Raw genomic sequence first — 126,183 nt, forward strand, 5'->3', positions numbered from 1 at the left:
GAAGAAGATGGCTGAGAGAGGATGTTCCCCAACCCCTAGGACAGCTGGACATAGAGACCATGGCAGAGTGCGACCCGCACCAGATCACTCCACAGCTCCAGAAACTCAGGCGGCAATGCTGACTTTGCCCTCAGTGCAGATGTTGTTGAGCCCGGCACCAGAGGGGCAGCATGGTACTGGATCTTTGGTGGCACCATTCATGCCGGAAGTTTTGCTGCAGCTATAGACCTACTCTCACTGTTGGTACCAGCATCTCTGGTGATACAAGAGCCGACTGCACAGGTAGGAAGAAAAGAACAGGCTACTGGCTTTACCTTGGTATTGTATAAAGGGAAACTAGCCATGATGACCCAATTCCGGTCTTTCCCACTTCAGCACTGGTCCCTGGCACCGGTGGGTACCGCTTCTCCCTGATCTCCAAACAGACTCCTCAGAGTCAGAGTCATATACCTCCCTGCAGGAGCCGGCACCAGTATACAGCTTGGCACTACCCTGTGATGGATCCAGGCCAGGCCATTCCATCAGCTGCGTGGCCTCTTGGACAGTGGCAGATGCCGGTACAGTGGCCCTTCTGGAACCTGTGGGCTTTTTCCCCCTGTGCAAGGCCCTCAGCCAAGATGCTTATTTCCACTTTTTGATATTTCAGGGACACAGAAGGTTTCTCAGGTTCATCGTGAACCACATGCACTACCAATTCACGGTTTTCCTGTTCGGCCTGTCAGCAGCCCCATGAGTGTTTACAAAATGCATGGTGGCAAGCGGTTCAGGTTTACCCTTACCTCGATGACTGGCTGGTCAAAGGCCAGAGCAGGGCCGAGGTGATGTCCAGCATATTTTTAATTCAGTTGACTTTCTGGGACCTAGGCCTACAAATAAATGTGCAGAAATCTGCTCTCTCCCCTATACAGAAGATAGAGTTTATTGGAGTGGTGCTCGACTCTGTCCAAGCCAGAGCCTTCCTCCCAGAAAGATGGTTCCAGACAATCGTGATGATTATAGGGCACCTCAGAGATCACCTGATTACAACAGTGAGGAGCTTCACCCAAACCTCACATCCCTCCACCTGACGGCCTGGAAGCTCCATGGCTAAACCCCACAGAACTACCGTGCTCGGAGCAGGTCTGCAAAGTTCTACTAGGACGCAGGAAACCATCCACCAGGGCTACTTACCTGGCAAAGTGGAAATGATTCTCTATCTGGTCTTCCCAGAAGGGTGTCTCGCCTATGCGATCATCACTGTCATTCATTCTGGAATACTTACTGCACTTAAAACAGCAAGGTCTAACCCTGGCATCTATTAGAGTCCACCTGGCAGCGATCTCAGCCTTTCACCCTTGGGTGAATGGCCAATTTGTTTTTTCAAATGACATCTCTAATCGTTTCCTTAAGGGCCATGAGATGTTGCCCCATGTGAGGCACCCGGTCCCCCCTGGGACCCAACCTGGTTTTATTAAAGCTGACAGCCTCCCACCCCCACCCCATTTGACCCATTGGCAACTTGTTCCCTGCTCTTCCTACCATGGAAGATGATCACCTTAGTGGCCATCACTTTGGCCTGAAGGGTTTCAGAGATCTGTGCCCTCACATCAGAGCTGCCTTACATGGTGTTCAAGGACAAAGTTCAGTTGCACCCTCACCCGGCTTTTCTTCCAAAGGTGGTTTCCCAGTTCCATATTAATCAAGCTATCTTCCTACCAGACTTCTGTCCAAAGCTACATTGTGAACAGGGAAGAACTGAGGCTCCACTCGCTAGATGTTAGGCATGGTCTGGCTTTTTACATAGAAAGGACAAACCTTTTCAAAAATCTACCCAACTATTTGTGGCCATTGCACACAGGATGAAAGATCTGTCCTCTCAGCCCAGAGAATTTCATCATGGAACACATCATGTTTCCGTACATGTTATGACCTGGCAGGGGCTCCTACCCTGCATGTCCTAACGGCTCATTCCGCAAGAGCACAAGTATCTCAAGCACTGTTTCTAGCACAGGTACCTATCCAGGACTTTAGTAGAGCAGTAACCTGGTCGTCAGTGCACACATTTGCTTCTCGTTACGCCATCACTCAGCAGGTTACTGACAATGCTGAATTTGGCCAAACTGTTACAGTCAGCATGTCACTAAATTCTTGAGTCCTCCACCTCTACCTGTACAACTGCTTGGGAGTCAATGGACATGGAATGGAATGGACATGTGCAATCACTCAAAGAAGAAAAACAGTTACTAACCTTTCCATAACTACTGTTGTTCAAAATATTTTGTACATGTGCGAGACCTGCTCTCCTACCCCTCTTCGGAGTTGGCTGGAAAGAAGGAACTGAGGGGGCACAGGGTTGGTCAGGCCCTTTATACTGGTGCTATGAGCGTGCAGCACCAGAGGGCGCCAGAGCTGATCCAACAGGTACCACCAAGGGAAAAATTGCTGGTAGCTGTGCTTGGGGCACGTACACACTTACATTGGAATGGACATGTGCAACACATCTCAAAAAACAACACTTACAGAAAGGTTAGTAACAGTTTTTTATTAATTGATGGATTTGTGAATTGTTTAACAAAAATAATTAAAGAGCTGGTGGGATTGATTTATAAGGAAAAAAGTAAAACTTAAATATATATATAGCTTTACCAAATGATTATGGAACATGTGGTATAATCCACAAACAACTCAGAGAGACTGATTGTTTGGGTGGTCCAAGGAGATATAGCAATGAACAATGCGATGAAAGTAAGTAATGGAAAAAACAGACTATTGGAACGCTCTTTAAAGGGAGGTGGTAGAAATCCCATTGCTTGACCCATTTTAAAAATAGACTGGACAAAGCTTTTGTGTATACTATAGAAAACAATTCTGCATTATGACTGCTATAGATACAGTAAACTAAATGGAGCTTTTCCATCTGTCATTCCTTAACTTCTATTAAATGCCTTTTCCAATGACTGGAATGATTTACATTGCAATTGAGTACTTGACATTCTCCCATTTTGAAGGAGATTTGACCTTTGGCCATTATGTTTGGCAATACACTTAGTGAGTATTAAGTGAAATACATGTTGTGTGGTTGTGTATTATTCTGAACTGTGACTAAGGTTTTTGTATTATGTTTGTGTTATCATGAAATATGTGGTGACCACTTGTTCAAGAGAATAATCAGCATCAAATGTACATACTGAAAAATAAAAAAAAGTTATCGTTCTCTTAATAGTGTAAATATAATGTGATCAACTCCTTAACTATTCTTTATTTTAGTACTTATTATGAAGGTTGCTAGAGGTTTGGGAATATAAAAATAGGAGTTTGGAGTAGATCTGGTGGCATGGAGTTGTCATTTAGCCACATCAGCTCCAAGATCACAGGAGTAAACCCAATTTCACAAAGTCCAACTTGATGGATAATCTGTTCATTTCTGTATTTGATGTTCTACTTTTATACAGAAAATAACATGAATCAAATGTTTATCTTTTGAAAAATTGTGTATGTATTTTCTTTCTTGGAAGTTACTTAAGATTTGACCTAATGTTAATCAAAGTGAGTGAAAAGACTCCTATAGACTTCAGTGAGCTTTGGATCAGGCACTCTTTCCTGCAATGTTTTCCTTCATGGCTTTGGTTCCACTTCAACTTACTTTTAGAGCAGCTCTGACTTGTCTTAGGTCTTTGACAGCTGATAAACACTTGATAAGAGTAGAATAAAAATGGATGCAATAATTTAAATTTTATTTTAATAAAAAATGCTTTTATTTTAATTCCAGCATAAGTACTTCTGTAATATTGTTTAATTGTCAGCTGCCTACTTTCTGAACAAAAGGATTCTAATTTTTAAAAATAAAAAAAGTCCTTGATATTTACTAGACAGTTCAGATTTCTCTCATAAGTGTTTCTAATTATATTAAGTAGGTTAATAGAATCTCTTTCTGTTATGTAAGTATTGTTCCTTTTAAATTACCCTTTTATTTTTTTCTAGGGCTTGCAAGTGATCAGCTCTGTGGTAAAGACCTACCTATTTTTACTGATCTATGTTCTACTAAGGCCAACTCAACAGTAATGCAGCAGCAGTGAACAACTTGCTCTCAATTTGGGACAAAATCAGTATTGGACCCAAACTCTTTTATGTTGCCAACATGACTTTGTTTTCCTCTGTTTTTTCAATTGCTTTTTTAATCATTATGAACTTGTTTTTGTCAGTGCATGATTCTGCCTTTTAACATGGGAGGAAGAAGAATGGTCTTGGAGTTAAGAAACTGGACCAGGACTCAGAACTGGGTTTACTTCCTGGTGCTGTCAAAGACTTCCTGTGTGACTTTGGAAAAGTTGCTTAATGTGTGTGTGCCTCACTGTAAAATGGTGACGATAGAATTGCACTGTCTCACGGGGTGTCATGAGGATAAATCAATAGATTATTGCTGTTCAGAGGCCATAGGAATGTGGGGTCAAAATGGTACCTACATACCATCAAAGCGTCTTGATTCATTCCATCTATGTTTGGTCCTGAGCACAGGGAGGGCCTTGAGCAGAGGCCCCACCTGGGGGAGAGAGGGCATGTGACCCCCATGTGTGCTGCCCAGGGTTGCTACTTTGCTTGTACTGAGCATGCTCAGTAACATTGGCTGAAGCCGCTGCCCTCATTCCATCCCCCCCACCTCCCACTATCAGCAGCTATGGGTGGTCTCTGGCCTTAAGCATTATCCAATCACATTGGAGGAACAGGGTTTTTTCGCTCCTGAGCCCTTTTCCACCTACATTGTCATGGTGGCGAACAGTTTTATCTGTGTGGATGGTTCTGAACAGCCTTTTCCAGTCTCAATGCTGGTGTAATTTCATTTGGTGGGTAGTCACAAATGCATGTGCAGTGGCCATCTGTCTTCCTGTGCTGCCCACAGCATGGCCAACGATCAGCTCACCATGGCTAGTGATCACCAGTCCAGGGAACTGAAAGCTTGAGGTCGTTCCCTATGGCCCAGCATAGCAACTCACCTGCCTTTAATCACTCAAGTTTTAAAATCTGATTTATAGAAACAATGAACCACATAAGGTTAAGAAGAAGAAGAGATTTTAAATGGGATATTTTGAACTAATCAGTTCTTTCCAAGTGGGTAAGTGGTGAAAACTCAAAGCTGATCTTGATGGATTATCATTACTATCAAACATTTCAAGAATGCAACAAACCTAAATGATTATCATTACTTTATTGTCATAGCTTTTCTCCCAAAATAACTAATGTGTCTTTAAAAATGGACTGTGACATCAAATATACATGTTGAGTTTGGTTATCCGCTGTCTTTTTCATTGTCATGTTACAGTTTACTTCTTTAAAGATATTATCTTGCAAGTTTATCACTTTATGTATGTAGGGCTGCCTTACATCAACCTAACTGGACATCCATCCAGCCCACAGAAGATTCCTGAGGTTCATGGTAGGCCCTCAGCATTTTCAATACAGGGTTCTACCATTTGAACTCACCATTGCTCCCTGGGTCTTTACCAAAATTTTCTATATTATAGCAGCCCACCTCAGGTGCTCTGGGATCCTTATTTTTCCCTATCTCAATAACTGGCTTCTAGCAGAACAATCCAGAGATCAAGCTTGAATCTCAACTTCCTTGTTGCTCAGACTCCTTTCATCCTTGGGAGTCAGCATCAATGTCAAAAAATTAACTTTGATTCCCACATAGTTCCTAGACTTCATAGGGGCCCCCATCAACTCAATCACAGACTGAGCTTACATACCAAGGAACAGGTTCCAGACTCTGCGGGAACTCATCACCCGGGTAGTCAACAGTCCATCTGTCCTGGTCAGGACTACTTTATCCATCCTGGGCTGCATGGCAGACTACATGTACGTCACTGCTTTCACTTGCCTCCACCTTTGCTGACTACAGATGTGGACATTGGTGCTGGAACTAAGGATGCTGGGAGAGCTGCCGCACCCTGTGTCTTGAAGTGGTTTCCATCATATACAGGGTTTACAGTTTGGTTCAATGGCTTTGAGCACCCCCACTATACACATTGTTCCATCACCACTGGATGTGGCTCCAGAGAGTGTACTCACCCATGCTACATGCATGGACCTTATGAAAGTCCCCCCCACAATGCTCTCTTCCCTTCAGTGGCGGATGAACCCGCAGTAGGTACGTACAGGTATCCCCTTTCTCCCATCCTCCCCAGACAGGACGATTATCACAGACACATCGCTCACAGGATGGGGAGTGCACATGGGAGATCACATGATGTAAGGGACATGGATCTCAGAATCCAGGATGCACATCAACATTCTGGAACTCTGGGTGGTACAATGAGCATGTCAAGCATTTCTACCTTCCATTTGCTCCCATCATGTTCTTATCATGTTGGACAACACCCCCACCGTTTATTACATCAACAAACAAGGGGGCACAATGCTTTCAGTGAGTGTGTATACAGTGCAGCTTGGCAGCCTTTTCAAAGCAAGGTAACAATTTATTAGTCACCTTGCATACAGAATCTGAAAATCCTTGGGTTGGCACAGAGAGGAAAGATTAAAACATAGTCCATCCTGACCAAGCCTGTGGAAATGTCAGCCAATCTGTTGTATCCTATCTCTGTTCCTGTGTCTCTCTCTTTTTCGGCCTCAGATGACAGCAGCCAGCCTCTTTCAGGGGGCAACCCTTTATCCCCTCCTGGTCCTCTCAGTACTTTGTTCTCCCGGGGCCATGATGAGTTCACAACCCTGCGGCTGTTGAGTGTGGATTGGTCAATGAGGGCTTCCATTCTCTCTCTTTGGAATCTCTGTTGATCTGGGTCAGTTTCAACCAGTTCTTTAATGACCCATTCATTCCAGACAGTGAGATGACACACACACCTCATATCTCCTGCGTTGTTCCAGGAGAAGACTTGACCCTTTTATCCCCACTAGTGGCAATGCAAAGTACAAAGGGGAACTTTGATTCCTATGTGTGCCTCAAATATTACAAAAAATTTCCACTTTGTCACAGCTTCTCAACACTGAACGATGCTGCTTCTCTCAGCTTGTCTCTCGCAACAGTGTGTAAGGAATCTCTGCATGAGCTGGTTTGCCTTGCCAGCGATGTTTAGCTCTTTGGGGCAGGGATTCTCTTTTTGTTCTGTGTTTGTACAGCTCCTAGCACAAGGGGGTCCATGTCTGGGGTTATAGGCCCTACGGCAATACAAATAAATACTACTCATGTTTAAGGGAGTAAACTGAGTTTCAGTTAAAAGAACAGGAGTACTTGTGGCACCTTAGAGACTAACAAATTTATTAGAGCATAAGCTTTCGTGGACTACAGCCCACTTCTTCGGATGCATATAGAGTGGAATATATATTGAGGAGATATATATACACACATACAGAGAGCATGAACAGGTGGGAGTTGTCTTACCAACTCTGAGAGGCCAATTAAGTAAGAGAAAAAAACTTTTGAAGTGATAATCAAGATAGTCCAGTACAGACAGTTTAATAAGAAGTGTGAGAATACTTACAAGGGGAGATAGATTTAATGTTTGTAATGGCTCAGCCATTCCCAGTCCTATATTCCACCCTACCTAGGTAAGACAACTCCCATCTGTTCATGCTCTCTGTATGTGTGTATATATATCTCCTCAATATATATCCCACTCTATATGCATCCGAAGAAGTGGGCTGTAGTCCACGAAAGCTTATGCTCTAATAAATTTGTTAGTCTCTAAGGTGCCACAAGTCCTCCTGTTCTTTTTGCGGATACAGACTAACACGGCTGCTACTCTGAAACCTGAGTTTCAGTTGCAATTTAATTCCCAGATTCATGTCTTTCTAACCTCGTATAGGGTGACCATATTTCCCAATGGAAAATGGCAGCCCTCCCTCCCCCCCACACACACACACCAGCCCTGCCTCTCCCCACGCCACGCCCCTCCCCCCCCCCCGGCGAGGCAGGGGCTGGTGTCGCTGCTTGCCCAAGCCCTGCCTGTCCCCCGGCCCCTGCCTCCTCCCATGCACAGGACTGGCATCGCTGCTCTTGGAAACTTGATCAGTTAGCAAGGACAAATGCCCACTTTTGCCCAAAAAAAGTTGGGACGGCCAGGACAGGGCTTATAAAAGGCACTGTTCTGGCCAAAACAGGATGTATGGTCACCCAACCTAGGAAACACATGACTTTTCTATTGGCATGCATTTGTTCTTTGGGGAGCAGCTGTCGGATTTCATTTTCTAATGCTAGGGAAGGCATTTATACCAGTGTGAAGATCATAAAGTCACTTTCTAGAACAGTTGAAATATTTTTCTGGGTTTCAGAAATAAAGTGGGTTTCTTGGCATGGCTCAATGTGAATCCATTTTCAGCAGCTGGTCTAATTGCTTAGCCATTGTCCGGTTTGTGAAGCAGGGGCTTATTCACACCAGGTGTGTGTGAGGAGTTAGTAACAAGTGCTTTTCTGTTGTCTCCCCAGTCTTTCTTTAGGAGCCACCATCATGAAAAGGCATTAGAGAGGAAGCTGGGAGTGAGCATATGGCTGTGGGTCAAGACTCCTGCATTCCAATCCTCGCTCTGTCACAACTTGCTCTCTGGTCTTGGGGAACTTAACCTGTGTCTGTTCTCCCAGCTGTAAATAGGGGTAAAACTTAGATAACTCACACGGTTAATGTTGCATTTGCTGATGTTGGCAGCGCAGCATTTTGAAAGGGTAAATCTTCATTAATGTTTAGTACATTTTCTCCCTATATTGACACAGTACACTGTGGGGTGTTCCCCAACTCCCTGCAGCAAGGAGGTAATGCTAGTTTCAGTCTGGGCTGACAGAATTGGTTTATATTCATTTCTAACAATGAAAACTTCAGTTTGAATCCCTTCCTGAGCAGGGCATCGTATTCTGACCTTTATTTCTCTGTTGTCCCCTGCATTCAGTTTCCTAGGATCATGTTAAATTTCTATCTATCATTCAAGTAGTTTGGCTTCTGCGTGTCCACCTTTTGTATCATATTATGTTGGGAGGAGTTGTTGCCTTTTCCACCATTATTTTATGCTGGTTGTCATATCCTGGTCTTCCTGGCTCAACTTCATTTTAGACAATGCAGGTGCAATGATGGAGACATCCTTCCAGATTGTAATGACCCAGAATGAGATCTATCATGACTAGTTCCTCTGAAGAAATAAAATTACTTGCTTGTAAACCTTGTTCTCCAAAGGTATTATAGCTAGATTCTTCCATATCACAGATCATACCTCCTACCCTGCACAGCTGATTATGTTAATAACTTTTAGATTTCATTAAGGCCAACATCTTAGTAGGATTCAGGAAAGGATTAGACTTTTATAGGGAGAATGAGCACATCCAGGGTCTCAGGTTAGAAATATTATTATGAAAGTAAGGACTATAAATCCTCATGATTGAGAGCAGATGCCAACCACTAGGAACTAATTTTCTTTATAGTTAGTTTTTGCCATTGCATGGTTTCTTGTACTTTCCTCTGAAGCATCTGGTGCTCAGTATTGTTGGAGGCAGAATAGTGGACTAGATGGACCACTGGTCTGAGGTGAGCTGGTTGAACTAGTATGCATGCTGAGGCTTGGAGCCTTGTCACAGGATCCCTTCTGATATTAAAAAATATTTAACTGTGAACATACATTGTGTCTAAGCTATAAACTGGATGTACTAGATGTATTATGCTAATTATAGATAAAGCTTAATTCTTGTTATAAGGCTGTAGCATTTAGACACCTCTCTGTTTTGTTGTGCTCCCAAAGTACATTATTTGTGCATCATCATCTGAGAATCACTAGCTGTTTTGATTGCTATTTCCCATAGTAAGTCAGTTGCTTCATTTCTGTAACACTTCAGCACTGTTTTATTATATGACACTCTGCTACCAAAACTTTAGTCCATGTTCTTAGCTACAGCAGGAGACTTTCCCTTTGCTGGCTCTTGGTCCGGTACTGACAGCTTACAATCCATTTAGACGGACTGTACGTTGTTTATTCATAGTCCTATTTACTCTTGTATAATCCCATTCTTTGCATAATTGCATTGATAACCCATTAAAGTGAAGTTGGGTTGAAATGTTATTGTTGTCGTTGAAGGCTGTGGGAGCTGTGGCTCAGTACTATTTGCAAAATATGAATCAGGTTTCCATTCCGCCCGGTAGCCTATGCTTACTCTGCAAGTGAGCTGTTCTTTGTTTTTCTATCATTAGTTCTAGTTTCAATTTTTAACCCTATGATAGTCACATAGTAAATTCCATTTCTGATGTTTAAAACATTTTTCCTCCAGTAAATATGTTTTATTTATTGAAATCAGCTGTCCGGTTTACTGCATCTTATTCATGTGCATGTTGTTGTTAAGCTCTCTAATTTATGTCAGCATTGCAATATATATTAACAACTCATACCACCTGCCATTGGCTATAGCATAACTATGTTGGGTTTGTGTCAATGGGTGAGCATCTAAAGAGTTACATAGCTCTGCAGTCAACATTTGTTTGCTTCACAGTTAATGTGATGTGTCATTAAGCCCAAGATTTAGCTCTTGAAAAAAATCAGCAACATTTTTAGAAGTAGGCTTTGCTCACATTGGTCTCATCCTTTGAGAATTTATGGAGTAGGGGCCTGAATTTAATAGAGGTTGTTCATACTTACTGCTTGTAAGTCGCTGAGGCCCTGATCCTGCAGAGACTTACGCATATGCTTAACATTCTGAGTAGTCCCAGTGAAGAGTATGGGACCTCTCAGAATGTGTAAAATTAGACACACAAGAAAGTCTTTTCATCATCATGGGTGTATGTTTTGGGGCCAAGCAATTCTCCCATGCAGCCCACAGTAGGGTCCTCCTGTTTGTGGCGTATTTTCCTCCTGTAATTTCTAATGTGTTTCTGAACTTTCAGGAAGCGTCTTTGCTCCTTGATTACATCTTCTAAAAGAAAAAAATCACAAAGAGAGCAACTATAGAAAAGTTCCTATCAGCTGTCCTTACACCAAAGGAGACTAGTGATGTTACAGGTAAGCTCTCTCCTCCCAATCCACTTTTGGGTCCCTATTGGCCATTACTGGTTTTGAAGCAGTTAAACTAACCAGAGACCTAACTACTCAATACATTTCCAATAGTGGTCACATCAAAAGTTTAATTAGAAACAACTCCAGCAACTTTTCAAAAGCCAGCATCTAAATTCTACCAGGTTTTATCACTCTAACTACCTAATATATACATTTCATTGGTTTGATTCCAGTTCAGTCTGATGTCATCAAAGATGTTAGATCTGTAGCAAAGAATTTCAGCTGCTGAAACAATATGAAGTAACTATGAGCCAAGCTTAATGAAGCACAGGAGTACTACATTTCTAGCAAGGTGTTTAATGATGCTTTTCTACCAATTAAAGGCTGTTAGGGGTTACATTCAGGGCTGCCCCTCTATAGATTTCACAGCCCGGGCTGAGGGATGTGCTAAATTGGTTTAAAATCACATTTGTACCCTCCTGAGGCTGGAGAGAATTTTGGTAAAACTTGGCAAATAGTTTTAGCCCTCCCAAAAAACACACCAACCTGAAAAGTTTTGGAAATGTTTTGTTTTGACAGGTAAGCCACAATCTTAAATGCACAATTTATGGAGCCTGGAACAGTGATGATAATAAAGTATAGAGCATTTCACCTTTAGGCAACCATTCAAATGTAGCCCAGACAGGTAGTGACTGAAAGATGTTTACAGTTCTATGGCTGCTCAGTGACCTACTGTGAGCGAAATAAGATAACAGTCTCAATCCAATTGGCAGAGCTCAGGGGCTAGATTCAGTATTTCCCTACTGAAGCTCTGCTGGGGTAGCCATACCCTCTTGGCCCCCAGGTCTGGGGGATGTTATGCGGCAGGAATGTAAACTGATCCTGTGACTGACTGGTGGAGCAGTCTCTTGAAGTCTGTAATCCATTGGTGTCTCGAAGTTGCTCTAACTTGAAACCCTGGGCCTGGTTTGGCCTCTGGGCTCAGGAGAGCATTCAAGTGTCAAAGCTTTGGTCTAGTTCATTTGGGGATCTAACTTCAGGTGTCTACTTCACAGAATTGCCACTGCAGCTCACTAGCTGTCATGGCAGAGAGATAAAGGGGCAAATCGGGTGCAAACATAACCTTTCACTTAGGTCTTGCCCTTCACTACAGAACTTTGTATAGTAGAGCTGTACTGGCAGAGCACCTCCTGAGTAGATGCAGCATATGCCAAGAAAAGAAATTATTCTGGGGAAGTTTTAAGGCCTGTGTTATACAGGAAGTCCGATTAGATGGGATGGTCCCTTCCGGCCTTAGAATCTATGAAGGAGCTCTTCTGCCGGCATAGTAACACCATCTCCGTGAATGGCACTAGGGCTGACAGTCTGCACTGCAGGAACTACACCAGCATCCCCTTGTATTGTAGACACAGCCTATGATGAGAGACAGTACTTTGCTGTGGGTGTAGATACCACCTGCCTAAACAAAGATGGCTACATTGCCAGAAGTCCTCCTCTGTCACCATGCTAGCAGCTAGGGGTTGACTTGGTATTGCTAGGACACTCAAGGGTGTGTTATTTTTATTTCACACCCCTGGCTGACATAGTTAATGTTGACCTAGTTCTAAGCATAGAGCAAGCCTAGCTATACCAACAGAAGTGCTTTTTTGTTGCCATAGTTGTATTTACACTGCGGGTTCTGCTGGCAATGCTGTATCAGCTAGCAGGTGTAATTTCCCCACCCCCCCACACTCCTAACTGACATAGCTATGCTGCCAAAACCTTATAGTATAGATCAGGAGTAAGGGCTGCCCTGCACACAGAAGTTGCACCAGTTTGTTTATAGGTGTGATGTTAAATCAGTCTTGCTCTGTACGCAGACACTTACAGCATTTTAGCTTGCACTTCAAAACAAGATGAACTGTTCTCAGCCAGGTTTAATTTGCTGTTAGTGTCCACACATAAAATTAGAACTGTTTAACATCACACTAGTGCAACTTGGGTGCATAAGCCAGGCCTAAAGCTGGTTCTTTCAGTGTCAGGGTGGAGGAACAATGACAAGGTGATGGACCTGCTTTAGAAACATTTCCTTCTCACCTGTCGTACAAAAATAGATCAAATTGAATAAAAACACTGTGTGCGCACATGTGCAACAGGCTTTTGAGGACCCTTTTGTGTAGCATTACAACTAAAGAGTTTTGTTAATTTTCCTCATTGTTAAAACTAAATCTCCTTCAAGTGATGGCCTCTATTTGTATCCCATACCTGGCTACGCATGCGTGCCATGTGTCTGAGTCCAGAAGTGTTTCTTAGCAGTGGCCATTGACCCATACATGGGTAATGCATCCTGAGGGTATAATAGGTCGTGTGGGTCGACACCACTCCTGTTCCCGCCTTATGACCTGAGGTGGAACCCCTGTTCCTTTACACTCTTAGTTGTCATTAAGAGAGTGACTACTGTCCTTTTGTTGTAGATAGTTGTACATTGTAGGTTTAGAGTAGATAGTTTAGGTAGTGAAATTCTTTTCCCCATTTGGGGACCATTTCCTATTCCTCCCCTCTTTCCCCCGCTCCCCCTCTCCCCCCCGGCCTATGTCCTGGATTCCAGGTTTTAAAAACTGTATCCTGCCTGCGCTCATTCTCTGTGAGCGACGAGCACCAGAGGTGCCTGTACTGCCTCGATGAGGCACATATCGCGGCGCACTGCTTCATCTGCAAGTCCTTCCTGCCCCAAACCTGGGATGCTCAGGAGCTCCACCTCCATATGTAAGTGATGGAACTAGGAATGCGGGGGGTGCTGCCGCACACCACTCTTGAAGTGGTTTCCATCACATACAGGGTTTACAGTTTGGTTCAATGGCCCTCAGCACACCCACTATACAAATTGTTCCAGCGCCCTGCCTCCATAAGTTCCTAATAGAGGAAACTAAGCGACTGCATGCACACTCGGTTCCGGGACTATTGGACCCCCCTGTACAGTGGCTGCCACCACGCATGCCCTGGCTCCGGCTGTACAGAAGATGAAGAAAAACTCTCGTGGCACAAGAGCAGATCCCCCTCAGTGGACTGCTCCTAAGCACAGCATTTTGGGTCAGGTTGGGTGACATATTATGTGTGAATCTAGCTGGCCCAAGCTTCACTGGAGCAAACAGGATCTCCAAATGGTACCACATGTCTGGAGCACTCACCAGCATATGCACCACCCATCCCACTTCTTCCCCCCACCTCCTGGACAAGCTGGCCCTGCAGACGCCCTCTGGCATCTCCATGGGCACACCAAAGACTCCTGCCAGCTCAGAGCCTCTTGTCAGCAGTGGAGCTGATACTCCCATATTGTCATCTCCTCTCCTCTTCGAACCCTTGCTGCGCCCACTCCAGAAGACAAACTACTTCTGCTGTTGCCAGCTAGTCCCCTTGCAGCGCTCTCCCACGGCCCTCCCATACTGCCGGAACTGTCTTCAGAGTCGGAGGAAGTTTTTTGGAGCCAGAACCATCATTCTCCCTGATATCATGCCACAGTTCAGACTTGTGTCCCCATCTGCCTTATCCACCGGTGTACGATCCAGCAGCGAGGGTCTGGTACCATTACTCATGGGGCCCACAGCATCTCTGGGTCCCTTCACCTTGTCTGAACTGGGCAGCCTTGGATCTTTGCCATCAATGCCATGCATCATATCGCGCCTCCCCCGCTTCTCCAGCGGCACCTTCCATCTCTGAGGAAGAGGCAGATAGTGAACTGGTACCACTGGCTCCACCGGTCCCAATGCCGTCTTTCTCTGTGCCGGATGAGGCACTTACTCCCCTCTCACTTTCTCTACCCGACAATCACTGGCAACATCAGGACTTGCTCCAAAGGGTAGCAGCAGACTTGGGGATTCCTTTGGAGGAGGTTCAGGACCAGCAACATCAGCTGGGGTGGCCTGACCTTTTAATGAAGCCATCCTCCAACCAGTGCGGGTGGTGTGGCACACCCCTGCCTCCTGTGCCCCCACACCTAAGCTCTCTTGTCATCCACCCAGCAGAAAAGCAGGCATGCCAGCACCTGCAGAAGTCAACCCCTCCAGATTGGGAAGCATAGCACGTGGACTTGCTGCGGAGGAAAGTATATTCCTCGGTGGCATTACAGTTCCGGATCATGAACTATCAGGCTCTGCTAGGCAAGGATGATTTAAATAACTACGGTAGGCTAACAGAGTTCCGGGACAAACTGCCATTAACAGCAACAATTTCAGGTGCTGGTAGATGAGGGGTGCTTGGTTGCCAACATAGGCATCCAGGCAGCTGTGGATTTGGCTGACACGTGCTCTCTCGTGACCAGGGTTGTCATGCGCTGGGACTCGTGGTTCCTCTCCAGCTTCCCCAGGGAGGTCCAAAATATACTCAAGGACTCCCCTTTGATGAGAACAAGCTGTTCCATGACAACACAGACAAATCCCTTCACTCGTTGAAGGACTCCAGGGCCACGTTATGGGCCCTTGGTATATACAACCCCCTACCATGTGATGCATTCAAGAGAGGCAGCAGTTCCATCTGCGCCCATACGCGCTCTACCCAGCATACTGCTGTCAGGAGGCGGCCCTGCGTAGGTGGCACCGCTCTCAGTGCCTACACTTCTCTGCCTCTGCCACAACCACCTTCTCAACCCCCTACCACTAGCAGACAAAACCTGTTTTGACATGCTGGTCGGGACCTGCAAACTTCACCCAATGCCATCTACAGTGCCCCATGTCATCTTTGGGGGCCTCTTGTCTATTCGCATACAATTGGGGCATGATCGCCACAGGCAGTTGGGTACTGGAGATCATCCACCAAGGATACTCCATAGAATTTCTCATTCTCCCTGCATCAGCACCCCCTTTCCCCCCAGGAACACTCTGTGAGTCTTCATGAAGGTCTTTGCCATGGTAGCACCACAAATGAGCCACTTCAGCTACTTGGTATACCCCTACCTACACGACTGGCTCCTTGTTGTGCTATCCGGACAGGAACTCACCTCCACCATCCTCACCCTTTGCACTCTCCTGGCATCTGTAGGTATTTGTCAATAAGGAAAAATCTATGTCGCTACCTATACAGATGATCCATTTTATTGGAGCATGGCTCAACTCCATGGCAGTTCCATTCTTCAGGTGGACCAATTCACATTGACAACCATTCTCATGGACTTGTGTCACAGGCTATGTATCTCAGTCTGCCATTCTCTCTCTCACTGATGGCCAGGCACTGGCATTCTACCTCCACAGGACTCGCTCCTTTTGCACGTTGCAGAAACTATTTGTGTCCATTGCTGACCAATCTGAGGGCTGAGCCCTTTTCCCTCAATGAATCTCTAAATGGTCTCCGAGTGCATCCCCGAATGCGACACACAATTCAATATATCCCTGCCGGATGGAGTCACAGTACGCTCTACAGTGCACTCTATGCCTGCCTCACCGATGTCTCGTGGCAAGACATGTCATGCAGCAACCTGGTGCTCTGTCCACACGTTCATGACCCGCTACACCATTGCACATGCGGCAGGTATGGACATTGCTGTGGGACAAACTGTACTGCAGACCTCACTTCCTATCACATCCTCGCACCAACCCCTGCTTGCTAATCCCGCACATATGGAATACAGATAGGGACCATCCCTTGACAATGAGGAGGCAGTTACTTTCCTGCCTTTTTAAAGGCTTTAACTGGGGTTTTCCTAGCAGCTTAGGTAATCCACCTCCTCAAGAGGCGATAGCTAGTGCGATGGACGAATTCTTGTTGACTTAGCACTGTCTACACTAGATTTTAGGTGGTGTGGAGTTCTTCTTCGAGTGATTGTTCATGTATATTCCACAGGAGGTGTGCATGCTCGCCAGGTGCACCGGTGCCGGAAGTTTTTCCCTTAGCAGTACCCGTAGCGGGGGAGCCCTGCTGCGACCCCTGGAGTGGCGCCTGCATATCGCGCTATAAAGGGGGCTACGTGCTTCCCCCCACCCTCAGTCCCTTCTTGCCGCCAGTGAAGGTAGTCGGAACTTGTGCTCAAGCATTGCTGCAGCGTCTATCCTTAGTAGTACGATCTTCGACCATTAGTAGTTTCTACAGTTAGTGGCCTGGCTCGGGGCAAGTCGTGTGACTCCTGTTGCAATTCCATGCCCAGATGCGATCCACACTCTGAGTGTCTTCGCTGTCTGGGCGAGGCTCACATGAGTGAGCGCTGCAAAATCTGTAAGTCGTTCAAGCCCCGGATTAAGTGCGAACGTGAGATCCAACTCCGGGCCTTACTTATGGATAGCAGGTCTTGACGCCATCGGCATCACCGATCATACCACGGCGCATGCCATTCTCGGAGTGCACCCCGACCGTCACCGTCACCGAGGCATCGTAGCCACGGTCACCAAAGGGAGTCCAGAGAGAGCACCTCAGACGTATATGTCTCATCGTCGTCGAGGTCAAAATCCCGGGGCCAGAGCCGACATGGACGGGACCAGTCCAGCCGCTCCTATGGCACTGTGCGCTCCTCGGTTGCTTCGGCCTCGGCTCCCAGCCGTCCTTCCCCAGGCCGCATCGTCCCTCAAGACCATGTAACCCTGGTAGGGCCTCAGACGGCTCAATGGCAAGGGGCGCCATGGCAAGGACAGTGGTGCCAGTGAGCACCGTGGCCCCAGGCGCCCGTACCGGCGAGGCTCCGCTCCGTGGCTGGGGCATCCCAACCTCCCTCGGCATCCCCCCCTCAGCACCGAGAGCATTCCTTGGGTACCGAACCACGGGCACCGAACCCGGACCCGGTTGTGGAGTGTGACCCACCGGTACCACCTGATGCCCTAGGGGCGGTACCGGTCGTCTCGTTGGCACCGGACGAGTCCATAGCGGCGCTGCCCCCTCCTTCTCATGAGGATTTTAAGGTTCATCAAGAGCTTCTCCGGCGCATAGCCACCAACCTCCAGCTCCAGGCTGAGGAGATGGAGGAGCCATCGGACAATTTGTTTAATGTCCTGTCCTCCTCGGCACGGGGCCGTGTGGCCCTACCACTTCACCAAGGGGTAGCCAACATTTTTATCGGACTCTGGCAAACCCCGGCCTCTCTGCCGCCCATTTCTAAGAAGGCAGAGCGGAAGTACTTTGTGCCAACAAAGGGGCATGAGTACCTGTACACTCATCCTACCCCCGAACTCACTGGTCATGGAGTCCATCAACCACCAGTGAAAGACACTGCCAACCCACACCAACCCCCAAGGACAAGGATGCCAGGAGACTGGACACTTTTGGAAAAAAAAGTTTATTCCTCTGCGAGTTTCCAGCTCAGGGTGGCAAACCATCAAGCACACCTGAGCAGGCATTACTTTAACTTGTGGGGGTCTCTACCAAAATTTGAGCTTTCCCTCCAAGAAAAGGACAGGAAGGAATTCAGAGCTCTAGTCGACGAGGGTGCGGCAGTGGCGAAAGCAGCTCTCCAGGCGGCATCGGATGCAGCTGACACAGCAGCTCATTCGATGGCCTCTGCTATCTCCATGCGATGGGCGTCGTGGCTTTCGCTGTTGGGGCTTCCATGGAATCCCAGTCCCTCATGCAAGATCTGCCCTTCGACGGCAAGGCATTATTTGCAGACCAAACGGACACTCATCTGCACAGGATGAAGGACTCCCACACCACCCTGCAGACTCTCGGCCTGTATGTCCTGCCAGCCAAGGACAAACCCAGGCCACAGCCCTTGCCTCCCCCCGTAAGGGGCAGATACGAACCCTCGCCTAAGCGGCCTAGGGACCAGAGGCGCAGGTCACAGCGCCAGTCCCGTTCGGCCCCACGCCCCGGCCCCCTGAAGGGCAAGAGGCAGGGGAAGAGGTGTTTTTGACTCTTTGCGGGGGGCCATCTGGCCTGTTGCCAGGGAAGCCCCCCAGTTAATAAATTTGGTTTTTGGCAACCATTTATCGGCCTTCAGAGTGCAACGGTCCCGTATACCATCGGAGCGGTGCGTCCTCAGTACTATCTCTGAGGGGTACAGGCTGCAGTTCGATTCACCCCACCACACCATCCTCCGTCCCGGGATGTCCCTGGGGACCCGGAACATGCCCTCCTTTTAAATCAGGAGGTGACGCGTCTCCTCACCCTGGGCGCGGTGGAGAAGGTACCTCAGGAATTCCAGGGCAAAAGGTTTTACTCCCGGTATTTCCTGATCCCGAAGGCGAAAGGTGGGCTCAGGCCCATCCTCGACGTGTGGAATCTCAACCAGTTTCTGGTTCACTGCAAATTCCGTATGGTGTCCCTGGCCTCTATTGTTCCGTCCTTGGACTCGGGAGATTGGTTCCCAGACCTGGACCTCCAGGATGCGTACTTCCATATCCATATTTTCGAGGGTCACAGGCCCTTCCTCCGTTTGCTGGTAGGGAGAGACCACTACCGGTTTACGGTCCTTCCCTTTGGCCTTTCTACAGCCCCCAGGGTTTTTACCAAATGCATGGCGGAGGTGGCAGCCCACCTCCGGAGGAACGGGCTGCAGATCTTCCCCTATCTGGACAACTGGCTGCTCAAAGGCAAGTCTCGGTCCCAGGTGCAGGCACAGATACAATTCCTGCTTGATACTTGCTCAAGTCTAGGCCTAGTGGTAAACGAGGAGAAGTCCACATTAGTCCCGGTTCAGCACATACACTTCATAGGGGCACTGTTAGACTCACTGGTGGCCACGGCCTCCCTCCCCCAGGACAGATTTGAGACACTCAAAGGTCTCATCGCCTTGGTCACGCATGGGTGTGCCTTCAAATCCTAGGCCATACGGCAGCATGCACCTCAGTGATGCAACACGCCAGGCTCAAGATGAGGCCCCTCCAACTCTGGCTGGCCTCCCAGTACTCCTAGGCCAGGGACGGCCTGGACAAGGTCATCACATTGCCACCCAATGTAGTGGTCGACCTGCAATGGTGGTCCCTCCTGAGCAACATGCTTCAGGGTATCCCCTTCCGGGAGCCTCCTCCCTCACTAGATCTGGTGTCAGATGCCTCGGACCTGGGATGGGGAGTCCATGTGGGGAGCTTCAAAACCCAGGGCAGATGGTTACCCTCGGAATTGTCCCTGCACATAAATGTCAGGGAGCTCAGGGCAGTGTGCCTGGCTTTCAGCCGGCACCTAGGGGGGGAAGGTGGTTAAAGTCCTTACGGACAATACAACCGCGATGTATTATAGCAACAGGCAAGGGGGCATGCGTTCTGTGGCCTTGTGTCAGGAAGCCCAGCTCTTGTGGGAGTTCTGTATAGCCCACAACATTCTTCTGAGGGCCTTTCACCTACCTGGCAAGCGCAATATGCTCGCAGATCACCTAAGCAGGTTTTTCTCCCAATAACACGAGTGGTCTCTACACAGGGAGATGGCCAGGCAGCTCTTCCTAGAGTGGGGTACTCCCCAGGTAGAGCTGTTTGTCACCATCCAGAATTGCCTATGCCCACGATTCTGCTCCAGGGCGGGAGAGGGCGAAGGGGCAATATCGGCCACCTGTTCTACGTCTTCCCGCCCTTCCCCCTGATATGTAGGGTTCTACAGACGGTAAAGGCAGAGGGGGCGTGGATCATCCTGATAGCCCCGGATTAGGCCCATCAACATTGGTATGGGATCCTCCTGCAACTTTTAGTGGCTTCCCTGTGCATGCTGCCACTTCGACCGGACCTCCTCACCCAGGAGGGAGGATGTCTCCTCCACCCCAACCTAGCCGCACTCCACTTGACAGCATGGCTGCTCCGTGGTTAGATGAGGAGGAGGAGAGGTGTTCTGAGGACGTTAGATAGGTCCTGCTTGAGAGCAGGAAACCATCCACACGAACCTACCTTACCAAATAGTAACGGTTCTCCACGCGAGAGATGGGTTCCACCCCCTCCTCCGCATCTATCCAGCTCATCCTCGATTACCTCCTGTCCCTTAGGTCCCAAGGGCTGGCGCCCTCCTCGGTCAGGGTACACCTGATGGCCATTTCGGCTTTCCACCCCCCGGGGCAGGGCTACGCGGTGTTCTCACACCACATGATGTCCTGGTTCCTAAAAGGGCTGGATTGGGCATTCCCTTATGCTAGACCCCCGGTGCCGCTCTGGGACCTGAACCTAGTGCTCTTCCGCCTCACAGGGCCCCCCTTCGAGCCCTTGGCCTCACTTATCGTGGAAAATGGCATTCCTGGAGGCTATCACTTCAGCCCACCGGGGCTCAGAGCTTAGGGCCCTGACCTCTGAACCCCCATATACAGTCTTCCATAGGGATAAGGTCCAGCTCCACGTGCACCTAAAGTTTCTGCCGAAGGTAGTCTCGGCTTTTCACATGGATCAGGACATTTTCCTCCCCATCCTCTCTCCTAAGCCCCATTCCTCCAATGAGGAATAATGCCTGCACATGCTAGATGTGCATAGAGTGCTGGCTTTTTACCTAGACTGAATGAGGCTTTTCCAAAAATCCCCCCCAGCTTTTTGTTGCTTCAGCTGAGTGCATGAGGGGGCGGTCGGTTTCTACCCAGCGGATCTCCTGCTGGATCACCTCGTGAATATGCACGTTACAACCTGGCAGGGGCAGGGGTCCCCTCCCTCCCCATAGCGAAGGCTCATTTGACAAGAGCTCAGGCCTCATCAGCTGCCTACGTGGCTCATGTCCCTATTCAGGACAGCTGCAGGGCTGGTACATGGTTCTCTGTCCACACCTTTTCATCGCACTATGTGATTGTCTCCCAAACGCGGGATGACGCCAGGTTTGGTACGGTGTTACTCCATCCTGGTAACCCTTAAACTCCTACCCGCCTCCATCGGGTATAGCTTTGAGTCACCTACTGTGGAATACACATGAGCAATCACTCGAAGAAGAAAGGACAGTTCCCTATTCCGTAACTGGCGTTCAAAATGTGTTGCTCAGGTGTATTCCACATCCCGCCCTCCTTCCCCTCTGTCACAGTTATCTGGTCAGAAGGAACTGAGGGTGGGGGAAGCATGCAGCCCCCTTTATAGCACAATATAGAGGCACCACTCCAGAGGTCACAGCAGGGCTCCCCCGCTACGGGTACTGCTAAGGGAAAAACTTCCAGCACTAGTGCATGTGGCAAGCACACACACCTACTGTGGAATACACATGAGCAACACAGTTCAAAGAACACCAGTTATGGAACAGGTCACTGTCCTTTTTCACACCACTGAGCAACATAGTTATGCCAACTTAATTTTATAGTGTAGACTAGGCCCACAGATGCAATTTGAAACCAAGCTTATTACTGAAATAAGTGTCCACTGAGCCATTTGTCTGATTTAACTAAGTTGCATTGGTTTAAAGGTGTGATTTGAAACCAATCTTTTGAGTAGGCACTTCTTTTAGTTTCAATACTGTAGTTAAAACCTGTTTCTAACACGAAGTTTTCACAGGGTTTGCCCTGGGTTAAACAGACTCACATTAAATCAGTGCAACTTTGTGCAGATAAGGCCCTTCTCTTAGGTCTCTTGGAATTACAGCTGGAGAATCTAAGATAGATATTATTTGGATATTCACATGGTTATAATTAAGGCACAGAACTAGGAATCAAACATCATAGTTAGCCTGTAGCAAAGCTGGAAACATTCTTGTGTGCTCTTGGGCTAGTTAACTGTATATTTGATCTGTACAACAGCTTCCTGTAAAAACACAGAATACGGAGGTTAAATTCATTAGCTTAAATAGAAGACTAAGGGCTTTTTCTTTTACAAGAGTGCCAATAAAAGGAGAAGCAGCCCCAATGGGTAACAGTGACAGGAGCATACTACTTAGGAGTGGATATTTCTACTAGTTACCTCAGAGCGTTATTCATCTTGGATCCTCTATTTTCCAGCTAGAACATCTTGAATGGGCACCCCTTTTCCTAACATTACAGCTCCAATGTGACCCACTACACTTACAAACAGTTGCCTGTCAAAGTTTGATGGACTGTAACTTCATATCCTGGAGCAGTAGCTTACACAGCTCTTGTGACAATTTTTCAGCTAGAATTAGTGGCTCTCAACCTGTGGTCCATGGAGTCCTTCGGGACAGGCCACAGAATAAAGCCTGAAAGAAACATCAAAGGGCTTAAGGTTCCTTCAATAGTAAAGTCTTGGCAGTTGCCTTGGCTAAGTGACATGTCCTCCTACAGTGCCTTCGTTTGAAACTACCTCACTACTGCTCAACTGCTCCCTATCAAGGCCACCTTTATACTAGAAAAAGTATTTTTAACAATTACAAAAGTAGTGGAGTGAAACCTGGCCTTGCTAAAGTAAATCTAAAGACTCCTAAGAGTCAAGATTTCACCTTATATAGACATGGTAGGTCTGTAGTTTTAATGGGCCAGGTGCCCCTTGCTGGCCACTTACCACACTGCTGTGAGGGGAAAGCAAGCGTCTGGTTCCTTAAGAGAGTCCAACCACTGCCTCAATCTTAGGGGTCATGGGCACACAACTCAGGGTGCAGACTTGCAGTCTAACACTCCCTTCTAAGACTACTGTCCGGCCCCTCTCAGCACAAAGATAACCCTTTCTCAGAACACCACCTGAAAGGTGTGAAACTTTCTGGTTATAGTTAGACTCTGGGCAAAAATATGTTAAACACTTGTGCATGTCTCCCAAAAGTTAAACACAATTGCTCTTTTACTTAATCATTATAAAGCACAATTAAGTACAGATGTACAGAAAACAACCATCTTAACTGGAGAGAGTTGGGGATTACAGAGAAGGCAAATACAGCAGAGTAATTTCCATATAGTTTTATATGCCTACAAAACAGCAATTCATTTCAGAACCTCTCCTGTGACAGACTGTGGTGGGAGATTTAGCCATTTAAATTAAACCTTCTGAGCCAGTATAGTTTAAGACCAAAAACACATTACTTGAAGTTTAGTCAAAAGAATTTATTAGAAAATATTATGCACTACATAAAACTATTTTTAGAATATTATTTCAGTAGACAGCACTCCAGCCTTAAACACCACAGCATAGACTTTGCCCAGCCACTGTGCTCCTGAAGATACATCTTTAGGATGAGACATTCAAGCAGCATGCACAGAGAAACCATTTGAAGGAGTGCAGGGAAATTCCTTGTGATTTGCCTAAATTCACAGAATGTATAACAATTTAATAAATTTTCTCAAGGCAATTAGGTAAGATGAATTTGTCTTCTCGACCTTCTCAGCATCAACTGGGCCCAGAGCTCCTGCTGCCACTTTGTATTTTGCATTAGTGCATGTTGGGAAATTCCAACAACTAGGGGTTAACAGTTTCAATAAATATCAACAGGAACACAGCTTTAATACTAGTCTTAACAAAAAGATGTTCACAAAGGTAAAGCACATGCCTTCTCATTCAGTCATATTAAAGTTGACCTTGCTGATTTTTCTGGAAAAATATAGGAGAGTCTATGTATTAAGGCAATGCATTTTTAATTTAAACATCCATTTTAATGGACTGCATATTTTCTGATAAATTCTTAAATATTTCAGTTGTAAAAAATAAGGTTTACTGATCACATTCTAATCTATCAGATATTCTTCATTAGGATTTGAAATACAGTGGAGCATCCCTATAATAATCACTGCCCCAATTATAATATGGTAGTAAGTGGCATCTTGACTTCCAGACAGGAGCTGTGGAAACAAAGAACAACAAATCCTGCCTTCCCGCCCGCAACATGTTGAAAGCAACCATCCCTCCAGCCCTTCACCTCCTACTCCCCTTCAAAAGGACATTTATCTATTTCCTAAAAGGAACATTATAGTGAGGCTCAACTGTATACAGTAAAAATATATAAAAATCATTAAACCCCAAAAATTCATCAGAAGAGGAAAATGCAATAAAAATAAGTACGCATGGCGTGATTAACCAGGATCGACATAGCAATTTGCTACAAGATTTGTCAAAAAGTGCTAACCAATTCTAGCTTAAAATAGATTGAGAGTTCATACAAATTGCTACAACTGTCTATGAATCACTTTTGAAAGATCTAAAACATGGCTTGACCATAGAAAATGTATTATACCATCGTCTCCAATTTACATAATATTTTGATTTAGGCACACAAAAATAAATATAGCAAGTCAAATGCTTCAGTAAGTCTGCAGAAAGTTATAATTAAAACCAAGTGATGAACTGTTTTGTGACAGCATTTAGTTATATACGTCTATATCGCTTAATTTATCCTTCATCTCATGGAAGGGAATGGAAAAGCACTGGAAAGTCCCCTATCAAAGACAGCTGTGTGGATGGTAACATCCCAGAAGATAAAACAAAGTATATTACACCACATTGCAGGGACTAAGTGTCAGCATGGCACATTCACACTTTTGAGGCCTTTAGTTGGAACACAAGGGTCTTGGGCTCACAAACAACAGTATTACCCATGTGCAGTACTGAGGGACTCACAGTTCAAAAGGAGAAGGAAAGCAAGGTCCCATCTACCGCACTCCTAGTCACTGTCCCCATGAAAGTTAAAAGGAGCCGAATGGGTGCTTTTTCCATAAAGAGCTGGTAAAAATGTCAAGGTCCTGGCACCCATACCCTCTCAGTGTAAAGCAGGTTCTACTCAACACTGCAAGCATTCCTGTAACACACTTAATGGCTCCCATATTTGTCTTTAGAATGGGACTATCTGTACATAATTCTATATTGCAAAGTGTTTTGGGAAATATGAAAGCTACTATACGTGACTACATTTTGTATGTTACCTAGGATAACTTTTTGCAGTTTTAGTGACAAGTTTGGTGGTCTATGCTGTATTCTCTTGCAAACTATAGTTCATATTAATAAAATACCTCACATAACTAAAATTGGCACAACTGACTACCTCTGGTCATTAGAGACCCATGTAAGACTTAATACAGAAGCCCCTCTTGTTCATATAGTTGAAGAGTTATACAAAACCAGTGCTTATATTCCTGAATATCCAGCCCTATACAACGATAATTTCCTAGGTCCTTTTACCAGATGAGGGAAGAAGTAGACATGTACTCTGGTTGCCTGAACCATACCTCTTGGAACTGAAGCCTTCAATTAATTTCCATAAGAATTAAGCAGATTTGTCCCAACATCTTAAAACAAAAGTCACAAAGCAAAAACAAGCAGCATAACCTTTATTTGGTGTTACAATAGATGTACAGTGCCCATGATATTGGGCACTGAATCTTACTGTTTATGATTAATTTTTTTTTTGTATCTAAACAGTTCTTCTGTTCAGACATAGCCATGTGCTTTTTTTTAATATACACACACTGACCCCTGCAATCTGTCCAGTTAACACTAGAAGTATTTGTCAGGGGAATACATTATCTTTATTATAATTAGGGGAAAATCAAAGAGAAAAATCTTACTTTAATATCTTTAATCTGACTGATTACATGTACTGTACATACCTGTTCCAAAACCAATGTACTTAGAAGTTTCTAATTTTACGCACTTCATTATTCAAGTCAAAATGCTGTACATCTGCTAGTATCCACACAATCGTACATTCCTAATAAAAATGCCCCCTTTACACCTTTTACTTTCTTTTAAGCATTTTTTTTGAAAAGGGATAAAGAAGTTGCAGTTAGATCTATATTTATTTAGAACAAAACATATACTACATTGAAAAATAATTTTATCAAAACCAGATTCCAATCAATCATGAATAATTTTCAGTTAATGGTTCATGTTGAAATTGCACTTTGCAGATTTATCTTGATCATGTTTTCAGTATTTTTTCATTTTACTCTCTCTTTCTTTCAGCAGAGACTGCTTCCTCTGGATTTTTCTTCCGTGAATGTTTGTATTTGTCTACATATGCTTTCACTAGATTCGCCACTTTTGCAGAATTGACTTCTCCACTCTTGCTATGACAAACCTACAACAGGAAATATATATATCACACACACACATACCATTGTCAATTCTTCAGAGCTGTCAGTAAAGAGTTACTCACAGATAAATAATGCTTACTTTCATTAAAATGGGCAAAACAAAGAAATCAGGAAGGCTGTTTTATTAATTTAATAAGGCAAGATCTACCTACGCTCCACTGTTGTTTTTTTGTCTATGGAATGAACAAATGTACCTGAGGTTGCAAGGTGCTGAGCGCCCTCAAATCATTACCCTTTTTCCAATATTGCTGGGGGGAGGAAGCAATTAACATATTCATGTCTGTATATTTTTAGACTATTAAAAAGTCATTCCTGAATACAACTTACTTTATCTACTGCTTTCCGCACAATTTCTTTATATTCCTCCTTGGTAATATCTTTATTCTGGTAGAAAGGTTTAATAGCCAGTTTTACCTCTTGTGCTGCTTTTTCTTGAATTAACAATTTCTGTCAAAAGAAAAATACCTGGTTTTTAGGTAAGTGTGTGTGCAAATTTTTTTTTTTTAAACATGAAAAGATTATTTAAAGTTAATTAGATCAAAGTAAGAAAGCTTTGCAGACTGAAAGTTTCTCTTAAATTAAGGCTGTCAGAAACAGGGCCAAAGTTCTGCCCTAATATTTGAACACACAACCAACTTCCACAGATGTCAATGAGAACCACACATACTTATCGGGAGCAGAATGTGGCCCCACTAATTAATTACACTTTACAATATTTTTAAGTACTTACAGAAGTGTAGCTCTAAAAGTATTAATATTTTGTTAGATAAAAATTAAGTTAATTTGTTAGTTTCTTGTAGTTATACAGTTTCCATGGAAGTTTAAGGATGACAGCAATAAGTATCCCATACATAAAAAAGGAGATCGACACATTTGCTCTCTAATTTTAACACTGTAGAATTATATATATTGCTCTCAACTCTGAACTTGCCTGGTCTTTCTTCGAGCTATCTGCGCTGGCTTCCACCGTAACACTTACTTTGCCTTCTGCAAATTTTACAGCAGCATTAGAGGTTTTGATGTGACTTGATGATGTTGCATTACCAGAACTTGGTCCCTGAACTGTTCCCACATTTCCCAGGACTGCTGTTGGAGCAGGCAAGAGTGGTGCACTCATGTTATTACTTACATGAGGAGCACTAGGAATACCCTGTTTTAAAAAGTTACCGGCAGTTAATACATTATTCTTCAGATATTCAATAACTGTTACTTTCTAGAACTCTCAGCAAGTGTAGTAAATGCACGAATACCACAGGTACTTCGGTTTAGCAGCAAATTTCTACATCAGCTGTTGCTATAGCAGCCAGCCACTTTTATATAAAGATTAACACACACAAGAACAAAAACAGTTAATGAAAGCCTGAACAAAATAAATGCACCTTGCATCATGTCATTAAAGTTGCTAGACCCTGGCTGAGGTGGACTTCTACCTACTGGGAAAGAATTCCCAAGAATGGTGCTGCAAATGGAAATGGACATGTTCAAATTTAGGTTCTGAAGGCAAGTACTTCCCAGACACTTTTAGCTCTCATGGCAGTGTACAGGAACGTATCTGTTAGGTAAATCAGTTCCTAGATCCTTCACACCTTTAAAAATCACCACCAGCATCTTGAAATGCATACACAAAAAGGAAAGCTTATGCAAGTGCTTGAGCTCAGGTGTCAGAATGTTTGTCCATATGTCTTAGAAGGTTTGCTTCTGTGTTTCGCAAGAGATGGAGCTTCTTGTGAACTTCAAGGGTAGCCATAGCTAGTGCTCAGTCAAGACTAGACGTAAGAGACCAGACAACCACTGAAGGCTACACCTGAGGAAAAGCCATTTCCCGTGCATTCCGAGATCTCAGAAAAAGGCACAATGGACCATTGTTGCTACCTTGGAATCAAGGAATAACAATAGTGCTAACAGCTCCTATTGGTGCAAATGCCGCCTCTTGCCTGCTGCTCCAAATGCTTCTCCCTATAAGCATCACTTCTATATTATGCAGGTTAAGTCACAGCCAGTTTATATTTATCCAGATTGGGCAGTAGTGAAACTAGAATTTGAGTTCAAATGAAAAGGAGATATAGAGCTGGATATCAACATTACACTGATAACAATCCAGTTAAAACCATCCTTAACCTTCCTTAGTTGTTTCTTATAAACACGCAGGGCATGTCTATGCTACAGCATAGACACCTACATTGATAGAAGGGGTTTTTCCATCCATGTATTTAATCCATTTCTCCAAAAGGCAATAGCTAGGTTGATGGAAGAATTCAGTCAACCTTGCCGCATCTACACTGGGATACAACATTTTCAAAATCCTTAGGTTGATCTCATTTAAATGTAGACCAGGTCTCAGTCTCTCATGGTCAATGATATTACAAAGTGCTAAAAGATTCAGGACCCAGCACAGACACCATTCCATAATGATAGAGAGGGGCAGCACGCAGACATCAGTAGTCTCAGCTTCATATCATACTTTGAGCAATACATTTTACTAAATACTTTGTCTTTACAGTCATATTTATTGAGTCACCGGACAATTCCATTAGTGAAGGGTTCACAGAAACACTTCAACTCTCTCATGCTTCCAGGATTAGAATATTGAATTTCCCATTGTAAAAATCTAGTCTGAATTATTTCAGACAGCAGACCTAAACCAAATAGACAATCAGCCTGCATTTTAGTTATAGTAATATTTTACCATTGTGTCTGCAAAACATTTGAAATGTGTCATTCATTCACATAAGTCAATATTTCCTATGGTTATTCCCCTTTGTTTCTGTGATGCTGAGGTTGTGAATATTAATACTGACAGCAATGGAAAAGGAACATTTGCTACAACAGTTTCCCAACCTAGGATACAGAGGGAAGGATACCAGATTAGTTTGGTGTCACAGGCCAAGGCTGAGGATCAGCATAGATGAGAAAATCTGCAGGACCCCAGATCCGATTCCACATTCTGCAAATGTGCTGCTGTGTGTTTAGGTAATGTTTTAGGTAACCTCTTGAAAGCCACCCATCTTTCCTCGGCATTCCGGTATGGCTCCTAATGTAATGACTGGCTGTGGGAGAAGCTCACATGTACAGAGCTGATGGCTAAGGCAACGGCCCACCAGCCCAAATTTCACTTCTCTGGAGCGCCACAGGAACTACACCAACCTTCATAGTGGGGCATCTCTCTGTGCCTCACTATCTCCAGCAGAACTGAGACTTCTGATGACTGGAGAAATGGGGTAGGGACTGCAGCACCAAAGGGGAGGGACAGAGACTTTATACACAATAGGAAAAAGAGCCAAAATAAAATAAGTAAAAATGATTAGAAGGAAAAAAGGATGAAGACATGGGGGGGGGGGGGGGGGAAAGGCGAGTGGAAAAGAAAAACAGACACAAGCAAAGGCATAATGAAATGGTGCAAGGGGACATTGTACGGGTGACCCTGTGCTGATCCATCCCAAGAGAGTGCTCCAAAAAAAGGTTGGGACTCACTGATTTAGAGGATTGTTAAATGAGACAACAAAAGCTTCCTCATACTACAAAATACATAAGCTTTCCCAGAGCATAAAGCCACCACTCTGCTGAAATGGGAAGAATATTCAGAATAATTCAGTATCCAATTTCTAAAAACTACTAGAATTGAAATCTCTTTTGTGCACACAAAATTGGATAGTGGGCAAACTATGAGGAAACTATGCAACATTCCATTCTTGGTTGACATCTCTGGGTGCTACTGAACTACAAATAAACAGTAAAAATTGTGTATTTTGGCTAACGTTTTAAGAGATGTTTCAGAACAAATCCATTTCCCCATAAATACATTATCTTTTTTCAGGGAGAGGAAGATCTGTTACTATATATTTGATAAGTTTTATAGTATTTTAATACAACATACTCTTGATCGATGTAACACTGCTTAACTATGTTTTATGACTATATTGATTAGACCTTGATTTCTGAAAAACATACCTGCAATTGTTTTCCATCTGGTTGTGAAGCAATGTAGCTGACTTGCTGAGATGGTGGGGGAGGAGGTGGAGGTGGTGGTAATCCCTGAGACACATTGGTAGGAGCAGCTACCTGTATGAGAGGTACTCCTGTATGGAGATGCATGGGCAGCGGAGGATGAATGTTAAATGGATTGTGTTGGATGTTCATAATAGGAGCATGAACACCCACTGGATATGGGAAGATATTCATAGGCTGGTGTTGTGCATTCACTTGTGGCATTACATTCATTTGTTGCGGCATCATATTTATTGGTAGCTGAGAGCCATCACCTGGTTGGTTTGTTTGGTCTTTGAGGTTTGGATCTATTAAAAAAACAGAATATTTAAAGTACAAAATACATATTTCTATAGAGAACAGAGACCCCCCCAAGAAACACCAATTTAGAGGTTTAAGGAGTCAGAAAGTTCAGGTTGCTCTGAGAGCCTTTGCTTTGAATTCTCCAACTACTCATTTATACCACAGCTTAAAATGTGTTATATTTTACTGAAACAGAATTTTCAGCCAAAGTGCAGGAATGCAACACACATTACCCAACTCATTGTTACTGAAACACAAGCATACATTTTCTCATGTATGCAATTCTGTGTGTCTGATTTGCACAACCATGCTATAGTTATGTCTAATAATGGTTCTGTAGTATAAGGATATTTATATTCTGATTAGCTAAGAGTGCTTATTATCCAGACTTCAGGGATACTAACTGTATAGGATGGTGATATGCTCCCTTACTCACAAAGTTCACACATTGTGCCAGAAATAAATAAGTGTTTATTTCAACTTTACTTCCCCACTTTAACAGCAGGCAATAAATAAATAAATACATTTAAAAAATGAAATTTACATGTGAGTAGTAAAACCCCAAAAGCTAAGAAGCTGGGACTGTGAAGCTGCTGAACTGTTTAAAAATCCATTGGCTCACTTTCTTTCTTTGTACATGATTGAAATAAGTGGGAACTGTGTCACTGAATACAAGATTTGACCTTTCCTCTTATACCTCATTCTCCCCACAAGTGCCTCCTTTTCTATAGGCCAACATGGCTCTGTCTTACTGAATTTATAATGGAAGAATTTAATTCTCTCCCTCCAAATTCAGTTTTCAACAACAAAAATACATTGGGCTATTTTGAAGAGGATTTTATGGACATGTAGGAAGTAGGGATTAGGAATAGAGATGGAGAAAGAAAAAAATAGGTGAAGAAACTGGGACAAGAGCAAAGGTAGGAATTTTTTTGTAAGTTTTATGTAACATCCCATTTGTGTTCTGTAGTTTTAATTTAATTCACATGTTTCATAACAATTTCAGAGTATTAATAACTTGAGGGAGCTTTCCACTAATTCAGAATTAACCTCATCCTGAGCTAATAACTCCTCAGCCTTCTACTTCAAAGTTTATTCAACCCAGAATATTTTTATTAACTTAACAGGAAACACTCAAAATGATATTACAGTCCCCCTGGGTGGGGATGTTCACTGTAACAAATATGGAAGAGTAACACTTATATAAAATGTTTTATTTACTCCTAGTTCTCTGAATGCCCTTTGATATTACTGCAGTTGTGTATATCTGAAAAAATTCTCTTCTGTACAAACGAGGACTTCTTTGTCTGTTTGCTCTTGTAATTAATAATAACCCTATGTTTATTGCAACAGTCTGTGCACAGTGATAATTGTGAGGTCAAAAACTAAAGGATCAAGATAGGGGTAAACAAGGATTTTTCTCCCTCTAGGTCAGTCAAGAGCCATCTGCTAATTAGTAAGAGCATAAGACATTTTTGGATTTATAAATACTTTATAACATGAAAGCCAGTTTCACTCTAAAAATGCTGACTGCGACATTATGGTTAGTGCCATCAAGTTAACACCTGATCAAATCTGTAACTTGTATATGTTTTCATTGGTAACTATTAAGTCTTCCTTGAAGAAATCACCCTTTTAAAAAAGGTAATAAGTAGTTCATTACGTTTCTCTCCTGTTCACTCTGTACCAACAATACCACAGTGTGTGTAAACTCTCTAAAATAAGCAAAAACACATAAATGTATTTTTTTTCCTTTTTCTTAAGGAACATATTTGGTTGGTTGCACTGTAGTCCCGAAAACTCAAAAGGCCAGTTCTTAAGTTACTGAACATCCAGCCCAAGAGTGTTTGTAGCATACAGACCGGGGTGGAGAAAAAAAAAGAAGGCCTCCCTTCTTAGGAAGCTTTTCCAATTTTGTTTGTTGTGCGACTACTAGTTAGCCTTTGCTGCACAAAACAGTAAAGTGACAGTGTCAAATTCACATTTTTTTTTAAAGAATACTACAAATACTAAGAAATTTTCTCCATTTAAATACTATGAAAATCAGAGGAAAATGAATACCTTGCTCAGATGTCTCATCTTCTTGCTTCATCCATCCAGACTGCGGACTTGAGGAATTTCTCCCTCTTCTTGAATAATAGTTCTGTACATCTGCAGGTAAAGTCTTTCTTACAGCCCAACTAGATGCAGATGTCCACCCAGACCTATCAGCAGGCGTATCAAAAGAAAAATCTTGTTCACTCTTACGCCTGTATGGCTGATGTTCTGGGAACCTTGCAGTCTCATTCCCAGAACTATTTGAGTTTCCTGAGAGGGGTTTTTTATTTTGCCAGTGGTTTTCATTCTGGTCTCCATACATGAAACCGCCTCTGCCACGGCCACCTCTGTTACGGCCACCTCTGCCGCGATTTGAAATCCAACCTGAACCAAAGTTTTTATTCCAAGAATGTCCTGAATTATCATGTCTATTTTCTTCCCATTGTGGATCTTTAAATTTGTCTCTCTCTCTGCTCCTAGTTTCAGGAACAGAATTTATCCTTTCCATTACCCAGTCCGGACAATCATTCTTATGCTTTTCAGAAGAACATTGCTCATCAATACTTTTCTCTGTATTGTCTTTTTCTTTTTGCATATTTTCATTCTGTTTCTCCTGGTCACTTCTTTTATATCTATCATTTCCTCTGGGACTTCTCCAGCTGTCATTTGTCCATCTCTCTTTCCACCGAGGAGAGTGACCGTCTCTCTCATTCCTAATGAATGAAGGACCCTTACTTCTTGTTCTTGATCTGGATCTTGATCTAGATCGTGACCGGGATCTTGACCATCTCCTATTTCTTCTCTCTTTGTCATGATCTCTCCTTTGTCCATCTCTATCACTATCTCTGTCTTTGCTTTGAGACCTAGATTTTTGCCTTGGAGAGGAATCTTTAACTCTTGACCGAGAAGGAGATCTTCTGCCTTCCCTATCAGTCTCCCTTTTAGGAGACCGAGATGGCGTTTTCCTGCCCCCTCTGACAGTCTCTCTTTTTGGAGACCGAGAAGGAGATCGCCTGCCCTCCCTGGCAGTTTCCCTTTCGGGTGACCGAGACCTCCTGCCCTCCCTGACAGTCTCTCTTTTGGGAGATGGTGACTGAGATTTTCCACCCTCTCTCCCGGAAGGAGACCAAGTTGTTGATGGAGAGTGAAATCTAGACCTTCTAGTTCGAGTCTTTTTATCTTTTTTAACCTCTGTTGAGCATTCTGTTTCTTGAGAAGAAGCTTCATCTTTTTTGTCAGAAAGACCTGAGTGTGATACACAGTTTTCGGAATCTTGCTGCAATGAGCCTGCCTCCTCTTGTTTGATACTCTCAGCTGGTGGTGGCTGTTCAATTTGAGATTCAGCCTGGTCACTGCAAAATGAGTCACATTCCATTGGTATCATTTCATTGTTATCCTCATTAAAATGTTTATTAGATTGTTCAACATTCACCTTGAGTAACTCTGTAGTTCTGGCCTCTTCACATACAGGTATGGGCTCCTCTTCTAAAGACTGGTCCAATTTGTTAATGTCTAGAGAAATATTATTTATTAATACAGCTGTTTCAGTATCTTGAACAGTTTTTATGTTCTCAATATTTGCAGTGTTACAATTTGCTGCCTGTTCTTTGTCCTCAGAATCATCAATTTCTATGGATTCTGGATGCTCAGTCAATTCATTTCTGGGGCTATCTAAAGGCAGAACTACTTTTGCCACAGATTCTGGATACTCAGGCAATTCATCTTGGGGACTATCTAATGTCTGATCTACTTTTGTAGGTGTTATTGAATCCTCAAGTAATTGATCTCTGTGACTATCCACTGGCTGTTCTACTTGTTCAAGAATATTTTCACAGACATCTTTATTTTCAAAATCTGTAACATTTTTATTAACATCTTTTATTTCACATTTCTGAGTCTCTAAGGTTAACACAGGAGATTCTTGGATACAAGAACCTGAATCTGAATTCTCTAGGGTATCCTGTTCTTTGTCACAGTCTCTTGTAAGATCCTCACTCTCTACATGTTCACTGCAGCTTTCCAAGCCATTAGCAGACTCTGTTTCTGCATTATTTTTGTGCATAAGGCAAGAGTTACTACTTTCAATATCCGACAGGTGGTCTTTATCTAATATTGGAGGTGTATCAGACTCAGCAGCTTCGTCATCTTCCACTGAATCACTCGATGATTTTTCAGAACGCAGAGAACTTCTAAGTTTCTTTTTAACCAAAGGTACCTGCTGTTTAACTCCTCTTTTAGACTTTCGTTTTGAAAGTGGTTTTTCTGAATCTGCAGAAGAAACATTTATAGTTGAGTTATTGTCATTGGGGGCATCACATCCAGAATTACTTGATCTTGGTGAGCTGCGAGATTGACTCATAGTCTCAGTTTTTCTGTTCCGTGCAGATCTTCTAGGAGTAGTATTTGTAGTCTTCTTTCTTGTTCCTCTAGTACCAGATGTGCCAGAGGCTTGTTTTTTCTCCTCTCCTTCCTGTGTACATGCAACAGCACATCTCTTTCCTGAAGGATCTAATATAAAAAAGTATACATTAAAATTTAGTAAATATATTAATTAAATGCAATGTGAACGCAAACATGGTATTTTAAGTTTAATGAAGAACAGATATTGATGTGTAACACAATATAAATTTTGGTACAAGACACCACCAGGGTTAAATCTAGCATTTTGTCCAACCTATACTGTTTCTTCAAAAGAACAGAAATAGACTAAAAAAATTAACGTGTTGGAAATGTACTGGCAAGGTTCCCTGGTAGCAATCGCATTCAAAAACAAAAAAGCAACCATGTTTCACCACAGTGAGTCTTACTATTACCATTTGAAGAGTTAGAATGAATGCCATTTAAAAAAAAAGTTACTGTTCATCACCTGTAGTGGCTAATTTACAGCAGAATTTTCCAGTTCAAGCATAAGACTTATTGCAGTTGCAGAATGCTAACATTCAATGCTGCTGCAAGATACATTTTTTAAATGGGCATCAATGCAACTGTGAATTACCACATGAAAGGTGGTTAACTAACAAGTGTATATGATAGCATAACTCCTAATAAAATCTGACATTCACAGTTTATAAATAAGACTAATTGCCATGGAGGATCCAAACTCTGTAGCAAGGCTCCCTGACTTCTGCAGCACTACAGTGACTAAAAATGGACAACAAATTCTGCAGCAGCTTCTGGCAAATTTAAAAATGAAGTAATGTGAAAAATATTATAAGTAGCACAGTATCCTTTTTGTTGGTATGATACTATATTCCATTTACTCTGCATTGCCCATAATTTTGAATTTTCAATGGGCCACATATTTTTGTACTATCATTGCTTAAAAGTTGTCATAGCAAAGTAGGAGGTTTTGGTAGCTGGAAAAGGGACAGTTGGGACTTCTAACATCCAGGAAAGCATGCGGGGTGGTTAGCACATTTGTTTTTGCTAAAATGATCAGCAGTGAAACCGTTAACAATATAGATGTTTAAATCAGGTTTAGGTTTCAAAATGTAATGGAAGTTAAATATACTTCAGTTCTTAAAATTAGCGTTTCAGGCTGTATGCGTAAAGCCAAGATAACAACACCAGTTCATGTTTAAATTCATGCTTTTAAGGTTCTCTTTTCAACCATAAGGGCTAGAAACAAAGGAAATTGATTACATGCTTACAAATTCAGAATTCCAAGTCTTAATATAACATGTTACTGAACACTTCTGCTTTCCATGCTTTTACAAGCAAAAACATTTTTAGCTTAATAGAATCTGAATTAACCAAGATGGGAATCCAAGAAACAAATGAATGCAACAGTACAAAACCCCTCCAGCTGGCAAAGTATAAACAGACTACGTAGAGGTGTTGCTTACTCTGTAGAGTTATACAATCTGACAACATATTGTAAAGGTATGTATCAAAACATTAATAGAATCATAGATTATAAGGCCAGAAGGGACCACTGCAATCATCTAGTCTGACCTCCATAACATAGGCCACAGGTATAGCTGTAGGTATTTTCCCATACTTCAAAAATGTGAGATTTCTAAAGTTTTCCCATTCCACATTGGGATCAGCCCAAAACTTTTCAAAAAATTTCAATCAAGAAACCAGAGAGTGAGTGCATGAGTGAGTGCAGAATAGCCAAGAGCCCAGTGGGAAGAGGCGTCATCTGGGAGGTAGGATACCCAGGTTCAACTCTCTGCTCTGCCCGATTGAGGTAAGAGACTTGAATCCAGGTCTCCCACATTTCAGGTGAGTGTCCTAACCACCTGAATATTGGATATTCTCTCTCCCCTGAAATTCCATCCTGGGCCCGAGAGCCCCTTCCACAGGAAAAGTTTTGGTTTCCACAAATTGGCAATTTCTAACCAATAAACAAAAAACTATTTAAAAAAATTCCTGACAGCTCCACCATAAGAATACTCAGAATTATTTTCAGTTTGAACGAGAGCATCTCTTTTAGAAAAAAAATTGATTTAAAATATTTCCTGTGACAGAGAAACTGCCACAACAGGTGACAAGTAGTACTACTATAAGGAATACGAATTCAAGATGAACAGGAAATGGGTTTTAAATGGAGGCCCCAAACTCTCAGAAGGAATGCCAGGTGACTAAAGCTATTTGAAATGATATCACCAAGAAAGCAGTCCCTGATATCCTGCCAAAGTGACATCATATTGGCCAACTAGCATGTACTTTAGGTAGCTGCCTCAAACATACGAAGCGGAAAGCGTGCCTAATCAGATCTTCAAACCTGATATAGCCATGGCAAAATGAGTCACAAATCCCTCCAAGCCAAAGGTGTTGCCACCTCATAAGTTTCAGCATATTGTACTATTTCCTTATGTCCACAGATTCAACATAAAAACGGCCATACTGGGTGATACCAATGGTCTATCTAACCCAATACCCTGTCTTCTGACAGTGGCTAACGCTGAATGCTTCAGAGGGAATGAACAGAACAGGGCAATTATCGAGTGAGCCTGTTGTCCACTCCCAGCATCTGGCAGTCAGAGGCTCAGGGACATCCAGAGCATGAGGTTATGCCCCTGACCATCTTGGCTAATAGCCAATTGATATACCTATCCTCCATGAACTTACTGAATTCTTTTTTGAGGCAAGTTACAGTTTTGAACTTCACAACATCCCCTGGCAATGAGATCCACAGGTTCTGCCTTGTGTGAAAAGGAAGTACTTCCTTTTGTTTGTTTTAAACCTACTGCCTATTCATTTCACTGGGTGACCATGATTCTTGTATTACACAAATACTTCCTTATTCACTTTCTCCGCATATCCCCTTTAGTCATCTCCTTTCACAGCTGACCAGTACCAGTCTTTTTAATCTCTCCTCATATGGAAGATGTTCCACACCTGTAATCATTTCTGGTGCCCTTCTCTGTACTTTTTCCAATTTTAATATACACCTCTACCCCGATATAACACAAATTCGATATAACGTGGTAAAGCAGCGCTCCAGGGGGGCAGGGCTGCGCACTCCGGTGGATCAAAGCAAGTTCAATATAATGTGGTATCACCTATAATGCGGTAAGATATTTTGGCTCCCGAGGACAGCGTTATATCGGGGTAGAGGTGTATCTTTTTTGAGATGGGGCAATCACATCTGGATGCAGTATTCAAGGTGTGGCCGAACCATGGATTTATATAGTGGCATTATGATATTTACTGTCTTATCTATTCCAGGGGTCGGCAACCTTTCAGAAGTGGTGTGCCGAGTCTTCATTTATTCACTCTAATTTAAGGTTTCGCGTGCCAGTAATACATTTTAACGTTTTTAGAAGGTCTCTTTCTATAAGTCTATATTATATAACTAAATTATTGTATGTAAAGTAAACAAGGTTTTCAAAATGTTTAAGAAGCGTCATTTAAAATTAAATTAAAATGCTGATCTTACACCACCAGCCTGCTCAGCTTGCTGCCAGCCTGGGGTTCTGTTCACCTAAGCCGGCAGCGGGTTGAGCAGGGCCTGCGGCCGGGACCACAGACGAGGGGTGGGGGGTGTTTCAGGGTCAGGGCAGAGGGCTGGGGGAGAGGGTTCAGGGCAGAGGGCTGGGATGTGTGTGGGAGGGGGGTTCAGGGATCAGGGCAGAGGTGTGTGGGGGGTGTAGGGCAGAAGGCTGGGTGTGGGGGGGTTCAAGGGTCAGGTCAGAGGGCTGGGGGGGTGCAGGGCAAAAGGCTGGGTGTGTGGGGAGATTTAAGGGTCAGGACAGAGGGCTGGGGTATGGGGGTGCAGAGCAGAAAGCTGAGTGTGTGGGGGGGGGTTCAGGGCAGAGGGATGGGGCTGTGGGGGTGCAGGGCAGAAGGCTAGTGTGTGTTGGGGGGTTCAGGAATCAGGGCAGAGGGCTGGGGTGTGTGGGGGTGCAGGGCAGAAGGCTGGGTGTGTGGGGGGGTTTAAGGGTCAGGGCTGGGGGTACAGGGGTGCAGGGCAGAGGGCTGGGGGTACAGGGCAGAAGGCTGGGTGTGTGTTGGGGGAGTTCAGGGCAGAAGGCTGGGATGCTCGGCTCGTGGGGGTGCTCCCAGCCCCCTGCCCTGAGTGGCTAATGGCAGGGGGCTGGAAGGGATATGCCCTGTTCCACCCCCTTCCCCCAGGCTCCGTCCCTACCTCTCTCTGCATCCTCTACGGAACTGTATGCAGGCTGCCGCTCTTCCCCCTCCCCCTCGCTAGAGCCATCAGCTGATTGGAGCAGCGAAGGAGAGGACGACGGGCAGGAAAGCACCACGCTGGGGGAAGCAGCAGGGGAGGGGGGAAGCTTGGCTGCCGCAGAACCAAGCTTCTGCCTCCTGCCCCCACAGGGGAGAGCAGTGGGCGGGGGGGCTGAGGGCCGGGATCGCAGCATGGAGCTGCGTGCCACTCAAAATCGGCTCGCGCGCCGTAGGTTGCCGACCCCTGATCTATTCCTTTCCTAATGGTTCCTAACATTGTTAGCTTTTTTGACTGCTGCTGCACACTGAGTGAATGTTTTCAGAGAACTATCCATGAGGAGTCCAAAACCTTTCTTCAGTGGTAACAGTTATTTTAGATCCCATCATCTTGTATGTAGTTAATATCATGTTTTCTAATGTGCATTACTTTGCATTCATCAAAATTGCCATTTTGTTTCTGAGTTATTCAGTTATGTGAGATCTCTTTACAGTCTGCTTTGGACTTAACTATCTTGAGTCATTTTGTATTGTCTGGAAACTTTGCCTGCTCACTGTTTGCCCTTTTTCCTGATCATTTATGAATATGTTGAACAGCACTGGTCCCAGTACAGATCCTTGGGGGAATGGCTATGGACCTCTCTCCATTGTGAAAACTGACCATTTACTCCTACGCTTGGGGGAAGGGATAGCTCAGTGGTTTAAGCATTAGCCTGCTAAACACAGGGTTGTGAGTTCAATCCTTGAGGGGGCCACTTAGGGATCTGGGGCAAAATCAGTAGTTGGTCCTGCTAGTGAAGGTAAGAGGCTGGACTCGATGACCTTTCAGGGTCCTTTCTAGTTCTATGAGATAGGTATAGCTCCATATATTATTATTATTATTTATTTCCTTTCTTTAAATCAGTTACTGATCCATGAGAGGACATTTCCTCTTATCCCATGATTGCTTAAGTGCCTTTGGTGAGGGACCTTGTCAAAAGCTGAAAGTACCCTTTATACACTGGATCATCCTTGTCCACATGTTTGTCGACCCTATTCAAAGAATTCTAATAGATTGGTGAGGCATGATTTCCCTTTACAAAAACCATGTTGGCTCTTCATCAACCTACTGTGTTCATCTGATAATTCTGTTCTTTACTATAGTTTCAGCAAATTTGCGTAGTACTGAAATTAGGATTACTGTAATTGGCAGGATCGCCTCTGGAGCCTCTTTTAAAGATCAGCGTCACATTAGCTATCCTCCAATCATCTGGTACAGAGGCTGGTTTAAATGATAAGTTACATAACAGTTCTTGAGTTCCTTCAGAACTCCTGGGTGAATACCATCCGGTCTTGGTGATTTATTACTGTTTAATTTATCAATTTGTTTCCAAAACCTCCCCTATCAACAACTTATTGTGGGACAGTTCATCAGATTTGTCAACTACAAAAAAAACGTAGGAATCTCCCTCACATTCTCTGCAGTGAAGGCCAGTGCAAATAATTCTTTTAGCTTCTCTGCAATGGTCTTGTAATCTTCCTCAAGTGTTCTCTTAGCAGCCTGATAGTCCAGTGGCTCCACTGATTGTTTGGCAAGGTAAAAAAAAGTTGGATCTTGCTATTTGCTCTTCAAATTTGTTATTTGGCCTCCCTAACTATACTTTTATGCTTTTCTTGCCAGAGATATGCTCCTTTCTATTTTTCTCATTAGGATTTGACTTCCAATTTAAAGGATGCCTTTTTGCCTATAATGGCCTCTCTTCGCTATTGTTTAGCCATGGTGGCATTTTATTCTTGTAAAAATTCCTTTTAATTTCTGTTTAACTAGCGTCCTCATTTTTGTCTAGATCCCCTTCTAAGTTAAATGCTATTGTGGTGGGCTTCTTTGGTATTTCCCCACCGCCAAGGATGTTTAATTCAATTACACTATGGTCTCTATTACTGAGTGGTTCAGTTATATTCACGTCCTGGACCAGATCCTATGTGCCACTTATCACCAAATCTAGAATTTCCTCTTTCCTTATGGGTTCCAGGACTAGGTGCTCCAAGAAGTAGTCACTAATGGTGTCTAGACGTTTTATATCTTCATCCTGTCCTGAGGTTATCTGTGTCCAACCAATCTGGGGATAGTTTAAATCTCCCATTATTGTTGAGTTTTCTATTTCTGTAGCCTCTCTAATTTCCCTAAGCATTTCACAGTCACTATCCTGGTCAGGTGGTTGGTGGTATATTCTTACTGTTATACTCATTATTTAAGAATTAAATTTCTATCCATAGAGATTCTATGATACAGTCTGATTCACAGAAGATTTTTACTCTACGCTTTCTTTCACATGTAGTAAAACTCCCGCACCAGCACAATCAACTCTGTCATTCCTATATCTATTTTATACCCTGGTATTACCATGACCCATTGATCACCATCATTCCACCCAGTTTCTGTGACACTTATTATATCAATATCCTCATTTAACACTGGACACTCAAGTTCACCCATATTAGTATTTAGACTTCTGGCACCTGTATTCAAGCACGTATAAAATTTGTCAATACACCTCTACCCTGATATAATGCGACCCGATATAACATGAATTCAGATATAACATGGTAAAGCAGTGCTGGGGGGGGGGAAATGTCGGGGAGGTGGAGGAGTTGCACACTCCGGCGGATCAAAGCAAGTTCGATATAACGCGGTTTCACCTATAACGCAGTAAGATCTTTTGGCTCCCGAGGACAGCGTTATATCGGGGTAGAGGTGTATTTAGTTGTCTGCCTTCATGATGCAACTGAATGGGCCTTTTTCATTTGACTGTTTCTCTTCAGCTCCTGCCTCTACTTTATCAACTTCTAACCTCTTCTCTTTTTTTTGATATAGATAATCCCAATAGATCCTCCCTAAGAGATGTCTCTGTCCAAACCATGAGCTCCTCCACACGTGAAGGCTTTCCCTCTTAAGTTTAAAAACTCCTCTGCAATCGTTTTGTTTTACATGCCAGCAATCTGGTTCTATTTTGGTTTAGGTGGAGCACACCTTTCCGGTATAGGCTCCTCCTTTCCCAAAAGATTCCAAACTTCAGTGATCTAGCTTCCTTCTGAAACATCATCTTGCAAGAGGAATAACTGAAAGAAGACTAAGCTGGGATCCTAATAGAACTGAAATAAATCTTTTTAAATAACATTTCCAAATCCACTGCTGAGAAGTAAGAGCCCCTAAATAATTTTTTTAGGGTGTAAAATTTGTTACACAATGTAAAGCAGGTAAATGGAATTTGCCAGATTTTACAAAAAGTCATGTTTGGGATAAGAAAAGCATAAGAAAATCTAATGACACAAAAAATATAGTCTTATAATGAAACTGCCTGCCCAAATCATACTGTATTTGTAGATTCACTAATGCAATATCACGTCAAGTTGATGAAAGAGTAGAATCTCTCTTCTGCCACTACACACAACTCTCCACAAGTGTAATGTGCCTGCTAGAGATGAGGCAGACTTTGGTAGGCACTCTGTGGTGCCTTTGAAAATAAAAATAAAACAATTCTTAAAAAATAAAACAAACTGAGTGCAAGTAAATCTGCTGGAGTCTTCTGTATGGGTCTTGTACCCTACAATGTGGGCCACCCAGTCAGAGGTTAGGTACCACTGATAAACACTTAATACCAAACTAAAAACTTTTACTCCAGGCACCAAAAGGTTAAATTGTGGGCAAGGATTGTAACTATGATGATGAAAATTAAATAATTTAAAATAACTAAACCATTCCATGAATCTACAGCTCAAGAACTAAAAGTGAAAGTTATACATCAAATTGTCACGTGCCTGCTTCGCCTGGTCAACTTGCAATCTAGACAAGTGTTGAAGCTCTACATTTCACCTATGGTGGCTTAAATTCCCAAAACTGTTAAACTGTTTAATTTGTGTGTGGTAGGAAAACTTCAGTCTCCATGTCAGAAGTGAGTGTTAGAAGATTTCCTGTTCTAAGGCAATGACACATCAAATCGCCTCAGTGCAAGACAAAAATGACTGTATGCATAACTTCAACATGGAGAAGTCCATACTCTAAAATGTTGCTGCCATGGAGCTAAAGCTTTCCAAGGAGACATTTACTCAGGAGGGGAGAACAGACTAAGATCGTATTCTAGAAAAGGTTTGCTGGTATAGCTATCATGGCAAACCCTCCTAACATATATGCATTTTCTACCAGCAAAAATGTGCTTTTGCAAGTATCACTTATAAAAGAAGCTATAACGGCAAAAGCATTTTTCTATGGTATGAATGATTCTACACTAGGACTGCTTTTTGCTCATATAAAAATGTTGTAAAAAACTCATATCCATAACAGGTATTATTATAGTACCCAAAGTTTATAGGGTAGACCAGGCCTAAGAAAGTCTTCAAGCAGAGTTCACATCCTGAACAGTGAAAACCTAGATTAGGCCCTACAATGTTTTCTTTAAGGTCTTGTCTTGCTGAGGTTGCGCTGTACATTTCAATTCTCTCAGTTCAGCATGCATTAAACCCTATACTGCCTTGTTCACATTAGACTTTTAAAATGTGTGGGCTAAGAACATCTTTAAATTCTAGTTCAGACAAGGCTTCAGTATATGAAAATGAACATCTCATGGGTGTCCGTCCAAGCACCCTTTTCAAGTCACCGAAGAAGTCCTTTTGACTTTCATATACCAATGAGTAACGAGAAACAAGACAACTTCACATTTTAAAACACAATTATTCTATAAAAGATAAAGTGAAATACTTGTAAATACAAAATTGAATTCCAATAAAGAGAACAAATGAATAGGCATGATAAAAAAAACAGATTTTTTTGTTTTAAAATGGTAGGAAAATCATTTCCTCTTATTTCCCTGGCAAGACCCGAACTCAGTGTTTTGTGCTTCTTCCAGCAGCCAATGTGAAGATTTTAGTTCCCTGTCTTGCATTAGGTATATGCAGTGTCAACAACACTTGAAGAGTTGCTAGCATTATCAACCCTAATTAGACCCAATATGAATAACAATTTGGGACCTGTTTAAATAAAATGTTCAATATTTTATTTCATTAACTTTACAAAATGTACACACTTCTACTTTTGGTGCAGTCTAATAGAGAAGCCCTGTCACTTCAGGGGAGAAGTCTAGCACTCCCACATTCCATTGCAGCGGATTTTCATCAACCTAGCTCCATGTTTAAGAAAAGAGCAGCTGAAGTCATGTGCTTTCCTACCCCACATCTCAATCACTGTAGGGCAGTCCCTAATCATCCTGAGAAGAGCCCCCTTTCTTCAATTGCCGACCCCACCTTCAATTAAGAGGCTCAAGTTCCTAAGTCAAATATCTGTAACCACAAAATAGGACCAGCCCCAAAGAGAGAAAATGTATGAAAGTTAACCAATATTTCAAGTTAAAATTACTCTCCTCCCCCAATTTTAAAAGTAGAATCAATAACAAAGCTTTTACATTGCTCTTGAATTTCTCTCTGCTCCCGGCTCCAATTTCTGCCTGAGTTTAATTTAAAGCATATTAAGGGCTTGGCTGCATGGGGAAATTGACCAGCACAGCTACAGCAGAATAACTATAGCATTGTAGCTATTCTGGTATAACTCCCAGGTGTGGACAAATCTTACGTTTCTAGCCCCTTTAAGGTGAAGAAAGCCTTTAAAATATGAACTACTGAAATGCGCTCCTGAATCTGCAGATGGGGTGAAACAATAGCTTTGAGGGACATTATATTGCCTTAATAATTGCAAAGTTGACACCCAGTTGAAAACAGTTATAATTTAAATGTCAATATTAACTATTCACTCACTGAGAATTTTAGTGGCAGCATCCAGCTAACATGTCGACCTACCACTACTGGATGCAGTAAAGAATAGGAAAATGGGCAAGGGTGAGGGGAAAGAGAGCCAGTTAACCCGCACTGCTAAACAATAGAGCCCTGAAAAGTCAATTTCTCTCTCCCTCCACTCAGGAGAGGGGTAAAGTTTTTGCTTGCTACAATTTTGTACTTTTACTGATGGAGCTGTTCTCACCCCCTGTTCTTGTCCCTTGGTAGGTGTTTCCCTGTTTTTGCTGCTTGCATTGAAGCCCCAAAGTCTCTCTCTGCTTGCCCAGCACTTAGCTCTGAGGCAACACTGCTTCAAAGAGGTTTTGATGATAGTTCCGCTGTCTCTGAAAGCTCTGCTCTGCACATCTCAGAGCTGTGCAGGTTGGGGGGAGGAGGAAGATCTCCACTCTAACCGGCTTTGAGGGCAGGAGGGACTAGAGCAGGGACTAGATGGCAGTCACCGCAGCAGGAGGGAGAGTATGCTCCTTCCCTGCTGCCCCACCCCCAAATTCCTACTGGAGCTTAAAGATCAAACGATTCTGCCAGTTTTTCCCCCTCACCTTTTGGTGAAGGGCTGTGCCCCACCAATTAAATACTAATCTAGACCACTCCTCCTCCTGTACAAGACTGTTTCCTTCACGACATTTAATAGAGCAAATCTAGGTTGTTAAATAATATATTATGTATCAGCAAAGCTGCTATCCATCCTTTCAACAACCCTGATAAGGTTACAAGATTAAATACAAGATTCATATAATTTTGATATACAGAATTATATAAGAAAATTTCATATAGAAAACATTTTGCTCTTCACTAAATGAAGAAAACAAGTGTTTTATGTAGCTGACCAATTATTTGGAAACTGGCACAACAGTTTACCTCCTAAATTTTAACCTTGAAAATTGATTATGAAAAGATTTGGGTTTGAAGCTTACTAACTGCACTGCATCTCATTACAATTTTTCTTTATAACTGAACAGTTCATCTAATTTAGAGAATCATAGTGGGACAACAGTTTATATGAACTATAAAAAAAACTTACAAAAAAAAAAGTTTACCAAAATTTTCCAAAGGCGTGGTATGTGTTGGAAAAACAGTCCCTGGCATTACACTGGAAGCAAGAAGAAAGGTTTCCGCTTCAGCTTCACAAAACATGAAGGGATTTCTGTAATATTAAAAAACATTGAAGCAATGAAAAAGGTACAATGGTTTATGAAGAACTTTAGAAAAATAAGATACAACAGTGTCATTTAATGTACTAAGCAAGTAATATATTTCACCATGCTCACAAATGGAACATTATACCTAGGACTGCCTGTAGCTAGTGATAGAGAGAGTCAAAGCTGATGGTGAGTAGACTTTCTTTCCCAGAAAGATGTATTCTTCAGGAGTCCTTATTCATTGACAAAACCAAAATAACTAACTCCGTATAATCCTTTAGATGAAATCAGACATAACTAACAACCTGGAGCAAGGTTTCAGTAGGAAAATCCAAGTCCTGCTGTAGGCCCTCACAGTCAGTCCAATAATAATCTCCCCTCCATTGGCTAAGCAGAAGAAATACTACTAAGAGAACCTTTCTCCTGTTGGAGCATAGTGAAGGGATCAGAGATTCCTTCTCCCTCAGACACAAGAGTTCTGGAAAAACAATAGGGGGAGAGAAGAGTTATTATTTTCTCCAGAAATGTTTCTTTTATGGATGTAGGGAAGAACCAGAAGTTTTCACCAGAGGTAAGGGATCCAGTGTGCCATATCATGTTATATGGAGAATAAGTTGGTTTGCTGCAGTCAGGGGAAGTTAGCAAATAATGGTATATTTACTAATATGGAGAACATATGGACAGAACAACGTGGGTTTTGCTTGAGGGCAGAGTTGTTGGAGGGTGGGATATCAAAACCCAGAACACACCATCTATCTTTTTAAACTTCTGTATCACTCTCAAATTAGAACCTAAACACCTCATATCAGCAAAGGAAAACTATTCTAAAAATAGAAAGGGAAGTGGTGACAACATCAAGGTTCTTGTTATGTCTATTAGGAAATGATAAGAAAGTTACAGAACTGCCTAGAAATCCAAAGGGAAAGAAAAGTGGGTAAAGTTACTGGTGACTGGGGAAAGTGGTGTGGCTAGCCAACAGAGCCAATTGTCATTGGGTGCTGAAGATTAGGTGGATTTATGAACTTTAACAGAACTAAGATGACCAGAAACTTCTGGGAAGTAAACAGGATATCTGACAACATGGTTCTACTTAAACGCTGGCTAGCTCACCTTATTTTTTTTGCTTCACAATGTTGATTTCACTAGATCATTTCTAGTTTTACCTGTAGTAAATATGAAACCTACTGATTAACACTGCAAGTGAAGATTGGTATCTAACTATTACTAAACACCTACGTATAAATTTCTCATTCAATATGCCTAGAGCTGAAGTAAATGGTAGGAAATAATTCACTGAATGAACTGAAGTAATTAAAACCATTTTTCCACACTAAATCAAACACTGTCAGAATGAGAAGTAGTAAAACAAAGAATTCATGCTCATCTCATATGGGTTTTTTTGGATTCTTCAACATCAAGCATGCCTTTGAATGAAACTTTCTAATGAAATCGAGAAGCAGAACAAAGGTGAGTTTGATGATCCTGTAAAAGACATTTTTGATACTATCATGATTCTCAGCACAAACTAAACATCTAAATTATAATGGTTAAGTTAAATGTTGTTCCAAGACTTCCAGAAGGTTTAGAACATAAGATTTATCAGGAGCGGTCTCTTCTCTTTAAAAAGAAAAAAAATAGCAAATATCAATCAATGACTAAGACATTTCAACAACTGACAGGCTTAAATTCAACTCGACAAAAAAGTTGCAGTCTTGTGATATGCAAACAAAACGGCCTTCTACATAGAAAATAAGTAATTTAAAGAAATGATTGAAGTATTTTGCTCTGAGTTTACACCTCCGGACAGAATAACTGTTAAGTATAGCACTAGAAGTTGCAAGAAAAAAAATACAGGAAAAAAAAGAAAAACTATAATAATCAACACTGACATTAATGCAAGATATTGAGTCAGTCCTTGTGTCTGATTAACAGTTATACACATCTGCTGAGGGATTTCATTTTATTCTTAATTATGTTGATTCTATGTTTAAATTGAAAACAGCAGAAAAGTGTGTCCAAACTGCTGATTATGTATGTCAGCTAAGCACACAGAAGAAAGTTTAAGAAATCTCTCCCATTTGCTCAGAAAACAAATAAATGAAAGATATGAGAGAACTCCTCAGATGCAATTATTTTGAAAATGTATGATGAATGTGTGTTCAGCACTGTCTTGTTGATAAAATAGTAACACTTACCAAACTCCTAAAACACATCTGAAGTCCAAAAATAAGACTTCTGCAACAACTATCACCCTATTTGGCTGTTAGAAAATGAAAGACTGATGCTCCATCTTCCCATTTGCAATCACATTCAGTTGAGCTCTCAGGAAAATTGTATCTCTACCTTTGCATTGAACTACCAAGGGCGTGTGAAAATTCGATCAAAGTCCTCTATTGCTCAATGCAAAAAAACCAAGCATGCTCAAAAGAATCTACAGAAAGACACTAAACTTACAAATGCAATTGAAGGAAATTTTGGAGGGATTTGACAGATGAGCTGATGGCATTATTGGCACACTCTCAGTGAAATCTGGCTTGATCTAATTAAGAAATGGAATCACACAAGAACAAAACTGAGGAACTATTCAAAGCAGCTTTCCATTACACCTGATCTCAAATTTAAAAGGTCATAGGCTGAGACTATGAAAAAGAAAAATAAACTGAACTAGTATGTGCTTTGTGTTTCATTTGCCAAAAACCGTCAAGGTCCATCCATTCCCCCCATTTTTTATCCACCACTGGATGAAAAATGTGGATTTTTTCCCTCCCCAGGTTGAAGAAAGTAACAACCAACCATGGGAGAGGGTAAGACTAACTGGTTTAAAGTTGAGGCTTAAGTCTTGAGATTTAGTAGTCTGCATTTAAATCAGAAGAATATTCTAAAAATAGGTAACATGCACATATTGAACAAACACTAATAATCCCTGAATCATGCAAAATTAAATTAGACCCACATGTATGAAAAATGGCACATGTAGGCTCACAGATCAGTGCACAGTGAGTTTATCACACTGATGCACATGAAAAGCAAGTACCAGGATGTACAATAAAGTCTCAATTTACATAGAAGTAGCAAGTAAAAAGCTGTGAAAATGTAGAAAATTATGATCTCAAAACAGATTTTGCGTTTATGGTACTAGATCTAAAAAACAACTGAATAATGTGATTCCAAACCTGAGTTTCCATTTAAACTTTTATCCACTTAAAACCATTGAACATTTTGGATAGGAAACATTTTTTCTTTACCTTTGAACTCTAACTAACATGGAGGATGACGACAATTCCAGTTCTCGTCTCTTCTGTCTGATCACTGTATGGATTTCTGTAAGTTCTGTACTGAAAGATAAATTTCAGAACTTTTTAAAAAAGTTTGCATTATGCCAGTCTTGGATATTATGCATGTCGGTAACTGATACAAGCAAATGTATTAGAAGTAAATTATTCCTAAATTAGTTTAAGAATATTTCTAAACATTTTAAGTTTCAAGATTTATTCATGAACTCCTCTAGAGAAGAGTTTCAGCATTCATCAATCCTCTAGAAGTCTCCCAAATATACAGCCTGAGGAAAAGGTCTGTGATGAGATTAAAGAGTGAAGAAACTTGGTTACCCTGACATTTAGTATTGGTAGCGTATATGGGACAAGTGAGGAGGAACTGCATTTCTTAAGTTATACAGTACTAAATATGATATATAATTTCCCCGTTTTATTATCCAACCAGTGTTCAAGGTTTTCATTATTTTTCTCTTTCTTTAGACATTTTGTATACATCATGAGCTCCCAAAACTCTCCCTTATCATGACCACCTACCTGAACAACCCCAAAATATTTGTGATCTCAAAAAAGTACTCGGCCATTTAGCAAAAGCTGGTTCAGGGAGATGGAAAAGTACTCCTCTCTATGCCAAGTAAGATCAAAAACAGAAGATTCTCTCTGCTGCATGAGCAACCTAATTTTTTTTTTTTAAACTCTGCCCCTGCTCTGAATAGTGTTCTCTCATTATTCTGAGAGTCAACTAATAATGGTCTTATCTAATTCAGCAAAGCCATCAAGCAAGTGCTTAAAGTTAAGCATGTGGTTAAATCCTATTCAAGCCAGTGAGACTTAAGCATGCACTCACACATGCTTTGGTGAACAGGGATGGATTGCTGAACTGAGGTCTCTATTTCCAATATCAGATTTTAAAGGAAAAATGCAGGCTTTTGTTTAGCAAAGAGCGTAAGACAATTACATGCATTTGGGGGTAATAAAATATAAATGAAAGCATCACTTAACTATCATTACTGCATCTACAGTGCTAAAACTTACATGGTAATTTGGGTAAAGCGTTAGCAAATACTCACCAGTCATTTCTATAGCTGGAGAAGGATTCTCCAGTGGAAGATCTACTGCAGAAATGATTTCTGAAGCACTCATTGGAGCAAGTCTGTCTTCTGGGCTACAAAAGAAAATTGTAAATGAAAGCGAGCCAGTACTAAATCTTCCGCATCTTTAGTGTTTAATACATGATTGTCCATAGACTTTAAATTACATTGGCAAGATTTCCTTCAGATGCATATTACAGAAGCTTTATAGTTAAACCTGTATTGAGATATGTAGTTAATGCAGGACTAAAACTTTTATACTCAAATGTTTGAATTCAAATCTCCAAGTTTTATACATAAGCTTTTCATTGGCCAATTTAATTTTTCGTAGTCTAGCTCTGGTACAGGAAACATTTAAAAATTAGACCTTTGAATTTTTCCAGTCTCATGGTTTTTCCTAACTCCTCTAGCTAATGAGCCACAGTACCAACTAACATCTAAACCCACACGCAGGGACATCTTCAAAAGAGTTCAGAAAGACGACAGGTTTCAAACTTTGTGGGTTTTAAAAAAGCTTAAGTTATGTATCATCACATTCATCATCTTTGCTAGAAAAAGTCAATGCACAAATCAAATTCAGCTAATTCCTTCCTCCAATGTGGTCAGCCTGCCTGGAGTCACCAGATCTACCTAGCACAGAGACCCTAAAGAGGCAGGTGGGCAGCAAGGAGGACTGTAGGTAGGTAGGGACAGATGGGGTCTGTGGGGCATACAGAATTGTGCACATCTGCAGCGGGGCAGGGGAGAAGAGGCTTTATATAAAGGGGCAGGAGAAGCAGCAGCTTTCAGAGCTGTCTGGGACCCCCAGCAAACCAGGCAACAGCACCATGGACAGGAGCATACAAGGAAGGAAGCAGAGAGAGGAATGGATTTTGCAAGGGATGGGGGAAGAATAGGTGTCTATGTTCCTGAGAAGAAGTGTTTTTATGTTTGGGGAGAACAGGACACGGGGTGAGTTGAGGATGAGACTTTTCAGAGAAGCCTAAAGTCTGTGCACTCTCAGTGATTTTGTTGGAAATGCAGTGAGCTCAGGCACAAAGACACTAAATTCCTCTGAATCGCATCTGAATGCAAGTATCAGAGGGGTAGCCGTGTTAGTCTGAATCTGTAAAAAGCAACAGGGGGTCCTGTGGCACCTTTAAGACTAACAGAAGTATTGGGAGCATAAGCTTTCGTGGGTAAGAACCTCACTTCTTCAGATGCAAGAAGTGAGGTTCTTACCCACAAAAGCTTATGCTCCCAATACTTCTGTTAGTCTTAAAGGTGCCACAGGACCCCCTGTTGCTTTTTATCTGAATGCAAAAAACTAACTCCAACCTCATGTTTCCCCATGGACAACCACCACGTACGCTTATTAATTGCTCATATCACCACAGAAAATGTTACACTGTTGTTGAGGTTGTTTTGTATTTGAGTACAATCTAGAGGAATGTTGTGCATTCATTGTGTTGCTGAGCAAGTTAGAAGCGTCAAGAACCATCTTGTGGAGGTGCAGAGTCTGTCAGTGAGTGCATAATATCATGTGTGGTGTTACAGCATCTTCAATCAGGTTGCCGAAATTGGAGATGTCCTTGCTCTTCAGTGATTGCGATAATGAGTTTGGCACATAAGCAGCCTGAACTTAAATTCTATGAAGTTTTTGGATGGTGGGATAACTAAATCCACTAAGGTCCTTGGTACATACTTCGTTTTCCTATTGTCCATAAATTGCCTATTGCATTTTTGGTGCTAGATAATAAATATCACCAGTACATAAAAAAATTACATTTATCGTAACTGTGGCAGTTTGCTTTTGCAATTGTGAATTTTTATTTTTAAATTCAGGGAGACATGATACAAATCAGCAATTGATTGCAGAGTTCATAGGTAAGTTCATGCTACAGTACATGAACATAAAAATGTATATTATACTAGCAAATATTTCTCACAACTTTAGTAAAAATGAACCATCAAAGTTTATCCACAATTGCTTACAAGAAAGGGTCTCAGTAATAACCGCAACAGGAGGCAGATTTCGAAGTTCTTATTCCTATGAATAACCCAACAATGCAGGAGTCTCAACAGCCCACTATTGCAGTTTATAAAATGCACACCAGATTAAAAATTGAATAATCAATAGGGCTGTCAAGCGATTAAAAAATTAATTGCGCTGTTAAATATTAATAGAATATCATTTAAATATTTTTGATGTTTTCTATATTTTCAAATATATTTATTTCAGTTACAACACATAATACAAAGTGTACAGAGCTCACTTCATATTTACTTTTGGATTACAAATATTTGCACTGTTAAAAAGAAACAAACAAAATAGTATTTCAATTCACCTCCTACAAGTACTGTAAAGCAATCTCTTTATCATGAAAATTGAACTTACAAATGTAGAATTATATAAAAAGAATAACTGCACCCAAAAATAAAATATAAAACTTTAGAGCCTACTTCTTGTTCAGCCAATCACTCAGACAAACAAGTTTGTTTACATTTGCAGGAGATAATGCTGCCCACTTCTTGTTTACAATGTCATCTGAAAGTGGGAACAGGCGTTCGCATGGCACTGTTGTAGCCGGTATCACAAGATATTTACGTGCCAGATGCGCTAAACATTCATATGTCCCTTCATGCTTCAACCACCATTCCATTACAGTGCAAATATTTGTAATAAAAAAATAATATAAAGTGAGCACTATACACTTTGTATTCTGTGCTGTAACTGAAATCAATTTTTTTGAGTTAATCGTGTGAGTTAACTGTAATTAACTGACAGCCCTAATAATCAATATTCCATTCTTGCCGGGACAAAGAGTAAAGATTTCATGTTTCAAACATTCTGAAAACTACAAAGTGACGCTGCTGTTCACTTGAGAACAATGCAAAAATAGATTATGTGTTTGAAGGAAAACTAAATGTTTTGTTTCAATTTCAAGTATTTAATTTTTCTTTTTAAATAAGAGGAAAATTCAAAAATAGGTCACTTCCTTGTATAGTAACTGCAGTTCTTTGAGACATGTGGTACATACCTGCATTTTACTGTGGCTACACATGTGATAAGACTGGAAGATTTTTGCTAGCAGTATCTGTTGGTCTGTGACTACACTCCTTATCTCCTTGTGCTCTGAACTGAGAGTAGAAGGGGTGTGTGGATTGGCTGCCTCTCCTCTACTGCAAATCATGAGTCAAGAATCTGAAGCAGAGGGGAAGGAGGGCAGGTAGTGGAATACAGTCATGGACCACACATCTCAAAGAACTCCAGTTACCATACAAGGTAAGAACCTCTTTCTTCAACTCCCTATGTGTATTCCACTGTGGGTAACTGAGACAGTACTCACTGAGGAGGAAGATGTGAGGACCTGTGCAGTATTGATGTCTGAAGGACTGTCAAACCAAAGGATGCATTTGCTATGGAAACTTGCACTACGACATAATGTCTTGTGAAGGTATAGCTAGAATCACTAGTCTCAATGCCTTGCCATCCTTTCACTCTTCCCATATAGTTAAATATCCTTGAAAACTAGCTATATTTAAAGTAAATAGGTGCTGTATGTAAACAACAAATACTTTTGTTTTGGATAATTCTGAACTCTGTATCTCTTCCACTGATATTAAAAGGAGTCTTTTTTCCATTGATTTCTGCTGCAGAAAGACTGGGTACCTTATGTATGTGGCATATTGCCTTCTATTAAGAAGTATTCATCCACCCCAGAGCCAGATTAAGGGACCGATCTGACATCAAAGGCCTTTTCCCCCGACTTCAGATGCTTCTAAGTGCGTGAATGATAACTTCGTATCTACTTGGGAATGAGACCCCAACAAACAGATCAAAAGACCTGGCTTGTGGGGGATATCACAGGAAGAGAAAGCCTGGAATTACTTTTGGGCTCCAAGAGGTAAAGGCCCAACACCAGAAACAATGATCCAGAAAACAAATATCCTCAAGGCCCACCAGACACCAGGTATGTGGATCTTACACCAGGAAAACTGGGGCCATGAAACCTAAACTATGCATGATACAGATACATTTAAAAATGTAACTGTCTAATGTAACTAACAGCAAATAAAGAATTCTTAGGCAAAATCCAAGAAAAACTCTGGACACAGAGTGAAGGTCTCTATGATCACAGCTAGCTATGAAAAGAAAGAAACTGGCTGGAGACTTCATGGCTTCTTGTAACCTTGGCTCTGAACCTTTGGTGTAACATTAAATTATACGAAGAAAGCAAAAGAACTGGAAGATGCTAATTGGTTATCTTCAGATAATCTCATAAAAATGGAGTTTTTCTAAATTTGAATGTTCATTTGCATAGCAAATTACTTGGTTAATTACACCTGCTGATTCAGGCATTCCTCTCTCTGTGACTTCTATATTTTAATTTCTTTGCCTAAGAGCTTGTGACTGATGCCTCAAGTTGGTGAGAAGATAAAGTTCCAAACTATTTTTCTTTAGAGAAGAACTTTCTTTGAGCACTCCAGCTGCCACAATCTGAGACATGGAACTATATTGCAACTCACTTTTAGGTAATTGCAGGGTACCCTTGTGACATTTTAGTATAAGTGAACAAAATGTACCAGTACAAAACTGTATTGCAGGTAGACTGTCAAAGGAAAAAGTTCACATAACCAGTATTAAAAAAAAAAAAAAAAAGGGGCAAGTGATTTAAGTAACTACAGATATGGAGTATTTTAGACAAAATAGACAAGTTAACTTTCAAAATAGTTTACAATATAAAAAAAACTTGAGACTTTCACTTCCTAGTTAGTTTCAACCAAGGTATTTCCTCCAGTTATTTGAACAAACCTTGTTTATCTTCACAGATGCAGTTTCCTTATTTCTTTCATCATCTGAAATACCACCTGTACAAAAATTAAGAGGACACACTTTGGTCTCAATTTTAACACATTTTGCTCTTTTTTAATTATACATTTAAGAGCATTAATGCAACAGCAATATTGTATGCACTGCCAAGTGAGACTCTCTCCAAATACTTTTTTTATTGTTACCGGCAAGAGCCAAGAAGTAATTTATGGAGAATAACCAGTAAAAACTGTTGGGAATTGCTTTGAGGAAATTGCTACTAGCGCATATAAGAATGGAAAATGAAATACTGAGTAGTCCATTAATGTATATAGTTCATAACATACACATACAATCTCATCGAGAGAGAGAGAGGCTGATCAAACTATGTTTATGTTGTGATATACTTTTCCACAAAGAATTTCTCAGCAGTCAATTGGAGAGATGCTAATAGAACTAAATTTATGCATTCCAGATTACCAAAGTTATTGAGTTTTTATTTAGAAACTAAATAGATTATTAAAGCAGTTCTTAAACTTGTTCATAGACCAATTGCTTATAGACCACAGAGATCGAGCTAGTCAAAGTAATAGCTCTCCTTATTACCAACCACTAAACTACCTTAACGGACAGTGAAAAATACAACACCACTTTCCTAATATGATGGTAATAGAAATAATAAAATAAAATAAATACATAGCAATGGCTATACCTGCCACCAGGATGATATGCAATAATGAATGGGAGGAGAGGTGATACAAAATTGGGAATAAGAGAGAAAGGGATCCATGACATAATATTTCTTCCATTTAGTTACGGCCAACACTATGAAAGGATATGTGAACTCATGGATTATTGAAAAAAGTGACAATAGTGTCAAGATACAAGGCTAATTTAATAAAATGTCCTTGCATACAATTTCCATTAATTGCACTTGGAGTTCTGAGGTTCTGAAGAGCCACAAAAATGATTCAAAGGCTGGAGAAAATTCCTTACAATGAGAGGCTTACATAGATCAATGTGTTTAGTTTATCAAAAAGAAAATTGAGAGCTGATTTGCTCAGTGTATACTTCCATGGGGAGAAATTACCAGGTACTAAAGGGCTCTTTAATCTAGTGGAGAAAGGCATAACAAGCACCAGTGCTGGAAGCGGAAGCCAGCCAAATTCTAACAGGAAATAAGGCACACATTTTTAACAGTGAGCATGATTAAACACTGGAACAAACTGCTAAGGGAAGTAATGGATTCTACAACTCTTGATGTCTTCTAATCAAGACATGATGCCTTTTTGGAAGGTATGTTTTTAATTAAACAAGTTACTGGGCTCAGTACAAGATAAATGGGTGAAATTTAATGGCCTGTGATATACAGAAGATGATTTAAGTTTGAAGGCTTTATGGACCTTCTGCTTGAAGTTCTATGAAGGTCCATAAAGCCTTCATTTCACCACCAGATAAAGAGAATGTTTTCCAATCACTTCAAGAGACAATCTAAGGGTATGTCTACACTGCAATAAAAGACCCATGGCACAGCTGCGGCTGGCCCGCGTCAGCTGACTTGGGCTTGTGGGACTACAAACTGCGGGTTAGATGCTTGGGCTTGGACTGGATCCTGGGCTCTGAGACCTCCCCCCTTCAGGGACTCGGAGCCCAGACTCCAGCCTACGCCTGAACATCTGACCTGCAGTTTGTAGTCCCACAACCCGAGGCCCATGAGCCTCAGTCAATTAGCCTGGGCTCTGAAACTCAGTGCTAAGTTCTTTTTGGGTTTTTTTGCAATGTAGATGTACTGTAACAGATTAACTTCAATATCCCAAGCCAACTTTAACTCTATTTTATTAATAGCTATAAATCGTATCAACAAAGAAAATGTCATCTTGCAATTTTGTCTCTACATTATATCAGATTTAAATGGCTACTGTCAAGTAAAGGAAACTTTTTAAAATAACTGTTGTAGCACCTTAGATTAATAATTTTTTAAAATCACTTTAATACTGTTTACTTTCTAAGCTATCTGATAATGGCTTTTTCCCCAAGCAGGTTACTGTTTCAAAGGTTTGGATGAATTTTGTGAACTAAACAGAGCGATGCTGGTACTATTAACTAGAGAAAGGTTCTCTGAAAATGTTCCCCCAAAATACTGCTAAAGCAACTCAGTACTGAACTGCTATAACCTAGCTGTGGGCTTCCTCTTAGCAGAGACTGCCAATGTGTTGAATTCTGATAAACTGTGCAGTGGTTCCATGATGCAGAACACCACCTGGTAGGTTGAAACCAAATCCATTTCATTTGTGATATATGCCAGTTTCATTATGATTAAAACGAAAGCTGTCATATTAACTTTGCATGGTATAGTGTATATATACTTCTACCATAAACATAAATTTTCCCTTTTCATCCAAATTCTGAGCAATAGAAAGATGGGTTCCATTTGTAAATGTAAGTGATACAAGACTGATAGAATCTTAAAAGAATTATGAAAACGAAGGAAAGAAAGTAATCACAGAATATGAGGATGAGATCCAGGTGGCTCTAACAGTAACAAGAGAAAGAAAAATATCAACTTACTGTAGTTCTTCAAATCTTTACAGAGTTTTTCTATTAATGGTCCTTTGTCAGCACGTGCATCCCTTCTGTAATATTAATGAAGAGTTATTTGCAATAGCACCTATGGTTTCTGCTGCACTAGACACACACCATCACTGCCCTAAACAGCTTTAAAACCTTGGTAAGTTTAAAGCACTTGGATTGCTAAGGATCAGACTGCAGGATCAGAGCCAAGATTTGCAACTTCACATCATCTGCAATGCAAAATTTTGCATTAACTGGCCCTGTTTCAAGCAATTCGTTTCATAATTGCAGAGAATCAAAACTCTCACTATATTATCAATTCCCAAATCAATCTGAGAACCATTGCGAAACAATGTAATGGGTATACAGACTATTTTATTTGTTACCATTTTTCAAAGACCACCAAGTGAAGATCTTGCATGTTTTTAATTTTCAGCAAAACCTTTGCAGTTAATCTTTTAATAGTTTTAGAAATTTACAATTTAAAAAGGGAGTTTAAAATTTTATTCAGGAAAATGCATCAACACTGGTTTACAAATAAACTAGTTTATTTTAAGAATCCAGTATACAGCACTTGGTGAATTTGCTTACTATATTTTGGCACATAAAACTTCGTAATTTTTAGATTTGCATGCTTGCATATCGGAGAAACAGCTGCTAATTGCTTTCTGAGCTACTGTAAGTTTTGGAATCATAACTCAGTTGAAATAAGAAGCAACAAAGTATCATTGTGGCTCCTTCACTGTTCTATTCATAGATTAATTTATAATCAGTTTATTTTACTGTTGAATAAGCTCATGCAGACGTGGAAGTAACAACCATAAACAGAGTTAAGTAAAGCGCCAAACCACTAAACTGGTGCTTATGTCAATGGTGTAGAGGCTCTAAAATATAACAAAGATTTAATAGGACACTAGCATCCCTTCCTCCATATGGATCAGTAAAAATGAATGACTTTTTTTAAAGCAATGCCATATGCACCAGTTTTATCCATGATCAGGTTTCTTTCAATGTATAAACAGACAACTTACGTTCATCTGACTGTATTGCCAGAGATCCCATTAGCAAAGTAATGGAGGGGAAGTGCTTCCATTTTGGTGGCAATTGCTTTTCCCCCATAAGGGGCCATATCCATTATACATTTAAAGTTATTATTTTCAAAGCAGTGTAGGTGAGTTAGCCATACATCCCCTCCATTAAAATTAATGAAAGATGTGTTAAATCCCCAGCCTGGTTTGAAAATATCAACCTATGATTTTTCAAATGTGCAAATTCATAAGTTCTCTTACAAGTCATTTCATAGGTTTTATTAAAAGGAGAATCATGAAAATATTTTCATTTCACTTTAATCTACCCATATTTCTTTAGTGCCTTGATAAAGTTACTTAGAAAAGGCATACATGCATACAGTTAGTTGCCTTTTTGAAGAACCTCCCAGCCCAGGTTTCAATGGTTAACAGCAAATGTTGACTCTTAACCCTTTATCCAATATTTACTACAATCAAGCAGACACGACATCAGTGTCAAATTTATATACCACTTACGGGAGAATGGGACATTTGGAACTCCATATCTAAACTTATTAAAATTGGAAAAGATGCTCAAAACTATCTCCAATCTGTAAATTTGACAGCGATATTTATATTTGGGATTCAGATATTACCACATTACATTTAGAGCACCACCAACCTCATAAAGATTTTTGTATTCATGTGGTAATATTTTTCCTTATTGCAGCAGCAGTTTTCTTTTTCTCCCTTCTCCCTTAGTTGAATCTTCTCCTGAACCTGCAATAAAAAAAAATAAAGTCAGTCTTGGAACTAGAGCGCACAGTATAATGCATAAAAAATATTATTTGAAAACTAAAGGACTTATTTATTCCTATTACAAGCTATACCAGGAAAGTATGAAACTTCCTTCCTTAAGAGATAGCTATTTGGATCCCAAAACGTACAGGTCCTGTCAGGTATTTTTACAAATAAATCTTAATTTGATATATAAGGACTTACTGGCCTTATCAATCATGCATTTAAATTCTGCAAGATCTAAGTGGTTACATAATTATCAACATTCAGATTTTCATAGCAAGTAATTCCATTACTATCCACCCAACTTTGTTAAAAAACAGCATTATGTACTACTTCCCAACCAGGAAGAGCATCCGAAGAAGTGGGCTGTAGTCCACGAAAGCTTATGCTCTAATAAATTTGTTAGTCTCTAAGGTGCCACAAGTACTCCTGTTCTTTTTGCGGATACAGACTAACACGGCTGCTACTCTGAATACTGTAACTATGGTTCTTTGAGATGTGAAACAGACATGTAATACACTTAGGTGTGTGCACACCCAGCGCACCAGAACCAGAGATTGCGCCCTCATTTCCTTTGCACCAAACCCCCATATAAGGCGACTCTGATGCGGAGGCAATGGAGTGTGGGTAGTGGAATACACGTCTACATCACATCTTGTAGAACCAGTTACAGTAAATAACCATTTCTTCTCCTTTGAGTAGATGCAGATGTGTATTCCACTTAGGTGACTTGCAAGCAGTACCCCTCTTCCAGGAGGTGGGACTAAGTCTATTGAAGTAGTACCGCCTTTCCTAAATTTGTGTCTACTCTGGAAGATGCGGCAATAGCATAATGGTCTGTAAACGTATGTATGGACAACCACATTACTGCCCTGCAAATGTCCAATATGGAACTGTCATTGAGGAATTTTATTGACATTGCTTACGCTCTTATCAAATGAGCTTGTATCTGCTGAGGAAAACTTTATATTTTTTTTGCTAACTACCTGAAAAACTACCACTCTCTGAAAAACCCTATCTGTGTGTGCTCCGCCACAATAGCTGTATACAGCTGAGCCTTTCACAGTTAGTCAATAAACAACCATCTGGTTGCGGCAAAGTGTCTTGATACTTGAGATTAATTTCAATTTTTACTGGTGACTCTATAGAACAGCAAACCTGCACATACAAGAAGCACTTTTTCTGAGCAAGGCTAATTTACTTGCAAATTTATGCAAGGTTAGCTTATAACAACACTTAAGTATTTTCTTTAAGTAAAGATAAGATGCAAGGAAAATGCCTATTTTGGGGGATACAAGAAGGGTGTCAAACGATCCATATGAGATCCAAACACAAGTAGAGCGTTGTGACTCTATATCACTGTAAAAGTTAGCTAAGAAAAAAAAAAAGAACTTTTGTTTAAAAACAACTTAAATGTTATCAAATATTAAATATAGTTGGTAAAAATGCAGTGTATTTAATTAGTGAGTCCTAGTAATTTATGAACAACAGGCTTCAGCATGGCCCACAAGTTCCTACAATTGAAATGTATTTGAAAAAGAACTTTGGACTTACCTTTATATGGTATTTTAATGCACCAAGCTGATATACTGTTTGAAAAGGTTTGCGATCAATCGGACATGAAGCCATAATCTGAAAGAAGATTTTTCATCTATTATGATTTACTCTAAACTAGAAAAAAAATCTCAATTTTCTAGACTTTTAATTCATTTAATTATCCTGGGCTTCTTAGCAGAAATCTCTCACCCTCTACTAACTGCTCAGCTACTGATAGCCTCTACGGGAAAAAGAAAAATAGTCCTGCCGTAGAGGATTGGCTCGGCTCCAATAAATATGGGAAGTTGTTACTGAAAAATTAACACACTAATTACGTACCCAGAAAAATAGACAGAGGGCAAATGAATACTTTGATATTTGGTTATCTTTTATTCAGTACTCAGAAAAAGTACGTTCACCTGTAAAATAACCCAGCACACTTGTTCATTTTTAAAAAATAAAAATAATATTTGATAAACATGCCTATTCTGTTCAATGCCCAGAGATTTCACTCAATTTAATAAGTTCAATAGAAACATGTCTTAGGCGTAAGGAGGCTCACTCTGTCATATGGTAACACTTTGTTAAAGAAAGATCTGATGGCTATATTCTTATATGATGTGTGTCTAAACAAAAGCTCACTGACACACTAATTATTGTGTGCAGTGTAGTTGTAGCCATGTTGATCCCAGAATATTGGAGAGGCAAGGCGAGTAAGGTAATATTTTTTTATTGGACCAACTTCTGTTGGTGAGAGACAAGCTTTCGAGCCACACCTGAAGAAGAGCACTTTGTGGCTCGAAAGCTTGTCTCTCTCACCAATAGAAGTTGGATAAATAAAAGATACTACCTCACCTACCTTGTTCCTCTAATACTGATTATTTTGTTTCTGATATTTACATGGCAAGGATATGTAAACCTGTTAAGAGTCCCTAAACAAAGTACAAAAACAAAAACAAAAATGAAAGTAATTTGCTTGAAACATGCAATGTTATAACTTGCTCATATTAACTGATTTGCATTTATTACCCTAGTAAGATTTAACCAACCATCATAAAAGCTGTCATGTACAGACTCAATTTCATCCAATCATTGAACTTTTCTATAAGGACAAAACTGCCATATGTGAAACAGAATGTACCAAAATATCTAGATTTTTTTTTTCTTCACAGATGTGGGGTATCAAGGACACTGAATAAAAAATACTGTTTCTGAAAAAAGTTTATCAACTTCAACTCAGGATCAGCACCTTGCTTAATATCACAACACTTAGACATATTTATATTGAAAACAACAATATGTTTATTACCAATGATTCAAGAGATAGTGAATAAGGATAATGGAAAGAAAAGGTTATATTTACAACAAAAATCATAACATTTCTAGAGACTAAACTTAAATATTAGGTTAACCTGTCTAATGAAGTTAACCTCACTCACAGCCTTTTGAAGCATCTTCAAACCAAAACTGTCCATGATCCCATTTTCATGAGTGTAAAGGCACTGCACTTTTACTTCCTAGGTACAGGATGATGGGATGTCTTTTTTGTTCCTAAAATATGCTCCAGTGAACCTTTAAAGGGTATCAAGATAAGGTTCTCTTCCCCTGTTGTATTTCTATACCCATTCGTTCCTTTCTGAAATTCTTACAATCCTTCATCTGCATTTAGCTTTGATGGTTGACCAATTGTGAATGAGATAAAACTTTATTTACCTGTCTCTGTTAAAATGTAAATTAACATCTTTTGTCTGAAAGGAAACCTGCTTCTCCACCTCTGCTGTGATACAGAACATATTTTCAGCAGACATACATAACTCCTTAAATAGCATCTGTACATACATTTCACAACAATGACCAATGTGACCCTGGCTTTCATTTAAGCCCACATACAATTTTCTCTGGGGAACCGGAATATACCTACCAGAATCAGAATATTCTTGTAACCCCCTTGGCCAGCTGGCATTCAGGGTTTCTTGGGTCATAGCATATATATGAAAAGTTCACAGAACTCAATTTTTCTATAATGTGTGACCATGGATATAACAGTTTATGTTCATATAGTGCCTTTCATGCCAAAAAGATCCCACAGCTCTTTACAAACACTGTACAAGAGTTACTTTGCCCACTACTAAAAGATAGCCACCTCTGCAGTGGAACTCATCAGCTTTTTTATGGTGCATAGCATTATTATGATAATTTAGTACAGGAAATGAAGTTCATAACTAACTGAAATGTAAATGTAATTAACTGTAATGCTGTTCTCTTGCTGCAGAGAGAAAATGGTTCCTACCACTCTTAGGCATTCGTCTCCCTTTGCCCCCATTTAATTGGATTTGGCCTCTCACAAACCCCTGCCACTCTTCTCCTTCTGTCTTATTCTTTTACCTTACAGCCTTCCTTGTATCACCACTACCCTCCACATGATAAAGCTATCCTCTGCTTCCCCACGGATTAAACCCTGGTGGGAGATTGTGTTACTTGCCAAAGTGCTGAAGTAACAATTCCAAAGTGCTCAGTGCCAAACGGAAGAACCTATGCAACGGAACAGAGGATTCTTTAAGATCTTCAGAAACTAGCTTTCTATTTATGCTCCTGATCTAGTGGTGGCTGAAGAGCCGTTGTGTCACCAAAATAAAACTTAAATAATGGAGGACAAGACCTGACTAGAAATCACATGGGCATGCAGAATAGATACTAAAGCAGAGTAGGTGCTGAACAGGAACAATAATTGAAGAGATGCATCTTCTGTGGGAAACCTCTTGCTGACCTCTGTCAGGAGGAAATGAATAAAACGTTCCAGGATGGTAGTTAAGTTCCATAGTGAGATAAAACTGTCAGATAAGAGAATGAATTTTGGTGGGTACCACCTGACTCTTACTAGATCCAGCTAAGATCCAGGAGTAAGAATCCTACAAAACAGCTTCACAAAAGTAGAATTTCAAGGTGAGTAACATTCTCTTAGTGCTGTGTACTAGTCTTTTCTCTCCTAGGACACTACTCTAGCCCCACACAATCAGAGCAGAGACTGGGAAGAAATCAGGAAACCTTTCTTTTTAAATTTTCAGTTTTTTTAAAATAACAGCAGAGCTTAACTGTAAAATGTCATTTGTCATTGTGTATATATTAGTGTTGGTTCCTCTGTAGTAAATAAAAATCTGACAGTAGTTCAAGTCATGTTGAGCAACACTTTTTATCCTTAGTTGTTTTTATAGAATATATTGAAAATAGGCTCCATTTTGGAAAGTGGGGGAAAGAGGAGAGTCTTTCAGATTAGAATTTTCAGGTCACTCCTTAGTTTTTTTCCACCCCATGCATGTAGCTTTGCCTTTAAAATAAACCTAAAACCTTCAGGAACTTGTATACAGTGGTATAAAACTAGTTATTGTACATTTCAAAGAAGATACATTATTGTAATATCTTCTGTATTCCGAATTGGGTGATTTCTCATAACTCATAAGTTAAAGTAATTGATGGTTATTTATAAATGAATGATCATACAGAAGGATCAAGGTAGGCAAGCAAATATTAAACTACTTCTTCACCCAAATTAAAAAAAAAACAAAAAAAACTATATGACATTATCATACTGCTAGTGGCCAAATATAAAATATACTTCTATAAAACCACTTATAAATTTCCCCAGCAATGGCATTTTGGTATCGCCCCACCACACTTTACAAAGAAATTTAAAATTATATTTATATAATTACATGGGCTGAAGGGATCCCACAGCCCCAGGGGAGAAAGCAACCTTCATAAAGTTATTTATTTGAGGTTTGCCCTCCACCCCCCACTTATCTTTAGCCATGATGGAAAAAGCAGACAGGTCCCCTAGGCAACTAACAAAACTTACAGAGAATACAAGCAAACTGAAAAGGTACATCTTTATCTATCTTAGATAATTAGACTGTAAACTGTTTGGAGCAGAAATCACCTTTTATTCTGCTTTTGTATAATGCCTAGTACAATGGAAGTCTCAATCCTAATCAGGCCTTCTAGATGATACCTATATACAGTAGAGGAAGGCAATGACAATAAGAAAAGCTATTACAGAGGGGAACAAAAGGGCAGAGATCTTATTTTCTAAACATATGATTAGTGATCTGGTAAAGCATGCATTTAAACCAAAAATCTCATTTACTCTAGCAAGGAGGATTGTATAGAAGAAAACTCTCATAGGTCTGTATTGTACTGAATGAGATAAACTTAATTCTAACTCAAAAGGACAGTATTTTTTTTAAGAAAACAATTTTTTTTTTTTTTTTTTTTTTACACTAGCAACCCAAGCCAGCAATATACAAAAGAAATGATCCACTGCTTTTACCTACTTTCAGCTGAAGCTAGGTTTGACAGTCTTGGAAAAATAATAGTTTTGCTGCAGTGGATTCAGTTCTTGAATAAGTGTACACTAGATACAGAACAGAATTAAAAACCACGGAAAAGAAAGTTAAGGACAGAAAAAAGTTTTCTACTTACTTTAGACAAGCAAACAGAACCTAAAAATAATTACTGGTTATAGAACAGAGAAATTGTGGTTGTGATTTTAATCTTACACGTCAATTCTTAATATGACCACAATGAAGGATCTGGAGGAGCAACATTTCTTAACAAATTCCTGGAGAGCAGCATCAAGCTAGAAAGTTAGAAAATGAAGCCACATTGTGCTAGGTACTATACACACACCTATGAAGACAATGTCCCTGCCCAGAAAGGCTTACAATGTAAGATAAGGGAAGTATAACTAATTAGTGGAATGGAATTCAATCGAACAATTTTTATATAATCAGCAATCGCAAATATAAAGTGGAGATTATCCCCATCTACCCACCAAAATAGCCATAATTAACGGGCAAATTTCTTGTAGGCATCACAAGAGGTGGGAGGTCTTGAGAAAGTCTGATAGCACTATTTATAAACAAATTTAATGTAAGTAGCTTTCTTCACTGTTCAAATAGAAAATGTAAATAATTTTGAAAATTTGAATCCAATTAGAACACATACTCAGAGATTTAAGTAAATGGTCAAAGTGATTAGTGACTACTTTACTTGATCAGCTAATCAGTTATTTTTCCCATTAAAGATTTCAGACACACAGAACACATTACATCTTTGTTCTGAAACTTACTTCAGCCCATTTAAGAATACAGGTCATGCAGAAGAAGTGCCTGCAGTTTTCAGGAAAACCAACCTCCTGTTCTAAAAGGCAGTTTAGACAGATCGGGCACCTGTCAGCTTCATCGTATAACACAGCAGTAGGACAGGAACAGCTTTCTTCATTCTCTTCACCTGTTATTAACATTGACACTTTCAATTATTGTGCATTTCTGGAACTACATTAGATTTGAATACAACAGTTTGAGTTAAAAATAAGTGTGCTAACTCTTAACTGTACATATTTGCATCTTCCTGATGTACTCAAGTTTAATATCTTGTATTTTTTGTAAAGGTAACAACTCATCTAGTTGTAGTAAAGAGCAGAGTGGCAAGTCAATTATCAATGTTTCAGTTGTTTAGTCAAGCTGTTGACCAAAACAGTGATGTTAAAGGAATTTTAACTTGACTGGAAAAAACCTGAAGAGCCTGGCAACCACATAATCCTTACCAGTATTCTCCATTCAAAGGAATGGAAGTTAGCTCTACATTTGTTTTAAAAAAAATATAAACAGAGGGATGATAAGCTAAATTATTGAACTAATCTAGCCCTATTTTATTTGGAATCAATGCACAATGTAAAAATAGTTCCCTTCTGTCTAAGCCCCCACTCATATGCTTGTGGTGTCTGGGCATAATGGGATGAGTTAAGCATGTCTCCGTTCTAATACCTGGTAAATCAACAAAAACATCTATCCTTAACTTTAGCTTTTTTGTACTTTCATTCGAATTAAAATTATTTTTTTACATGACTTCCTCCTGACCTATTAAAATATCTACTGTGCATGCTAAATGCAGCAACGTTCTTAATTTTGTTAAATCAAAACTTATTTTCAAATCAAACCAAACTGAATTCAACCCATAGTTCATGATAGTCAGAAAGGACTAGTTTCATGACACGTCAACTTTAAAGTTTTCACACAATATATTAATTCCTTCACTCAAAACAGTGTTTTCATGTTCTCCCACTCACCCATAACTCAAACACAAATGAAGAGATGTTACTCAAATTTACTAAAACTACATTGCTATTAAGTTGCAAACACTACTAACCCAGGGCTGGCTGGGTTAAGTTGCAAACACTACTAACCTGCCTGCAACTGACTGAGAGGTCTGTTTCTAGAACTGTGATCAGGTTGAACATGTTGCTGTAAAGGATTCAGGGACCTTCCCAGGTAGAAGAAAAAACAACAACCAAATTTTGCTAACCAGTGTAAATTTACAGATTAAATTCTACAACCTACAATCTACTAAATCAGAGAAAGATCAAATACAAAATCTAAGCACATTGCTTGAACCTGACTACTGGAAATAAAACGTTTTCATGTTTTCCCTAAAATTTTAATTCCAAACACTGTCACTTTATTATAGGACACCACTCACAAAAGTTACATATATATACACATGCATAAGTTACCTTCCATGTCTTCATGTTTTTGATCCTCAATATTTGGAATACATTTTTTTTTGTTCTTCATCTCTACTTGGGAAATACAACCTGAAAAATATTGAAGTAACAATTTAGTTTCGCTTAATATATGTTTTACATTCCAATTAAAGAAATTAACCACTATCAACTTTCCAAAAGAATTTCCAGTGCTCGCCACTGTTTTATTATATAAATTGGAGAGCAGAGGTATCTGCCAGAGAGAGAAGCAGAATATGGACCATTTAATATGCACATTTTTGTAGCCTGTTTTGATCCCAATGTCTCACTGGACCAGCTCAAGTAGGTGGCTACAGAAATAGTTTAGCCACTGTAAAGCCTAATAAAGAATATCTTTTTTTAATATCAAAACTAGTATTAATACAACTTTACACCTGATATTGTATAGGTGAACTACAAAACAATTTTTAATAAAATATCCCCCAAACTTTTGTAAGATTCTAAAAGCAAAAGTATTATTTTTTATTAAGAAAAATGTGTTCTTCCTTGAAAGTTTCCTTGATAAGTTGGCCCCCTTAGTTCTCATAAGTAGGCTTCTCCATCTCTCGCAAAACTGTAGCAACTATGCTCTGCCATTCCCACCTCAGCAGTTGGGTGTGGGGTGGGGGAGGGAGGGAACAGCAGGATTTGGAAATCACTTAGATGTATATGGAGAAGCGAGAAGAGATGAAGATGATGCTCCAAGCCTGAAGAATAGACATAGTAGTATGACTACAGTGAGAATTAAGAGGGCTTAGGAGGAAGATGTTTTAGCTATGCTGAGTCGAAAGTGTTGTCTTGACATCCAGAAAGAAATGTGAATGAGGCAGGCTGAAATATGAGATTTGAGACAGGTCACAAGTGCAGGTATAGATTGAAGAGTCACCAGCACAGAGGACACAGTTGACACAATTACCCAGAGAGTAAGGTATCAACTGAAAAAAGGAAGGCCTAGAAAGGTCCCTGGGACCTACATCCCATTCACTCAGACTGCACTGATGTGATACCACGTAAGAAACAAACAGGTTTGAAGGACGGCCTGTCCACCAAATCAAGAGCTAGACCTATCCCAGGTCTTCTTAGCTGAGGATGGAAAATAGGTGTCTCTTCCTCTCGATCTTTCTCTCTGTGAAGGGTCTCTTTGTTTAGGTCACAAGGTGATGCCTTGGAAAAGTAGTACTTGCTGCGAGTCACTAAGAATTGTGTAGCAGAATCACCCTTTCCTCTTGCTGCATCTTAGATTCCTAAGTCTTAGAGGAAGAGGAGGGTAAAACCCCAGTAAACGTCCAAGTTTCCAGGAGAAAGGCAAAAGTTGCAGACATTTTATAGTTTAAAATATGTTTACAATACCCAGGAATGTATTCAATTCATGTCCCATGTGCTTGTTACCAGGGCCAGTTAAGAGACAGATTTACTGATGTATCTAGGTATGAAGCCTGCTTGCCTGGAAAGCACGTAGATACAACAGACTAATTCTGGTACCACAGAGGAAGAACGCTCCTGCAGCTGAGGTGGATAGAGGCTATAAGAGGGAATGAGTGTGGGAGAGGAGGTGACTTACTCTGTCCATAGACTGAGGGTATGTCTACACTTCAATTAAAAACCCACGGCTGGCATGTGCCAGCTGACTTGTATTCATGAAGCTCAGCTTCAGGGCTGTTTAACTGCAGTGTACACTTCCAGACTTAAGCTGCATCCTGAGCTCTAGGGCCCTCCAACCTTGCAGGGTCCTAGAGCCAAGGCTGCAGCCCAAGCTCAGAAGTGTACACTGTAATTAAACAGCCCTGCCACAGGTGTCTAACTGCAGCATACATACAACCTTTATAAGCCATAGCTCACTTTCCAAGCAGCTGCAGCTGCTCTAAGGCCACTTGCTGTAACATGGTAACCTTCCCTTCTCTGAACTCACCACTATCCGTGCTGCTTATTACACCTCTAACTCGATAGAACGCTGTCCTCGGGAGCCAAAAAAAAATCTTACCGCGTTATAGGTGAAACCGAGTTATATTGAACTTGCTTTGATCCACCGGAGTGCACAGCCCTGCCCCCCCTTTACCGCGTTATATCCAAATTCGTGTTATATTAGGTGGTGTTATATTGAGGTAGCGGTGTACTAAGATTTGATGTTTATGTGCGCTTGGATTCCCATTTGCAGCAGTCCCCTTCAACACAGCTAGTAGCTCTTTGTTGAGACTCCCCCTGCTTCCCGGCTACTCCCACATGCTGTTTTACCAATCTTGTGGTGAGGACGGGAAGGTGAGCAGCATGCTGCAAGTGGTCTTGTGTAGTGCCATTTAATTGGCTACTTCAGGCCACTAAGGGCGTGCCTACAGGGAAACTGACTGGAATAGCTACTGTGGAATAAACTATTCCAGAACAGCTAGTCTGGAATCTCTCTCTATGTGGACACACTTATTCCAGTGTAAGAATTTCCATACAGTGACCTATTCTGGAATAGCTACTGTGCTTTAAATTCACACCCTACCTTATTCCAGAGCAACTTCCCCATGTAGACAAGCCCTAAGTCACTGAATGTCCAGAGTGTGCTTAGAGTAGATTTCAAAATAGTAAAGCTATTGTGGGAGTATCTTCTGGTTCTCTGGCTCTCAGAAGAGCACACAGGGAGAGTGCTGAGAGAGGCTTTCTGGATCTAGCATCAACAGTGATTAACACCTTTGCTGCTTTCCATTTGCTGTCAGGACAGAAAGATCATGTGTGAGAACAGGTGTGTCTAAATACAAAGGAGAAATGTCATTAATGTGTTTTTAAAATCAAGATTTATAATAGTTACCATTTCCTTTAGCTCCAGATAAATCTAGACTGTTTACTCTACTAGAATGCATAATGTTTCAAACCAAAGGTTTGAAACAGCCTTTCTATTCTAAACCCCTAATTTAATTCCTTTTGTTAAGGTATCTGGTGTTGCTCACTCTGGAAATGAAACCAGACATCTGCAATTTAGATTTTTCAGGACTTCAAGTAGTTGTGTTAAAATAGAACACTTGTTATATTTTTAAACATTGTACTTTTCCTTTTTTGAAATGTACTAGTATAATCAACACCTCTGAAGCTCTCCTTTAAATGCACAATAACCATGAAATTCAAAGTTATATGGTTCCCACAGCAACTGTACCTAGCCAGCTGTTCACACCGCTCTCATATGGTGCTAAATTTTCATCCCCTTGTATGTAAATGATTGCCTAGGAAGGAGTGCTGCAGAAAGGGATATGGGGGTCATAGTGGATCACAAGCTAAATATGGAATGAGCTGTGTGACACTATTGCAAAATAAGCAAACATCATTCTGGGATGTATTTGCAGGAGTGCTGTAAGTAAGACACGAGAAGTAATTCTTCCGCTCTACTCCACGCTGATTAGGCCTCAACTGGATTATTGTGTCCAGTTCTGGGTGCCACATTTCAGGAAAGATGTTTGTTTAGTTTGTAGAAGACTGTGAGAGGATATCTTCTTAGAATATGTGCAACGTGCCATGGGTGGCGTGTGACTAGGATTCATCACTGAATTTGGTCAGCTGGTTGGATCCTATCTTCCCCGGCTCGGGCCGGGTACTGACAGATAGTAACGTGAATATTGATCCATGCCCTCCACTATTTTCAAGTACATAAAAGGTTGTTACAAGGAGGAGGAAGAAAAATTGTTCTACTTAACCTCTGAGGATAGGAGAAGCAGCAATGGGTTTAAATTGCCACAAGGGCATTTTAGGTTGGACATTGAGAAAAACTTCCTAGCTGTCAGGGTGGTTAAGCACTGGAATAAATTGCCTAGGGGGGTTGTGGCATCTCCATCATTGGAGATTTTTAAGAGCAAGTTAGACAAACACCTGTCAGGGATGGTCTAGATAATACTTAGTCCTGCCATGAGTGCAGGGGATTGGACTAGATGACCTCTCCAAGTCCCTTCCAGTCCTATGATTTCTATGATCACTGTACAGCAGATGGATACATGTATAGGACAGGAAGTGCAAAATACTGTAATCATCTGCAAGGGGAGTTTGATATAGGCATAGAGTAGTTACCAGAATGGCAATTCAAGCAACAGCACCAGGGTTAATGCCCCATCTCTCAAAAAGTGTCTTGAGATCTTTAATGACAAAAGTGGTACTTAAAAGTGGTAATAGCATAAACTCCAGAGAAGCAGCCAAGTTTAGGCTGACAGGCAAACCCACCTGTCAACTTTCAAGCCTCCAAAGATGAGTTGCAGTAGTTTTAATCTCTAGGGTCCTCAATTTTGGCAGCCGACCCATAAATTCATGGTTTACTGTGATTGAAAGCATGCATTTTTTACCGGTGCTTTGTCGGTCTGATCTGTTCTTATGAACAAGTATTCTGAAGTGTTTTGAGCAGAAATCTTGTCAATGTCAATACATTGCCTAATATAAAGAAGAAGGCATGGACATCATGGAACTGGAGAGATGGACATAACTTATGTAGTAGATTTGTTGGGTTTAAGTTTGTTTTTTTTTTTAATTTATTTATTTTTAAACAGTACTTGTTTTGGAGATTTCCTAGCAGGAAAAAAAAAAAAGTACTGAGTGTTATTCTAAAGAAACTGAACATTTTGATGGAGAGAAGCCACAAGATTACAGCTGATTCCAACAAGGTTGATTCATTTCTAATCTTATTCCCAGTCACAAACTGACCAACATTTTCAACAACAAAACCAACACAAGCGCTGTTTGCTTTTATTTCACTGAAAAGAAGAATAAAAAGTTATTTCATGAAGGAACTTTGAAAGGCTATTTTTCCCACCTAGTTTTAAAAGGGTACTACAAGGAACAGAGTAGTAACACAGTTAAAGATTTTTAAGGGCACTTACGTTATGTTAGCATCCAAGGAGTCTGGAATGTGTTCAACAACTGAGTTTTGATAAACTGTGGAAAACAAAGAATTTTAAGAGCAAATTAAGATTTTTGGAGGAAGGTAGGGAGATGAAAGGACTGTTAGAAGATGAAGTACTTCTCTTCCCCAAAACCAAATATCTTCCAAGTAAACAAACTTTGAGAATGTAAACCTTAAGAATATTTTAGTAGCACTTCTCAGAGCACACTTTATTGCAGTTGTATACCACATCAGTTTAAGTTCTTATTGGAGAAAATTTGCATTCAAAATGGAGAACAATATTCATCTGTCCAGTTTCCTCAGTTTCTTAAACTTTTCTGATTTTGCATGCAAATTGTGAATGTCCAGTAAGGTTAAGACACATTTCTGAGAAATTTTCTATTTGAGTTTTAATTATAGCAAATTTTGTTGACTGCCTTGCACTGCACAATGTATATGCAGCTACAGTCATCCAGGTGTTGTCATGGAATATTCAAAAACGAAATGAGTGTTTGCAAAGAGTAGCAGCAAAGATGACATCACGTAAGTATTCCAAAACCAAGAGAAATCCATGCTAAAAATTTACATTTCCTTTACAAGATAAACGTACAAAATACGTTAAGAATAGTAGCAACATTATAATTGAGAAGATGCTTTTTCAGGTGCTTATAAACTTTCTGTAGAAGTTACCTTTTGGCATGTAATTTCTTGTTTAATCTCAGTCTAGAAATGAATTGTGGGCACAGTTTGATGAAGTTAATTTTTCAGATAACTGAGCAAGAATGTTTTCCACCAATTAAATATAAACAGCTATTTTAAAGCTAAAATAGCTCATAAATTTCAAATTTAGAGATTTAGGCTGGATTTCAAAAGAAAATTCCAGTCTCTGTCTTAATGCAAGACAAAATTTATTTGACATGTGTCGAATTCTTTTTGAAAATAAGGTACCCAGGTACAGTTCCAGATGCTTCACTTTTATCATGAGGAATAAAGCCCCAAAGATACATACATCCAAATATATCAACACCAAGCCACATATATATATTCCCTAAGAAATAAAATGCAATTGTGGTTACTGTATTTCTAAGCATGATCTTATACATCTAAAAATATTCACTAGCGTGGTCATTTATATCTATTTTTGAAATAGCTAAATGGTAAAACTATGTAAATGTGTTATGGTTTAAATAAGGGAGTTAGGACAAATTAGAACATCCATAAGTTAGTTACATTACAAATCTATTAAGGCATTAAACACTACACAGCACAATACAATACAATACAATTACTGAACAGGCAGAAGGGATCAGAGTTTGAGTTGTTAAGGAGTTACATATTTGAATATCCTAAACTATTAAAATCATTACCATAAAGTTGCAGTGGTATAGAAATAAATCAGATAAAATAAAGAAAAAAACTGGAGGTGCTTTGGATGCAGTCAAGACTCGCACATCTACACCCAAAAAATTGTATCTGTTTTTGATGAGTATAACCAGGTGTGACCAACGATAAACTAATGAAATCTTTAACCATGTAGTTCATTTATATGAAGTGGGAGATGACTGAAGAGAACTTCTCCCCCGGATGCTCCAACTTGCTCTAAGGGCTTTCCTACATACAGGATTGCATCAGTTTAACTTAAGGTGTGATTTTAAACCAATTTAGTTAAACAGGTGCAAAAGGGTCTGAACAATCTAGTATCAGTTTAAAACAGGCTAAATTTGGTTTAGTATAAATTGAAATAAGCCACTCTTAAACCAAAGCAAGAAGAGGTTTTGCACTGGTTTAAGTAAAACATCTTTATAGAGTACTGACAATGCCTATGTTGACACCATATTTTTCCACTAGTTCAGTTTTGTTTTTATAAATCTTTTGTGCTTCTGCTACAAAAAAGGACTATAAAAACTGAACCATCTTCCTTGACAGTTCTGCTCCTAATGTGTGCTTATAGTCATATCTGCTTGCTTAACTAAAAATCACACACACTACTACTACTATTATTATTAAACTGGACAGAGTCAACACACTAAAAACCATCTAGGTTTATTCTGGTTCCTGAATCAAATAGAATCTACCACATTCAAAATATAGGGCTGAGTTCTGCTATTACACTTGTGCTACCAAGCAGACCACATTGAGTTACACATATGTAATGATGGTGAATTTGGCCTGAGTTGTTATTACTGATATCAGCAAAAACTGCAGATTTTCAGATTCCATGTTTAGGTTTCAAAGTTGTCAAATGGGAAAGCTATCTTTTTACTGGTAGGCTGACAAAAAGTGATATGGAAATCATTGACACAAACATGGAATTCATTTAGCTGCTCAGTCACTTTTCAAGATAAAATTATACAGTTTCGCTAGAGTCTCTAGAATAGGCAAATTTGTAACTATTCACCTATATAAATATTCACCTAAATAAGCATACTTCTATAAAGATGTGTTCAGACTAGGACAACAACCAGCCAGCTACAGCGATAAAAGCAATATTCCAAGAGATTTCCTTCCAAACAGCAGAAGTAGGGCAGGCTAGTGAGAATCTTGCAAAAGATTATTTTCAGATAAATTAAGAGGTAAAAGACCCCTTTCCTAAAAAGATAATCTGTGTCGGATTCCCATTCTTAAGTAGTTTGTGGGCTGTCTCAAAAAAAAAAAGGGGGGGGGGGGGCAGCTAACCATAGTATGTGCAAAACAAATGATGGACCAGGACGATGCCAACACTAAGAATTTAGGAACACAGGAATTGCCAGACTGGATCAGATCCAAAGTCCATCCAAGCCAGTATCCTGGCTCCAACGGTGGCCAGAACCATACGCTTCAGAGGAACATGTAAGAACCCTGCAGTAGGCAGATATGGGATAATATAGGTCTCATAGTTAGAGATTGGCTTAAACCCTGAAGCACAAGGTTTAATATCCCTTCCATCATCAAAATCAACTGTGGCAACTCTGAATATCTCTTGATATCTATTTAAATGTTAAAAAAGGGAGGGAGCACAAACTGCCTCCCCAGAACATGCAGTTAGGATGCATCCAAACAATTAATTGGTAACTCAACATTTAGGTAACTCAATCAGCCCAAAAGATGCTTTGGAAATGTCTTCTGTTGCTTGAATATTAGAATGTGAAGAGCCATTTTTAATTGTGCCAACTTGTCATTCACCTTGCACTGTGATAATTCAAAAACAGTTGAATTTTACGGCTGCAAAACTGGCTACGTACTTAGCCCTCAATAAGGGCCCAGGATATGTCTGAGTTGTTGGTTTTTGTGTTTGTTTGTTTTTAAGAAAGAAAGTTTTAATTGTGAATGGTATAAAACAACATATAAATTTTTACTAAATTTGAAGTACAGAGGTGGGAAGCTATAGATGTATTCCAAGAGCCCCGAACTCTAGCTTTGGCATGTAAAATGCCTTATTTGACTTTCTAAAATAATTTAAGAAGCTACTGTTTTATGTAGCAACACATTTGAAATAAGACAAAATTAACTTATAAAGGATCTCACTGGTGAATCATTAGGTACTTATAATGAATATTTACAAGAATATTAATTCAAGGAGGTTCCAGTATATATCTGGCAAATGATGATTACTTAACAGTAATTCTTTCAGTATCCATGACCTAGCTCATCTGCTTAACAAAGTTTATTCATATCTTAGGAAAAGTCCAGAACAATCACCATTCAACATACAGGATTTCAGCTTGATAGAAGGCTAAACTAAACACACTCCCATCCTATAACCACAAATGGACAGAATGCACGTATCATGAATGACACTTTCACTTGTTATTAATAAAAGAGCATACTGATTTGTTCCATTCAAATCTAAAGAATACTTCATTGGACTTTTGCATAAATTGCTGAATGGGGAACTGTAGGTAGTCAACCCAGAAGTATACTTCAGTGTTTAGCTGCTCACTTATTAACAGGAGCCGGTTAGTGACTAGATAGCATTGTGATGGGGATAATAGAAATCTGTAGAAGAAAGCCAGATGGAAAAAAAACTATTAAAAAAAATGTATAAAAGAATGTGGCCTGCACAAACTTAACAGTGTGTTAGAGCTGAGCTGTGCAACCAAACCAGACAATTTTTTGGTTAGCACCCCCTTCATTCACGAGGCATTATAACCAAGTGGCAGATGATGTTGAAATTGGCTTAGCTAGGAGCAACTTAAAGCCAGCATTCTTGCGTGATCTGCAACCTCAGTGGTCAGGAGATAGTCGCTACAAACGGCATCCTGAACATCCAAAGCCATCCACTTAAATCGGATGATGACATCCTCTCACGCTGGATGGAACATTATCACAGTGCCCTGAACCACCTTTCAACTGCTGCCTGCTCAGAGCAGGACGACCCGGCAGCCACAGCAGTTCCAGACCCAGACACTTGTACTGATGCACCAACATTGGATGAAGTGAAATGGATCTAGACTGTTCTCAGTGGTACCAGATGACAGAACAAGGAGTAATGGTCTCAAGTTGCAGTGGGGGAGGTTTAGGTTGGATATTAGGAAAAACTTTTTCACTAGGAGGGTGGTGAAGCACTGGAATGGGTTATCTAGGGAGGTGGTGGAATCTCCTTCCTTAGAGGTTTTTAAGGTCAGGCTTGACAAAGCCCTGGCTGGGATGATTTAGTTGGGAATTGGTCCTGCTTTGAGCAGGGGCTTGGACTAGATGACCTCCTGAGGTCCCTTCCAACCCTGATATTCTATGAAGTGCACCACCTGTAAACTGAAAAGAGATGCACAGCGGGTGCTGATGGCATCCCCCAAGAGCTGCTAAAACGCGCTATTGACTCTATAGCGGAATCACCTCTGGCCATCTTTCATCTGGTGTGGAGAACTGGAACCTTGCCAACCGCCTGGAAGGACGATATTGTGATCTCACTTTAGAAGAGCAAGGGACAGTGCAGTGAACATAAGAGCTACAGGCCGATCACCTTGCTGGCTGTTCCAGGGAAGGTGTTTGTGCATGTTCTGCTGGCACGCAAAAATACTTCTGTAACAGCCATTTTGTTTCAGCTTCACTGAGGAGAGCAGGAGGATCCAAACTAATTCTTCCGCAAGACGTATGATGGAATTCAATAGTTGACTGTTTTGACCTATTTATTAAGATGACAAAATACCTGGCACTATCACAGCCAAAGTAGTCAACATCAGATTAAAAAGAAATGTAGAAAACATGCTGAATATACTGAAGTCTATTTCCATAGCCTTGAACAAATTGCAGAAAGATTGCTGCTGTACTTCTGATGCTGTTGAAATTTGGAAAGAACTTCAAGAGACACGGACGAAAAATATCCACCAACAAAGTTAAATTGCAGACAGTAGAGAAGCGGATGGATCAAGTACCTACTCCACTTCATTTTCTTGCCAATATTCTCAACTCAGAGTTCCAGGGTAGTTGCCTAACTGCTGAAGAAGATGCTGCTATGACAGGAACATCTAATAATCATACAGCAATCATGCCAACCACAATAAATTTCAGAGCTGGAAGTGAACCATTCAAGCAAGACATGTTTGCTGACTATATTTTAAAGCAAAATAACCTGAAATAATCAATTTATTTAACTGATTACTGTTAAACCCTCTATTTAATAAATCATTAAGTTGCAAAAGTGAAACATGTTTTGATAAGATTAGATTAGGTATCCAAAACATCTAAGGTTGTTTGTTTAGTAAAAATAAATGTTATATGCTGGTTTGTGTGTTTAATTAAATTCCAGCTCCCATCCTAATGCAGTTTGCCACAGATCATGAGCAAAAAGTTAATTATCTAGTAAATGAGCAATACCATTCACCATTTTCCAATGTACTAATAATGTACAATTAATAAAAATCTGAAAATATTAAGCCATATAATTGCTTAAATAAATTAACACTTATAGCGTGCCTTTCTAGATAGCAAAAAGATGTACCAAATCTAGTGTAAAAGCTCTATTTATCTGTAAATCAACATTTTAATGGTTATATGAGAACGTATCTGAGGAAAATAACTGAAGTATAAATGGAAACTGATTTAACATCAAGGCTTTCCACTTGGTGATTTAAATCACTCCACCCTGCCCTGAAAGAGAATATCAATCCTCCAGCAGACCATTGCTACTGATGGTTTTATAGGACTTGACATGAGCTTTTCCTAGATGTTTTCTTCACTACATATCCTTATGGGTCACCACCGTTTGTGGATTACAAGTGACAAATTAAGCAGGCAAAAGAAAAACCCAGTGGCAGAAGTTTTGTGCCAAAGTTGATAAACTGCTTTGAAAACTTTTCAAATTTTTATGCAGTGGCTGGGAAAAAGGCAAAGATAGTGGATTTGTCCTAGATGCAAGCCAGACTGATTAACACAGGCTGTCTCTTTTCAGCAGATGATTCAAGACTGTGCCACAGGAAATACATTTATTTTGTAGATTAAAACTTTCAGGTAAAGTTCTCTGCTTCTGTGATGGCAGAGCAATGTGTAGAGAGACAAATACCAAGACTCTGATGCTTCAGTTTTTGTCTGCATTGCTATCGAAGTCTCTGGAGAGACTAGGAGAACTTTATTCCACAACATGTACTTTGGATCCATGTCCTTCCAGGGCGAAGGTGGCTCTGGGGAGTACTTGGTCCATCATAAATAAAATATACAGTGGAGATTGATGACTATCAGGCCAATGTCAATATATTTGAAGTCTTCCTTTCTAGGATAACATTGATAGGCATCAGTATTGAGTTGTCTCATTTCCTGGGCCAGTAGGTTCAGTCCTGGGTATTATTTTTGAGGGAGGATCACATTTAAAAGGCGTTTTTAGTCAAAAAATAGTAGTAGCATTGGAGAAAACTCCACAGAGACTGAAATTTAAGTGTTCTTGTTCTCCAGGTAACAAATGCATATTAGTTGTCCGTGTCAATATTCAATCTATCAGTGTTTATTAATACAGTTGATAAGGTAACACTCAATTGCCTGTAGTGTAAGGAGAAATGCAGCCACTTGAGGGCAATTCTACTTCTTGGATATTCCAGTGGATAGTACTGAGAAAATGCTCTTCTGCCCTGAGTTCTATGCATGTGTATGGGGGATCATAGGAGGTTTTTAAAATAGGAGACATGGTTGTAGTGTTACAAAAACAAAATACACTGCCATCACCTCCTTGCTGAGGGGGCTAAATAAGCATGAATTGGGATACCATACAGACATACTCTGTGGTGGGTCCATGTTCCAAGCTGTGGGCCAAACTTTCACTTTCAGCTCTTTTAAAGTATGCATGCATGCAACCAGACTAGGGGAAAAGTCCTACATGGAAGACCAAAACAACCAAAACCTCCAGTCTGTACAAATAAAAAGGATCCAACAGCTGTCCAGGTAAAAACCAAGTCTTCTGATCTTCTGGAAAAAGTAGTAATGTTATGTGTTTATCAAAGTATTTTTGAGGGGTTATTCACTGAGAGGTTTAGAATCATAGAACTGGAAGGGACCTCGAGAGGTCATCTAGTCCAGTCCCCTGTGTTCATGGCAGGACTAAGTATTATCTAGACCATCCCTGACAGGTGTTTGTCCAACCTGCTCTTAAAAATCTCCAAAGATGGAGATTCCACAACTTCCCTAGGCAATTTATTCTAGTGCTTAACCTCCCTGACAGTTAGAAAGTTTTTCCTAATGTCCAACCTAAACCTCCCTTGCTGCAATTTAAGCCCATTGCTTCTTGTCCTATCCTCAGAGGTTAAGAACAATTTTTCTACCTGCTCCTTGTAACAACTTTTTATGTACTTGAAAACTTACGTCCCCTCCATCTTCTATTTTCCAGACTAAACAAACCCAATTTTTTCAATCTTCCCTCATAGATCATGTTTTCTAGACCTTTAATAATTTTTGTTGCTCTTCTCTGGACTTTCTACAATTTGTCCACGTCTTTCCTGAAATGTGGCGCCCAGACCTGGCCACAGTACTCCAGTTGAGGCCTAATCAGCGTGGCATAGAGCAGAAGAATTACTTCTCATGTCTTGCGTACAAACGCTCCTGCTAATACACCCCAGAATGATGTTCGCTTTTTTTGCAACAGTGTTACACTGTTGACTCGTATTTAGCTTGTCGTCCACCATGACACCCAGAGCCCTTTCTGCAGTACTTGTTCCTAGACAGTCATTTCCCATTTTGTATGTGTGCAACTGACTGTTCCTTCCTAAGTGGAGTACTTTGCATTTGCCCTTATTGAATTTCATCCGATTTACTTCAGACCATTTCTCCAGTTTGTCCAGATCATTTTGAATTATAATCCTATTTTCCAAAGCACTTGCAACCCCTCCCAGTTTGGTATCTTCCACAAACTTTATAAGTGTACTCTCTATGTCGGGGATTCTCAACCTTTTTTAATTCACCCCCCGCCCCCAACATGCTATTAAAATTCCACTGCCCATCTGTGCTACAACAACTGTTTTTCTGCATATAAAAGCCAGGGCCAGCATTAGGGGGTAGCAAGCAGGGCAACTGCCTGGGGCCCCACACCACAGGGGGCCCAGGGAAGCTAAGTTGCTCAGGCTTCAGCTCCAAGTAGCAGGGCTTGGGGTGGCGGGGCTTCGTCTTTCTGCCTTGGACCCCAGTGAGTTTAATGCTGGCCCTGCTTGGTGGGCCCCCTGAAGCCTGCTCGTGGTCCCCACGGGACCTCGGACCACTGGTTGAGAACTGCTGCTCTATGCCATTATCTAAATCATTGATGAAGATATTCATAGAATCATAGAATATCAGGGTTGGAAGGGACCTCAGAAGGTCATCTAGTCCAACCCCCTGCTCAAAGACAGATGTTTACCCCAGTTCCCTAAACGGCCCCCTCAAGGACTGAGCTCACAACCCTGGGTTTAGCAGGTCAATGCTCAAACCACTGAGCTATCCCTCCCCCGTGAACAGAACAGGACTCAGAATTGATCCCTGTGGGACCCCACTCATTATGCCCTTCCAGAATGACTGTGAACCACTGATAACTACTCTCTGGGAACGGTTTTCCAACCAGTTATGCACCCACCTTATAGTAACTCCATCTATGGGGATTTTAAGGAAGATTACTTCTGACTGCTAACCTTAAACAATGTTTTTATTATAAGCTCGCTTAGTCACTGTAAGTATGTGTATTTTATCATGTAAAACATACCTGTTCCCACCATGAAAATTAGCCCGCACTTAAATAATGGGTGCATCAACTAACCAGTGTGTCCAATATGCCTGATACTGAAAATGGACCAATTTCCCAAGTAACATGAACGTAATTTATCCTATACACTTCCCAAAGCACAGATCAACTAAATGAACAGAACTAGTGAAGGAATTCCAAAAACAAAAGAAATCAGGCAAAACTGCCATAAAAAATAATCAGAAGAAACATCAATAAGCCTCAATAAACAGTACAACAGTTTCCATAGCTCCACTTGCTGGTAATGAAAAGTAATCGATCACTGAATTTACTACAGGCCACTGAAAATACAGATAGTGGAAATTATTTTAAGGTCTCTCCCATGATCTGTTCTATGCTTAATGGTGTTTGCAGTGTTCTGTAAAAAAATATATGCATTGTTAATTACAAACTTTTTTTTGTTTTGTCTTTATAGTTGTGAAATAAGTTTCTAAATGTGAACCAATTCAGTGCTGTCTTCAAGTCTGCAAGAAAGACCTTGTGTACACTAAAAGATTACGTCGACATGGCTACATGGACCAGGGGTGTGAAAAAACACACCCCATAGCTCTGTAGCTATGCTGAACTAACACCCAGGGTGGACGCAACTATGTTGATGGAAGAATGCACACACTGACATAGCTACGGTTGCTTGGGTACATGGTATTCCTACACCCTGGGGGCTGCCCAAGCAGTGGCTGCTCCGGCCACTCGCCAACCACTGACCGGGGCCGCCCAGAATCCGTGATAGGCACGGAGCCCTAAACATAACATATAGAGAGCTCCATGTGCAGCCACAATGGTAAATAGGTTGAGAACCACCGAACTACACTAATAAGAAACCCAGTGGACATGGCCCAAGTGTATCTACCACACTTTAGGCAAAGGTATTGCACTCCCCCACGCCTTGAGAGGGAATGGAACCCCTGTTGAGGAAGGATTTAAGAAAAGACTGAGTGAAATAGAGCTTATTTTATTTAAAATTACACATCAAATTAATTGTTGGATAAATTATCTTTAAATATTTTCATACATTTGAAGTGATTTCTTTAAAAAGTTCCAGACTTCTCAATTTCCCACAGAATATTGAAGGTGAATTCTTCATAATTTATAATTTTCCATGTACATCCAGTCATCCTTGTAACAACTAAATATGGTGGTCTGTAACCAGACATATCCTGAGCAGAAATTACTTTCTGCCTTCCTAAAACAAACGAATAGAAGTCTATGCTCAAAATTTACTGAACTAAAATCCCAACAAATATGAAGTCACATTTCTGATACACACAGGTACCATGATAACCACTGCCCCATAAACACAGATTGTGAAGACACCATATGAATATTAGATTAACATTCATCTAATAAGTTTCAATGTTTAGTTTTAGATTAATGGGATACAATCCTAATATATTGTGCCTGAAAATGTTCAAGTAGTAAATAAAATGACAGTCCTGAGAACATTTGAAAAGTTTCCAAAGAAGTTTAGAATAAACTGGCTCTCAGCCTTAAAGATATCTCACACAAGAAGAAAAAATGGATGACTATGTTTACTTCTTTATAATGTCTAAAGAGTTTTGTTTCTTACTTTTAAGACCATTTGGGAGTATGGATTTGGGAGGATTTTCTGTTTTAACAGATACACACACAGGAAATTCAGATCTTGTTATCCTATTTTTTCCCCGGAAGACTATGTATAACTGGATAACTTTTAAGATAACATTACAAGTACCAAATGAGTGAAACCCGAGCCACTGAAAAGGGAAGAACTTTTATTCAGGCTCTTGTTTGATTTTGTTAATACACATCACAACTGAGAAGAAAGATATCTGTTAAAGATTTAACACTGTGACCTCTAAGTAAAAGACTGTGGAAGCTCCCAATCCACTTCCAGGGTCTCCTCCAAGGAGACCATTAGTAAAAAAAGGAAAGACAAAACTTGTGTTTCATGGTATTTCTAAGGTAAAAGACAAGTGGAAAAAGAATTAAAAAAATATTTTTCAAGGCTTCTTTATGCTTCATAAAGCAACCAAAGAGGGCACAAACTAACTTTCCCATTTTTAGGCTTCCAAATATAATTTCACAATAATTAGTACAAGATGAGTTAGACTACTTCATATCCCTACAAAATAAAATTCAAGTACATTTTAGTTAGTGATATTAATTTGTCTTTTCATCTCAAGATCCTGATATTTTAATTACTGTTGCCAAGGTTATTACTTATATATGAAGGGTAGGGCAGGTAAGGATTTACTCCACTCTTCGTCCTTACAGTAAGCTTGAACTCTTTTAGGGTATGTCTGCAATACAGCAACATAGCCACAGCACTGCAACAATAGCGTAAACATTTTGTACATCGATGGGATGGATTTTTCCGTTGACATAGGTAATCCACTTCTTCATTCGACCTAGCTGCATCTACAAAGGCACTGGGAGTGAGGGGGGAAGTAAGTCAACCTAACTATGTCTGACAGGGCGTGAAATTTTTCGCAACTGTGAGCTATGCCGTTAAGATGACCTACGTTTTAGGTGTAGGCATCAAACAGTACCACTCTGATAAAGGTTTGTCTACACTACCACTTAAGTTGATGCAAGTTACATCCCTCAGAGTGTGAAAAAGCCATCCCACCCCCCAAGCGATGTAAGTTACATCGACTTAAAGCAGTATTTACACCATGCTATGTTGGTGAGAGATGCTCTCCTGCCTACATAGCTTGCCCCTCTCATTTCTCCCGTCGGCATAGCAAGTCTTCACCAGACACGCTAGAGCAGAGCAGCTGCATCAGTGCAGCTGCACTGATGTAGCCCGGTAGTATATGCTAGCCCTAAGTTAGGTATCTTTCCCTTAAAAGACAAATCTCCTTAAGAAAAAGTTGTGTTAAAAGCCAAATGTGTTAATGATCATATGAATGATGCTGTGGTTGTGCAAAAAAATAATTGAGTTAGTCCCCTGGGCTCTTTTTAGACTTACTGAATATCAACTCACTGGTATAAAAGTCCTAAAAAGCTATAAAACTGCTGAGATAACTGGTAAATAAAGTTCTGTTGATTTTATATAATTTTTATCTATCTTTAAAGTGAAACTGTGTAAAATATCACAGAGACAATTCTGTAGTCCAATCAGATAATTAGAAGGTAAAAAAATACAATAAGGCAATGTTATATTTAGGCATTTACAGAAAAAAGTTAGGAAATATATAAGTTCTAGTCCCTTACAGGAACCACATTTAACCCACTTATACACGTGATATAGTTTCATTTCATGTTGCATATGCATTACATGAACAATAACTGATTATAGATTTATTTGCATATGCAATTATGTACATGTAATTGGTTATTTCAATGTGCAGATAACCAAGTATATGTATAAGCTAGCAAAACAATGCTCCCAAGCGCTGCAGCTGAATCTGTGAGGATGTATATATGGGATCGGGGCTCACATTACTAGTAAGCAAAGAGCCATACCATGTATGAGAGTTGCACTAATTCTCTTCTCTCGCAAAAACACCGAGGAGTCCTTGTGGCACCCCTCGTTGTTTTTGGTGATACAGACTAACACAGCTACCCCTCTGAAACTTCTCTTCTCTCGAGAATTCATTCCTCACTGAACTCCTAAAATGAAAAAGTTCAAAGAAAAGTTTCTGAAATTTGTTTTTTTTTAAATGGTAAAATCCCAAAATGATAAGAGCCCAAAGGCTAAGCTTTTCAGAAAGTTCTAAGAACCTAGAAAATAGCATAATATAAGTATTTTTCAACCTTAACTGTAATGCAACTATTGGACTGCTATACCTGATATCAAAGTTTGCACTGTGCTACATTCCACTTAAAATTTCAGCTGAATCTTTAAATTTTAACTTAAATATAAAAGTTTTATTGCTGCAATTAAGAATCTTATATTTAGCATGAAGCTTTTTTTAAAAAAGGTCAAGTTGCACTGGACCCTCCATCCCAGATAATTCTTAGAAAGTAAACTCTTTGGGGGTAGGGGCTGTAATTTATTATATCTGTACAATGGCACCCAACCTTTGGGCACTATTGTAATATAAATACATATTAATGAAAATCTATATAAAGCACAAAAACCTGTTTTCCAATAAGCAGTGAAGCAGTACAGAAAATTCACAAATGAACTGTCTGGATAGTGTCTATTTATATTTTTAAAAGAAGCTTCCTTACCAATTACACTAATATCACATAAGATTACTAAACACAAAAGAGTTACCTTACTTTTCACTATTTACTTTCTGTATTTTGCTCTTTTTGGATATTTAGGTTCATAGCATCTGTAGTACAAACACTGCAGATTTTAAAGTCTCTGAAAATTACTCTCTATTTTAAATAAGCATAAAATACTGTTACTCTTATTAATTTTAGAGAATGTGAAATATATATGCACATTTAAACCTGGGGCCTCCTCTGTCCAACAACATTATTTTAATGGATATCAAGCAAAAAAAATATATATATAGGACACTGGCTGACCACCACTACATTCCCTCCAAAACTCAAGTATAAAGTCTCACTGATTTAAGGGTCAAATTTTCCTCACTTCCAGTTTTACCCCAATGTAATTCCAATGACAAATTATTCCTGATTTACTCCAGCATAATAAATCCCAAGTCCCTCCTTTTAACTTTACTACAATTTCAGGTTTTAATCTAATTCTTGGTGCCTGAATGCAATGTGCTGATATGGTGATGCCAATACAGAAAGCTTGTATCCAGACATTTTATTACAAAAGTGATCTAGATAGAAAAGATTTTGACCGACTCGAACGGGAGCAACATTTAGCTCAGTGCACGGGACTGCTGTACACACGCGATTTTAACAAAGCTTGGTCCGTGCCTATCTCGATTACGTATAGTCGGGATTTGTTTTGGTGGTTTGTTTTTGTGTAACAAAAGCTTTCCTCGGATGCTGGCGGAGCGGGGACGACGAGGAGCAGTGCCCGGAGCAGGCTCAGAGGCCGGCGCTGGCCCGGGGACTGGGGAGCTCAGTTACTCCAGCCGCTGATCCCCTTTGTTTTCCCTCTTGCCCCGGGGAGATGCGCAGCCAGCCGGGTAAGGGCCCAAGTAGCGCAGCGCGCCCAAGCCCAGGGCCTGCAGGACAACGGCCTGTCACGTTTGGGTTTAAACCCTTGATCCGATCGGCTCGCGTCAGTCTCCACCCACGGCGGGAGGGGAGGGGGCGCAGCGGGCTGGGCACCAAATCCCGCCTGCTGCACCGGCGACGGGGAACTAGAGACCGTAATTCTCCGGTGGGCTTCGAGTTGAGGTGAAGGCCCCGCGGAGCCGGGCTGCCGCCTCCAACACGGGACTGGGGAGTCGCCCCGCAGCCCTACCGGGAGGAACCGGCTCAAACTACTTTCACTTGTAGCATAGGAGCTGCCGAGAGTCCCCCCGCCTGCGCCCCCTCTCCGGGAACCAGCGTCCCAGGAAACGCGACACCGCCCAAGCGCTCCCCAGGCCCTAAGAGGCCCCCAGCCCCTCCTCGGGCTGCCGCCCCCCCGGGCGTACCTGGCGCCAAGGATCGGAGGCTCCGGCCGTAGAGGCCCCGCGTCCCCACAGGGCCCGGTCACTGCCGCGCTGCCAGCTTCCCCAACATGGAGGCTCCGCCTCGGGGCTTCCGGGAGCCGCCGCGGTCGCTTCTCCGCGGCTGAAGCCCGGAACTCGTCCCCGGCCTAAAGACTCCGCGAGAGGAGGGGCGGGCTCCAAGCGCGCTGCGCCACCGCCGCCTGCTCCGCTCGCTCCTCAGCGGCTCCCCGGCCACATGTCAGTGCGCGGCGGCGACTGCGCAGCACCCACGGAAGCCGCGCGGCGGCGCTGCCCAACCGCCTTTTGCGACAGATGAACAGCGTGGCGGCGGGCGGCGCAACCTGACAACGAGACGCCTCCAACCAGGCCCCCGCGCGCCGCCTGCAAGGGCATTCTGGGAAAGGTCCTCCGGCTCCGAGCTCCGGAGGGCGGGCGAAATCAGACGCTGCTGCGATAGGAAGACGCAGGCAGAGGAGCGAGGCCAATGAGCCGGGCTGAAACCTGCGTGGGGAGCGCGGGCCGGTGCGCGCAGTGCGAGCTGTAGCGGCCGCAGTGACGCGGCTGGCAGCCGTGGCGGGAGTCTCGCTGCGGCTCGTGTTCGTCTCGTGCAGAGCGTGGGCTGCTTCCTGCTGCCCCCAGCGCTGCGGGGTTGATGGCAACAGGCGCCCCCGTGGGAGCGGGGCGTTTCCCCCTTTGCCGGGGCGCTGGCGACGGGGGCCCCTCAGCCGACTCCATAGGGCGCACAAAGCGGCTGTGCGGCATGTGCAGGGCGGGCGGCCTCGCCCTACGGTGTTCAGGAGACCAAACAGCGGGGTTCGTGCTAGTAGGTAGTTGTGGTATTTGGCTGGTTTCCCTTGTGTGAGCACGGGGCTCGTGAGGAGAGATTTGATCAAGCAGGTTGGGCAAGGCACAGATTTACCCAGGTTCCTTGTTTCCAAGGTCAGAGGGGAGCTTTGTGATGATCTGCTCCAGGGGTTCTCAGACTTCATTGTGCTGCACCCCCCCCCCCCATCTAACAACAAACATTACTACATGACCCCAGGAAGGGGGGCATAAATCTGAGCCCACCTGAGCCTCACTGCCCCATGTGGGGGGACCAAAGCCTAAGCCCAAGGGCTTCAGCCCCAGGCGGGGGGCTTGTAACTTGAGCCCCACCACACAGGGTGGTGTGGAGCAGGCTTTCCCAATGGCTCCGTGCCCTAGCAAGTCTAACACCAACCATGGCAACCCAATTAAAATGGGGTTATGACCCACTTTGGGGTCTCTACCCACAGTTTCAGAACTTTTGCTCTACTCTGACCTCCTGTAATTAAAACACAGGCTTTAGAACAGGGATCTCAAACTCAAATCACCACAAGGGCCACATGAGGACTAGTACATTGGCCCAGGGGCCACATCACTGACACCTTTTCATATAAAGGTACAAAAGCCCTGCCCCAACTCCATCTCTTCCATGAGTCCCTGCCCTGCCTCCATTCCATCCCCTTCACCAAAGTCCCCACCCCAACTCTGCCCCCTCCCTATTCCAACCCCTTCCCCAAATCCCTGCCCCACCTCTTCTCCGCCTCCTCGCCTGAGTGTGTGGTTCCTCCCTCCTCTGTCCTGGAAAGTGCTAAGCGCCGTCAAACAGCTGTTTGGTGGCGAAAAGTGCCTGGAGGTAGGCAGAGGAGCATGGACACGGTATGCTGGGAAGGAAGGGGGGCGGTGGGTGAGGGGAGCTTGACGGCCGCAGGAAATAACTCCGGGGGGGCGTGGGGAGCTTGGCGGGCCGCAGCAAATAACTCCGCAGGCCGTGTGTATGAGACCCCAGCTTTAGAACTTCCCTTAAATAATTCCTACAGCAGAGCTTTTAGAAAAACAAATTGTGAGTGATGGAGGGTTCATCACATGCCTTGCTCAATTGTTTCAATGGTTAATTACTCTCACTGTTAAAAACATATGCCTTATTTCCAGTCTGAATTTGTCTAGTTTTAACTTCCAGCTGTTGGATTGTGTTGCACCTGTGTCTGCTAGCATGAAGAATCCATTACTAAATATTTCTTCCCCATGCAGGTACTTATAGACTGTAATCACGTCATCCTTAACTTTCTATTTGTTAAACTAAAGAGTTTGACCTCTTTGAATCTATCCTATAAGGCATATTTTCTAATCCTTTAATCATCCTTGTGGCTCTTCTCTGAACCCTCTCCAATTTATCAACGTCCTTCTTAAATTGTGGACACCAGAACTGGAGGCAGTATTCCAGCAGTGGTTGCACCAGTGCCAAATATAGATTTAAAATAACCACTCTACTCCTACTTGAGATTCCCCTTTTTATGCATCTCCAGATCACATTAGCTCTTTTGGCCACAGCGTCATGCTGAGCGCTCATGTTCAGCCGATTATCCACTATGAGCCCCAAATCTTTTTCAGAGTCACTGCTTCCCAGAACAGAGTCCCCCATCCTGCAAGTATGGCCCACTTTCTTTGTTCCTACGTGTATACGTTTACATGTATCTGTATTAAAATATAATATTATTTGCATGCGTCCAGTTTACCAAGTGATCCAGATCACTCTGAATCAGAGATCTGTCCTTTTCATTATTTACCACTCCTCCAATTTTTGTGTCATCTGCAAACTATATCAATGAACATTTTATGTTTTCTTCCAGGTCACTGATGAAAATGTTAAATAGCATAGGGCCAAGAACCAATCCCTGCAGGTCTCCACTGGAAACACACTGGCTTGATGGTGATTCCCTTTTTACAATTACATTTTGAGACTATCAGCCAGTTTTTAATCCATTTAATGTGTGCCATGCTTATTTTATGTCATTCTAGTTTTTTAATAAAAATGTCAATGTAGTACCAAGTCAAATGGCTTACAGAAGTCTAAGTATATTATGTCCACACTATTACCTTTAATAACCAAATTTATAATCTCATCAAAATAAGATATCAAGTTAGTTTGACAGGATCTATTTTCTACAAACCCATGTTGATTGGTATTAATTACATTACCCTCCTTTACTTTATTAAATTTTATTCAGTCCCTATGTGATTCCGATCCTCACAGTTTGCATAGCATAAAAATTTGCTGCAGATGTTGGGACAAAGTCACATCCAGCATTTTGGGCCTTGCAGAATTGGGCCCTAATAGTCTAAGAAAGACACAAGATTCTTAGTTATGTGTGCCCAACAGATTACCTCATTGTAACAATGTTTATTATTATATTATTTGTTGAGTGCCAACAGTTAAGTGCATAGTGCTTTGCAAGACACAGTTCCTCCCACAAGGGGCTTATGAACTAAAAATACATCTACAATAATTGCACACGCAAGACACCGAAAATTGTGCTAATTTGGGGAATTTTTTGATTTGTTTAAAATGGAGTGGTGACAGCAATTACTGGTTTGGGTTAATATTTGTGGGTCTTGTGGAAGAAGCAAGGTTTAGTCCATAACTGTGCTACAGGTATCTGGCTAGTCATACTGTCATCTGAACTGTTCACAACAAACATAAAGTTGTGCTATTCAACAGCTTTTTTTCCACAACATAATCATCTGTCATGCATTTTTGTCCATCTACACCTATCATGTTTGCTGTGTTTGAATCAGTTAATTTTGGGTAGCTTTTTCCATACTGCTTCAGTAGGAGTGAAAGAGCTCAGAGGACATGCATGCAGAGTGGTACCAACAGCACACATAGGGCAATGCACTCTGATGTAGCACAGAGAGCGGGGAGTTAGGCCTGGCTATCCTAATTATAGAGACATGGTCCTTACCCACCCAAAATGACTGTTACATCCATGGGCAATGGGTATAATAGGCCAGGGGAGGCTAAGCCTCGCCAAACAGCTTCCGACCCGGTGCCTTTGAGAGCGCAGATGCCTGGGCTGGGGCCCCTCCTGTACTCCATCCCGAAGCCCTGCTCCAGCTCTTCCCTTGTGGCCCCACCCATGCTGCGTCTCTTCCTGCCCACGCTGCTTCTGTTCCCACCACCCCGGCCTGTCCTTGCTTCGCCCCTTCCTCCGAGCCCCCCTCCATCTGCTGCTCACCAAGTTGCTCCTCTCTTCCACCCCGCCCATGTTCCAGCCCCCACACACACACTCCCAAGGCCCCCTGCTTGCTCCTCTCCTCTGCCATAGAGGAGAGGAGTGATGGTGGGTGGGGGGCTGAGTGCGGGCTAGGGCCAAGTGAGGGTGGAACAAGGGTGGGCTCCGGGATGAAGCAGAGGTGGAGCACGGGGCAGAGTGCGGGTGGAGCAGGAGCGGAGCCACAGGCCAGGCACCAGGGGAGCTTCCGGTGCTCATGCCAGCTTCCCCAAATGCTGGAGCCACACGCTTCCCATGGTTACAACCTGGTTAGACTAAGACAACTATATGCCAGCTTTGGCTGCTGGCAAAGGCAATGATACATCATAAGTAGCCATGATTACTAATAGAGTATTAACATAATGGTGTGTGGATACCAGCAGTTGTAACTGATCCCACTGTAGGGTGTTGCTGTGAGTAAGATATAAAAGGAGTTGTGGTGGTGTCAGAACCCTTTGGGATGCTTAGTGTAGTGATTAGTTTAAGAATAGGGCTTTGATTAAATAGAAATTAATAGTAATTTAAATTAGAAAATCCAGTAATGGCAACTTCAAGGTAATGTAGTGGAAGATTCCATTTCTAAGAAATATAGGGGTCCATTACCTATGATGTTATAATGTCACTTCCTGTGATGAAATGGTAAACTTCACGTCCTGTAGGAATGACTCAGCAAAATTCCATAGGGATACATTGTAGCCCATAGAAATATATACAGCTTCCAAATAGGAAGTAGCTAGGGGTTGTCCACAGATCATCTGAAAAACCTCCATAGACTATATTGTGGCCCTTAGGAATACATAGGGACTTATGGTGAGGAGGAGGAGCTATTAGTCACATGTAGGTATACGTAACTGGGCAGAGCCAGCAGAAAGCTCAAAACTGATTGGCTGAGCCTGGGTGACCAGCCAGTAAATAAAGGCGACAGCTGATTGTCTAAATGCTGTAGTGGGATCAGGACTTGAAGAGAGAAGGAGCTGAAACACAGCTGTCTAGGAAGAAGAGGGTTCTTAGGCCGTTTTGGGTGGAGTCTTGTTAGGCTTTGGGAGGGAGTTCCCTGGGGGTTCTGAACAGCTGCCGCCCACAAGAGGCATCAGGATGCAGCAAGCAAGACTAGCTAGGTCTTGGGTGGAGTCCTGTTAGGCTTTGGGAGGGACTTGCATTGGGGTTCCTGAAAATCTCTACCGTTAATAAGAAGCAGAACAGCAGCTACCGAAAGATTCTAAGGTTGCCTGGACAATGGCTGCTTTTGCTACCCAGCCAGCATAGGGCTACTGCAGCAGCTGCCCTAGCAATCAAGCAGGCTACTACCTCTCCTACCTGAGGAGCTGTTTTACCTCCGGAGCAGGTGGCTACCCAATGCAGCTACTAAAGCAGCCCATGGTTTATCATCAATGCACAATGCTCCCTACATTTGTGACAGAGCAGAAGGACCTTTTTAGACAGTCTCAGAGTGACTTTAAGGAAATCTTTGTAAGTTGAATATTCCTTTTTACTCTTTTACTCCTAGAATATATGGGTTTCGTTTGTAAATAAATCTGGGTGTCTGTGGTCTGAGTGAGATCTTCCCCTACCCATCTACGAGCTGCTGGCCAGTGCTTACTGGATGTTTAGTGCTAAGTATTACTTGTTTAATTATCAGTCATCTAGTGATTATTGTTATAGAGATACATGTTAGAGAGAGTTAAGTATATTGTTATATGTTAAACAGTATTGAGTTTGTGTTTTGAGTCTGTATCTTTCATTTACCGTGCCACTTCATTCTTTTATTACTGTATTGCTTTCATTATTTGTGGCCGTGCCACTTAGATATGAGAAGGCTATCTCTATTCTTTTATTGCAACCACTCACTTCTAAATAAATATTATTTCTGTTTTCAAAGCATTACTGCTTGTGTGGCTATTCTTTATTGGAGGACTGTATCTGTGTCCTTTCAAGAGAAGAGCAAGCTAGCTGCGGTTTTCCCTGGCAATTCCTTTAGATTTGGTAACTATCTAAACTTGGTTACCAGTTTAGATAGTTATAAAGGAAAGCCTTTTAAATTAAAAGCAGTGTTTTTAGGCAGTATCATTGGTATAATGTAATTGAATACAAATCTTTCAGTAACAGGGGAGTCGAAAGAGCTCAGTTCCTCAAGATGATTATGGATTCTCCTCCTCTCCTGTGAAAAATTATAGAATCATAGAATATCAGGGTTGGAAGGGACCTTAGGAGGTCATCTAGTCCAATCCCCTGCTCAAAGCAGGACCAGTTCCCAACTACATCATCCCAGCCAGGGCTTTGTCCTTTAAAACCTCCAAGGAAGGAGATTCCACCATCTCCCTAGGTAACGCATTCCAGTGCTTCACCACCCTCCTAGTGAAATAATGTTTCCTAATATCCAACCTAGACCTCCCGCACTGCAACTTGAGGCCATTGCTCCTTGTTTTGTCATCTGCCACCACTGAGAACAGCCGGGCTCCATTCTCTTTGGCACCCCCCTTCAGGTAGTTGAAAGCAGCTATCAAATCCCCCCACATTCTTCTCTTCTGGAGACTAAACAATCCCAGTTCCCTCAGCCTCTCCTCATAAGCTCCAGACCCCTAATCATTTTTGTTGCCCTCCATTGGACTCTTTCCAATATTTCCACATCCTTCTTGTAGTGTGGGGCCCAAAACTGAACATAGTACTCCAGATGAGGCCTCACCAATGTCAAATAAAGGGGCATGATCAAGTTCCTCGATCTGCTGGCAGTGCCCCTACTTATACAGCCCAAAATGCCGTTAGCCTTCTTGGCAACAAGAGCACACTGTTGACTCATATCCAGCTTCTCATCCACTGTGACCCCTAGGTCCTTTTCTGCAGAACTGCTACCTAGCCATTCAGTTCCTAGTTTGTAGCAGTGCATAGAATTCTTCCGTCCTAAGTGCAGGACTCTGCACTTGTCCTTGTTGAACCTCATCAGGTTTGTTTTGGCCCAATCCTCTAATTTGTCTAGGTCCCTATGTATCTGATCCCTACCCTCCAGCGTATCTACCACGCCTCCCAGTTTAGTGTCATCTGAAAACTTGCTGAGAGTGCAGTCCACACCATCCTCCAGATCATTAATAAAGATATTAAACAAAACTGGCCCCAGGACCGACCCTTGGGGCACTCCGCTTGAAACCGGCTGACAACTAGACATGTAGCCATTGATCACTACCCGTTGAGCCCGACGATCTAGCCAGCTTTCTATCCACCTTACAGTCCATTCATCCAGCCCATACTTCTTTAACTCGGCGGCAAGAATACTGTGGGAGACCGTATCAAAAGCTTTGCTAAAGTCAAAGAATAACACATCCACTGCTTTCCCCTCATCCACAGAGCCAGTTATCTCATCATAGAAGGCAATTAGGTTATTTCCCCTTGGTGAATCCATGCTGACTGTTCCTGATCTCTTTCCTCTCCTCTAAGTATTTCATAATTGATTCCTTGAGGACCTGCTCCATGATTTTTCCAGGGACTGAGGTGAGGCTGACTGGCCTGTAGTTCCCCAGATCCTCCTTCTTCCCTTTTTTAAAGATGGGTACTACATTAGCCTTTTTCCAGTCATCCGGGACCTCCCCCGATCGCCATGAGTTTTCAAAGATGATGGCTAATGGCTCCGCAATCACATCCGTCAACTCCTTTAGCACCCTCGGATGCAGCGCATCCGGCCCCATGGATTTGTGCTCATCCAGTTTTTCTAAATAGTCCCGAACCACTTCTTCCTCCATGGAGGGCTGGCTCATTCTGCTCTCTGCTCCACCTTTAATGCACTCCACCCATGCAACAACAGGCCAGGGAAAGGGGAGAGGAGGTGAAGAATCCATGGAGTGTCCCCTACTCCTTCTGTATTCCTGGGAAGGGGTAGAGGGAGTAAAGCACTCTTGGAATTGTTTTCTCCCTCCCCAGGACCAAAAAGGAGGAGGCAAGGACCCTACTGCAGTTACCTCCCAATCTAGGGGAGAGGTGAAGAGCTCCTGGAGGAGCAGAGGTGCACTGAGGGGCTAGGGGCAGATGTGAGGGGTTGGGACAGAATTAATGTGGGAGCTGGTGTGGTACATAATGAATTAATGGGCTGGGGATTGGGCAGATGTGGGATGGGGGGCACAGAATTTATATAATAGAATTTAGGGGGTTTGGGAGAAGCTGGAAACTCCGCACCATCAGGCAGCATTTTCTATAACTCTGTGTATTGTGAACCCAGTTGTAGCTTCCAGTAAGAAGAATCATACTCTAAAATCTCAAGATTTAGGGCTAATCTCATGATTTTTGGTTTCTGAAGTTTGGAGTTGGTAATAGTGGGACTTGACTGAAGCTGCAGACTGCCCTGAATCAAGATGGCCACTATTCCCATAAAATCCTTTGTAGAGGAGGTGAGACTGCCACTAGTAAAGATGAGTACTGTTTCCCATTGTTTCCAAAGGGACTGAAGCAAGACCACCCACAGCTAAGATGGTGACTAGCTTGACCACCTCTCTCTTATTTTAAGGGACTATCCCTTATTTCATGGATTTGTCCCTCCAGGTGACCACTCATCCCTTCATTTTAAAATTTATTGAAATATAGTAAAACTGATAAGTATCATTTTAAACATTAAATTGAAGCTTATAGTAATTGTATTATATACTTGAAGGCAGTAGAAATGTACACTTGAGAGGAAAAATACAAGATGTACTAAGGGAAATGGTGTTTCCCTAAAATGTCCTTTAAAATAAAGCATTGTCTCTTATTTTTCATGTGGTTTCTCTTATTTCCATCCAACAAACGTGGTGACCCCTCTGATCTCTGTGTGGGAACAGTAAGGAGACAAGATGGGATATGTGGAGCTGTAGAGAATAGGACTGGAGTCAGGTGGAACAGAGAAGCATAGGATAGGAGCAAGTAAGGAGTCTGGGACAAAGGAAATATGGAGGGAAACAATATGGGAGAATGTGGAGGGGAGAGTTGGACAAAAAATTCTAGTTTGGAAATTGTTCAACGAAAAACAGGGACAAATTTTTCAACAAGCTCTAATGGACCAGCACAGAAGTAGATAGTCTGGGGGCAAGGGAATGTCTGAATTGCCTACAACAGATATTCAAAGATCATCAGCCAGGCCCCCAGAAATCATGAGGTTGGCTTAAAACATCACAAGGTGTTTTTATTTAAAAAATATAATAAAATTTGGGTTATTTTTATTTGCCTTCTAGTTTGAGCCTTTAAGATGCATTCATATCCCATTTTCAAACTTTTCTGTGCAACCATGAGGGTTAGAAACTTAATGGAAGCTGAGATTCACACCTAATAATTTGTTTCCAGAAGCATGGTTTCCTGTAAAACTTTAGATATCATCAGACTTGAGATAAAATTGCACAAGTTGGCTACACTGGAATAGGGAGATGAGGCAGGGAAATGGAAAGACACAGAAAAGGAGATAATGGAAACATGGGAATATTAAAAGGATAAGAAGAAGAGGGGACCGGGAAATGTGACTGTAAAGAGGATAGAGAAATGGAGAAACGCTATCAGGCAGGACAGGATAGGAGACTGGGAAGGGGCTGGGGCAGCATGTTTGTATCTTTTTTTGGTGGTGCCCAGAATGGGTCCAACCTGCCCGCCTAAGGTTCTGGGAGGGAGTTTGGGTGCGGGAGAGGTTCGGGCTCTGGGAAAGGGTTTGGGTGCAGGCTCTGGGCTGGGACAGGGGGTTGGGGTGCAGGAGGGCGTGTGGGGTGTGGGCGCTGGGAGAGAGTTTGAGTGCGGACTCTGGGCTGGGACAGGGGGTTAGGGTGTGGGGCTGGGCCGGGGATGAGGAGTTTGGTGTGCAGCAGGCAGGCTGCCCCAGGGCTGGGGGGCCAGAGATGAGGACTTCCCCAGCCCTCTCCCCGCAGGCAGCAGCGAGCTCCAGAGGAGGCGGGGGGCTGGCGTGACACTCACCCAAGCTCCCCAGACTGGGTGAGTTTACAGGAGATGGCAGTTGTAAAAAGCTATGTTTTGCCTTGTGAGTTGAATAAATTTGATGTGGGGTAATTGAAAAACAATAAGGCTGAAGCAAACCCCACAATACTCTTTTACAGTGTTACTTTTCAGAGGAAATACAACTGCACTTTAATGGACAATGTTTGAATGAGCAATCAGGTCAGAGATAGGGTTGCCAACCCTCCCGGTTTGGCCGGGAGTCTCCCAGAATTGGGCTTGATTCCCAGAGGCTATTGAAGCCAATCTGGGAGATTTTAGGTTGCTAAAAGTCCAGCGGCGCAGTGGGGCTAAGGCAGGCTCCCTGCCTGCCCTAGCTCCGTGCCGCTCCTGGAAGCGGCCAGCATGTCCGTCAGCGGCTACTAGGCAGAGGCACAGCCAGGGGGTCTCCATGCGCTGTCCACGCCCTGAGCGCCGACTCTGCAGTGCCCACTGGCCGGCAACAGGGAGCTGTGGGGGCAGTGCCTGCAGGGAGGGGCAGCATGCAGACCTGCCTGGGTTCCCCTGAGACTAAGAGCTGCTGCCAGAAGAGATAAGCACTGCCTGTCTGGAGCCTGCACCCCGAACCTCCTCTCACACCCCTACCCCCTGCCGTAGCCCAGTGAAAATGAGTGAGGGTGGGGGAGAGCGAGCAGCGGAGGGAGGGGGCTGAAGTAAGCAGGGGCAGGGCCTCGGAGAAGGGCTGGGCAAGGGTGTTTGGGTTTGTGTGATTAGACAGTTCACAGCCCGAGTCAGAGAAGAGGAATTGCAGGTTCATAACATCTAGAATTCCTGGAACTACAGTATCAATTCCTGGCACTCCTTCATGTATTCAAAGTAGACAAACTGTGTGGCAGGCTCTTAGTTAAGACCATCAAAAATGAGATTCTCTCTGCTCTTTGTGAGTAGCAAAGATCCTTTTATATAATGTTTTCATATGATCAGGGGGCTTATGCAGTGGCCTTGGACGACGTTTCTTTTATTCCTAACCAGGCTAGTTGGAGGCTGCATTCCAATTGTGCTGAATGAATATAGTTCTGACTCCTTCAGGATGAAAGGCATTATAGAAATCAAAGATGTTATTATGGATATCATGGAGAAGAAAAAGGGTTTCCTGTCTTTAGAGCACGGGGGAAACAGGATGTGAGATAATTAACAATAATTTGTTATATAACCATGTTGTCTCCTCAGGAAGAAGTGGGATGGGTGTCACCCCTTCATGGAGACACCTTTCTCCAGTTATTTCCACAGGAGTTCCCATTAGCACTTTAGTGTTTATTCTAGCACTAAGCCATGAGATATTACATTCATTTACAGTATACTAAAATTACAAGTACTAAAGGGGAAATGCTTGGAGCTTTTAACACTGATGGCCAGAATGTGCATAGTATGCAAATACTGAACAAAAGCACTGGTTTCCTAAATAGGAATACTCTGCACTCTTTTTCCCCCTCTCCCCCATTTTTCATATATTTATCCATTTTATATTTATTTCCATTTATAAATCTGCGCCTCGGCGAGGCCGAACCTTTGATGCCTCAATTCCACGCTCCTTTGAAAATGTTTTTTGTATCCAATCACAACTTATGCCTGTTGTTGCAGATTCAGTTGGCTGATTTAGTGAACTCTGGACTGAAATGAAACATTAGTTCATTAACGTTCCTCTTGGTGGCACCAAAGAAAAGCAGTGCTTGACTAATAGCAAACTGTGACATTAGTAGAACCTGGACATGGTAGGAAAAATTGTGTTTCCTCCTGGTGTATGTAAGTGAAAATAATTACATTTTTCACCCGTGACCCCAATGAAAATACTGTTTAAAAAATGGCATGCCAGTTTTAAATGGCTGGTCCCTACAAAAGTTCATTTAAAAAAGCATAGAATCATAGAAGATTAGGGCTGGAAGAGACGTCAGGAGGTCATCTAGTCCAACCCCCTGCTCAAAGCAGGACTAACCCCAATTAAATCATCCCAGCCAGAGCTTTGTCAAGCCAGGTCTTAAAAACCTCTAAGGATGGAGATTTCACCACCTCCTCAGCATTCCAATGCTTCAACATCCTCCTCATGAAATAGTTTTTCCTAATATCCAATCTAGAGCTCCCCCGCTGCAACTTGAGACCATTGCTCCTTGTTCTGTCATCTGCCACCACTGAGAACAGCCTAGCTCCACCCTCTTTGGAACCCCCCTTTAGGTAGTTGAAGGCTGCTATCAAATCCCCCCTCACTCTTCTTTTCTGCAGACTAAATAAAGCTCAGTTCTCTCAGCCTCTCCTCATAAGTTATGTGCTCCAGCCCCCTAATCATTTTTGTTGCCCTCCGTTGGACTCTTTCCAATTTTTCCACATCCTTCTTGTAGCGTGGGGCCCAAAACTGGACACAGTACTCCAGATGAGGCCTCACCAATGCCGAATATAGGGGAACGATCATGTACCTCGATCTGCTGTCAATGCTCCTACTAATGCAGCCCAATATGCCATTAGTGTGCCCTTGTTGCCAAGAAGGCTGTTGAATCATATCCAGCTTCTCGTCCACTGTAATCCCCAGGTCCTTTTCTGCAGAACTGCTGCTTAGCCAGTCGGTCCCCAGCCTGTAGCAGTGCATGGGATTTTTCTGTCCTAAGTGCAGGACTCTGCACTTGTACTTGTTGAACCTCATCAGATTTTTTTTGGCCCAATCCTCCAATTTGTCTAGGTCACTCTGGACCCTATCCCTACCCTCCAGTGTATCTACCTCTCCCCCCAGCTTAGTGTCATCTGAAAACTTGCTGAAGTTGCAATCCATCCAGATCATTAATGAAGATGTTGAACAAAACCGGCCCCAGGACTGACCCTTGGGGCACTCCGCTTGATACCACCTGCCAACTAGACATCGAGCCATTGATCACTACCCTTTGAGCCCAACGAAGAAGTTGTGTTGTTTTTGACATAGACATACACCCGTTTCAGTCTGGACACTACTTGATCAGTGGTAGATAGGTAGATTTCCAATTACTGATCTATTTTAAAGTAATTCAATTGGATAAAGCAGTTATTCTCAAGCCCATGTCTCTATTACAGATATGGTAGAGATAATAAATTAGGTATGTCCAGAGGTTATAGTGGAAATGATGGAGTCCTGTGCAATTAATCCTTTATGAGGCCAGCTGGATTATAATAGTAGGTGAGAAGTTAACTACAAACAACTTTTTTTTTTTTTTGGTGACAGGAGTTGTATCAGCCTGAGCCCCTGACTTTCATTGCTGTTTTGATCCTTGTGGGATGGAACTGCTATAAAAATTAGAATGCGGCAGCCTCCTATATTGAATATACTTTTAAAATGGAAACATCCCTTGCTTATCAAACATACATCTTGTTATTATTATTATTATTTTTTTTTTTTAAACGATGGCCCAAAACATAACTGCTTACAGCGGTTTTATGGCATTTTGAGCCACTAGTGTAGACTATTGTAACACTGTAATGTAATTTAATAATATATCTTTCTTTTGAATCAATATTGGTTTGTTCATCTAAAACAGCGGTTCTCAAACGTTGGGTCGGGACCCTAAAGTGGGTCGCTACTCCATTTTAATTGGGTCGCCAGGGCTGGCTTAGACTTGCTGGTGCCTGGGGCTGAAGCCCCACCATACAGGGCCAAAACCCTGGGCAGCGGGGTTCAGGTTACAGGCCCTCTGCTTGGGGCTGAAGCCCTTGGGCTTTGGGCCCCCCACCCAGGATGATGGGCTGCAGGCTTCGGTCCCCCCTCCTAGGGTTGTGTAGTAATTTTGTTGTCAGGAGGGGTTGTGGTGCAATGACGTTTGAGAACCTGTGGTCTGAAAGCTGATGTGCAGGTATTTTTTTTAATTTAGCTTTGTGCTCCTTTTTGCTTCTTTATGACTTATAAAGTAGGCCAGAATGGTTTTTCTTCTTTTTTTCCAGAATTTTATTTCCTTAAAAATATTGGGAATGTAAAATTTGACCTTCCCTGGTTTTGCTCCAGGAATGCCTCTCACACCTTATTTGAAGGACTGGGAAGGCTGGATCTTTACAAAGACATCTTTTTTCCAAAACATTATTTAGTCATTGTAGTTAAATGGTATTAACAAAAAATGAAGTTTTAAACAGTCCAACTAAAAATCCCTTCCCATCTCCACTGATCAACATTCACTCTCTCAATTCTTTTGAAGTCATCATCTCATGAGTTCTCCACTTACTACAACTCTTGTCTATGCTAGACTTTTTTCTCAAATTTTCTTGCTGTTGTAATTCCACCACCAGCTGTGAAACTTTACTTCTAACTCCATCAGTTAGAAATAGCAGGAGCTGGAGTGCAAATAGGAGTCACTGGCATTTTAACTACCTTATCATGTAGATCTGTTCTGAACCAGGTTACACAACTTGGTAGTTAACTTAAGACATCAGGAGCAGGGGTGGCTCCAGGCACCAGCGCACCAAGCATGTGCCTGGGGCGGCAAGCCGCAGGGGGCAGCCTTCCGGTCGCTGTGTGGGCGGCAGTCATGCTGACTTTGGTGGCATGCCAGTGGGAGGTCCACCCGTCCCGCGGTTTCGGCGGGAATTCAGTGGCGGGTACGCCGAAGGCGCAGGACTGGCGGACTTCATGCAGGCATGCCGCTGAATCTGCATTACCAGCGGACCTCCCGCAGGCATGCCGCCAAAAGCCGCCTGACTGCCTTGCTTGGGTCGGCAAAATACATTGAGCCGCCCCTGGTCAGGAGTGGGTCCACTTTCAATGTTGATTGCACTGGTGGAGCTGCAGAAGTGGTAATAACTGAGAGATTCTACTAAAGTATTTCTCTATTTTTTTTTAGCTTGTTTGTATATTTGACAGGCCTATTTTTATCTAGTCAGTTTGACTGTTTCCCCTGTACAGTCAGTTTCTTCAACACACAAGAGTGGAAAAATATAGTTTTAAAAGAAAACCCAAACAGGAAAATGTGATTGCTGATGTACAGTCATTATCTGGGGGACTCAAGGGGCGGTGTAGTGCCTGAAAGTACTTTTAACGTATATCTTTTTAAATTATTTAGATTTCAAGTTAAGTAGGCCACTTTAGATAAATATATAACAATAATTTCAGCACACATAGGGCCAAATCCCAGTTACAATGGGCAAAACTCCTAATGATTAGAGCAGAGCCAAAAGTTGGCCATAATGTTAAATAAAAAATTGTTAAAGTCACACATCAACATGTTTGCATAAGAGCTCACGTGAGTTACATCAAAGCCAAAAACAGATTTTCCCTTTTGTAGGCAGTGTCTTATACACCTCTACCCCTATATAATGTGACCTGATATAACACAAATTTGGATATAACGCGGTAAAGCAGCGCTCCAGGAGGGTGGGGCTGCGCGCTCCAGCAGATCAAAGCAAGTTCAATATAACGCAGTTTCACCTAGAACATGGTAAGGTTTTTTTTGGTTCCCGAGGACAGTGTTGTAGCGGGGTAGAAGTGTATATTGTATTGTACTTTTATATTCAAATACAAGTTTAGATTGATGATGAACTTTGGATATCAACAAATTCACTGCAGCAAAACTTGGTTGCATTATTATAGTTCCTTGGCAACAATCCCTAAACAACCACACAATAATAGCTTTAGAGTCAACAGTGAGGTTGTTAGCTAATGGTCCAATGCAAAGTGAAGTGCTGTTAGTAATCTAACAAACTAATTTTCGTAGCAGTAATGGCAGATTTACATGAGGGCATCACTGACACAAACATTCATCAGTGATTTATATGATCAATAGTATGTTTTTAATGGCTAATAATCAGTCTCCTCTTTAACAAGAACTAAATATCCACTCCATTAAATTAAGTGTAATCCATTTAATATACTTTAAGAATTACAATACATTGTCTGTGTATTTGTCTGGTTAGTAAATAATTGTTGGCAAAGACCCCAAAATGTCATTTCAACAGGCCTCCTAAATTCATAAAAATACATTTGTCTCCTTGTTTGTATTTGTGTTGGCTTTATGGAGAGTGCATGTGGGTAAAAGGGTTGGAAATGAAACATGGTATGCATCCCGAATGTGGGCCCAATCCTAAAAAGATTTGTGCATGTGCTTAACTTTACACACCATGAGTTCCAATGAAGCCACTGGGACTACTTGCAGTGCATGACAATGAAGCATGTAAATAATTGTTTCCCATATTGGGGCCTATATTTGTGGGACTCAAGGCTTTTCTTGATTGTTTTGTTTTATTTTGTTCTCTCATGGGTAAATAATAATAAAAATCCCATTCAAGTGGATAATCAAGAATACTTTCCAATAAGAAGCAAAGAGTCCTGTGACACCTTATAGACCAGGGGTCGGCAACCTTTCAGAAGTGGTGTGCTGAGTCTTCATTTATTCACTCTAATTTAAGGTTTCGCGTGCTGGTAATACATTTTAACATTTTTAGAAAGTCTCTTTCTATAAGTCTATATTATATAACTAAACTATTGTATGTAAAGTAAACAAGGTTTTCAAAATGCTTAAGAAGTGTCATTTAAAATTAAATTAAAATGCTGATCTTATGCCACCAGCCTGCTCAGCTCGCTGCCAGCCTGGGGTTCTGTTCACCTAGACCGGCAGCGGGCTGAGTAGGGCCTGCGGCCGGGACCCCAGACCTGGGGGTGGGTGTTTCATGGGTCAGGGCAGAGGGCTGGGGGAGGGGGTGCAGGGGAGAAGGCTGGTGTGTGTGTTGGGGTGTGGGGGGTTCAGGGCAGAGGGCTGGGTGTGTGGGGGGGTGCAGGGCAGAAGGCTGGGTGTGTGTTGGGGTGTGGGGGGTTCAGGGCAGAGGTATGGGGGTGCAGGGCAGAAGGCTGAGTGTGTGGGGGAGGTTCAGGGCAGAGGGATGGGGCTGTGGGGGTGCAGGACAGAAGGCTGGGTGTATGTTGGGGTGGGGGGGTTCAGGGCAGAGGGCTGGGGGTGTGTTGGGGTTCAGGGCAGAAGGCTGGGTGTGTGTTGGAGTGTGGGGGGTTCAGGGCAGAGGGCTGGGGGTATGGGGGTGCAGGGCAGAAGGCTGAGTGTGGGGGGGGTGCAGGGCAGAAGGCTGGGGTGTGTGGGGGGGTCAGGGCAGAGGGCTGGGGTGCTCGGCTTGTGGGGGTGCTCCCAGCCCCCTGCCCTGAGCGGCTCAAGGCATGGGGTGGGGCCATGGGGGTGGAGGCAGAATAGGGTGGAGCCTTGGTTAGGGCTGCAGGCGGAAGGGTCAGAACGGGGTGGGGCTGCAGGCGGAAGTGGCCCCCCATTTGCTCAGGGCCCCAGGAAACCTTAATCCGCCTCTGCCTGCTCAATAAGTGAGCTGCTGCATTCTGCACCAGCTTCAGTCTCTGAATGGCTGTAAGGTATAGCCCCATGTAGAGCACATTGCAACAGTCTAATCTTGAGATAGCAAAAGCATGGATAATAGTGGCAAGGTCCACATCCCAAAGGAAAGTCTGCAACTTCCAAGCCAGATGCAAATGGTAAAAAGCTGACTGGGTCACTGTAATATGATTGTCAAACAGCATCTGCAGGTCTAAAATCACCTGTGAGTCATGAATGCAAATAACAAATGGTGGTGGACATACTCCCTCAATCAAAGGGACTGATATAACCTCCACCATCTCCTCTGATTGCTTCCCCCACTCCTACCATCATCAGTCTTCTTTGGGTTGAACTTCAGCCAGCTCACTCTCATCCATACTCCAGTGTTAGACATGGGCTCAGGCACTGAACTAAGTTGGATGAGATGGAGACATACAGTTGGTTGTAAGAAGAAGAACAGGAATACTTGTGGCACCTTAGAGACTAACAAATTTATTAGAGCATAAGCTTTCGTGGACTACAGCCCACTTCTTCGGCTGGTTGTCATCAGCATACTCTAAACTTTGCACACCATGCCTCCTTACTAACCCTCCTAACAGCCCCATGCGCACATTAAACAGGCAGGGTGATAGAATGGCTATGACTTCATTTGTTGTACAGAATTACAGCAATAAAAGGAAAAGAAAATAATAGGTGCGTCTCTCTATAAAGTCCACAGCTGTAGGCTGGAGATATGGGTAGATAATATATGTCTCCCCCATAAATTATTAAGTAGAAAATATAAAGTTTTAATAAAACATAAAGCTGTGTTTCTGCGGAGTGAACATATATACGGTAGCAAGTATCAGAGGGGTAGCCGTGTTAGTCTGAATCTGTAAAAAGCAACAGAGGGTCCTGTGGCACCTTTAAGACTTAACAGAAGTATTGGGAGCATAAGCTTTCGTGGGTAAGAACCTCACTTCTTCAGATGCAAGTAATGGAAATTTCCAGAGGCAGGTATAAATCAGTATGGAGATAACGAGGTTAGTTCAATCAGGGAGGGTGAAGTGCTCTGCTAGCAGTTGAGGTGTGAACACCAAGGGAGGAGAAACTGCTTCTGTAGTTGGATAGCCATTCACAGTCTTTGTTTAATCCTGATCTGATGGTGTCAAATTTGCAAATGAACTGGAGCTCAGCAGTTTCTCTTTGGAGTCTGGTCCTGAAGTTTTTTTGCTGTAAGATGGCTACCTTTACATCTGCTATTGTGTGGCCAGGGAGGTTGAAGTGTTCTCCTACAGGTTTTTGTATATTGCCATTCCTGATATCTGACTTGTGTCCATTTATCCTCTTGCGTAGTGACTGTCCAGTTTGGCCAATGTACATAGCAGAGGGGCATTGCTGGCACATGATGGTATATATAACATTGGTGGACGTGCAGGTGAATGAGCCGGTGATGTTGCAGCTGATCTGATTAGGTCCTGTGATGGTGTTGCTGGTGTAGATATGTGGGCAGAGTTGGCATCAAGGTTTGTTGCATGGGTTGGTTCCTGAGTTAGAGTTGTTATGGTGCGGTGCGTGGTTGCTGGTGAGAATATGCTTAAGGTTGGCGGGTTGTCTGTGGGCGAGGACTGGCCTGCTTCCCAAGGTCTGTGAAAGCGAGGGATCATTGTCCAGGATGGGAGGTAGATCACTGATGATGCGTTGGAGAGGTTTAAGCTGAGGACTGTAGGTAATGGCCAGTGGAGTTCTGTTGGTTTCTTTTTTGGGCCTGTCTTGTAGCAGGAGGCTTCTGGGTACACGTCTGGCTCTGTTGATTTGTTTCTCTATTTCCTTGTGTGGGTATCGTAGTTTTGAGAATGCTTGGTGAAGATCTTGTAGGTGTTGGTCTCTGTCTGAGGGGTTGGAGCAGATGTGGTTGTACCTCAGCGCTTGGCTGTAGACGATGGATCGTGTGGTGTGTCCGGGGTGGAAGCTGGAGGCATGAAGGTAGGTGTAGCGATCAGTGGGTTTTCGGCATAGGGTAGTGTTAATGTGGCCATCGCTTATTTGTACTGTGGTGTCTAGGAAGTGGACCTCCCATGTAGATTGGTCCAGGCTGAGTATGATGGTGGGGTGGAAGCTGATGAAATCATGGTGGAATTCTTCCAGGGTCTCCTTCCCATGGGTCCAGATGATGAAGATGTCATCAATGTAGCGTAGGCAGAGAAGGGACGTGAGTGGATGAGAGCTGAGGAAGCGTTGTTCCAAGTCAGCCATAAAAATGTTGGCATATTGTGGGGCCATGCAGGTGCCCTCTGTTTATATATAAAGTAGTCATTATTAATCACAGGTGCTGATTTTTGTTTTTGCCCATTCATCCTGGCCTCCATTTTGAGAAAATGCTATTGAAATGCTTTTCCAAGGAGCTATGGGCTTTGATACCTTTTCCCACAATTCCCTTGGATTCCTAGTAATTAAAACTGGTAGAAATATGGAAAATAATTTTAGCAAAAATTTACATTTTTAATCTAGATTTTTAATTTTCAAAAAATTTCAACCGCTCGTTAAGTTGACTGAAAAACAGCAATTATTTTCATGATATCCAATCTTGATTCAAAAATGTGTCAGTGATGGAGAATCCACCATGACTGTTGGTAAATTGTTCCAATAGTTAAATAGGAAAAAGATTCAGCGGGTTATAAGTGATTAAAATAAGGGGGTTAAAATGCAAGCACTTATGTCACCTGAACCATTGGTGGCTGCTATTGCTCCAACTAGAACAAAACATAATGAACAATCTTAATTTTCTGGCTTGGCAGACAGTTTAATTTAGTGGCATATTTCAGTACTGAAAAATTATTGCAAAGGAGTTAGGAAAGCCTAAATATAAGACAATCATAAAATCTTACCTATAATAATAATTATATAAATAAAGAATATGATTAAACTGCACTACTGTGTGTTTTTATCTAAAGTGATTGCTAAATAACTCTTCTGTAACAACATTAATTTTCATTATGATAAAACTGGCTAAAACTGGTCTTATGACTCAATGTTTTCATCCAGGTGAACTGATTAAAAAATACTACAGATTATAGAGGAATTTTAGCTGTTTGTTTTACCAATATTTCCTACAAATAGAAAGTATACACCCAGTCCTGCAATCCTTACTCAGGCAAGCTTCCCATTGATTTTAGGGCTCCAAGAGTCAGTCCTACATGAATGACTTTTTTGAAAACCGCAATTCTGCAGTATTATATGTAACCAGTAGATGGCAGCTCATCATTCTTTGATACAATAGGGATAGGCATTTTTTATACAGATTGTTCTTCAGGTGCAGTATTTAGTTAAATTGGTAAATTGACCCCTTATAGCCCAACTCTGCATTAAAATAAGTATGTTTGCACAGGGTGTAAATCACTACAGAACCTGGCAATTTTTAGTATCAGAGGGGTAGCCGTGTTAGTCTGAATCTGTAAAAAGCAACAGAGGGTCCCTGTGGCACCTTTAAGACTAACAGAAGTATTAGAGCATAAGCTTTCGTGGGTGAATGCCCGCTTCATCATTGCGTCTGATGAAGTGGGCATTCACCCATGAAAGCTTATGCTCCAATACTTCTGTTAGTCTTAAAGGTGCCACAGGACCCTCTGTTGCTTTTGGAAATTTTTAATTACTATTACTAATATTTTTTCTAAATTACAATAACGTTTAATATATAATAGAAAAATAATACTTTTTCCTTTTAAAACTACTGTGGAACTATGAAACTGTTGTCTACTACTCATATTGTAGCTTAATTCTGTTGCTGAAGGCAGACCCATGGTACATTACCATTTTTGTACCATTTTGATTGGTAGCTGTCCTTTGCTTTTGAATCAGTTACATGTTGATTTTAAATAGCTTATTAAATTACTTTACATGGTGCCATGTCTAAATAGACATACGTGAGTTTGTAATTGGATGTTGGCAATCACATTTTCTTCCATTACAGAATAATTCTAGCCTCTTAAAATATTTACATAGAAAGCACCCATATGTTACATGCATGAGGACTATAGAAAACCTGAAGACAGTCAGGTAAACATAAATTCAATAGGAGTGCCTTTAATTCCCAATAAGAGTTGGGAGTTCTGTGCTCATAACCTTGCAGGATTGAGCCCACTATGACCCTACATATTTAACATAAGTATCATAAATTAGGATGTGCATATTTTCCAGCAATTGTAAAACAGTTGGTGGAACTTTTGACATGTGACTAACAGTCTGTTATAGTTCTACACCCACTGAAACACAAAAGCATAATTAACGTCCCACCCACAAGGGTCAGTTACTTCTGACTATCTATGGCCTTAATAAAGACAAGTTAAGAGACTCAGTTTACTTCAACAATGGCTTGTTTGCAATGTAATGTCACTGAATTTCTGGTCTTTGAGGAAGATGCCGTGTTAGTATGCAAGGTATATAGTTTTGCTGTTGCAGAAGGAAAAAGGAGTAGACCATAAACAGAATTTAAGAGACATTATCAAAATATATACCAAAAAACAAACAAACAAAAAACCTTAGGCCAGATTCTTAGCTGAAGTCAATGGAACTATGTCAATTTACCCCCTCTGAGGGTCTGGCCTTATTTGTTTTAAAAAATAGATCTATTTCCTATACTTGTACAGTACTAATAATACTTTATATTATTAAAACAGAAATAATTTTTAATCTAATACTCTTTTAATAATGTATGCTCTTTGCTTATTTTATCAATTTTCAATCAGTTTAGACCAAGAAACTAGATTGCTAACAGTTTGCTAGATTACCAGATTGCTTCAGTTTTACTATCTGGATCTCCTGTAGAAACACAATACTGTTCCAATACTGCACTGGAACATTTAAAGGAATATTATAAGATGAAAAAAAAAATAACAGTTTGAATTCTTCTACCTACTATTATTATAACTAGCACCAAAAGTTTCTATCACTGAAAGAGATCATAGAAAAAAAGTAATCTCTCTATTTTTAATCTATTTATTTTATGCATTTGACAATCCTTTGGGTATAATCAGTTTCACTGTTTTTCCTGTATAATCAGTTCTTGATCTTGAAAACTTTTAAGTGTGTGCATAACTATACTCATGTGAATAGTCTCATTAACTTCACACTCTTAAAAACAAAAACACTTTAAAATAATCTCATATTTTCACTGAAAATTAAAAATATTTTAAGAAATACATGAAAAGTGGACTGATAATGTCTAGACATCTGATAGCCAAAGCTAAATATGTCAGTCAAATTCCTAGTGGTAGGTTTCCACATTGCTGTTCACAATAATGGGAATGTTTTTTGGTGCTTTCAAAGAAGCCAGAAAAACTGAGTAGACAGGGACAATGAACTCACCAAGATTTAATTTCTCCAGGCCAAGGATGAGGCACATTGCTGGGGCAGGTTGAGGAAGCTGATATTGCTCTCCTCATGCCACTTGTGTTGTGTAGACAGGCAGTTTTTAAAATCTTCAGTTCTCCTCTCAGCCTTTTCCCCATTTCTGAACTTGCTTTATTACTGCATGTAAGTCATTCCTATTTCTTAATATTGGAGGACTAGTATATGCAGCTGGAGAACCATATCTTACTATAGATGAAGCTTATTAAAATAATTCCAAAGAAAAAGCTGGACAATTAAAATATATTCACAGCTGTCTGGAAGTGTTGTGCCAAAGAAAGGAAGGGGTAGGAAGGCTGTTGTCTTAGTAAGCTGTCAAGTAATCCTGAGGTCAGAGAACGGCAAATCTACATTCTGAAGTTGGAGGAGAGAAGGGATGGGTCAATACAAAATTAAAATGAGTCTAAATGTTGTTCACAAATAATTGTGCTGCCCTACTTACATAAGCTGCTTAATCCTACCTGGCAGTGGTGTAAATCACATCCAATAGTCCAGTATTTATCCTGATGATCAAGATGAAAATAAAATCCTGTTACAGATCAGTGGTGGAAGTGATACATAACAGAAAGTAGAGAAAATTAGAACTAAAAAGCTCTGGTTCAATTGTGTGTTTTCAATTGTATAGGGTATTATTTCTCAGAGCAAAAATAAGGATAATAGGTCTTTACGCTAATGGAGGGAAGTGGAGAGAACTGAAATAAAGAGACTGGTTTTATAAGACAGGCTCTGTCACAAGCTTCCTGTGTGACCTTAGGGCCAGATTTTCAAAAGTGCTCAGCTCCTGTTTAGGCACCAAAAATAAGTGGCTAGAATTTCCAAAGAGCCCGCTATGGTGGGCACTGAGGTCTCTCAAAAATCTGGCCATAAATGTCCCAGTGGGCTTTGCTGGATGTTGAGCACCTTGGATAATCCAGCCCTCATTTACGTGTTTAAACAGGAGCTGAGCTCTTCTGAAAATCATCTTGTCGTTGGTGCTGAGCACTGGAAAATCTGGCCTGAGCAACTTCACTCAGAATTCAGTGGGTGCAGCTATGGGGTCTTTCTGTGCTTTTGAGTCTTCATCTGTAAAATGAGGATAGTAATAGTCACATCTCAGGGATGTAGAGAGGCTTAATTAATCAACTGTCAGGTGTGGGGCGGGCAGTTAAAAGGAGAAGGCTGAGCTCAGTTTGGGGCTGAAAGCCTGGTTTCAGCCGAGAGCTGGAGATAGCTTGCTACTTGGACAAGTCTTCCAAGGGATGGGGTGACTAGGCCCAGGAAGACTGACTAAAGGGACTAGCTGCATGAAGACAAGCTCTGCGTAGAAGAGCAGGGTCCTGCCAAAGACTGTTCAAATGACCCTGTTTTGAGTTAAACATTTTCCTTTATTTTTTTATTTTAATACCTCAGAAGGGGTGGGGTCTCAAGTATGCACTTGACCCATAAGAGGTGGCAACTGACTGTCGGAGACACCTCAACCAGGGAAGTATTGCCCCCTTCGGCCATAAGGGGGCACCATAGAGTCAGACCCTGTCACAGTGACATAAAGCCATCTTCCCTTACCCTTCTTGCACCAAGTACCATTCTTTGACAATAACCTGTATCAAGCACAGCTCAGAAAGAGCCAAGGAATGGGCCCATTGTTCCAGTTGGAATGGTGAAAATGCCCTCAGGATGCTTGCAACCCAAGCTCTTCTTACCAGCATTGATTAGACACCCTGTGTTTTTCAGCAACAGCAAAATGAGTGCAGGTAGGAAGGCCACATGAAATCAGTTACTGTTTAATTGTTCATTGTACATGACTATGCTATAGTCAGGAAATAATTTAAAATCCTATACTACCTTACCACTTTTAGCTGCTTTCTTTAAGGTGTGCTTTTTGACTCCATGTCAATTGCTACTGTAAATATACACTATTTATAAGCTATCTCACAACAGGCCAATGGTCCCCATTTTGACTAAAAATGCACAGAAGGAGCTGAAAAAATTCTGCAAAAGAGAGGCATAGTAAATTGATACGTCCCATACCATCTGCTTCCATGAGAAACTGATGTTATAACAAACTTCAGGCGGCCTGGCTATAAAACCCATTGTAAAGAGCCAAACCCCATTGTGCTGTTTGGAGATCTTTTGCCAATCTTCTGCATGGTACCAATTTTCTATTGTATTTTTCTGTGGCAATATACCAAGTAGGACATATTGGCCAACTTATAGGGCTTTTAATGCTGGATTTTTAACAACTAGCAATGATTTTCTCTTTGTATTACCATTCAATGAACACTCCAGTATTTTACTCCAGGTGCTCTGATCTTGCTAGACTTATGAATCATTCTTTACAAAAAATAAAAAAGGGTGGCCAGACTAAAGTTGAAATGCCACTGACACCATTCCTCTTGTAGAACAAGTAAAACAGCGAGAAACTGCTGCAGAACTTGTTCTCATTAGCTAAAATATTTTCTGTATTTGCCCAAAATCTGTAACACCTTTGCTTGAGCAGATATTTGATTGGTACTTATGTTAGTTCTATGTGGAGAAGAGAAGTTATTAAATAACCGTTTAATATCAATTGCAAGTACATGTATAATGCAGTTGGCTTATTTATTAATAGGAACATGCCACATTACATATTTTGCTTGGGTTTCAGATGTCTTACACTAATCCTTCAAAGGTACAAAACAAACGACTGAAAAATTCCCTTTAAAAGCCCAGTTTTATTGTGACAAAGTCTACACTGGGGATTAGATTGGCTTAACTATGTTGCTCCAGGGTGTGGCTATTTCACACCCCATGTGAAGTAGCTGGGTCAACATAACCTTTTAGTGTAGACCAGGCCTTCGTTATTGCTACTGATTTCATGTGGAACGTGCTCAGATAGTACAGACATAGGCAGAAGTTTAAAACACTAAGACAGACAGATAGCAGCTCATTACTAAAAGCAAAAGCACAACTCATCAAAGGGTCCCTATTTTAATATAAGTAGCTTTATGATCTACCTTCAGTCTTTACTCTAGCTAATATTACGGTTATCTCTACTAGATCTGTTTTCTCTTTGGCCTACTTTTGTGCATAATATGAGAGATGCTACATGTGTTATTCAGACAGAGCTCACTTGTAAACCTTCATTACCGGAAAAGACTAATTTTTTCCATTTATCATTAGAAGCTTACAGTGTAAAGTAACACGTAAGTGTCTAAAGTGTGCAGATGCTAAATGATATGTAAGGAGGAAATATTGTTTGTGTGATCTGGTTTTATCAGAGCTAGGTATAGATCTACATTATCTAGCATGGAGTATTTGACTGCAACACCCCTGTGAATCTGTGTGGCTTGGTTTAGTGCAAAAAAATTGGCGCCTTTGACAAAAGCCCCATGTTGACATGTTTGAATTGCCCTTTCATCTCAGGAAGGACAGTTCATTTGTGTCAGGGATTAGATGTACAAGAAGCGTGGAAGAGAAACTCACATGGAGGGTTTTGTTGTTGTTTTTGCCTGACAGATCAAAGAGAAGAAAGAAAAAGTGACAACAAAAATGGCACTTAGAAGCATGGGATACGCTTGAGATAATGTTAACTAAAGACCATAAAAACCTATGAGGCCCAATCTTGTAATTCCCATGCACTTCAGTGGGCGTTTTGCCTAACGGGGTACAGCATAGGTAGCTATATTCAAACCATCCCTTCACATTTCTATCAATGCTGATCTAGAGAACTTTATGCTCAGTCATTTCCTGGCCTCTCTTCTGAGTCTGCCAGAATGACTGTCAGCTATAAGGGAGTTTTTGTATTGCGGACACATAAAATTAAACTAAGGTCACAAACCTTTTTCACACCATCCCCTAAATAGCCATCACTAACTACTTGTTACTGCTTACCTGGGCTTGACTTTAATTTAATTTTTCCCCAGTTTCAGCTTTGGTGGAAAATAGACATAAACAACCCAGAATTACTGTGGAAGTTTTTTCTTTGCTATAACCACAAAGCGGCAGTTTTTTTCCTTATGTTTTCCATAATAGAGTAACCTTCCTCTTCATTGCTTTTTATGTCCTTGCTTGCTTGTTGATTCTCTGTCTGTTGCAAAGGCAGCTTAGTTAATTTTTTTATTTCTTTCAAAGGCTTGCACCAGTGAAGTACTAATTCTCTAGTAATGATAAAACGGAGCAAGAGTTAAAAGCTTCCAGATATTGCCTTCAAAATAATTCACAAAGGAAATCATGAGCAGGTTTGCTGTTTCATTTCAAACACATAGGCCAGATCCTCAGGTAGTATGAATAAAGTTATTAAATAGAACTATGCCAGTTGAGGATCTGACCCTTCAGCTTTTCCATAGATCAGTGTTACCATTGCTGCGTTAGAAAGTTTGGGGGACGGCATAGTGCTTTTCCCCCAACGCTTTTAGGGCTTGGAGCAGTTTGGGGGACTGCTAACTGATACTAGTATTTTATCTCTGATTCACTAGTTTATCTCATGTGCAGGCCAGTTCTAACCAGTTGATGGCTATTTAGTGTCCTATGTAAAATAAGTTAGTTGCCCCAGTCCAAGTCATTACTGGATAATTTCCACACTTAAAAATTCCAACACCCCAACTGGCACCCTTGTTAGCTGTGTGTTAGTCCATGTGTCTTCAAAATGCAGCATATTTTTATACAAATACATGCTTAGCTAATCTGGTTTGCAGTTACAGGGCTAGATTAATGGAAAGTGTATACTGGTTTCTGCTGGACATAGAAGGCTCCCAAGACAGAAAATTTGCTAGTGGGAGGTTTCAGTGGCACCAATCCACTGAAATAGTCTTTGCACCTGGGAGCGAGAGGGGGTGGGTGCAGCCCTCAAAAGCAGGATTCTGACCAGGAAGGGTGGCTGGGGAGTGCAGTGGTTCAGTGTCTCTGCGCATGGAACTCTGAGGAGAGTCACAGCTGCTGCCCTCAGGGGGATCTCCAAGGAGGGGTGGTGGCGGAAACACTGCATGGCCCTCCTCTGGGTAAATGCCCCTGTGCTGCAAGAAGCCTCACTGGCACAGGGTGGTACAATGTTCACCTCTTTGTGGCTGCTTCAGTGAATATTGTTGGATTGCACTGACCTCAGTATATTCACAGCTGTCAGGAAAGTATAAAGGAAAAACATTATGGCCAAAGCTGTTTTCTAGTTCTGTTTGGAACGATTTTGTTTACTAGGTCTGAATTATTGCTTAAGATACCTATAGCCAAGATTCTTCCCTTCTTAAATAACTGTCCTGAGTCTAGCTGGTATCCAGATTCCCTGAAGGGAAGTGCAGGTTATTTCTAACAGAGAGCATTGAACCAACACACGGGTGTGTACCTATTTGAAGAGGTTTAATGTTTTGCATAGGACGATTAAAGAATCTACAGAATAGAGTCTTACTGTTCTACACAGATCCAACGTTTGTCTGGTTCATTTTGGTTCCACACAACTAGTACTGTAGTTTTGTTGCCCAGCTGGGTTTGGCCGTCCCTTTAAGATGTCTCCTTAGTTGTGCAGAGTTCATGCTCTGTGTGGTTGAGCAGAGGTGAGAAGGAGAGATGGCTCTAAACTTCCTTTTGGTTCACTGGTCCTGCAGCTGGCCAGCAGCTGAAACAGACCCCGCTGTAATTTAGCCTGAGCTAAAATAGAAAATTAGGTCGTCTTAACTATGTCAGTCAGAGGTGTGAAAAATCCACACTCCTGAGTGGCTTAGTTAAACCAACTGAAATCCCCAGTGAAGATTTTTTCCATCAACCTAACTACCGCTTCTTGGGGAGGATGATTATCTAGCTGACAGGAGAACCCCTCCTGTTGGTGTGTCTATACTGAAGTGGTACAGCAGTGCAGCTGCCTGCTGTAGCATTTTAAATGTAGATATACTGTTAGAATAGGCAAAGTTAAACTGGAGCACTGTACAAAAGGAAGATGGACAGATGGCATAGATCCCTCTGTCAGCTTTATGCTGCCCAAGGATTCCTCCACATCAGGGATATGCTTAACTGTTCCTGCAGCCTGCAGGGCAGCTTTCAAGTTGTTTTGTGCTGCTTGACGTTGATGAGAATCCATTCCTGTCTATAACAAACAGATTTTTAAAACATTACTCTAGGTTATTGGCTCCCACATGAATGTGATAGCTCTGTTCTCTGAGTAATAGCAAATGCTGCGGTGAAACCAAAAACTCAAACAGACCCAATTGCTAAAGATTTTCCAGGAACAAAGTTTGATTGTTATAGTTACCAGAAGGCTGTAATAAAGCAAATAATGTTTGCCTCTCAGTGTCCCTATTCCTGGGCTTTGTTGCATCAACGGTGATGACCACAGATTCTGATTAAAATAATTTGCCTAGGTGAAGTGAGGAATTTGACCCTTTTTTGTTCATACCGGAAGGATGTTAACTCTCAAAATTTAACAAAGATGGGTTAGGCTTGAATGTTCCTGTGCTTGTTGCTCAACAAGATTGTTTATCAATTTACATCAGGGCCACACTGCCTTTTGAAAGTGCTGCTGGAAGGCTGCCAAGAGTAATAAAAAGGAATTGCTTCTATTGTCTAAATGCCACTGAATACAAGAATGATAGACTGATGCTTGTTTTCATTTTATTTTATGATGATCTAATTGCAAGAGATATATAATTCCTTGTTATGCCTGTGAAGCCATTTCCTCAGCATCTGGTACTTTTCTGATTATCTATACACAGTATTGGAGAATTAGCGTTAGTGTAAAAATACTACTGGGAATCATTGCATGTATCGATCTACAAAAGACTTGGTGTTCTGCAAAAGTCAGCTCCATCAGTGAACATATAATTTTCTTACATCATAGTAAATTATAAGCTTTGGTTATGGTTTCAAAAAATGTGTTCTACAAATGTCCTGACATCTGTATTCTGCTGCTTTTACTGTGGTCCATGTGCAAGTCATTAATCTGATCTGACATCGAAAAAATCTCTGCATCTTTTCTATAAGTTTCTTTGTTATTGTAACACTTTGCAGTATTTTGGCCCCGACTGCATCATACTCCTTTCTAATTGCCTTAGATAAAACAACAACTTTGTGCTATTTAACATGCTTGGCTCTCTCAAACGATGTTATAGATGCCCTATTCTTCTCATTTCTGTGGTAAATTGAACAGCCAGGAACACATACAGCCAACGGGCTCTTTGTTCTTGACCTGGTTTGAAATCTTGGTAGCACAGAAGTCTGTTCCTTCTAAGAAATGAAGATTTCCTACGTGTGTCATTCTACTAATCATTCATGGAAAATAAGGGCTATAGATATACATACGAAAGGCCTCCATGGAGTTACTCTGTGGCATCAGTGTAACTGAGAGCAGCATTTGGCTCTGCAAACAGTTGTACTTAAGTTTTTCTTCAGCTACCATTGTATCAGACATAACCAGAATGGTGAGAGTGAGCTAAGGATCCCATAGGTCTGGTCTACACTATGACTTTAATTCGGATTTAGCAGCGTTAAATCGAATTAACCCTGCACCCGTCCACACAACAAAGCCATTTATTTCGAAATGAAGGGCTCTTAAAATCGATTTCTGTACTCCACCCCGACGAGCGGAGTAGCGCCAAAATCGATATTGTCATTTCGAATTAGGGTTAGTGTGGCCGCAATTCGATGGTATTGGCCTCCAGGAGCTATCCCACAGTGCACCATTTTGATCGCTCTGGACAGCAAATCTGAACTCGGATGCACTGGCCAGGTAGACAGGAAAAGCCCCGTGAACATTTGAATTTTATTTCCTGTTTGCCCAGCGTGGAGAGCACAGGTGACCACAGATAGCTCATCAGCACAGGTAACCATGCAGGCTGATAATTGAAAAAGAGCACCAGCATGGACCGTACGGGAGGTACTAGATCTGATCACTATATGGGGAGAGGATTCAGTGCTAGCAGAACTTCGTTCAAAAAGATGAAATGCCAAAACTTTTGAAAAAATCTCCAAGGGCATGATGGAGAGAGGCCACAATAGGGACTCAGATCAGTGCCGCGTGAAAGTCAAGGAGCTCAGACAAGCCTATCAAAAAACAAAGGAGGCAAACGGTTGCTCCGGGTCAGAGCCGCGGACATGCCGCTTCTACACCGAGCTGCATGCAGTTCTAGGGGGGGCCACCACCACTACCCCACCTCTGACCGTGGATTCCGAGGCGGGGATAATCTCATCAGCTACACCTGAGGATTCTGCGGACAGGAAAGAGGAGGAGGAGGAGGACGAGCTTGTGGAGAGCACCCAGCACTCTGTTCTCCCCAACAGCCAGGATCTTTTTCTCAGCCTGAATGAAGTATCCTCCCAAGCCAGTATCCAAGACCACGACCCCATGGAAGGGACCTCAGGTGAGTTTACCTTTTAAAATATAAAACTTGTTTTAAAAGCAAGCATTTTTTAATGATTACTTTGCCCTGAGGACTTGGGATGCATTCGCGGCCAGTACAGCTACTGGAAAAGTCTGTTAACGTGTCTGGGGATGGAGCGGAAATCCTCCAGGGACATCTCCATGAAGCTCTCCTGGAGGTACTCCAAAAGCCTTGCCACAAGGTTTCTGGGCAGTGCAGCCTTATTCCGTACTCCATGGTAGGACACTTGACCGCGCCATGCTTGCAGCAAGTAATCTGGTATCACTGCATGACAAAGCCTGGCAGCATATGGTCCCGGTGTTTGCTGGCATTCAAGCAACATCCGTTCTTTATCTCGCTGTGTAATCCTCAGGAGAGTGATATCGCTCATGGTAACCTGGTTGAAATACGGGAATTTAATTAAGGGGACAGAGGTGGCCGTTCCTACTGGTCTGTTTGCCTGTGGCTGAAAAGAAATCCTTCCCTGCAGTTAGCCAAGAGTGGGGGGGGGAGGGAATTGGCCCAGAGCTTTTCGCGTTTGGCTAGCAGGGATCTTCCCTGATACCAGCCACGTGGTGGGGGGAGGGGTAAAGCGATCATCCCAGAGAATTCATGGCAGGGTGGGGGGTGTTAGTTTGGTTCCTGCAGGGATCTTCCCTGATACCAGCCACGCGGTGAGGGGAGGGATAAAGCGATCATCCAGAGAATTGGATGGGGGGGGGGGGTTGGATGGTTTGTTTTCTGCTGCTGAAGGTTAACAGGAAAACCGCAGCACTCAATGGGCTTTGCTTGGTATGTGGGAAAGGAGGGCGCAGAAGCCGAAAGACAATGGCTTACCATGGCCGCATGCAAGCCGAATTCTGTTGCCCGGACCTGCGTCTATGATCTCTAGCAGCAAAGCCACAGGCACTCAATATTAAGAGGCAAAATGTGACCTTGCACAGAAATCACATGTGCTATGTAATGTGAATAGTGTTGGTCACCGTGAAAGAGTATAAGCATTGTTCTGCAAAATGTATCTTTTTAAAAAATTCTCTCCTTTTTTCCCTCCATCCAGCAGCTGCAAATTCTTCAAGCCTCCCTCCTCCGTCCCAAAGGCTATCTCAGATAAGGCGTCGGAAAAAGAAGACGCGAGACGAGATGTTCGCAGAAATCATGGAATCCACCCGCAGTGAAAGAGCTCATCTGAATGAGTGGAAGGACACGGTTTCAAAGTATAGGAAAGAAGCCAGTGAACGTGAGGACATGAGGGACCAACGTGAGGACATGAGGGACCAACGTGAGGAGAGGAGAGACGCTCAAGATGAGAGGTGGCGGCAGGAAGATCAGAGGAGGCAGGATGCAACGCTGAGGCTGCTGCGTGAGCAAACAAACATGCTCTGGCGTCTGGTGGAGCTTCAGGAATGGCAGCAGGATAACAGACTGCCGCTACAGCCCCTGTATAACCCCCCTCCCCCCTCACCATGTTCCATAGCCTCCTCACCCAGACGTGTAAGAACGTGTGGGGGGGGGGGAAGGGCTCCGTACACCCTCTCATTCCACCCCAGTGGACAGCCCAAGCAAAAGGCTGTCATTTTTTTAACCTTTTTTTAGTGGCCTTTTCCTTCCCGCCGATCCTCCTCCCAAACCCAACCCGGGTACTCTCCCTCTTTTTATAATCAATTAATAAAGAATAAATGATTTTTAAACGATAGTGACTTTATTTCCTTTGAAAGCAAGCTGGGGGAAGGGGGAGGGTGGGTTCCTTATAGAGAATGAGTCAATAAAGGGGGCGGGTTTTCATGAAGGAGAAACAAACAGAAATTTCACACTGTAGCCTGGCCAGTCATGAAACTGGTTTTCAAAGCTTCTCTGATGCACAGCGCTTCCTGGTGTGCTCTTCTAATCACCCTGGTGTCTGGCTGCGCGTAATCAGCAGCCAGGCGATTTGCCTCAGCCTCCCACCCCGCCATAAAGGTCTCCCCCTTACTTTCACAGAGATTGTGGAGCACACAGCAAGCAGAAATAACAATGGGGAGATTGGTTTGGCTGAGGTCTGAGCGAGTCAGTAACGATAGCCAGCGACCTTTTAAACGGCCAAATGCACATTCTACCACCATTCTGCACTTGCTCAGCCTGTAGTTGAACAGCTCCTGACTCCTGTCCAGGCTGCCTGTGTATGGCTTCATGAGCCATGGCATTAAGGGGTAGGCTGGGTCCCCAAGAATAACTATTGATATTTCAACATCCCCAACGGTTATTTTCTGGTCCGGGAAGTAAGTCCCTTGCTGCAGCCGTTTAAACAGAGTAGTGTTCCTGAAGACGCGAGCATCATGAACCCTTCCCGGCCAGCCCATGTTGATGTTGGTGAAACGTCCCTTGTGATCCACAAGTGTTTGCAGCACCATTGAAAAGTACCCCTTGCGGTTTATGTACTGGGTACCCTGGTGCTCCGGTGCCAAGATAGGGATATGGGTTCCATCTATCGCCCCACCACAGTTAGGGAATCCCATTGCAGCAAAGCCATCCACTATGACCTGCACATTTCCCAGTGTCACTACCTTTCGTAGCAGCACCTCAGTGATTGCTTTGGCTACTTGCATCACAGCAGCCCCCACAGTAGATTTGCCCACTCCAAATTGATTCCCGACTGACTGGTAGCTGTCTGGCGTTGCAAGCTTCCACAGGGCTATCACCACTCGCTTCTCAACTGTGAGGGCTGCTCTCATCTTGGTATTCTGGCGTTTCAGGGCAGGGGACATCAAGTCACAAAGTTCCATGAAAGTGCCCTTACGCATGCGAAAGTTTCGCAGCCACTGGGAATCGTCCCACACCTGCAACACTATGCGGTCCCACCAGTCTGTGCTTGTTTCCCGGGCCCAGAATCAGCGTTCCACGGATAGAACCTGCCCCATTGACAACATGATCTCCAAAGCACCGGGGCCCGCGGTTTGAGAGAATTCTGTGTCCATGTCCATGTCCATGTCCTCATCACGCTTGTCGCTGCGCTGCTGTCGCCGCCGCCTCCTCGCCTCGTTTTTCTGGTCCTGGCTCAGCATTAACTGCATGAGAACGCGCGAGGTGTTTACAATGTTCATGACTGCTGTCTTGAGCTGAGTGGGCTCCATGCTTGCTGTGCTATGGAGTCTGCAGTGTTCACCCAGGAAAAAAGGCGCAAAATGGTTGTCTGCCGTTGCTTTCATGGAGGGAGGGGTGAGGCTATACCCAGAACCACCTGCAACAATGTTTTTTGCCCCATCAGGCACTGGGATCTCAACCCAGAATTCCAACGGGGGAGACTGCAGGAACTATGGAATAGCTATGGGATAGCTACCCACAGTGCAACGCTCTGGAAATCGACGCTAGCCCCGGTACATGGATGCACACCGCCGAATTAATGCGCTTAGTGTGGCCGCATACATTCGACTTTATACAATCTGTTTCCAAAATTCTAATTATATAAATTCGGATTAATCCCGTAGTGTAGACATACCCTTAGATGAGCATACACAAAATACACTTCTATTCATTTACTGTTACCAAACTTGCATGCACTATTTAAATAGCATCACTTGCATATGTTGAGATTCCCAATGAGCTGTATAGGAATAATGCTGTTAGTAGTCATTCTAACCTGCCCTCATCCCCACTTCTCAGGGGAGGTGCTCAGCAACGGTCATAAAACTGCTGATTTTCATTGGGAGGGGGAGCACATGACCCATAAGACAGTAATGTATTGACACCGTATAGAGGTATTGGATTTTGTCAGCCACGGCCTTTGGTAGCTTTGTTGTCCTCCTTGCTAATAGTGAACCAAAGTGAGATTTGTTTCTATAGAAACAAGAGGGGAACCGCTGAGATAGTGGCAGAGGCCCACAAAGGCTATTGCAATCTTTCATTTGGTTCTTTTACTAACGTCTCAATATTGGAAGAATAACTGCTACCAACACTGGTGAACAGAGTATTTTAAATCTGGCTTCTATTAGCACAAATCCTGTGGCCCAAGTGAGGATTGCAGAAGGCTCCACCTGAAGCATAAATGGGGCTGTTCCACTGCATGGTGATGGAGAGAAGAGCAGGCTGTAGAGCGCTATAAGGAATCCACATCCTGTTTGTCATGGCACTGTGATCTGAGGGGCTTGAAGTGGAGATGTCAATTCTGATCCTCCTGGTGCAACCCTCCGTCCCCTCCGCCACTGGAAGAGGGCAGGGAGACAACAGCTATGAAGACTACTGCAGCCTGATGACTTGTGTCCACCCGCCCCCACCTCCGTCCACTATCAAATCCGCCTGCTCAAAGCCAATTGAACAGGGGAGAGGGCTGAGTCCATCATGTTTAGTCCAGACAAGCAGAGTTACGAAGTAGCTAGAGGAATTCTATTTAATTAGAGATTTACTTACAAAGAAGCTATGAACTTCTGAAGGACCAGCAGCTGCAGATGTGGGGATGTATTCTCCCCCAGGTACATCTGTACAATCCCACTGACTTTATGGGGTTAAACGTGTGACTTCAGTGGGGCTGAACAGAGGGAACAATGTAGTTCATGTTTTTCACAGCTTACATGTCACTTTCTATACAGCTCACAGGCTAGTTAAACATTTAATCAGCTAGGAAAACAGGCCAAGATTTTCAGAAGCAACCAGTGACTTTGGCTACCTCAGTGTTTGGGTGGCTAACTTGAGACGCCCATAGGGGTCTGATTTTCAGAGGCTCTTTCTGAAAATCGAGTCTCACTGTGTTTCAAATCAGGAACCCAAACACTGAGGCAGCCAAAATCACTGGTCACTTCTGAAAATCTTGGCCAAAGCTTGTACATAATATTGAAAAAATAAATTACAACTTTAGAGCTTGGTTCTGCATTCCTTACACGAGCAAAACTTCCATTGACTATAAGGCACCCAAGAAAAAGATGCAGACTTACTGGACTGGACCTAGGGCCGTCCGTAGCCATTTTGGTGCCCTACACAGCCCTCCCGCATGGGGGTTGGGTGGGGCTGGTCCCAGGCCTCTGCGTGGGGGGGGGACTGGCCGCAGGCCTCCACGTGTGTGTGTGTGTGTGTGAGGATGGCTTGGAGGGGACGGGGGGGAACCGCCCCCCAGCATGAGCTGGCAGAGCGGAGTGGGTTGGGGCCGGGTCGCTCCACTTCCTGCTGCCCGGTGAGTGCAGGACAGGCCTGACCCCGCACTCATGGGGCAGCAGGAAGTGGAGTGACCCAGCCCCAGCCCGCTCCATTCTGCTCCCCTGGCTCCCAGCCTTGGGGCTTGGGGGGTGGGGAGAACTGCCCCCCAGCACTCACTAGCAGCGTGGGTGGGAGCCAAGGGAGTGGAGCAGGCTGGGGCTGGGTCGCTCCACTTACCCCTGCTGGTGAGTGCAGGCCTGCCTCCTGCTGCAGTCCTCAGGGGAGTGGGGGCGGGACTGGGGCAGAGCAGGGGCGGGGGCCATGGGGAAGAGGTGGAGCAGGGGCTGGAGCAGATGCGTACTTTGTGTATGGGTAGGGACAGCCCTGACTGGACCACGTGGAAGCTGCCCCCAATAATCAGTGCATGCAGAGAACTGTTCACAGAAAATATGGTGTGTCCAAGGTATGGGTCTTCACAGATTATATATGAAGCTATTTACTTGTGTCTTATCCAGATGCAGCCACCAATTCCTTGAATGGTTAAAAATAAATTGCTCCTGCTGTTATGATTCTGAGTGGAGGGGTCACACAGTTCCACTCTGGCTTGGAATTACATTGTATTTACTTCAAGGTGCTCCTCTTGAACTGTATTAAACCCCATTTGTGTTCTATCTGCTCACACCTTCCACACTACAGTTTAGTTGAGCTCTCATGCTAGCCTTCTTGCCTGGCAGTACCTTCTGTCACTTCTTTGGAATGCTGTCTCATGGGTGATGATTTGCTTCATGGCCATTTCTATGGTGCTGCAAACTATAACGTTGTTTTCTGTCAGGGGGAAGGGAAGGGAGGCCTCATTAATTTTGCTGCAGTTCAGTGTCAGTTCCTGCAGCAAAACTGACAAGCTTGTGAGACGTTTTATCTGAAGGTTTTGCTGTTTCTGTGGCATTTGTAAGAGGCACCCATAAAATGCACAATTGGCTGCAGTACTCCTAAGAGCCTGGAAACATTCTACCCGTGTGTTATATAGGGAATACAGAATGGTGTGCTATAAAGGTTCTTTCAGCATGACTTTGAGCTGGATGCATTATTCATCAGTGGCAAAACCACAAATGAATTATATAGGTCATGCCAATGAGTCCCAGTGGACCCTTCATGCCAGACCGCACCATTGGGACTATTCTCTGTATCCTTCCACCAATAAAGCTAGTACCAAGCTTTAATACCATGGCCAAAATTTTCTAAAGCTTTAGTGGGTGCATGTAGCAAGCCATGCTGGCAAAATGGCAGCTTTGAGACATATTTTCAGAAAGGGTCTGTTAGCTGAACACAAGTTCCCTGCATGTGAGAGAGGAGATCAGATGGGTAGGGGCAAGTGTAGCCTGGAACACTCAAGCTGGATTTTCAGAAGGGCACAACCTATCCACACGCCTGACCAGGTGCTGCTCTAGTCATGACAGGGCCATGACTAACTCACCAGGCTGAAGTTAACGTGCACCAGCAAGTCACTGTCCGAGATGGATGATGGACACTAGGGGAACACACTCCTAAATGAAGAGTTGAGAAAGAGTTGGAGACAGATAGACAGGTAGTTAGCACTTTCCTACTGGGCTTGGGATATAGGGTTGAGCAGAGAAAAGTGGCAGGGCATAATCCAGGAGTGAGGGGGTTCTTGGGGCTATATAATCTAGGAATGTTCTGTTTCTGCTGTATGAGACTCTCCAGTTGTATTTTCTAATGAAGTGAAGATGTCGTGTGAGGTCATGGTAGTGGAAGAAGGGGTGGTCTTTCTGATAGCTACGGCCAATAGCCTGAAGGTCTTGGAAAATCAGTTCAGTGAAGTTCTTAAGTGGACTTTGATCAATAAGGAACCAAGTCAGGTCTGTAAAGCTGCCTTGCTCAGTGGACTGGATTGCACAGTGGCCTTCCTAAGGAGCAGCTCTTACTCCTGCCTGTTCCAATTTATTTCTTTGCCATATTATCTAAATCTAACTCAAGAGACACCTTTTTCTGAGCATTCTGGTAATCTCCTATTTTTTAAGCAATAAATCCTGATGAGCAAATACCTTGGCAAAGCCAAGGACCATTAAACCAATAAGAAGACTGCTGTTCCTAGCCAAAGCTATGGCATTTACAAATTTATTATTTTCTCTAAGTTGAAACAGAAAGACATGGTGTTTGATTTTAATACTTATGATGAATGCCAGACTAAAAGCTTCTATTTAACAATTCTGTAACCCATGATACACACCCTTCAGGAGCCTCAGCTTTTGCCAC

General features: G+C 41.9%; 1 protein-coding gene across 18 annotated transcripts; it reads right to left on the bottom strand.

Annotated features, from left to right (window-relative positions):
- Positions 1–23,755: 23,755 nt before the first annotated feature.
- On the bottom strand, positions 23,756–88,113 carry SCAF11 (SR-related CTD associated factor 11). Of its 18 annotated transcripts, XM_065557690.1 has the most exons (18): positions 87,817–88,071; positions 73,151–73,205; positions 70,801–71,007; positions 68,307–68,387; positions 66,864–67,024; positions 65,673–65,744; positions 61,757–61,834; positions 60,084–60,181; positions 58,392–58,456; positions 55,827–55,882; positions 51,011–51,105; positions 49,914–50,003; positions 46,567–46,673; positions 33,098–35,581; positions 30,698–31,041; positions 27,681–27,899; positions 27,077–27,196; positions 23,756–26,733 (listed from the first exon to the last, which is right to left on the bottom strand). In XM_065557690.1, the coding sequence occupies exons 7-18, from the start codon at positions 61,829–61,831 to the stop codon at positions 26,599–26,601; spliced, it is 3,888 nt and encodes a 1,295-aa protein (XP_065413762.1). In that variant the 5' UTR covers positions 61,832–61,834; positions 65,673–65,744; positions 66,864–67,024; positions 68,307–68,387; positions 70,801–71,007; positions 73,151–73,205; positions 87,817–88,071; the 3' UTR covers positions 23,756–26,598. The 18 variants fall into 18 exon arrangements, with proteins under 18 accessions (XP_065413762.1, XP_065413773.1, XP_065413754.1 ...); XM_065557701.1 differs by lacking the exon at positions 70,801–71,007 and having other exon boundaries at positions 49,914–49,998; positions 87,817–88,091; XM_065557682.1 differs by lacking the exon at positions 70,801–71,007 and having other exon boundaries at positions 87,817–88,079.
- Between the last annotated feature and the right edge of the window lie 38,070 nt (positions 88,114–126,183).

Source organism: Chrysemys picta, chromosome 1, assembly GCF_011386835.1.
Source record: "Chrysemys picta bellii isolate R12L10 chromosome 1, ASM1138683v2, whole genome shotgun sequence".
NCBI classification, from domain to species: Eukaryota; Metazoa; Chordata; order Testudines; family Emydidae; genus Chrysemys; species Chrysemys picta.

Coding starts and splice junctions, on each gene's coding strand:
- SCAF11 (XM_008162488.4), bottom strand. CDS start 68,367: ATGAAGAACAAAAAAAAATGTATTCCAAATATTGAGGATCAAAAACAT. Junction 58,457..60,083: donor AATACAAAAATCTTTATGAG/GTTGGTGGTGCT, acceptor TTAATATTACAG/AAGGGATGCACGTGCTGACA. Junction 31,042..33,097: donor AGATGAGACATCTGAGCAAG/GTATTCATTTTC, acceptor TTTTTTTAATAG/ATCCAAACCTCAAAGACCAA.